The sequence below is a fragment of the Mytilus galloprovincialis genome, chromosome 10 (genome assembly GCF_965363235.1).
Source record: "Mytilus galloprovincialis chromosome 10, xbMytGall1.hap1.1, whole genome shotgun sequence".
NCBI classification, from domain to species: domain Eukaryota; kingdom Metazoa; phylum Mollusca; class Bivalvia; order Mytilida; family Mytilidae; genus Mytilus; species Mytilus galloprovincialis.
In genome coordinates this window covers 75,650,917-75,762,048 of record NC_134847.1, presented here as the reverse complement: position 1 = coordinate 75,762,048, position 111,132 = coordinate 75,650,917, and the positions used below count along the sequence as shown (strand labels likewise).

Sequence of the window (111,132 nt, the reverse complement as noted above, 5' to 3'; positions counted from 1 at the left end):
TAACCTCATACAGCCATACAAACTAACCTTTTGTAAATTTGTACATGACTGCTGAGGCAGGAAAAACATGAACAGTCAAGTCACAGTTATATTATCATTACTATTTTTGTTGTGGTCTAATAGAAATGTGGTAAAAATAAACTAAATTCTACATGGACCAAGGATATCAAAAAAGTGTGGAAGTATGTGTGTGTCAGCAAATCTGCCATTTGGAGAGCTTTTATAAAACAGGTGGCTAATATCCTGTGCTTAAATAAATCTTGTCTTCTCAACTATTCCAACTATTTTAAACATTCATGACAAAATAGTACTACGTCAACATTAAAATATATTTTATTTCTCATATCAGGCATCATACACTTTTTATCATGTTCTTTCATGTATACTTACACTTAAGGAATGACAAACACAAACATAACATATGAATTAAACATTTAATAATATACAGAAAGGTCTAGGAAGGCAGTTCATGTAAATATGTCATCAAAATCAATTTATGAAGGACAAATGCAGAGCATGCATCAATTTTACTCATTTTCAACAAGTTATGTAGTTTTCATAAAACTAAACAGGCATTCATATCTAAATAGTGTTTTTTATTATTATGTCTAAATACAAACTTGAAATAATTAATTTAAAAAGTTACATTGTTCCAAAAATAAGGAGGGAAGAGCTGTATGAAAAACATTTATACATTTTTAAATTTTAAGTTACTGTTTATCATATGAGCTGTGTTTGATAGAAATCTACCATATGGCAATGCAAGTACATGTATATATGTACATGTGTAAGACTTTGATTGGAACTTTCAAAGAAAATATCAAAGATGAATTTTAGTCTGTGTTGTAGAGTTCTTATATCAACTCAATTCCTTAACAGTTAAAGACTTTGCATAACAAAATTTTCAAACCAAAAATATTAACAGATGTATTGAAAATCACAGATATTCATTTGCATAAGGTCAATTTCTATTGGGCACAGCTCTTATCTAAAATTTATTTTCGGTATGATTTATGAAAACTGAGGGAACTATTTTCTAAATTCTATAGAGATATTAGACCATATGAATTTCAATTTGCCATAGAATAATGTAACACAATAACAATGATACTAAATTATTTAGACATAATCTCCAAACTGACATGTGAAAATACATCATTCAGTTTCGTAGAAGCAATTTATATTACCAAACAAAATCTATTTTGTTTAGATATAATTTCTACAATCTATTAATTTAAATTCCCCCATACGGATATAATTTATGCATTAACATAATTTTTACAAGTTTTACATGCTTTAAAGAGTCACAACATACAATCATATGCACCAAAAGGCAAATCATACAAAATATATATTAGGAAAAGGCACTTTTAACAATAAATAGCACTGAGTTATCAAAACTGTTGTCTTATAGTTCTTCTGTTGGGTAGTGGATTAATACCAACCAAGCAAGATTTAAATTGATCTCTGACCAGAGGATGGAATTGCATTTTCTGTGAAGCTTTAAAATGTCCCCTGTTTGCAACACTTCCAACCAAATTATATTAAGATATTTTCTCCATCATGTCCTGGTCTTTAACTTTCATTAGGATCAAACATAAAAATGGTACTCAACATAACTTTTACTGTTAATCATCACATGGGGTACCCAATTCTCACCCTCTTACAAAACAGCACCAATTAACATTATAGCCATGGCAAGGTAAGCACTGGAAGGATTTAAGACAATATTTTTAAACCATATTTTACCAAAAAAATACATTTCTTAATATCAAATACAATACAAAAATACATTCTTGTTACAAAATATCAATTTAAAAATCTTTTTTAATTGAATCTTAGTGTTTGCATCTTTTAAAGAGTGTGATGTGATTGATCATCAATGATGTAAAATGATCAACAAATTATAAAAGACCCTAGTAATTTATAGTTCAAAAAATTATATAGACATTTGTTGTTTGCTTTAGACCATATGCGGAGGTCTATTGTTTTTTTTTTATATTATTGGGTCATTTACATATTCCTTAAATCTGAATAAACTGTTAAAAATGTAATATTCAACAGCTAACATATACATACCTGAAACTTTACAAGATATGAACATGTAATGAGTTCAAATGAAAATGAAAAATAAGAAAAGGTCATTAACCAGTACCCTTTTATGCCTCAGTATTTTCTGATCACCAAATGACGTACTCTGTATACAATGTTTACATTAAACAACTGTGAATATCCTAAATAATCTTTAAAGCTTCATTATAAAATAGCACTCATGCGGTAATAATTTCATTACATAGACCTTTCATATGATTCCTTAATTTTGATAGGCCAAGGCTTTTCAAAAGTTATCAATGACAATGTTAAAAAAATGAGTAGAAAAAAAATGCAGGCCTTAATGTAACTCATATTTCATGGTAATGGCATTAAATGAAATTATTAAAATCTAATGCTTTTTGTTTTGATATTCTAAATGGTTGTGTAAATGTTGAATGTACACACATTTCTACTATGCAGTGCTTTTATGCTTCATATAAAATGAGGTTTTGATCTACAGTTTTACATCCCAATAATATATATAAAAAAAAAGCATTCCGTTCTAAAATTAGCTGTAGTGGTAGATCAAGGTACATTCCAACCTTTCTATATTTAAATAATACATTCCCACACTTATGATGCAATATTACATTAAAACCAAAATTACTTTGAATAACAGAATAACACATTCTGTCAAAAAAGATGAAAACAATTTCTTCATTTATTGTTCATAAACATTTCATGCAAAAATCAATTATCATTTATTTACAATTGCCATTTTTACACCGTTTTCCCCAACTGCTTGAAAACTTAGCAATGAATTTACATAGTAAATATGAATGAAGTAAAATTTGTAAAATATGCCAATGAGACAGCAACCCAATGACACTACAAACATCTTGAGGTCAAAACGTTGATCAGTTTGTTAGATTTACTACTAGCTTACTATATGAATCTAATGTCAAACATACATGATGTATAAGAATTCAAAAGACAATAAAAAAAATATATTTTGGCAACTCAGATAAGTTCATAGTAGAAATGTATTTTCTTTATCACTAATAAAAAAATATTTAAAATATTCAATATCTAAAAAAGAAAAGAGAAAATTTCACAACTCTCTATTTCAAAGTAAAATATTCAAAGGGTGCCACAGATGCTAATTGTTTTTCAGCTTTATTTGTTAATGCATCAAATCAAATAAACATAGCATTACCAAGAACTAGATTTCAAGTACAATATTTTAGGCGCAAATTGCATGGAAAGCAAGCAACAGCTTTTTTTTTTTAAAAAATATCTATATATGAAATTACCCTTCAGAGAAATGGGACCTCATCATCATAAAAATATTACAAAACACTTTCCCTCAATCTACATCAACTTGATAGCTACGTCCCCACCAACAATCAATCAAATAAAACGTTCATATTAGGTCACACATTCACTCATTATACATAAAATACTAACTTTTACAATATACAAAAAATTTACATAAAAATAATAAATAACTTCAATGACAGTAAACAAACAATTAAACAAGATACTTATTGAAATTTGATCCATGTTATGTGCTGCAAATGTGATGAATCTCCTGTGTCTTTGCTGAGTAACCTCCCTTTATAATGTTGAAGTACTAGCCTTTATAAGAATCAGGCAATATCCCCAACAAACTGTGTTGGGACTATTATTACTGATTTATCTCCCCTTATTTGATTTGTTTATAGTGTATTCTACAATTCATATCTCAATTTACTAACTGACAGGAAATGAAAACTTCATCTTGAAAGGATTTCTACAGAAATTGGATCAATCTATAAAAATGTATATGTTTTTTTTTCTATCAAATTACACTATATTCCTTGATTCTTAATAAGACAAGCACTTTGACAAGAATGTAGTATTTCCGTGCCCTTGATCCTACATCTGTGTATGGTTGATATCTAATCTAAACAGGCAGAAAAACATTTTTTCGCAGCATCCCTGAAATAAAAGTTAAACACAATATGAATCTGCATTGGTGTTATCCAGAAGATGTGTCAGCATAGGACAAATTTTGTTAGTCACCAATCAATACATTGGCTAGAGGTATAGGGGAGGGTTGAGATCTCAAAAAACATGTTTAACCCCGCCACAATTTTGCGCCTGTCCGAAGTCAGGAGCCTCTGGACTTTGTTAGTCTTGTATTGTTTTTAATTTTAGTTTCTTGTGTGTAATTTGGTGTTTACTATGACGTCCATTATCACTGAACTAGTATACATATTTGTTAAGGGGCCAGCTGAAGGACGCCTCCGGATGCAGGAGTTTCTCGCTACATTGAAAACCCATTGGTGGCCTTTGGCTGTTGTCTGCTCTATGGTTGGGTTGTTGTCGCTTTGAGACATTCCCCATTTCCATTCTCAATTTTACAAGAGTTATGGAAAAATTCATGTATTATTTTATAAAATAAAAAAAAAACATATTTTTAAGAAATTTCTACTAAAGATATCTTGCAATACTGGCAAAATATAATTATGATCATGATGATTTAGATTTTCATGAAAAACTCTTTTTTAAAGACATATATGAATTTCTGCAGGAAAAAAAAAACTATGGCTTTATAGAGCAAATGACACTTAATATCAATATTTGTAAACAAGTAAAGATTTCTCAGTAATGACATGTCAGAAAAATATTTCATTACAATCATAAATAAATTGGAACTGTGTCCCAGATGATGCAATAAAATTGACACTACCCAAATTTGTACTTGATCTGAGTTTTGTGGTAATACGCATAAGGTATAAGTTGGAACGGTTTCATAACATTTGGTTATGGCAAACTTAAGTTAAGAAAGGAAATAAAAATATAAGCGTTATTTTTTCCATTTGTAAAGGGCCAGGGCATAGGTCTAGAACAGTAAACAGTAAAAACAACACAACCAAAATTCAAACTCGATCTGTATTTTACAGAAAAAAGCAATGTGTATAAGTTTCAGTTGAGGCTATAAATTTAAGTTAACTTAATAATTCAGCAATCTTTCCATTTGTAAAGGGGCATAACTCTAGAACAGTTAAAGTGAAAAGGGGTGGGGGTGCCAAACCTTCACACACTATTTTCTCAATGTGTTGGATTTTTTATTAATTTTAACTAAAGTGCCATTTGCTCCAAATCACAACTGGTATTTCTATTGATCAGAATAAATATAAGAGATATAATTACCTGGCATAAGGTATGTAAGACAATGAGTACCATGTCAACGCCAAAAACTGTAAAACACAACACAATATCGCCAGTGCTGCCCCCTTTTTCAGCTGTAAACAATAGAAACAATATGTTATTTTCTCATATAATTATAAATAAACAAATATCCATTTGCTTCGCTTGTTACAAATAATTAAGTTTCATAGATGAAGAAACTAAGAAATAATTGTCAATAGATCTGAACAGTTTGTATGCTGCAGTATTTTAAAGTAAAAGATCAAAAGCATCACTGGTTATAACATTCTAGATATCAAATATAACACCAAACAATTTTCAGTTTGAAGGTCAATTCTAAGCCATTTAATCCATTGCTTATTTTCTTCAAAGTTATCTATGTATACAGTTACCTTTAAAATGTAAATCATCAGGCTCTTTCATTGAACATACATGGGATCTAGAGAAAGCACTTTGAATTCTCGTCTTAGGGTGGATGTCAAATATTGAAAATGTAAGGGGAATTCTGAAATTTGCCGTTACTGGCGGCTACTATTTTTTGAAAGGACCTTCACTGGGTCAAATGTATCATTAAATGGAACAGTTTAGGCGTATAAGAAAATTTGGAAGTTAAAAATTTCTCTTTAAATTTGTACTTACTGCAAAAGCACAAACTAATGTGAGAACAAACATCACCTGCAAGAAAAAGACAAGTTATAGTTACATGTAATTATTTATAGATGTTAAATATCAAACATGCATTTATGTTTTAACAATGTCTAGTGAAATTTTAATGAATGCTTTGCATATGTATTTTCTTTATAATATTCCTATATTACTGTCAGACTTTGTGATAATTTAATTGACATATAAATATGAAGGAAAAAAAATTTGATATCAAAAAGTTTATATCCTGCCAACAATGCAAATGACCTACCAGCACTAAAATTGTAGCTATAATTCTGGTCTTGGCAAACATCTTCTTCAACTGATTTAATGGTCCCATCAGAAAACATGTGCTGCAAAGGAAATAAATTATATTTAGAAAAATATAAATAAACTGAATCTAGTAAACAATAGATTCATACAAATATACTGTATCACTTGTTTTACTTTTGATTTACAGTATAAGATATGATATACCGGTAACAAGAATGCATGCATTGTCATGCTAAGCATACCCCCACTAGTGATACACAGTATCTGAAAACAGAAAGTAGGTGTCCCACAGATGCTCACATGTTTCAACTCATCAGTGTCAAGATGATGACCAAATATAACATCACTCTGTTTGGCCCATGTAGTACTGGAAAAATTTGTGACTAAAATTTTAACCATTGTGCATTTGAACATTATCATTATCAGTCAGGGGACTTACTTAAATCACTGATTCAAGTTACTAGTACACATATGCATTTATCACTAAAGAAGTGATCTTATTTTATTGTAGCTTTAAATATAGAAAACTAATGATCTAGGGACTAATTATGTTACTAAAATTATCAGTTTTTTTTTACTGTCAATGTCATATGGTTCGAACATTGATAGTAAAAAAAAATATCTAAAATGAAGAAATTAATTGATTGATTGTTGTTTGCTTTACGCCACATTAGTACAGAAAAGGCTATATTGTGGAGATTAAATTCATTCAGTATGATCCAAAGGCTCTGATTTGAAAGCCATACTTTGACCTGTAATGGTTAACCTTTTATAAATTGTGACTAGAATTGGAGAATTGTCTCATTGGCATGCAAACCACATCATCTTATATCTATTTTGTAAAAATGTACCTACCTGGCCAGTGCCAAGACATTTCCAAATGTATATAAAACTGCAAATATCACTAAACCATTTTTCATGAATAATAAAGCTGTAGCCTGCAAAGTTTACATGTTAAGAAATTAAAGTCACTTTCTATGCATTACATACATTTGTACATTGACATACATGTGATGAAGAAATTAGACTGTTTGTGCACTTTGATAAGAAAATTACATTTCTACAAGATACCGTGAATGATGAATTCTCATGATCCTGGTATTTTTGCATTGACCAAGCATATAAAAATACATGCACTGGGATTTAAATGTTGAATAATTAGTCTCCTTATTCAAATATCAAAGGAAAACATTCAAATTGATTTATCAATTTATCATTGCAAAGAATAAAAATCTAATAAACATTGTATATATATATAATTATTTTGTTAATCATTTTTGTTATACACATGTACATGTAGGATGTAACATATAGATTGCATGCAGCTATTTTTCTCCTAATTTCAAATAATCATACATAATTTATAATTATCTTATGAAACCATCAATAACTATTTTCTTCCTTGTTACAAATAATTTTTAAAATCAGAATTTCATTTCTCACATCTATTTTTAATTACATTATCATCTAAACCTTTAGGAAGGAACTATTGTGAATTTGAAGTATCTTTGTATAACCCTTTCTTTGCTGAAAGTGGTCATTGAAAATTAAGTATTACAGGGAAATTTTTCAAGATTGCCAGTTGTCGACTCAAAACTATCTCCTGAAGGTGAAATAGATTGGTTCAGGTTACATTACTTAATACATGTACATGTATTAACCAGAGTTCTTTGTGTACATGTAGCTAGTCAATGCAGCTTTGGCTCCAAAAACAATCAAGTTTTTAAAATACATTTACTTTCCACTTGCATGACTAGGTCATGTAGGTAGAACTTATAATAAAACCAGGTGCTCCGCAGGGCGCAGCTTTATACGACCGCAGAGGTCGAACCCTGAACAGTTGGGGCAAGTATGGACAAAACATTCAAGCGTGATACAGCTCTGAATTTGGATTGTGATCAAATTTTTGACATTATATGTTTTTTTTTTTACACAAAACAAATGTCAAGATTTTACAAATCAATTAAAGATTTCTTCAAACTTTTTAAATCTAAAATTAAATAGTTGACACAGCATAGGTTTCTGACACAGAATGAATGTGGTCTAATGAACTTAAAAGTTGTTTTTTTGCCTTTGAGCAATTCACTTTGCTGTTGAATATTAATCCTCTCAAAAAAATGTTTGAAGAAATTTTCTTTTTATTTATGAAATCTGAAATGAGAAAAATTTAAACCCCCCCCCCTTTTTTTCACATCCCCGTTTCCCTTTTTCCAAAACTGATATCAATTCAAATTTATAATGGAGTTTGCAACAATAACTACTCTTTTAAATACATCATAAGATATTAAAATGTAAAATAAAGTACTTGTTATCACTGAATGGTAAAGATTGGTTGGTAGTAAAAGTGAATATACATTGTTTATTGTATAAAACAATAAAAAAAACTTCATCAGCAACATTTTATATTGGCAAATTTCCAATGAAGTTATTTACATAAAGTTATTGGCAAATAAAAATAGAAAATGACATCATAGTCATGTCTGGCAAATGTCCAACATACATTATCTAAAAACATTTTAGATAAGATAAGGAAAAAAAGCTTCATCAGCAACATTTTATATTGGCAAATTTCCAATGAAGTTATTTACATAAAGTTATTGGCAAATAAAAATAGAAAATGACATCATAGTCATGTCTGGTAAATTTCCAACATATATTATCAACTACTATTTTATACAAAGAAAGATAACTCCAATTGAAAATTAATTGCTATTGCACAATATTGTGCAATTAGATATTTCTTGCTATTGTGCAATACTGTGCAATTGAAAATTTCTTGCTATTGCACAATACTTGATATGGAATCCTGATTTGGACCAACTTGAAAACTGGGCCCATAATCAAAAATCAAAGTACATATTTAGATAAAGCATATCAAATAAGCCCAAGAATTTAATTTTTGTTAAAATCAAACTTAAGTTTAATTTTGGACCCTTTGGACGTTAATGTAAACCAATTTGAAAACGGGACCAAAAATTAAGAATCTACATACACAATTAGATTTGGCATATCAAAGAACCCCAATTATTCAATTTTTGATGAAATCAAACAAAGTTTAATTTTGGACCCCGATTTGGACCAACTTGAAAACTGGGCCAATAATAAAAAATCTAAGTACATTTTTAGATTCAGCATATCAAAGAACCCCAAGGATTCAATTTTTGTTAAAATCAAACTAAGTTTAATTTTGGACCCTTTGGACCTTAATGTAGACCAATTTGAAAACGGGACCAAAAATTAAGAATCTACATACACAGTTAGATTCGGCATATCAAAGAACCCCAATTATTCAATTTTTGATAAAATCAAACAAAGTTTAAATCTGGACCCTTTGGGCCCTTTATTCCTAAACTGTTGGGACCAAAACTCCCAAAATCAATACCAACCTTCCTTTTATGGTCATAAACCTTGTGTTTAAATTTCATAGATTTCTATTTACTTATACTAAAGTTATGGTGCGAAAACCAAAAAAAATGCTTATTTGGGTCCCTTTTTGGCCCCTAATTCCTAAACTGTTGGGACCTAAACTCCCAAAATCAATACCAACCTTCCTTTTGTGGTCATAAACATTGTGTTTAAATTTCATTGATTTCTATTTACTTAAACTAAAGTTATTGTGCGAAAACCAAGAATAATGCTTATTTGGGCCCTTTTTTGGCCCCTAATTCCTAAACTGTTGGAACCAAAACTCCCAAAATCAATCCCAACCTTTCTTTTGTGGTCATAAACCTTATGTCAAAATTTCATAGATTTCTATTTACTTAAACTAAAGTTATAGTGCGAAAACCAAGAAAATGCTTATTTGGGCCCTTTTTGGCCCCTAATTCCTAAAATGTTGGGACTTAAACTCCCAAAATCAATCCCAACCTTCCTTTTGTGGTCATAAACCTTGTGTTAAAATTTCATAGATTTCTATTCACTTTTACTAAAGTTAGAGTGCGAAAACTAAAAGTATTCGGACGACGACGACGACGACGCCAACGTGATAGCAATATACGACGAAAAATTTTTCAAATTTTGCGGTCGTATAATGACTAGTGACAAACAAAAAAAATTTAGCTGATACTGTGAAAGTACTTTAATTCGTGGGTATCAATTTTCGTGGTTTGAGCAATATTTACATGTTCGTGGGTTTTTGAATTCGTGGATTTTAGTGTAAATCGTAGTGATAACACTAATTAACCCATGATAAAGTGATCAACAGATTAAAGACCATCAAAGGTGTTAATTAGGCCATTAACATGTCACCTAAAGAAAACAGTAACATAAACAAATGCTATGAATTGCCAAATAATTCTTATCAAAATCAAGACCAGCATATTTTTTTTTCAACATATTTCAATACCGGAAATCTGACTTTCATTGTTCAAAAACAAAAGTTGAACATTTTAGGTTATTAAAGATTAAATGGGTATAATCCTGCATGCGGTTGTAGTTCTGTGACTGCTATTAAAGTATTCTCAGAGTTGGTGCTATTCAATATCTTCTCTTAGACTAGATCATACATGTCATATTAGTAGTCAAACCTACCGATTGGGATCTTTCCAGGTCTTGATTTAGACAATGGTTATTTTATTTCGTTGGACACTTAAATTCGTGGATAAAGTCATCCACGAAAACCACGAAAATTGGTACCCCACGAATAAAAGTACTTTCACAGTAATCAGTATTTGTTGTTTGTTGGTGAGATTCATGAGTGTTTCTCTTTTTTCATTTTTATAAAGATAAGAGCATTGGTTTTCCAGTTTGAATGGCTTTAGACTTGTCATTTTTGTGGCCCTATAGGTTGCACTTTGTAAATCATGTGTGATTTGCAAGTCACGCCTCTTTTGAGGAGAAATTGAATGTGCATTAAATACTGCTACTGTTTACATAGTTGTTGCCATATATATATGCATGGATGCAAAGTATTTTTTTTTTAATTACAATGTAAGACTTGGTTGGAGAATTAAATGGATATGAATAAAAATGTCTATTTATTTAACTTATTTTTCAGGAGGAATGGAAGACATTTGGATGTTGAGTCATATTTAATGGAAAAATTCAGTGCGAACCTGCAATGTTTATAAATGGAGGGCAGTTAAACTTGAAAATATGCCGCACAGCTATATGTTTTTATTAGTGCAAAAAAAAGAAGTGCATGTCTCCTTTCCAGGGAAATATAACATTCTCCTCAAAACTTCCTGAATGAAGAGTGACTGCATATGCAATTTAGGCAGTTCCTATGGAAAATTGCGTTGCTGGTTTTACACAAGTGCAACCTTTATAGCTTGCTGTTAAGTGTGAGTCACAGCTCTTTGTTTAAGACTGTACTTTGACCTGCATGTATTATAGTTTACTTAAAACATATATTGTGACTTGGATAAGGAGTTGTTTCATTAGCACTCTGACATACCACGTATTCTTATATCTATATAATAAATGTTATCATGGTTATGCAGTAACTGTGTACAAATTAAATGTACTTACCAGTATAGATAAAACAACACCCAACACAAAACATATGACAAAACCTTTGATTCTGGTTTCCCAACTCAACTTTGTAGCATCAGAAAACTGTCAATTAAAATATATATGTATATTACTGTATATGTCATGTATGTAATAAACCAATTTGTTTTGACTGTTTCATTACCTTTACTACCTGAATTTTCTGACCATTTTTCTTAGAACTTTCAAGAACAATTAAGGGAAGTTGAAAAATGAAACAATTCAAAAGACTAAAAATTGTTAATTTCTCAAGACATTGCAAACATTTCTTTCGATTTTTGTTGATTTTGAGTTTAAAAAGTTGACCACACTCTCTGACGCTTTTAATATATTAAACTGATCGACATTGACAAAAAGTGTTAATGTCTATAGTTTTATTTTGTTTTTTTCATGAAATATCTGACCCCAGAATGAAATTGATTGTTGTATGATGTCAATAGTTTAAGCGGGACAGATTCTCAGTCAGCTTGGAGTAGCAATAAGGTGTATAAATATAAGAGGTTTTTATCCATTTGAGGGAGAATCAGTCTCATCCACCAAAACATGTTCTACAGTTTACAGTAGTCTAAATAGGCTATCATACATACATTTTTTACATAAATAAGGCCGTTAGTTTTCTCGTTTGAATGTTTTACATTGTAATTTCAGGGCCTTTTATATGTTTATCGCTGACTATGCGGTATTGGCTTTTCTCATTGTTGAAGGCCGTAAGGTGACCTATAGTGGTTAATATCTGTATTTTGGTCTCTTGTGGAGAGTTGTTTCATTAGAAATCATACCAAATCTTCTTTTAAATATCATAATTATTTTGCTTTAACCCTCTTGCTGCCGATCATTTTTCAAAGTTGCATTTCATATGCTGGAAAATATGACAGTTTAACGTCTGTGACGTACAATGTAACATGCGAAACAACGATGTCATTCGATATATGATGTCACGACATAATGACTGGTACATTTGGGACCCATCAGAGAAAAACATAACACTGTTTAATCTTCGGTCTTTTTGAAAGAGATACAGCATTGATGAGAAGCTTCAAGTTGCATAAATTTAGAAATATACATATGTGTCCATCCGGCAGCAAGAGGGTTAACACCTGCGACTGTTCAAGATGTCATAATTATTTTGCTTTAACGCCTTATAGGGACTATTCAAATGTCATAATTAATTGGACTATACATTGCTATAGAAGAGAATGGAACAGGGAGACTGAAGTGTGAAAAAATTATTATCATGATTATTGCGAAATGTCCAATTATCTATTTCAATTCTTTTGATAATTTCTGGTGACAACCTGTGTAACGATCCCCTGTTCCTCATCACCATCGTCTCCGCTCAATGCCTTCTTTAGTTTATCCATTTATTCACTTATTTTGCTGTTTTGGTTTATTTTAATAGTAATGTAGCCCACTTCCGGTGACGATGCGGAAGTTTTTGAAGGGAAGCAGGACAAATCGCCCCACTCCAAAAACGCCCCACACCTAATCGCCCCATTTTTTGACAAACTCGCTCCAGTTTTAAAAAAATCGCCCAAACTGGTTTACCAACTCACCCCATTTTTTTTTAAAAATCGCCCCAAACTGGTTTATTTGTGGGGTTACAGTGTACTGACGGAAATGAAAATGCTAAATACTTTTTTATTATTGGAAGGATTTAGTTGAAATTTGGAATCAAGCAAGATGAGAACTTATATCTAATAAATAAAATTGAAAAAAATATGAAAATGTTTAAAAGAGTTAGAAAACTTGACCTGACCAACTTGACTTTGAAACTACTAATGTCCTGACCGATATGAACGGATAAAAGATATTTTATTATTGACAGGATAGACTTCAAATTCGATACCAAGGAAGATTAACACATTTGATACAAAAATATAAGAAAAAAAAATATTTTCAAGAGTTAGAAAAAATCAAAAGGCAAAATCAAAAGTCCAAACACATCAAACGACACATCAAACGAATGGATAACAACTGTCATATTCCTGACTTGGTACAGGCATTTTCTAATGTAGAAAATGGTGGATTGAACCTGGTTTTATAGCTAGCTAAACCTCTCACTTGTATGACAGTCGCATCAAATTCCATTACATTGTCAACGATGCATGAACAAAACAAACATACTCAAAGAGTAAAAATGTCAAAAATAGGGGTACAACAGTCAATATTGTGTTATCATCTTAATATCACTACATAAACAACAAATGTAACAACGTAGCACAAAAAGGCATACATCAAATTTAACATTCTCATTTTGCTTTTCTTATACGGCTGAATTTATCTATGTAAAGTCTACCCATAAATGATTTATCTATGTAAAGTCTACCCAAAAAGATTTAAAAAAAAAATAATTTGAAGAGTTAGAAAAGTTGACCTGACCAACGTCCGATCTGCCCTGACTAATGTCCTGACCGATGCAGAAAATGTTGATAACTTTTTATTATTGAAAAAAAAAAAAAATGACTTAAGTTCCTTCCCAAGGAAGATGATAGCATTAAATGTTGTCGAGTGTTTACAACCTTTTCGTTATCATAATAAATAGAATCCAAAACCTGGGGAGTGTTTTATTTGTGATTAAAGCCAAGAAAACCACTCGACAACATATATATATATATGAATTTATGAAAACAAATGTTTGTTAATTTTTGAAATGAAACTTGACCTGCCCAAATTGATCTTTGTCATGATGAATGTCCTGACCGTTATAAAAATGCCAATAGCCTAGTTATTTGTATAACAATTGAAAAGAAATCTGTTAATTTTATCATAATCATACGATTGAAGGATTAACAGCAATTTGATTTTATAGCACTTCGGGTATTAAAGTGGGACACTCAGGGACATATACATATATTATACATATTTATATGTTCCGGACCATATGAGTATTTGGACCATACGGCTTCCGAATTGCACCACCAAGACTCGCAAATGCAAAAAAGCTATGATACCGTGTGTTAGTAAATGTCACCCAAACCTACATGCAAAAATGTAACTAGCGATGAAAACTAACTATGGCATCAATATTTATTTTTTACGTAATTTTTGAATTATGAAATGTATCAAAATCATATGGTCCGACCATACGCGTACGGTCGGACCATACGCATATGGTCGGACCATATGAGTATACGCATATGGTCATGACCATACGCGTATGGTCCAAGTCCTCATATGGTCCGGAACATATATACAACGGGATTGCATCTCTTTTCATAATAATAAACCCTTATTTCAGCCGGATTTTAACCCTTTTCTTTATAAACGGGACATATGTTATCTAATTTAACCTATTTGCAAGTGGGGCGAGTCGGCAGATCTTAATATTTCAGCGGAATTTTACCCTTTTTCATAAGTGTCAATGGCTAGTTTGTAACAGAGTGGGGCGGTTTTATAAAAAATGGGGCGATTTTTTAGAAAGTGGGGCGATTAGTTGTGGGGCGATTTGTCATCGATTCTTTTGAAGTTGGCTCCCTTTGAACGTCGGAGTCATACGGAAATTGCCGAATGAAAAATTATTCGTCGACGTAAACAAACAAGCAGCTGGAAAGAGAAGTAAACAAAAACACAGAACACTTGGTTAACCGAAATACATTGAGAGTTCTATCAATCTTGTATGATAATTATTCATCATTTATTTAAACAACTTGGTATTCTTCAGTTGGTTTATAATAATAGACAATATTTTCATTGTTCAAGATTTGTGTTGACATTTTTGTTCCGCTTGAGTGATTGCCAGCTGATTCACCATATATGCCAATACACACTGTATGACAACTGTATTTGTGCAATCCTATTTTTCGGAGTTTGATCTATTTTAGAAAATGCTACACCATACAGAATAACTATGTAACCATTTTTGATAAAAATTCTTGCAGGGCTCAATAAAAATATTGTCATTATTGACTCATTAAAAAATTTAATCTAATTTTAATACACTATTGATGAAAAAATACTTTTTGATCCTTTCATATATTTATGAGCCTATTCAAAGACATAATTGCCATATCTGTGGAGGTTATATATATATATATATTTTTTTTTTTATATATCAACATGGGTTTGAATATACATTTATAAAGGTCTTTAATTTCCCTCTCAATTACATTGTACATAATGTATATTTATTACATTTCATATCTACTTTCAGCTTAGATACACACACAATTAACATACTATGTCCAATAGTCAATTCAACAGGGGGTTTCATTGGCAGCAGGGACCACCACCTTATTTTCCTTACAACAGGATTATGAATCAGCAGATGATGAATCATCGCTATATGCAGTCCACTAGAGGATTATTTAGAGCACCACATCCCCAGTGGAACAATTATTACAATAGAAGAGGTCAAGGTTGCTCATATAGAGGGCACCACCACCACAGACATCGTCTACAGCTGAACGATTATGATGACTATGTCTGCTTCATTTGTAAAGATCACTTACAAAACTGTGAAGACCAAGGGGTACATTTGTGTGATGGTGGTGACTCCAGCCATGATGACAGCGATTTGAAGAAAGAAGTGTTAAACTTTACTGTAGAGAAAGAGAGCATAAATGCTAGACTAGGTAGAGCACTTATATGAAGAAAAAATAAGTTTGTATGTTTAACAAGATGATCCAGGCTCCTTCATATATCAAGAATTTGTGATGGCATCAATAATAAGCCAATATGTCTGACAATATAACATTCTGTAGAAATTCTTCTATACAAAGATCAAAACTGTCAATTGTATACTTAACAATTACTGAATTTTTTAATACATTGCATTCTTAACATGCTTAAAATATGTTTATTTTTGCTGTTAACCCTTAAGTTATTTATCTATATATATATATATATATATATATATATATATATATACAAGTCTAAATTGAAAACTAGGTTCAAACCTATGATTACGTTGGATAAAAACCGCAATTTTTATATGTGTGCATGTAAAACAAATTTCGTTGTAGAAGGGTCTAAAAACAACACAAACAACATATATATATATATATATATAGCTTTCAATATTTCAACACATTTTTTGACAATCCTTTACATAAGCTTCTTTCCTGCAGTTTATGTATCTCCTTATTTTTATATTAACATGATTAATATTTTCAGTTTTCTTGACATTTGAAGACAAATTGATATTATTGAAAATGCACAAATTTTTTCTTTACAGAAAAATTGGTATCTGAAATTAAAGACTGTTTACACACCAAATACGAAAGTGTTACAGAAAGTCTTGAAGCACATGTCTCTAACAGAATAAATGAAATCGACAGTATCAACAAAGAAGTTGTTGATGAAAGAGAGCACCTTCAAAATCTGAAGAAAGAACTTGAATTACGAGGCAGAGAATTGGAAAAGAAAGAAAAAGATCTGATAGCAAGGGAGAAATCATTTGACAAACACCAGGAGAAATGTAAACGAGAACTACTGAAGGAAAAAGAGGAAATTGTTAGACAATGGCAGCAGTTACGAGATGAGATCACACGAATGGAAGAATTGCATAAAGTTCAAAAGGTATGGAGTAAATTTAAGAAAAATATAACCAAGTACAGATTATTGCAAATTAAACTTGACAAAGATTTCTGCAGAATAAAATCATCATGGTTGCTTATACATGTACATGCTATACATTGAGTTACTTGTGAGACGTTAAAAGGTACATGTAGTCACATAGGTATTAACTAAGGCTTTAAAATTGCTGGTCAATCAAGAAAAATGTTAGAACTTAGTATTTTATAACCACTTGACAACCTATGAAAAAAAGACATACATTTACAAAAAACATTTTTTAGTACAAAATTTACAACTTCCTATCATTTTTTTTTCTAAACATACTAAAATTATTTACATTAAGTATTTTTTCAATTTATATATCATGCCTTAAATTTACAATAATAATGTTTAGTAATATTGTTCTAATTGATAAAAGTATTTATTTTCTTAAGCATTTAAACAAACAGGAAACTCATATACATAAAAAGACAAGCAGGTAAGTTAGTGCTATAAAAAGACAATTGTGTTCTCAAGGTATGAAATACTTTACTAGTGGGCATGAGAAGGTCTGCTTCACAAATTAAATACAAACAAAAAATATTGAGCAGAGGACACTTGAAACTAATAGAATATGCTTTAAATATAACTCCTTACTAAAATACATACATGTATATACATGTAGCTGATAATAAAGGTACAGTTTGTATTGAGAATTATTTTAGTATAAAGAATCTCTTATATATATAAAAAATAAATACATGTACAAAACGAGCTCTAGATATAGAACAGAAACAATACAATGCATTTACACAATGAAAAAGTAAGAAAAAGTCTGAGTTCCAATATACTATGTGCCAACAGAATTGTTGGCACAGAATTCAACAGCAACACATATTTTCCATTTATCAAAATTTTAAACCAGCAGATCTCCTTTAAAAATGGATGTTGGTGTGTGAAAATCTGCAGAAACCTTAGATTATGCCAAAAAAACATGTTAAGCAATTTTGAAAACTTATGACTAATCTTTGACTTACTACTCATAACCAAAAAAAGGGAATTTAAGACAAGATGTATCCAAAATTTTGAGGAATAATTTTAAAGAACTATTTTGTATTCAAAAAGGGACCAATTATGGCAATGATGGTGATGAATATGTGTTTATGTGTTGTGTTTCTATTGGCACTTAGTACATGGTTATAAAAAGAATTAATTTTAATATCTAGCCATTCTGTGGAAACAAATACATGTTCTGATATATCGTAAAGCAACAACAACAACTTTTATTGTTATCAAAAAAGTAAAAAAAAATACAATTAAAACAATGGGTCAAAACACACTAAAAAAAAAATCACATATTTTAATCTGTATATAATGTCATAGCCAAGCCTGCATTATACTGTATCTCAAGGAGGGAAAACTAACAGAGGTAGGACCAATTTAATTTGAGTCTTATTTAAACAAAATTCTGGTGATACAGATTTTTGGATATCTTGATGTGTACCACTTCAATTTGTTCCTTCCTTGTATCAGAAATGAGAGGCGGCTTTGAATTGTTTTGACATGTCCTATGTTTTGTCTTATAACCGTTTCTTGCAGGGTATTGATGGAGGATTCACCCTTTATATAATTGGGGCCCTAAATTTTAGGGTATTTTAAAGGTCCAGGTGCCGCTTTCCAGAAATTGTTAAAATACAGGTTTAGTAAAATATGGTAGTTGTACAATCTACAGGGCTCTAAGATTACAGTCCCTACCTTATGTATTGTTCTGAATTTCCTTGCCATATGTTTTCACTTAGATAAGTATTCAGTCCAGAAATTAATCTTTCAGTCATAGAGATAAGGTTCTATGATTGATCCAGATTATAAACTGCCTGAAAAGGAAAATTTTAGAGCTCTGAAATTTAATGTTTTTTTATAAAAAGATTTTTTTTTTAAGTTGAACAAAACATTGTTTGAAATTGAAACAAAATATTTGGGATAAAGTTAAAAAAAAAAGTTTTGGAAATTATTTTCCAAACTATAAATGCAAATGAATCATCTCTGACAGCAATATTTCAATAAAAGCATCCTGATAATTTGTATTTTCTGCTATATACAAATAGTATTTCCTGTCTTTACATTCATTTTTAAAAAAGTAGTAAATTAAGTTCACTAAACAGCAGCTGACTGAAATTTATTTTAATGACTCCTAAATTGTTTGTTTTTTTAATGTTATGTTTATGATATGAAATGTTTTCTTTTATAATATTACACCTAGGTTCTCGACATTTATGGTCCCTTTTTCAAGGAGATAAGCCTTGATTTATTAGGGTCCTTTGAAGCTATACAGTTTTCCGTGGGTTTTATCCATAACACGAAGTCATCAAACAAACTATGCGAGATTAACATCGAAGAATATGTCCATTAAATGTCACAATGTCCATGTTGTGTAAAGGTAATTCGTTGGCGGTAATGAGTAAGATAAGTTTATGTAGTGATTTCTGATGAACTGGTAACCAACCATTATTGCTTTTCAGCCTTGTAAAACAACAGGTAAAAGATGCCCATTAATACAATCATCAAATTAGTAAAAAGTTGAAATTAACAACTGTAAACAAACTTTTAATGTTTCACTAAATATTTCTTTCAAAAAGGAATAAGTAAAATATTATTTTTTGGTAATTGGAAACACAATGAATTAAAAAAACCACCACATTCTTTAAAAAAGAAAAAAATCATTTGCTTGCATCCACATTATATGGATATTTTTCTTATTGGCAATCATACTGTATCTCTTTATATAAACATTACTTTTACCAGTTGTTTAGAATGGATAGGGTACCAGTTTAGCTCTACAGGAAACATGGGAGGTTCCTTATCAATACCTGATCTGTGAATGTTTCCATGGTAACTGTTGTTATATAATTGTTTTCAGTTTCATACATTTGAAAAATATATTGCTTGATTTTCAATCTAGCAAAATGTATCTGTTCATCTTAATAAACTAAGTAGTGTGAGCTGGAAAAGTGATGTGTAAAGCTGTGTGTATACTAGGATTAGAAATGTCAGGCTTGTTATCTGTTTTCATGCATAATATTGCTGTTGTAAGCAAAAGGTGCTTTTTAGCAGAAGAACCATGATTAAATTGGACTGTAAACAGTATTTTTGCATTTAGTTCATGCAAAGAGTGAAATGTATACGAACACAATTCATACAAGAATACTTTTATGATAAAAAGGTTTGCCTTTAGTTTGTTAGGTCATCATATCATATGAATATGGTGAGATTACCTGTAGATAGTTTAGTCTTCAAGAAAACCTTAAGATTTCCGTGGTTTTTTACTGTTGAATGGGTGTAAATTGGGTATTGAGACTTTAACAAGAATAAAAAATATATAAAATTGCAATCTCTTCTTTTTCAAAAGCAGGGAATGAAAATTTACTGATATATAAGTAACTACCCTGGTATAGATGATAAAGGTATTTGGCTAAAATTAAAGTATACAAGAAAACATCCGCGACATTGTCGATCCATGACTTACTAAAGTACCTTGTAGTACACCTTATTTTAAGCCTGGTTTTTAGAATTTGAATAATTTGTCATATGATAAAGTCGTGGTGATTATAAAGGTGCATTGTTTTTGTCTGCTATCAAAATCTTTCTGTTTAAACCTGTACTGGTTTTCTTACTACAATCAGAAAATTTATGTGACAAAGAATGAATTTAGTAGTGTTAATCCCTGTATAATTATACATTTCACAGGTAGTATATATATATATAAAAAGTGTTGAATATCATCGCACTAAAAAGTGTTGAATATCATCGCACAAAGATGGAAAAAATGAACAGATGATATAAATTATACAATAATTGCAAATATTTCGGCTCAACAAATGGCCTTCATCAGTTTTAAAAGTTTTAACAATACTGATATATAATGTGTAAGGTGTAAACCATACTGTAGGTAATTGCCAGCCTTGTGGGGATAAGCGCTGCAAATGTTGTAACCAATTGCAGCATTCATCAACATTTCACAGTAAGACCACAGAGAAGACATACAAGATCTTCTGCAATGTCAACTGCAAAAGCTCAAACGTGATTTACGTTCTTGAGTGTCCTATATGTGGTCTCCAATATGTTGGTGAATCTATGCAGCCATTTCACAAACGCCTTAATGGCCACAGGAGTGTCCTCACAAAAAAACCGTACATTCCTGTCGGCCAACACTTCAGGTTACCAGATCACAATCTGAAAGATTTTGATCACATGAAGATCCTTGTGATCGAACAGGATTGTACATGGCAACATAGGCAAAGAGAGAATCGGGAGAAGTTTTGGATAAAAGAACTGGGTGTCCTCCATCCAGACGGAATCAATAGAAAGAAATAATTAAATTTACAGTCTAATGTTTATATTATGATATTCAGGATTTTGGATTAAAATCAATCGACCAAAACTTACCTGTATTATTACTGATCTATGTTTACACCTTACACATTATATATCAGTATTGTTAAAACTTTTAAAACTGATGAAGGCCATTTGTTGAGCCGAAATATTTGCAATTATTGTATAATTTATATCATCTGTTCATTTTTTCCATCTTTGTGCGATGATATTCAACACTTTGTAGACTCATATATATATGCTGACAGAGCATGCACCAACAAAACATATAAGACAAAGATTGATAACGGTTTCTGAATTTGGATATTTTCTCAAAAATGGTGTTTTCTGTGGAAATAACATTTCTTAAAAGATAAAATTAGAAAGTATGAGACACTATATTTATATGTCATGTCACAAATATTTCAGACTAAGTATGGTTTCAGTCTCTACCTTTAGTAGTATAGATGATACTTTAAGTTTAACAAAATACTGTCATCATCTATACTTGACAGAGTTGCCTCCCCTTAACAGTCTATCTAAGCTATTGCCATTACTTGGTGTCTGTTGTCCTTCTACTTATTCTAAAAAAAAATCAGATATAGTTTTCTCTGAAATGATAAGACTAGATGGAGTCTTAATTTGGTCTGAAAATTCAGTTTGTTTTCTTTAAATGTTTGCACCTATATAGAACAGGCTATTATTTGAACTTGAAATTATTTTTGATTATGGAATTTGCTTGATTTCTTCTCTTCAAAATTTACAATAAATTTCTTGTGTATTTGGTATTATAATCTTTTGAGCGGTTAATGACACTTTCCATACAATGTATTTTGGTTAGATAGTGTTGTGCGCGGTACAGTACATTCTATTCAAAATATACTATTTTCTTTGTAATAGAAAGTGTTGTGCGCAGCACAGAACATTTCAATACAGAATAAGCATGGAATTTATTAAAAAATTCAATAACAAGAAATCAAGCAAATTCCATAATTAAAAATAATTCCAAGTTCAAATAATAGCCTGTTATAGGTACTAATAATCCAAAATATTTATAAAGTCTTAGAATATTATTACTGGTATGAGAGTGAAATTAAAAAATATGTCAAAATAAAAAAAGATTGATGTTGGGTAGGTTAATATAAGACAACATCAAACAAGAAGTCCAAATATAAGAGAACTTGTGCGAAAACTGAGTGCTGAGAAAAATGACACTTTGTACAGGTATATGAATGTGTCATATGGAACTATTTTTAAATTGCTATTCCTGTTTCAGGAAAAGTATTTAAGGGAGATAATAATTACTTTAATTTATCTGTCCTCAGATCATTTCAGAGCAACATTTTGAAAAATTCATTATAATTTTAAGTTATTATTCTTTTTTATGTTTTCAAAATTTGGGAAGCAAAAAGGGAACATGGTTGTTATATATTAAGACCATGATAGAAAAAAATAAAAAAAGCTGTGGTTGTGTTTTTTTGGAGCACAGTAAGATAAAAGGAGATAGTTTATACAGTAATTACTATACAAATTATGCCCTAGTTTCATTTATATTTGAATCCAAAATTGTGGGATGGGCACAACTCTTATAACTTTGATTGACATGCTTTAGATTTTATATTTGTAGGGAAGAATCAAACTTGATGTTGGAGGAACAATATACACCACCTCAGAACTGACCTTGACCAGGGACAGTGAGTCCATGTTAGCTGCCATGTTTAGTGGACGTCACAACATAAAACCTGAGGAAGATGGCACCATCTTTATTGATAGAGATGGAACTCACTTCCGTTACATCCTGAACTACCTTAGGGATGGTGGAATTGCAACAGATGCTTTACCCAGAAGTCGTCAGGTGTTGAGGGAGCTCAGAAATGAGGCCATTTATTTTCAGGTTTGAAACTTTTCAAAATTTTCAGTTTACAACATGATAGGACTGTAAATTATCTAAAATTAATTTATTGAGAATAAATAATTGCAGGCTTGCTTAGGATAAACGAATATGAAAAAGATTTCTGGTCATTGTGAGGATAAAAGTAATGTTTGCTTAAAGTTAGTTTTATCTTAAAGGGAAATTCCGCGATTTTTTACTTATCATCTAATTATGTTCATCTTAACATAAAAAACACATTTGCAAAGTTTTAAATTTATATTCCTTCTAATAACGGAGAAAATCAAGTATTTGTATCTTTTTTGGTTGAATTCTCGAGTGGGTCGTGACGTTTTAGCCCGATTTGTTGAATTCTGGGAAAAAATAAAATCTGTTTAACTCTTATAGCTTATCGACAATATACGTAATTAAAAGCGCACAGCTGACGAATGGTCGTAGTTATTAACCACAATATAAGAATGAACGAAAATGAATATGCATATACCGTTTTGTATTGATTGAATTAAACTCCTATAAAATTATCTCTAGTAAATGTTTTCGAATAAATTTCATTAATTATTGTTGAGATTTTTTTCATAAAATATTTATTGAACATTTTTACTGATATTGAACTGAAAATATTTCAGTTCTATTTACCGTTATTGTTTTGATAATCATTTCAATGCAACTAATGTGTGAGCAGAGTGTGTATATTATTTTGTAAAGGTCAATGTATATTTCTCGGCTTGAGGTCAATTCGTTTACCTTGTAGCTATTTAGCCGCAGGTGTGAGTTCAAGCGTACACAGGTATGAATGTTGTTATTTGGAAAGGATAAACAGAAAGGATTAGAAAGAGTATGCTGTATTTAATACACTAAGATTTAATACACGATGAGAATAAAGATACAATAATTAAATTGTGTAAATTAATTGAAAATAAAATTCAGATTCATAATTCCGAAAGTGTATAAAAATAAAAGGAAACAATTTTGGATTACTTTCTTAGCGGCAATTGGCGTAAAGATTCAAATATGAAGTAAAAAATAGTAGTTTTAATCTTTAATAAAAACTAAATGCAATATTTCCCAATTTGATATACCATTGCACATCTGTTTGATATCATTGACTTTACCGGAATTTCTTAATTTGTGTTCAAATCTTGCTGTGTTTAATGCTCATAAAACTATCGCAATTTTAAAGTTTTTAATTGAAAAAAATACAACATACAACATGCATGATTTTTTTTAGTTTCTTTTTAACATTTCATTCTTACATAATTAAATTCATTTGACAATCATTTACACGAACTTTTTGTGAAAAGAATACCAATGATCTAAGCTAAGGCATTATTTTTTTTGAGGATTTTTGTACATTTTTTTTTTAATTCTATGATAATATTTGTGCAATGTTGAACATGATAGCCGTCATTAATCCAAATAAGTAATACAGTAGTTGTAATAAAACTTATATTTTAGTCATGCATAACTGATATTGACGAATTTAGAATAGTTCTTCCATACATCGTTGTTCTTGAAACAATTATTATTAGTATACATGTATATAGTAAGTTTCCTGCAAACAAAAATGTATAAGCGCCATTGAAGATGAGCTCTAGAGAAAGCAGACTAGTAGCGTTTTGTTAGTTTGTTTGTTGGGAAAGGAGAGGAAATGCAACCACTTGTACAGATAAACGACAGAATTACCATACAAGCATTTATAGTGAACACAACCAGAAAGAGTTCCCATCGTTGGACGGGGAATATGAAGGCTTCCAAGAATGAACAAGTGACATGTCTAACTCTGAACAGTTAGAAAACGGACTATCGACATCGACCGCTTGTTCTTGATATTTGAAACTGCATGCATATATACGTATACGTTTATGATAGTGATGAGTTCTTGCGTCTGACAAAAGCTAAATTCCTTCATGGTTATATCTTGCCATACTTTTATATTGGTTTGTAAGGTGATTACTCAAAATCGTTATTTGAAGATGTAGATTCATTTCAATACAGAAATTTCGTCTATTTATTAATTTTCACAAGTGTATACCACGGAGAAACTCTGATGGTACATTACTCCCATTTTGTTTGGGTGTGAACCATCGATGTTTACAGCAATATCAAAGAATAAGATGATGATGGTAGAAAGAACTATGGGCGTCATGTGGCAAATATTACATGCATATTGGACCATGAGTTGTCAATCTGTATGAAAAGATTTCCAATACAACCATATTATTGAGAAGGAATGTTTACATGCTACTCTCGTACTAGTATTACAGGGTTCTTGTGGCGTCCACCTTAGACACACATCTTTTTAACGATGTTTAAAAAAAGACAGAACCAATCTAATGTCATATTTCCCTAGAATACCAAGAAAGAAAATAAATCCCGAAATTGATTTAAAACTTTGATACTCAATAGTTTCCCAGCAAAATATTCACATCCCTTGGGGATAATTAGTGTTCGTCCAGTGGCATATATAACAATTGTGATGACGAATTCCTTCCTTTGTTCGAGAACAATGTTATTGAAATATAAATCTGTGATTTTACTATGTCCACAACTTCGATGAACCAAAGCAAATTATACATCGACCTGTATTTAAATCAAATTGGTTCTCTTCTTCTTCTGGTATACAATAGTCTATCGACATTCGATGAGTACATACTGTTGGCATACGTAGACTAGTCTATTTACAAAACTTTTACCCCAATTTATTCAAAATGTATGTTTTTTTTCTTATGTTCAATGTATACATGTATATATTTTAAATTGCGCTATAGTTCCGTAACTTACTACCCAGTCGTATAAACGAATCGTCGACAAGTGCGTACATTTTTTTAAATCAATATTTCTGGTATGTTCCAATCTGTCCTTCACTATTGACAATGAGTATATATTACATTTTCCCAAATTCACCATTGGAAAAAAAATCTTTAAATAGATTTTAATTTCATCAAATCTTATTTTTTGGGTATTATTTATATTTTTATGAATAATATTCTTTACACCAGAAATGTTATTTATCAACAAGCGTATGAGTTTAGTAATGACAAGTAAGACAGAGTTGTATATTATACATCTGATAGTTCAAAATGGAAAGTTATAAGTTATCCGCCGTGTACACTGATCAATACCTGCAGAGGTGAAACGATGCATGAACTTGCAAGCCCGACAGGAAATCGCTTGAATACCTGGACGTGTCACCTCACATCCCTCACAATACCTTTGGAAGTAATACCTTTAGCCATGCTGGTGATCAGATGAGGGAAGATCAGAATTTATTTGAAAAAAGTTTATTACTTTAAAGAATTATGAACAAATTAGATTTTCGAAAACAATTTTCACGGAACACTTATTTATGATTTCAACTTTGACTTTTTACCTAACTCCAATATCAACAGTTTAAAAACAACAGACCATGGTAATTTGAAAAAAATAAGAATATTTTCCGTATCAAGTTAGTTAGTCGGATAAAACAACCGTACGATTGACAAGATATCGACACGCAATTACGACTACATCGGTTACTGTAGTTTTGTTCCTTTGTGGTTTATAGACATATCGTTGTTATTATTCGGGAAAGAAGACAAAATGGCCGAACGCAGAGTATTGATACTCTAAATTTAAAATCGATGGTGATCGCTTATCTAGCAGAATAAAACTTTAATAACTATGAATTTGAGCATTTTTATACTGAATGAACATAATATCAATTTTTGATTTTTTTGCGAAGTTTCCCTTTAAATTAATGAGAAAAATATCTCTGTATAAAAGTTCACCTAACTATCCAGTGCAAATCCCTTAAGCTTGATATGCAAATTTAGATATATTTAAAGGAGGCATTTCAAATGTACTTCCAAAAAAAAGAAAAAGTCTTGTAGCTGCAGATAAAATGATGTGTCTATCTTGAAAGCAGTCATTTCTCTAATATTATCATAACATTTAAGAAAGAGAAAAAAAAGATCCAAACAGGCTGAAACTTTTTAAAAAGATTTAGCTTAATTAAATGAATCTTTTCTTTATTTCAGCTTCATAGTCTTGCTCAGCAAATTGAAAAGCTATTGAAGTGAACAATCATTCAAACAGGACTAAGAGATGGAATGGATTGAGTTGTTCCCAAAACTTCTTATTGTACAAAGATATTTATAGGACAGCTTTATTGCGACAAGTTAGTCTGTGTATTGATGAATGTGACTGTGAAATGTAATTCTAAATGATTATTTAGTGTTTTCAGCTTGCTTTTTGACCCTTGCACTCTGTCTTGGTGTCTGAAATGTCAAAATTGTGAAGGTAATATAATACCTAAGAGACATGTGGTACATTTACTAGATCTCAAATATTTTATCTAAGAATTGATTTTTTAAGAATTAAAAATGCCTGTAAGTTGTGCATTGTTGTATGCGAGAAGGAACATTGTCTAAACACTGTCAGTGCATACAACAATTGATTTAGTCCAAGTTATAGTTAACTGGTAGTCAGATAGTTGACAGTTGTAGCTCCTAAATCATGTGCTAGTGTAAGCACAGGATAAGAACTAAATGCACCAGATGATTGATATATGCTTGTAGTACATGCAGTTTATATAGGTGTTTAGTTATGAGTTTAGATATCTATTATGACCAAGAAGTTAAAAATTATTAAAAGATTGAAACTGTTTCTTTAATGCTTTAAAAATAATTGACCTTACATTGCTATAACCTTGGTTAATTATTTTGCAAATTTTACCAATTCAAGTCTGTTGAAAGGGAGACCCCTCATAAATTGAATTGGTGTTCTTTTGATGTCTGTAAATGATACTTGGATTCTAAATTATCTGATTTTACCATGTCTACTGGGCATGATTGTTCATTGATAATAAAACTCATTGATGACAATTGGCAGCCGTTATAGATCTTTTTCAATTAGTGGATGGACTTGTGCAAATTGGCCATACACAGTCGTGGTGGTTATGCTGTTTTATTTTAAGAGATTTATTGATAAGTTAATTCCATGAATAATAATAGATTTGATTAAGATTTGTAATTGGTTATTTTTGGTTGTTGAATATTTTCAATCTGTATTACACAATACTCATTCCCACATTAGTTACACAAAATGATACCAGTGAACATAGTTTAATCTCAATCTCCATTATAGTTCCATTCTTTTTTGTTGCATATCAGATTAATTAATTGCATTGTAATACCTTAGACTAAAGGTTCCATTTTCCTCATGAATCAAATACATTTAAAAGTGTATGGTCAATTTAAGGATGAGATTCATGTCAGATATTTCTTATCATAGAAGGCTTTAAATGACTTGTTTTATGTATTTTGTTAGTAAGTAACCTTACTACATTTCCCATGCTATCTCAGGTACTTTTTGTATTTAATATAAAATGTATTAAACTTTTATGGTAAATACATTTATTTTACAAACAAAAAGGTTTAATATACATATATGCATTTAATAACATTGTATTGTGGAGAATGTGTAACATTGGTGGTGTTGTTTTGGGATTTTATTTTTTAAGAATTTTAGAAATTTTATCAAAAAAGATTTTAAGTTACCGGTATTTAGTTTCCAAAGCAAATAACTGTGTGTATACATGCAGAATAGACATTTACATCATGAAATAAGTTTCCGTATAGTTACCTTGAATAAAAACAAAAACCTAAAATTAAGGTTTACTTCATTGCTGATACAATGTAAATCCTTTTCAAAATATAATAAGTATAACTATATACCAGAAACGCACTTCGTATTTTCCATTTTGTTTTTTTTAATGTATGTTCATTATGTCCTGTTACTGTTTCAATTTATTGTATATATGATTTTAAACTTGTTGAATATGTATAATTGTGTTTGTTTCAAAATCAAATTTTATTATTACATGCCTTTTATTAAAAGCAGCTTCAGATTGTAAAATAAGCAAATGATCTCAAATATTAAAAAGTATAATTTGTCATATATCTGTATGTAGGAAACTATGAAAAGAATTTACGTTTCTATTTACCAAAAAATACTTTTAATGAAGATAAATGCATTTGATAAATTTTTTTGCATGTTTCTTTTCCAATTTAAAGTGTGAAAAAGAACAATAGGAATTCTTCATAGTTTACATGTAAAAGTTTGTAATTAGATTATTTAAGCAAAAATCTTGTAAAAAAATCCTTTTAACAAAAAAATATTTGCATTTCAATATGCCCAAGCACCAGAGTTACAGCTCATTTGCAATTTGCCTATTTCTTACTTGATGTTTTTTGTTTCAATTTGTTGTTTTTTATGGTTTTAGAAGGATTTTTATTTTATTCATATTGGTTTTTATTATATGATAAATACCATAACTGTTTTGGAAAGGAGTCAAGATGCACCTGAATTAACATTTCTTTTCATTGACAATGAGTCCTGGTTAGTCAAAATTACAATATGTATATTTATAATCCCCACCTAAAGTTATAACAGGATGACAAAGCAGAATCCTTCCATTTGATGAAAACTAATTGAAAACAAATTTTTAAAACACATATGAATTTATTGGAAAATTATATAAATAAAATGATAAACATTGTCACTAAATTTGTCATGCACCATTGATTTGACAAGGAATGGTAATAATGACCATGATTCTGATCAACTTATCATGAGAAGTTAGGTAAACAACATTCTAATCTTATTATACATAAGTTGAATTTCACTAACCCCTGAAGAAATCTCTGCCTTATCATAATTATGATTTACAATATTGAAAACAATTTATATTATTATAGAAGATGTTTTCCTTTTTATGTTTTGACATATCTATCATTATTATTGTGCAATTAAGTGCTGTTTATATTGAGTTGTTTAATGACATTTATAAGATACTATAGATTGAGAAATTATTGCGATGTTTTTATTATTGCCAAAAATGCGACTGGGTTATAATTGCAATAATTTAAAATTGCATTTTGAAATTTTTAATAATAAATGTCCACTATAATTTCTGAATTTACAGTATTTGCAGAGTGCTGTGACATTAAAGACATTTTGTTATTTATTCATGAAAGATGTAATTGTGTAGTTATGAATGCTTGTGATATATTAATATTTTTTCATTATACATTATACATTTAGCAATATAGCATAAATATCAAGTGTTTAGTGTTTTGTGCATAATTTAGATAATTAGAAAATGTGGTAAGATATCCAAGGAGACATCGTTCTGCATAACTTCATATGAAGCAAGAGTTTGCACTAATTGGTCAAAAAGAGAAAAATCCATACCGTACAGTAAGCTGTAAGAGGCAACAATATGGCAAAAAAAAAACCAAAAAATTAAACTATTAAATGGCCTGATTTATGAAAGAAAGGAAAAAGATATCACCGCTTATTTGGACAATTTCAGTTAAACGTTTATGACATCAAGCATTACATGATAGATAAGAACATACTTTTGTTTTCAATAATGTTCCAAGGAACCAAATCAATATTAACTAGTAGAGCATTGAAAAAAATGTGCTAACTTTATGTATGGCAGTGATTGCCTGTTGCTAAAAAAAAATATTTCAAATGATCAAAAACTAAATTATGAACTTTAAATTTTGAATATCAATAATATACCATGTAAGCACAAACATGCTTACTATTGAGTTGGTGATATCATCAGAAAAGAAAAATCCACCAGCATTGGCATCTACCTAGCCATTGAAAAAACTCCCCAAAAATCCCAAGCCTTTAAAGTTTTATGTGGTAGGCCTGACATGCATTTCCTTAACACATGTTTCATGAGACATACATTGTTGTTTGCATAATAAAGTTGAAAAGCAAAATTAATTACATAATGAACCAAACATTCAAAAAAGTCTACCTTAAGAAAGATTATAGTATTTTATTTGTTTCATACGTGCAACATTGTCATAATTTCTCTTCCTTTTTAGCTCACCTGGCCCCAAGGGCCAAGTGAGCTTTTCTCATCACTTGGCGTCTGTCATTGTCCATCTTCGGCATTAACTTTTTACATTTTGAACTTCTTCTAGAGAACCACTCAATGAAATTAAACCAAACTTGAGAGCCTTTAGTTTAAATTCCATGTCACATGAAATGAATGAGCAGAAAAAGCTTAACAAGACTAAAACAATCAATGCAATAAGATTCCCAATACATATTTGTTCTTGGGCCAATTTCAGTAGTGGATAAGAACTTAGAGAGAATGTAGTATTACAAAATATTCTGTGATTTTGAAACTTCATTACAGAGTTGTTGTATACACCAAAAACCCCTGATTGCATGGCTGTGTCAAGAGGTTTCAGTTCAGTGAATAAGTATCATGTAAGATAATAAAGTGATCAACACTTGCCTTAAATGTTACCAATATTCAACAACCGTATTTGCTTTATAAAGAAAACTGAACATACTAGTTCAAATAAAGGCAACAGTAGTATATGGCCGTTCAAAAGTCATATATTTATTTAAAGAAAACTAAAACTGACGAAAACAACAAAACACTGAATTGCAACAAAAACAAACGACAATGCAACATACATACAAACGAACTATTAGATAACAACTGCCGTGTTCCTAACTTGGTACGTGACATTTAAAGAAAAAATGGAGAGTTAAACTTGTTTTTTGTGGCTAGCCAAACCTCCTCGCTTTATGGCAATTTCACATACACATCTAAAATGATATGATATGACGGGAATACAGTACCAATAAATGCAAAAACACCCAAGACAGATAAATATAAGTAAATGGACAACAAATATAAGATAAAAAAATCAATAATTCAAACAAACCCGACGACAAATCAAGCTTTATACAAAACACAACATTAGATTCGAAGGCTAAGCAATGCGAATCCAACACCAACTGCGAATGCGCGACTCCTGGGACATCCAGAACGGTAATCAGATCCTACCTCACATGTGCCATCCATCCCCAAACAAACAAAAATTGAGGAACAAATCATGGTAACAAATGATAAACAAATCGTATGATTTCTTTGTGATTTAAAAGTGATAAAATTTCACATGCAAATGAGCTAACAAATCACAATAACAAATCACGAACAAATTGCTTACAATTCATAAGCAAATCATAAACAAATTGTCAAGAAATTGTTTTGAAATCATTAACAAATCAGAGGTAATTGCTTTCCTACTTTAAGCAAATCACAAACAGATTGTTTTCAAATCGGAAAGAAATTGTAAAGAAATTGTTATCAAATCTTTAACAAATCAGAAGTAAATCATATTCCTACCTCAAGCAAATCATAAACAAATTGTTTTCAAATTATTAAGAAATTATAAACAAATTGTTATCAAATCTTTAACAAATCAGAAGTAAATCATTTATTCCTACCTTAAGCAAATCATGAGCAAATCGTAAATAAATTGGCATCAATCAACAATTCACAGATTAAATCATTCACATCCAGATCAAACATATGTTCTGCCCCTGAAACCACTAAACTTTGAGGCGCAATTGTCTTCATTTTACTTTAAATAGCTACTCCTCTAATTGTAAAAAGGAATACTATCTTTGGTTGCGGTGGGGGCGAATTGTTCACTCTGTGTAAGTTTCTCTTACTTCTCTCCCGAATTTGACTATAACGAAATTTGAAAAAACATGGGCAACCACGTGTACTTAGTAGAATGATGTCGAATAGGTGATGGCTCTTAGTCTTGGTCCAAATCTGCTATATTGTTATATAGCTTTGCCCATTTTGCCCGGGACCTGGTTAGTAAACATCATGCACAATTAAAACATTAAACTTGCCAGTGTATTATGTCTGACACTGCTGGCTCTAGAAGCCAGTCTTTAAATGAATGTTTCCATCTGTTTACACATCTTTTACACATTTTTATTTTGAAAATTAATCCTTACAGTACAAAATTATCATGTTTATAATGAGTTACTGAAATGCACAGTTTCTAAATCTTAATGGTTAACGTTTGAATAGTATTAGTTGAATATGTGAAATTATAAATATAGAGATTCCTTACCACTGTCATCTTTCATACACTGAATAAAACCCCTCATCTTGCAACCTTCTTTGTTCGGTTAATATAGAACAGTATTTGAAATTTGAATTTGACCTCAACCGGAAGTTAGAGAGAAAGATAAACAAAGAAAATTGGAATGCATTAACATTTTATTCATTGTAGCAAATCATCAATGAATCACACCATGATAGCTAACAAAGTTAACAAATCATTTTCAAATCATTTCATATGATATTCTAAGTTAACAAATCATTTTCAAATCATTTCATATGATATTCTAAGTTAACAAATCATTTTCAAATCATTTCATATGATATTCTAAGTTAACAAATCATAACGAAATCACACCAATCTAGCTCACAAAGTTTACAAATCTCTTTCAAATCATTTCATACGATATTCAAAGTAAACAAATCATAAAGAAATCACACTAAAACAGAAACAAATTGCTTACAAATCATACAGTAGAAAGAAATCGCAAAGAAATCAGTTTTAGGGAATTTGGAAAATTCTGATTTGTTTATGATTTGTTTAATGAATCGCAAGCAAATGGTACTAACAAATCGCAGAATCACGATTTGAAAGAGATTTGAATACGATTGAAAGCAATTTGTTCATTTATTTTTCTGTTTGGGTCGTGTTGCTCACGAAAAGAACAATTCGGGTGATATTATAATCGAGAAAATATTGATGGAATCTTTAATAGTAACGACAATTGAAATAGAATCGTGGTCATCTTCGGAAGATATTCCATTAAATTCAACCAGATCATGATGGCGTAAAATAATGAAGATTTTAATTGCATAAAAAAAACCTAAGAAAATACTTGTTTTTCATCAAAAACTAAATGATCCTAAATAGAAGAACAGAAACCATCATGCATAAAAACAAATACAAATTAAATTTATAACAATTTCCCCCCGAAGGATGTAACAAAATATTTAAAAAGTAAGGATGACTTTATTTGTAATAGAACAGCATCACCAGTAACACGTGATGATAATGACGTGTAAAATTTGACAGACGTGTAACATGAATTGTCAGTAGACTATGGTATATTAATGGCATGGTTTCAGTATTATTTATTGCTTCAATTTACTATGAAATTCCCTGAATACAGTCATCCTATGATTTGATCCAATTAAAATGGCTGTTTTCCAACATTTATAAGTATATGGGTGTAGAACTTGTGTCTAGTCAACTTCTCCACAGAGTAATTGGCATTGTTCAGTCCATCAAGAAGGAATCTTTTGTTAACACCACTCAACAGTTTAATCCTGTAAAAATAATTATATATGTCAAACTTTTATACTGTTAATAGAACATGTAGAAGTGTAGTATGTCATATTATCACTAAATGTTCCTGACTTCTTATAGGCATTTTCTTATGTAGATTGGCAGACAATCGGCTAACGTATGGAAACCAATTGTGCTCCTTCTATTGTCGACAAAAGTATGATATTAATTTTACTTATTTGAACATTTCATTTCTGTGTAGCAACATTTCAGCAACTACTTATAAATATCCGTGAATTCCTTCGATATGTATCACACCGAGACTTGCGTTTGAACTGATGATTTCCTGAAAACAAAGTTGTTGTGTATTAGGAATTTATTGATCCAAGGGTTTCAAATCACAAAGGCGAGTCATCCAGTTAAACATTTTACGAACGGTTTCATGATTTAGTTGACTGTTTAGGAATACTCGCGTCGTTATCAAAACATCATAAGTGAAGTGCGGTTGAGCTGTGTGTGTGTTTCCTCATGAAGTTTCTCTAAAGTCTAATATTTTTGCTGTTTCGTTTACCCAAAAGAATAGTGACATCGCCACTATGGTAACTATGTAGTTAAATAATAATTTGAATTAACCTGGAATTCCACTTTGCAGGAACTTGTTTCTTGTGGCGCAGCATTTTATATCTTGCAATATTTTTTGGTGGTCTTAGAATTCGCAATCCAGCCAGTTTAATTCTGTAAAACAAATACTTATAAACATTAAAAAAAAAGAATGTGCTCTGGTTTAAGATACATCCCTGCAACATAACATGTAAAATAGAAATATAATAAACAAATGAAACTAATATGCCGTGTAATTTAAGAGACTTTTATAGTTTGAATTGATATTTGTTTTTCAATTTTCCATGGATAACCGAACTCTTGATTATAACGGTTAGATATAAGACAAAATTTAATGGAATCGGTGACAAGAAGTGATTTCACGCATTATTTCAATTCGGTTCTTAGGAATTTATATGAATATCAAATTATCTTCATTACCTGTAGGCCATATCATCATCTTCACCTCCCCATCCCCAAAACTCGTTAGAAAAACCATTTACAGTCTCGAATTGTTCTTTTCTCATAGCCAGAACTCCGCCAACCAACATCTCATACTGCAATCTATGTAATAATATAGAAACGTTTACAAATGTTTACACGTTATAGTATAGAAATAATATTGTGCTGGTTAAATAAGGCGCCTAACAAATCAGAACAAGTGAAACACGATTATTTGCAACTGTAGGTCCTTTTGATGACTGTATAATATGTTTTGCCTGCTTGTCGTCATATTGCTTTCGATCGTGAAGTAGTCTGATTGTCCGTTGGTTGATTCTTTTTCCTTCTTATTTACAAATCGTGTTCACTCTTTTTGTTAAAATTTCTGACAAGTTGACTGTTTTGCCAGAACATTGTAAAATGTTCAAGATTTGAATAACACAAATTAAAGTCATAATTAAAAGTTTGAATTCCGAATTTCATCTTATCGGTTTTAAAAGAGTTTTCGATTGATAAAAAAGTAAAATAACATTCATTCAATTAAATAACAAAAAGCGAACAGATTTCATCTTTTTTAAAGTTGAAGACGAACCACGGTCCACTTAACATAAAAAAAAGAACAAGGAACCCAAACTCGTCCAGCCAGATACTAGTGAGGAGCATAGTTTTTCCTTCACTAGTGGAAACCATTGTGTTGCTAATTACGATAATAAGTCATCAAAACAGTCGAAACATATCGTTGGTGAGTTTTTTTTTTTTTTTTTTTTTTTTTTTTAATTTTCATCTTTTTTAACTGTCTACTAAATTATAATTTGGTTCCGGTGCTTTCGTGTATGTTCGTCTATCAGGAAATGCAAGCTCTAGAAAATGTATCGTCAATGATTGTTTGATACTCTAAATAGTAAAAAATGCACAAAAAACGAACTCCTAGGGAAATTGCAGACAGGGAGTCTATTATCAATAGTAATGCCAATTCCTGACTTGGAAAAGTCATTTTCTTACAAAGAAAATGGTTGATTCTACTGGTTTTATATGTAAATGCAGGTACAGCTTTTTCTGTATCAGTAGGATCCATTATTTCAAGTTCAATGATGTAGACGCGATGAGCATCACCACCAACCAAATTAGTCAATGAGAGGTCATTGCATGATTTGCAGATTGTGAGGTTATATAGTTCACAATGCTAACATCTCTAATCTTCCTTTTATAAATCGGGATACTAGTGTTTAGTGAAGAGAAATCAAATGTACTATACCTTTGTATATTTGTAAAGTATATTTTACACGAGAAGAAGAACACGTATTGCATATACATGATCTTTAAAATGAGTTAAAAAATCTGATTCATATCACACTTCAGGTAACCTCATCATGGTTTTTATTACTGATTTGATTGGGAAATAGGTTTCGGGCAACATTTGACAGGGCAAGCATTATCAGTCCTTCTAGGGACAATTGTTTAAATTTGACTTGAACAAATCTTAGTCTGAAGTTGAATTCCAAGGACAATTTAACATATGATGGCATATTTTTGCCACCTTAGAACCTTAGATAGTTTGTATAGTCATTTAATCTGTAATAAGACCGATTGTGTCCTAATCGCCGTTGTAACATTATTATGTCGATGCACCTAGTTTAGTACATTTTGGGGATTTCCTCAGTTTTTATCAGTACCTTGAATCTATTACGAGATTCCAACATAGGTAAATTACTAACGCCATGAATAATTTTCATACTTGATGGATTTTCATATATTTCTCCCCCCCCCCCCCCCCCCCCCCCCAAAAAAAAATAGTTACATACTTCTTAATGTATCACTGTTTAGTAGATGAATGAATAAAACAAGATCAGATAGACAGAATATACTTCTACTTTTTATATCACAAAACTACTGTACTCCGAGGAAAATTCAAAACGGAAAGTATCTGATCTAATGGCCAAATCAAAAGCTCAAACACACCAAAATAATGGACAACAATCGTCATATTCCTGACTTGGTACAGGCATTTTCTTAAGTAAAAAATGGTGAATCAAACCTGATTTTATCGTAAGCTTAACCTCCTACTTGTTTGACAGTCGCATAAATTCTATTATATCGACAACGATGTATGAACAAAACAATCAGGCATAAGAGGTAAAAATGTTAAGAATAGGGGTTCTGCAGTCAGCATTATGTGATTATATTAATCACTGTAAATTAAACAATTAAATATGTAAATAAACATTTACCATGGCACAATCACAAAATAACATTATGTATAAGTACAGAGCCACGTCAGATGTCATATAACAAAATTCCATTCTCAATTTCAAATTGCTAAAGTCTTTTACTTTGTGTATTTATAAAACTCAAATATTTCAATAAAACTGTAAGTGAAAAACTACTGATAACAAAATAATGTAGATTTTAGGACAAATGAAGTAAACGGATGTTGTGATCTATCATTGGGACGTAATTGTCAAAGGCTGGATGAGATTATTTCTATTTTACCATTTGTTTTCGGCTTTGGTATTGAACAAGACAAACTTTTTCTATCACGCGGATTTATCTATTGATTATCTATGCATCTTTCCCTTCGCTTTTCACAACAATTGGATTCTGTCGTGTTTTTTGTTTAGTAATCAATTTATGAATCTATTTCAATGACCATCCTACCATTTCTGCAATCATTTGAAATATTTGTTATTTCATATCACCCTCTAATAATTAGTCTGGCATTGATTGGGACAAGTTAAAGAAGGACATAAAGCAAAACTAAATCAGATGGTCTCTAGAGATCTGCTTGTCTGATGAAATTTGTCTATCAATCTTTCTAAATATTGATATGTCTTTATCATTTGAACTATTCTTTTGACAGCCACAAAAACATAGGTTAACACAATATTACCAATAGCTGAACTGTGATCGGTCAACACGTCTAAATGATTAAACAGTTATTTAGGCTATACATAACGATAATTGTATTTCTGAGTTTCGCATATACTAACATGTTTTTAAGTATATTCTGTCATCTCATATTTTTATAAACCTCTCCTGGACACTCAGTTATCGAGTAGACAATGTTATCAATATCAGGCATTCCATCGTCACCAACTACACACGTTGTACATGACTGTGTAAACCGTGCATAATTTGATAAGCTTTTTTATACTGGACTGACCTTTTTTTTTTTATCATCCCTGTTTATATTAGACTGAATTATTTTATAATGCCTATTAATGCTGGCATATATTTTGCTACTAATGTTTATGTCAGACAGATTGTTTGTTTTGTCTCTAATTCCTTGTTTAAACTCGTTACAGCTGTCAAGTTACAATTTCTTTCTTTACTTTTTAAATTGTGTCAGCTTTTCTTGCTGAACGTTTGCATTCATGTTAAATTTAGTAGTCGACATACTGCAGTATGATTTGTAGACACAGGCACTCGTCTCAGAAAAAAAAATCCTATATTCCTTTATATAACATATAAAGGTATATAGGGAAAACAATTCTGAGACGAGTGCCTGTGTTTGTAGATCATGTTTTACTATTAATGCTATCTTCTAATAACATTATATGGGATCAAGATCAAAATTTGCAATACAGTTAAAATTAAAGTTCTTTTAAATTGCTATCTTATAAAAGTCTTCATTACATAATATCAATTACGTTGCTCTAAGAATAACTTTCATGCTATAATTTCATAGAAAATTACATAGGATGAAAATGCAATTGAAGGATGTTAATTATATTTGAGAGAAAGGAAAGACCGTAAAATTTAATAAGTTTTCCTCAGAACATTGATGTGAAGCCATATTTGTTTTCTGTAACATGCATTTCAATCTATTTTTACTCCTCGTAAATGAGATTTTAAAGATAAACTTGCCTGCAGAAAAGGAATAATACTTTAATGTCTTTCTAGTAATTTTCCAAAATTTCAATTATTTTTGACAGTTTTGTTTCTTTTTAAGAACACACGCAATGGAACAGACGCAGATGCAAATTTGTCTATAGTCAATGTAAGAAAGAACCTTTTCTCTTGACAAATTAATGTATTAAATATAAAACCAAAAAAACCCAATTTTTTGGAAATATTTAGCACTCGAACCTATTTCACCTAACATAGTACAATAAATTAAATGAAAACTGTATGTGCAAGCCCACTGCCTGCTATAGTTCAGTGGTTGTTTTTGTTTGTGCTTGTCGTGATTGTGTTTCGTACATTGTTTTCAGCATTTAGAAGGCAGTTGCTTTGCCAGTTTAATGTTTTTTTGCTTCTAACTACATTTTCATCCTTATGATTTTAATAGCTGTTTGTACTCATTGTTAAAGACCAAAAGATGACCTGTACTCGTTCATATCTTTGCCATTTAGTCTTTGGATATAATTGTCTCATTTTGACAAACCACATCTTTTATATTTGATTAATATGTGTCAACTACTCCACGTTTTATTACATACCTGTAATTCATCTCATCAATTGCAACAGAGAGGTGTGTTGGTTGCCATGGACACGGATAAATGTTTCTATCGTCTTCAGGAATTAAATCTACATCATGAAAGACCACACAATGGCCGCTAAATAGTTTGGTTGATTCGATGAACGCGGCATTCATAAGTTTACCTTTGTTGAAAGTTTCGTTTCCAGCCTATAATAAAAAAAAATGCTACAATTAGAGGTATTTGATTATTTGAACACAATTTTAAATCTGGAATCATTTGTTGATTTCTTGGCGTCCAATGACAAAACGTTCATGCATAACGAGGAAAAGAACAATAATACTAATCGATATGATCTGATAAATGTGAGACCATAATTAAAGATGTGAAATTGAGAGTTTTTGGTGGGTTTCATGATGTTTAGTCTTTAGTTTTCTATGTTGTATCTTGTGTACTAATATTTGTCTATTTGTCTTTTTCCTGTATGGGCATGGCGTTCTCAAGTTATTTTCGATCTATGAGTTTTACTGTCCCTCTGGTATCTTTCTTCCATCTTTAAGACTGTCACTTTAAATGTTAGTTGGATCTACCGCTTAAAAGGTTTTGAAATTGACAGTAAATGTGAGAGTGCATGGCATTTATCCTGATATAAGGCGTCGGGTTGAACTCTTGCAATTCAGACATGGCTGCGTATTAGTACATCCCATACAGCAAAAACGGCGTCCAATCTTGAGCATGGTCCCATTCATTTGACGCGCAGTTCGGGGTGTCCTGTGTTGTCGTTGATTCATGGGAGAAGTCCGTTATTATTCTGTGATTTACTTGTTGTAATGTATCATTTTTTATGTTTTCTATTTGCTGAGGGTTTTTACGTATGTTTGTACTGTATTCCTGTCTTGTAGTGTTGGCATTGTAGCGTGTTTTGTTTTTATTAACATTGCCATAGTTTGGGACTTTAGACTAGCAATAAAACCAGGTTTGACCCATTTATTTCTTAAAATGTCCCTAGCAAGTCAGGAATATGGCAGTTATTACCAAATAGTTTGTTTCTATAGATGTTGATGATTGTTTTCGTTGCTCTTCAGTACTTCTGTTTTCCGTTGTTTTCCTTTGATTGTTGATATGTTTACCTAAGTGTTAGTTTGTAATCTGGATTTGTTTTCCCATAGTCGATTTATGACTATTGAACAGGGTATACTAATGTTGTTTTTTTACAACGATATAACAAGAAGCCAATCTTGCTGTTTTCGAATGTCTTTTCATCAACATAAAGCAAATCACTGTAGCAACTATCTAATATGGATTGAAGAGGTTTTATTTGGTTTGATTCAATGCAATAGCATGTATTGTTCCATTTGTGAAGTACCACTGCGAATTAAAATTCCTTAAGTGTTTATCTAAGTTGTTTGTACAAGGACTTTGTTTGGTCCTTTTATAGGAAAAAAAATTAATGGGAAAATATGATATTAGGCATGTTGGTTTTTTATGATTAATTTCATTTTGGAAAACTCGAAGAATTCTTAATTTCTTACTCATCAAACGAATGGACAATTGTCATATACCTGACTTAGTTGAGGCATTTAAGCGAATGTTCTTTAAAATTTCGTGCGGTGAACTGTAGTTGTTGATGTAAGTCTTGTTTGATTATGTGCACTTGTGCCATTGCTAACTATAGCCCTTTTCTCTATTTTGATGAGTTAAACACAAAATTTGCAGATGAATAAGAATCAATCATACAATAATACAAAATAAAAATGTGAAACAGCACAAGAGATTTTCAATGCTCATTTTAGATTATCTCAATTAAATCATTTATATATGTATGACATATGTATATTTACACTCTTACTTGTTCAGCTACAATAATCCTGAACTCTATATGCTGTCTTTTCAACATTGGTATTATGTAACGAAGTAATATACAGAGGTGCTGTTGTCTGTCCCTGTATGGTATGATAAAAATGAGAGCATGACGAGAACAGTTATTGGATCGCCAGTGACCACCATCTTCAACATCAGAATGGAATGTTTTTAAAAAGTGAATTGCTTCATCACAGAGTAATACATTGTTGATAGGTATCTGGCCGTCTGGAGAAAAAAAAATAGGAAATCAATGATCATTGAATATTTTTGTCATTAAGAAAAAGGCATCGCTATAAAATAAATAATTAAGTGTTATGTTGTAATGAGTAAACAGGTTGAAAGCAGCAAATTAAAAAAATAAGTGCATTTATTCCTAAAGAACTTATAAAAATTATATTAAAATAATTCTTAAAGAAGCTTATTATTTAAGGTAATTGCACATATTTCGAAAAAAATGTATTTTCCCCCCTAAAGGACCATGATATTTTGGAATTAAAGCTTAAAACGATAGTCGACTCGAACAAAAAATAGAGAAAAAAAAATTAACTTTGCACATCAAAGTTATTTTGTAAAATCTATTCCACTTTTTAAAAAAATGTGCCATTCAAGTATAAAGCGTTTATTCAAATAATTGTTGCCTGTGGCTATATATCCCTCATATGAGGTATAGATGCTCGTTTAAAGTGCTCTACTCCATATGGCGTCTTGTGTCCAATCTATTTGATAGCCTTCAATAAAACAGAAACGTCCTCTTCCAAAAAGTTTTTTTACTATACTATAAATCTTGAAAGAATTTTCAAATTTTCGATTAAATTCAAAGCTTTACTTCATTTTTATCTTTTTTGAAGCTATCTTTTGAACGAAACTATTTTTTTAGGAACTGAATTTTAGATATTTAAGAAGTCGTATTAAATCGGCTAAATTGATTGTACTACTTACCTAGTTTTTCCAATACTTTACACTCATTGTCGAAATTTTGTCTCGATGGTAAATGTTCTGTATCAGCAGAATTCGTAATCCTTGTTGAGTTATTACTTAATTCTTTCATAATCTTTTTGAATCTTTGTCTATTTATTTCATATTGAGCAACACGTTGGTACTGTCTTAATTTCATGGAAGCTCGTGCTTCTCTGTTATATTTTACATCAACATGTTTGGTATTAAAATGTATTCCGTGTTCATTAAAGGTCTCCTGTGTTTGATTTGAAGTAGTGCAGATCTCATAAAGAGTAAGAACTGCAGATAATAGGAATGTGAATAAACAGATTGATTTGATAAAGCCTTTCCGAAATAACATAATGCATGGTTGCTTATTTTCATCTCGACTCTGGAAATATATTTCACATTCAACCTTTCTTTTTACTTTGTAAGTATATTATTGCAAAAAGCATATGTTATTGAAGCAAACGTTTGACATGCTATTAGCAGCAATCAACTAGTCTTTCCGCTTTCCGAGATGAATAATTTTCTCCAACAAACACTCCCGATAACATCAATCAAGCATATAATGGGTTAACTATCAAATTTTCATATTACTTTCGGTATCAATATCTTGGGATCATCTTATATCGATTTGTCACAAGAAACTCGTAGTGTCACTAACTTCTCAATAATTCTGTGGCCATCACACGTCCAAATGAACCGCACATTCGTGATTAAATCTGAAGATTTATTGAAGTCAGAGAAGTATACAAAGATATTCACTACTGCAAGCTAATAAGTTTTATCATTTGTATTGTGAGCACGTAATTCTATTTCAAATTTCTATTATAGTCTGCGTTAAGGAGTTCAATTCTTACTTACGTAAATGGTCGGAGCATCGTATAAGAATGTAAATCGAAAGCATCCAAAATTCCAATTTAACAAAGTAGACAGTATTTTAAATTGCTTTGGTAAGAAATAGATACAGCTGTTGATAACCAAATACAAAATAAAAATAGACAGAAAATACTGAAGTATCTATCTCGTAGTCATGATCTTGTGCGCGATAAAAAAAAATCAAAAATCATCAGTTCTATAAAGACAGACAACACATCGGTCAAATAGAGGGGACAACAAATGACAACCAGAGCCCTACACAAAACATCATAATTGTCAAAAGAGTGAGAACAAAAAAAAGTGAGCCATCAAAAATCACATTACAGACAACACCATGACAAACAAAAATAATTAAGATGACAAACAAAAACAAAACATTGATATTTTTTTAAGTGAGCAGAGCGAACCCAAATAAAAAAGTAAAGTTCGTCACAAAACGCATGTGCTCCGGAAGGGTAAACAGTCATTTGATAATGTGCAGAAATATTGCAAAATACTAAAGGAGTAACTGTCGAGGGGTTGTTAGACTTTGATGTGTTTGATTACTAGTACTTTCTTAAAGTCACTTCTCTATCTATCTATCTGATATAGCGTAGTTAAAGGACTAAACTGTCTGAGGTTAATCGATAAAAATCGACTTCTGTCTGATGGCAGCTCTATAACATATGAAATCATAATATAAGTTTACACTGGATCTGACTTTTACAACAGCAATGAAACTCTATATATACAGTACCACAGAAATAGATGCATTGATTTTGAAAATGAACACAACATTTTAGTGCATATCGTCTTAGTAAAAAAATACAGTTTATTTGATTAGATTTGTTATGCTGCTAGAATTCTGCCTTCCTTATAAAAAGGAAATAAGTCAATATCAAATAAAGAGTATCTTTATAATTGAATAAAAGAGATACTATTAAGGTCAAAATTAACTAATCATTAAACGCTCACGGGAACAAATAACTGTTATTGGTAGCATATGTAAATAGATACAGGATAAGGCGAAACATAATCTAATTGTTTGTTCATGTTACTTTTGCAAACGGTTCAAAGGTGTCACTGCAATTTATCAATATCTAGGTGCATTTTATTCTGTTATGAAATGCAAAACTAAAAACAGATCTGACTTGTTTGAAGGGCATTTAAAACTGAAAATTCCACAAAATTCTACAAAATAAGCTAGGAAAAGTATGGCTAGGGAAGAGAACTATTTGGAGTGTTTTTAATGAGTAATTATTTTATAAACTATCATATGTTTAACATATTAGCACGACTGCTCGTCCATCAGCGTGAGGTAAACATTAATAGCTTTGTCGTTTACAGTTGTAATAAAGAGTGCACTGACCGATATGGAAAACCTCGAATTTACTTTAATTTATAATTGGATATTGATTCGATATTGAGTATTGCCTAATCTTTCAACACCTAAGTATACACGTGTAGTCTTCTACACGAAATGAAGTTTTTTTAGATGATAAATGTGTATAAACTACATATATTTGGTGGATTGGTTTTTAAAAAGACATTCGGTATTCCTATGTGAAACAACTGAGCATCTGTTCATACAGACTTGTTCCATTAATTGTATAAAGCATAATTCATACAGGAATTTTGAAGAATGGAAAGAAGACAACTTTACGTTCAATTCACATGCATGCACTTGTCTCAGATCCCCTCCATATAAAAAAAAAATCCGAGACAAGTGCCTGTGGTTCTATTAGTATATAGATGATGTCCTTTCACTAAATAATTCTAAGTTCGGTGACTATGTTGATCAATCATTATATGTTGGACCTTGAATTAAGACAACTAACTATATGCGTCATATCTGAACTTGATTCCCGGGATGAAGGTCGGTTGAAAACTAATTAAGGAGCTTTATGTAAAAAGACATGATTTCTAATTGTTAAAGAAAGGACTATGACGGTAAAGGACTGATTGTTTGTTTTTTAATCTTTGAAACAGATTTTCCCTAATAGACAAGAATTGACTTCCATTTTAATATAGAATATTCCATATTCTAAGGTTTAAAACAAATATTCTCTGAAACTGACATTATCAAGATGCTTAATTTCTTGAGTGACAACATATTTGTTACGTTTGGGGGACGTGTTTTTTCAACATTGTCGGCATTCCAATGGGCGGGCTGACTTCATACAGGAACTTCTGAGGAAGAAAGATAAACAAAATTAGCAATATCCTTTAACTTTATTTCCGCTATGTAGATGATGTTCTCTCACTAAATAATTCAAAATTTGGTGACTATGTTGAACGCATCTATCCCATCGAACTAGAGATAAAGGATACAACAGATACAGTTAAGTCGGCCTCATATCTTGACTTACATCTAGAAATTGACAATGAGGGTCAGTTGAAAACAAAACTTTACGACAAAAGAGATGATTTCAACTTGTGAACTTTCCACTTCTATGTAGCAACATTCAAGCACCGCTTGCATACAGAGTATATATCTCCTAATTGATACAATATTCCCGGGCTTGTATTTCCTATCATAATTTCCTTGATAGTGGGTTGCTGCTCACAAGGAAGCTTTTAAACCAAGAGTTCCAAATGCTGGAGTTGAAATCATCCCTTCGTAAATTTTACGGACCCCATCACGAGTTGGTTAACTGTTATGGAATAAACGATTCACAGGTGATATCGGATATGCTACTGATGTCGTAACTACAATCACCTTCCCTTTTCACGAATATGACCTACCAAATTAGACTATTTACCGGATTTGTAATAACATGAGCAACACGATGGGTGCCACATATGGAGCAGGATCTGTGTACCATTCCGGAGCACCTGAGATCACCCCAAGTTTTTGGTGGGATTCGTGTTGCTTAGTCTTTAGTTTTCTATGTTGTGTATTGTGTTCTATTTTTTGTCTTTTTATTTTCGATCTATGAGTCTGACTGTATATCTTTCTGGTATCTTTCGCACCTATTCAAAGCATCTACTTTTAGGCTGAAAGAATTTTCACCAAGCGATAAGTTCGAATTAATATAATAAATATTTCTTACATTCATCGGCAGTATTGTCAGATAAATATAAAATGTGTAAGGAAGATTTATTCTGAGAATTATTTTGATATATTTTTTTTTAATATCAATTCACATTATTCACTTTTAAAAAGGGAAAGTATGCTTGTTCTAAGTCAGTCCTTCATATTTTACTGTGTGTAATCTAATATGAAGGAGCTTAAGTAAAGTGTAAATGATTAGTTTATGAAGGTGTTGCAAAACTCATTAAAGATACCAGACTGTATAAACAATTAATGACCAAGGAGTGAAATATATGCTATCAGAATACCAATTTAGTAAACATTGATTTAAATGTTGTCTTCGTAACTTTCACTAATGAATAGTAATGTATATATGTGACAACTCTTTTCACTGAACTAGTACACATTTTGTTTAGTGACCAGCTGAAGCCTGCCTCCAGGTGCAAGATTTTCTCGCTGTATTGAAGACCTATTGGTAGCCATTGGCTGTTTTTTGTCTTTTATAGATCAGTTGTAGTTTCTTTGACACATTCACCATTTCCATTCTCAATTTTACAGAATGAAAAATTACAAATATTTAACAAGAATTTCACTTCATGGTATTTAATGAAAAAATTGTAATACTATCTTATAAACCAATATTTGAAATTGGTGACAAATAGCAGAATTCACAACCCTGTGTTAAATGCTATTAGTATTGAGACAATTTCCTTGGTCTGGTTTTGGCTTTATTGTTTGGTCCTGTTTGGTTTCATGTTTGTTTTAGGCTTTGAACTTTTAAATACGTTGGTCATAAGTATCACTGAAGAGACATTTATTGTCAAAATGTGCAACTGGTTTCAATAAAATTGAAATGGTAAATGTTTTTTTTTAAAGAATATTCATTTTTTGACTTCTTTTATTCCAAAATACAAATGAAATTTCATAGTTAAACAATGTTGATGAAAAGATTAAATTACATAAATAAATGCATACTTAAACCCTTTCCATAAACATATTGAAATACCCTTTTCCATTGTAATGATTTGTTATGAAAAACACCTGTGAAAAAAACTTTTTGAATGCATGTGATTTTATTTATTTCATTTTGGCTGCGTTCATTTTTCTGTTAGCCATGTTCATACTGAATTTTGGTAAATCTATTGTCAAGCCATAAGTACATGTAGGAAGCTCACAGTTTAAAAAGATGCTATAACTACAATCTTATAAAAATTGGACTTCTGCAGGAAAATAGGTAAAAATGGAATGATCCTAGCTGTAATGTTTAGTTTGAATATCCTGCATTGATTTTTTTACAACAAACTTTGTTGAAACTAAAAGAACTTGTTTTTTGGTATCATTCAATCGTTTTAACAATTTATTCTTTGATGTAGACACTCATAAAACTGTGTTCATCATGAATAACTATTTCTTTTTTTTTCCTTAAATATTATATATTATACTTATGTCATGGTCTTAATCAATCCATTCTACATTACATGCGGTTAATATTTAAGACAGATGAATTATAGAGCTTTCAATGGAAACAAAAATTAACACACATTTCCAACAATATTTCTAACTTAATTTTAAATTAGATTTTTCAAGTTAACAGTATTTTTCTAAAACTAATGAGGAATTGCATGCAATAAGTTTTCTATAAGATTTTTACAGCGCTAAGGTTTCAACCTTTTTCATTGTATTTAGAATACCGATAGAAAGTTAAAAGCATCAGCTTACATTACATTAATGCAATCATAATCTAATTCTCAGAACATTCAGAATAAAATCTGACAGAAAAAACAATTAAATTGAATCTAATTCAATACAATTATTTGATTAAAGGTTTTTATGCATCCCTTGTTATTCAAGCAAATATCCAATTTAGGATTTCATTATAGATCTACTCCTTAATGAAGCATTAGAGCTAAACGTTGTATCACAGGAAAACTTGGGTTTTTCTTTAATCACAAATTCTTTGGAAAATTAGCAGTTCCCATCATTTTAAAGTTTTTCTAGTAAATAATAAATTATTTAGATGTTTTATCAAATTTGTTCCAAAACATTACTGTTAAATTTGAATTGTTTTAGAGAAACACTTTTACTCAAATAATGTTCCATCAAAATTAGATTACTCTCAATTATATCAACAACAATCTGTCTATAAGAAGTAAAATCATGAAAATACTGAACTGTGGGGAATATTCAAAATGGAAAGTCCCTTATCAAATGGCAGAATGAATAGAATTGTTCACTGTTAAAAGAAACACTGCCATTATAACAAGAGGTGAAATACCATTGGCAAATATCTGTACACAATGCAAGTTAGTTATAAAAATCACTGCAGAGATTAAAAAAAATTATTATCAATATCAAAAAGATATAAGTTCACCATAAATTAAAACGATTAAATTAAAAAGACAGGAAAACAAAGGTTTTGATAGTATTAAGAAACAAATTTGCAAGAGTCTACTTTTTGATATTACATATTATACATGCAAACTGTATTCTATCAACTCTCATCACAACAAATCTCTTTTTGTGAAAACAGTCACATCTTTGGATATTACAAATACACAATCATCTGTGATTGTCCTGTCTCATAATTTGCAAATCACCTGCTGTTTATACAACAGAGCAAATAGAAACAACTCCTGAAAGTATGGACCAAGGAATTTGTGGGTTTTAGTGTATTACAATGGACATTTATATATATCCAAGAAAGATCAGAAATTCAGAAGTAAACATCATGTCATATTCAATATCAAATGAATATAATGCATGTTGAAAACTTAACGAATAAGTAAAAAAGCCTTTATCAAACTAATATTAAAAAAGAAAAGTGTCACATTTCACAAATAAAGTTGAGCAAAACCAACAATTAAATATTTATTAAAATAAATAGACAAATACAAGATCACAGTATCTTAACATGCAACATATATAATCATACAGAAAAAAAAACCATGTTGCATATAAATAGAAAAATAAACTTGCAGAGAAATAAAACATTTGATATCTCATCACAGTTGTCAATTTTTAAACAAATATGGAAGAAATACTCCACACTATTTGAGCCTCAGAATAAAACTGAGACAGTCCCTGGTATTTTATAGGGATATGGCATTTTGATATTCTTAACTTTGATATGATCAGATTCCAGCTTTACAGGAAATACTGACAACATATAATGACTGTTCATGTCTGAATACTTTTGAGCATGGGAGCTGTGACAGGCCATTCATCAGGTTTACATTTCTTAGCATCACTTTCCTCTTCAGTCAAAGCTTCAGGAACATGTATAGGCATTTGTGTCCCTGTCACGTTCAATAGTTTTAATTCCAAAGGTCCAAGCTTTAGGTAATCCTACAAAAAGGCAGTTTGGATAAAATGGATTATTTGTATGTTCACCTTACATAACATTATTTTTGTTAGATTTGTGCAAGTGTCAATAAACCTATATAATATATTCAATTAATTTATATCCTACACAGAAATTCATTTGTTCTCAATTAAGACAAAATCAGACAAAATCTGATTGTAAAATAATGATTTTTTTCTAGCTTCTTTACATCTTGTCTCTTTTAAGGATTCCCAGACACTTGATTGAAGATTTCGCAATACTAGATGCCATAAAAACTTAATTTTCTATAAATTGTCTTCTTGTGTGACATCTGAATATTACTAGAACTTACCATATGCGAGGTCATGTAATTGCTAACAATTTCAGAAAAGGTGGGTTAACTTAACAAATAAAATATAGCATAACTTGGATTACTATAAAACTGCAGATGGGTTTAAAGCAAAATCATCCACAATATTATTTTTTTCAAAGTTCTATAAAATTAGCATTGATTTTCAAAGAAAATTTGATTATTTTTATTCATTAAATGCAACTTACACCAAAATCTTCCTCTTCAAAATACATGTTATCTAAAAGATCTGTCTCTACACTTTCAACTGAAAATAAAACATGGATTCATAAGTTCACAAAACATAATAATAAAGATATTTTTCAACTGAAAATAAAAACAATGGATTTGTAATTTCAGAAAATATATTTATAGAGATAACTGAAAAGTATTAGTTTCTTTAGTTCAGAAATCATAAAACTTAGAAAATATAGCATGGATTTATTGATTCAATAACAATATTTAATGTATTGTTCCTAATGACTTAGAGAGACAATAAGAGGATAGATGCAGCAAGTTAACTTTCTGCTAACGACAACAAAAATAAGACTTATACAATAATTGCATATGTTAAGGTTGTATTTTCTACTATTTCTTTCAACCAAGTTTCGCTACAAAAGTAATATGTGCTATTTTTAAAACGTGCATTATTTTCTTATTTCCCTCCACCATTATATTTATGCACCTGTTTAGTGGTTAAAGAGTATGTGTATTTTTACAACAATAGCACCAACATGCACCCACAGTCATATCTGTATATTTGTGTCATTTTGAGTTTCAAAAGTTTATCCTTAAGGAATAATGGAGTAACATAATTTGCCAATGGCCTTTATCAGTGATTCACCTAAATATATATACTTTAATTTAACCCTTAAGCACTCTTATTTTTGTTGCCATTTTGTAAGAAGTACCACCTCAATTCCCATATGATTGATACATATATTGTTTCAGAAAACTAGCACAGCAACCCTTTTCACAGTGATTGATCACTTAACCCTGTACCCTATGTGATAACAAATATTATTCTACCTATTCTTTTGCTTATACCTAAATAAGAGAGTCTTTGTTCAAATGAAAAAAGTAAAAAAAACATTATTATCAAAATAAGGTTAAACCCCCTGCATTTGTTTGCACCTGTTCAAAGTCAGGAACCTCATGTTCAATGGGTGTCGTTTGTTGATGTGTTTTTTTTGTTTTTTTTTAATATATATTAGATTATTGGATTCCTGTTTGAATTGTTTAACACTAGTCATTTTTGAAAACCGAACTCTGACCTATTATGGTTTACTTTTACAGATTTAATTTAAAAAAAAAAGGAAAAGAGCTGTTTTAAAAGTATCAGGTTTTGAAAAGAAATTAGTTTGGGTGAGTGAAACCCTAGGTGCGTTTATTGAATAGTAATCAATAATATATTTTTACTGTATATATTTATCTAAAAGTCATTTGAATACACAATTTATCAAGAAAAGAAATTAGTACATATTTCATTCCATCCATTAAGGTGATATACCTCAATGCTAAATATAAAAGTTTAGGTCGAAATAAAAAAAAAAGTTATAAATAAGAAAAAATGATATTAAAAGAACCATACAATGAAAACAAAAAGAAAATTTAAAACAAAACATATTTCTTCATTCAAAGGGAACATAATAAGATTGATGAATATTTTGTGTACTTTTAAAAAACACAAATCTCTTCAACTTCTACTTACCATCGCTTTCATCACTGTCTATGTTCTGTTTTGTTACTATAGAGAATACTCTGTCCTCTATAGCTCTCTGTGTAGCACTCATTGGTCTGGCTGTAAAAACAAACAAATATTGAATAAATTGTCTCCCTTGATATAAATAGAGAATACTCTGTCCTCTATAGCTCTCTGTGTAGCACTCATTGGTCTGGCTGTAAAAACAAACAAATATTGAATAAATTGTCTCTCTTGATATATATAGAGAATACTCTGTCCTCTATAGCTCTCTGTGTAGCACTCATTGGTCTGGCTGTAAAAACAAACAAATATAGAATAAATTGTCTCCCTTGATATATATAGAGAATACTCTGTCCTCTATAGCTCTCTGTGTAGCACTCATTGGTCTGGCTGTAAAAACAAACAAATATAGAATAAATTGTCTCCCTTGATATATATAGAGAATACTCTGTCCTCTATAGCTCTCTGTGTAGCACTCATTGGTCTGGCTGTAAAAACAAACAAATATTGAATAAATTGTCTCCCTTGATATATATAGAGAATACTCTGTCCTCTATAGCTCTCTCTGTAGCACTCATTTGTCTGGCTGTAAAAACAAACAAATATTGAATAAATTGTCTCTCTTGATATATATAGAGAATACTCTGTCCTCTATAGCTCTCTGTGTAGCACTCATTGGTCTGGCTGTAAAACAAACAAATATTGAATAAATTGTCTCTCTTGATATATATAGAGAATACTCTGTCCTCTATAGCTCTCTGTGTAGCACTCATTGGTCTGGCTGTAAAAAACAAAACAAATATTGAATAAATTGTCTCCCATGATATATATAGAGAATACTCTGTCCTCTATAGCTCTCTGTGTAGCACTCATTGGTCTGGCTGTAAAAAACAAAACAAATATTGAATAAATTGTCTCCCTTGATATATATAGAGAAGACTTTGTCCTCTATAGCTCTCTGTGTAGCACTCATTGGTCTGGCTGTAAAATAAAACAAATATTGAATAAATTGTCTCCCATGATATATATAGAGAATACTCTGTCCTCTATAGGTCTCTGTGTAGCACTCATTAGTCTGGCTGTAATAAACAAAACAAATATTGAATAAATTGTCTCCCTTGATATATAGAAAATACTCTGTCCTCTATAGCTCTCTGTGTAGCACTCATTGGTCTGGCTGTAATAAACAAAACAAATATTGAATAAATTGTCTCCCTTGATATATATAGAGAATACTCTGTCCTCTATAGCTCTCTCTGTAGCACTCATTGGTCTTGCTGTAAAGTAAAACAAATATTGAATAAATTGTCTCCCATGATATATATAGAGAATACTCTGTCCTCTATAGCTCTCTCTGTAGCACTCATTGGTCTGGCTGTAAAGTAAAACAAATATTGAATAAATTGTCTCCCATGATATATATAGAGAATACTCTGTCCTCTATAGTTCTCTGTGTAGCACTCATTGGTCTGGCTGTAATAAACAAAACAAATATTGAATAAATTGTCTCCCTTGATATATATAGAGAATACTCTGTCCTCTATAGCTCTCTGTGTAGCACTCATTGGTCTGGCAGTAAAATAAAACAAATATTGAATAAATGTTCTCCCTTGATATATATAGAGAAGACTTTGTCCTCTATAGCTCTCTGTGTAGCACTCATTGGTCTGGCTGTAATAAACAAAACAAATATTGAATAAATTGTCTCCCTTGATATATATAGAGAATACTCTGTCCTCTATAGCTCTCTGTGTAGCACTCATTGGTCTGGCTGTAAAAAACAAAACAAATATTGAATAAATTGTCTTCCTTGATATATAGAGAATACTCTGTCCTCTATAGCTCTCTGTGTAGCACTTATTGGTCTGGCTGTAAAAAACAAAACAAATATTGAATAAATTGTCTCCCTTGATATAGATAGAGAATACTCTGTCCTCTATAGCTCTCTGTATAGCACTCATTGGTCTGGCTGTAAAAAAACAAAACAAATATTGAATAAATTGTCTCCCTTGATATATATAGAGAATACTCTGTCCTCTATAGCTCTCTGTGTAGCACTCATTGGTCTGGCTGTAAAAAACAAAACAAATATTGAATAAATTGTCTTTCTTGATATATAGAGAATACTCTGTCCTCTATAGCTCTCTGTGTAGCACTCATTGGTCTGGCTGTAAAAAACAAAACAAATATTGAATAAATTGTCTCCCTTGATATATATAGAGAATACTCTGTCCTCTATAGCTCTCTGTGTAGCACTCATTGGTCTGGCTGTAAAAAACAAAACAAATATTGAATAAATTGTCTCCCATGATATATATATAGAGAATACTCTGTCCTCTATAGCTCTCTGTGTAGCACTCATTGGTCTGGCTGTAATAAACAAAACAAATATTGAATAAATTGTCTCCCTTGATAAATATAGAGAATACTCTGTCCTCTATAGGTCTCTGTGTAGCACTCATTGGTCTGGCTGTAATAAACAAAACAAATATTGAATAAATTGTCTCCCTTGATATATAGAGAATACTCTGTCCTCAATAGCTCTCTGTGTAGAACTCATTGGTCTGGCTGTATAAAACAAAACAAATATTGAATAAATTGTTCCCCATGATATATATAGAGAGTACTCTGTCCTCTATAGCTCTCTATGTAGAACTCATTGATCTGGCTGTAAAAAACAAACAACAAGTCTTAAATAAATTGTCTCTCTTGATATTTATAGAGATAAATATGCACCATTAATGATTAAGCATATCTATAATAAAGTTTCTTAATTCTGATTAAATTAAAATTTCAAATTTGCAATATAATTCTGATCAATAAATATCCAATATTAAACTTATTCAACCTGTAAATTTGACATTAAAAAAAATAATTGTAGCTGATCTTGTGTTGTTGGGCTAAGAATTCAATACTAGTAATTCAAAGCATCTGAAAAACAGATGTCTGAAAGATCTTGAAAGCCCTCACAAATTATGAAGAATCATGGTATGGCTGCTGAACAAACTTATTGCCTTTATTTATTCACCCGTTGTTTTACTGATTTTGTATTTATATTGTGTCCTAGATCTAAATTTTTGGCTCTGTGTATGTTCACTTGTGTTAGTATGTCTTTTAATTGAGTTAAGCCATTTCAATTGATAGTTTATAGTGCGTCTTTCTATGTTGTAATGTTACACTTTTATTTCCAGTAAGGGTGAAGGTTGGTACCTATTAAAATGTTTAAACCTGTTGCATTTGTTTGAACCTGTCCTAAGTCAGGAACCTGATGTTCCTTTTTGTCATTTGTTGATGGGGTTCATAAGTGTTTCTTATTTTTCATATTTGATATAGACTAGAGCAATGGTTTTGCGGTTTGAATGGTTTTACACTAATCATTTTTGTGGCTCTTTAATATAGCTTGCTGATCAGTGTGAGCCAAGGCTCAATGCATATGTTGAAGACCGTACTCTAACCTATAATGGGTTACTTTTGACTTTGATGGAGAGTTGTCTCATTGGCACTCATACAACATCTTTTGTAACTATTAAAAGTTATTCCATCAAATTGTGTTGGAGAAACGTGTGATGCCACCACTGCATCAAATATCGTAATATACAAGATATGGTGGTTGAATCTGTTTCTCTAATGTTTTTTTGACAATATCTAAACAAAATTTATTCTTCCCTTTCAAAAGTTCACAGAATGATGTGTTCTTTATATGTCACATTTTTGCACGATGTCACTATAGGAATTCCAAAAAGAAATCAAGAAAATTAGATGTCAATATTTTTTTTAAAGTACATTAAGGAAGTTTGCTGCTCAGTTTCAAAATAAATAGCTTTCCATAACACAAGTATATATTGATATGGGATTAATTGAGGAATCAAAAAAGCAAAAAAAATATAGGGGTCAATGTGCTTGTTTTCGAGATATTAGCCATCGTAATTTTGGCGGGAAAATGTTCTCACTTGATTTTTCATAGCTTTATCATTGACCAGTTAAAGTTCTCAAAACCTATTAAAAAATAAACAAGATTTTATAAGACTTTTACTAATGGCTAATAATTATACATGTAAAAGATTTATTAAAAGAAAAAAAGGGGTCAAAATTATGTCCCTGATCAATGTAAAATAATATCTTCAAAAATGTGCATCGTGACTCACATTCACTGCAATTTCTTACTACTGAAATTCCAACAGATATATTCATACCTCTAGCTTTACCCACAGTGGTATCTATCCTTTCTCCAGCATTGTTTTCATGAATAAATTCATGTTCCCCAGTTTTAGCTTGGTTAATAGATAATTGTTTCATATCCATCTCTAGAACTCCATCTTCTTCTAAATTTTCATCATCATCAAACTGGGTCAAATAAAAGTTTCTAAAAAGCAAAAGAAAACAGAGCAAATGTTATCATACAGTATTAAAAGTGACAATTAATGATTTCATTTATCTAACGGTACATGGAAAATGTCACTCCTTGTACACAAATATATTGTTAAAGGCTGTGCATTGACCTACAGTACAGGTAGGGACTTATTTTTATGGATGCCTTAATCCGTCTAGATGTCAGACTGGTCGGACAGTTGTCCCAGTGTAATAAACACCTGCTGTGCAATATCCAAGTGGAAGGTCGTAAATCAATCTGTACCAGCTTGATTAGAATTAAATTTTACCTGTACAGATATATTAGTATTTATGGAGGATAGATAAATGTAAAATATTGTTTTGTATTCAAAGAGAAAGAATTAAAATTAAAATTAAATATAAGAAATAAAATTCAAATTAAATATAAGAATAAAAATTAAAATTGAATATAATTTTATTTTTTTTATAATTTGAAAATGAAATAAAGACGATTTTTAACAATATATTGTGTTGCCAATTATTTCAATAGTTTTGTGCCAATAAACTATTTTGTATTTGTATTTGTAAACCGTAAATATTTCATCTAATTCAAAATAATAAGCCTAATAACAACCAAGACTGTTTTCAATAGAAGTTTAAATCAAATTGTTGAGACTTCAATCCCGTAAATTATACGAGTTTTCGTTGATCGTTATATTATTTCCCGCTTTTAACGTCCTGTTCCTTTATATGTTATTATATGAAACTCAATTTTAAGTATAAGGCCAACATATCGTATTTATGAAATATGTATAGGCATTGTGAATTAAGTTATTTTCCTTTTGATACAACTTTCCCCGTCGGAGCCTCTACATCTATTCACACCTGTCAATCATTTCTCGCAAGTGAAACATTTTGGTCAGACAGATCACTCGTGCTTTCTATTTTGACATATTTCCCGTTAATCTCTTTGAAAGTCAAACAATTGGTTTCCTTTAATACAATATTTATAACGCCGAGATCATATTTCGATTCCTATATTTTTTATTTTATTTAAAATTGTTGACACTCGATATAAATATGCCTTTCTATTTTCATGTCTGAAATATTTTATGAAAATCGCCGGTGTTATAAATATATTTTACAAATTGTATCAAATCGATACACGAAAATCAAAGTTTAACCTTATATAGTTTATTGACTAAATGCACATTTATACCCCAATGGGGTTGAAGGCTAGTCGTACTAGTCATGATCAGCTGTCTTTACTTTTTCGTCGTACTTCTAGTCATTCTAAAGCTCGCGCAGTCAGTATGATTTTTTAAATCGATGTTGTATTATTTCCGAAGTTTAAAGGAGGCCTCCAAATAGATTATTTAAATGGGAATCCGGGAAATGACTGATAAAAATAAAACAAAAAATAGTTAAAGAAGACTAAATCGTGTTTTGATTATACATGTATGTAAATCGATTAAATTTCTATTCTGGTAAATCGATCAAGAGCCTCAAAACTAAAACACAATAAATGTCAATCATTCAACATCAAATTTAATCATGAATGAATTTTCCCACGGTCGGTCAGTAAGGTCACCTGTGTTTACTGTTACGACATTTCCCGCCATATAAAAATCTCGTGCAGTGGACAAAATCGATCTTTAATATCTTTTATTAGCATTCAATATTATTGCGAGTGGAGTCAAGTTAAATTTCAACCACGTGCACACGCTGTTGATCACTGATATGTGTATCATGGAATTGTCTTTTCACGGCAATTTTTTCATTTTAGATTGCTATAAAAAATATAACATACAAGTTTCCTTTTTTACATGGATTGTGCGTAAATTAATATTATGCAATTAAGTTCGGGATTTCGGGATTAACCCTTTCGGGATCTGCGAATTCTTTTTTCGCGATGTCGGGATTTAAATTTATTTGAATTCGGGACCTTGGGACTTCGTGTTTTTAAGCCCGGGATTTCGAGATCCGGACCCATTTTACCCCCTACCCCCAAATGCAGATCAATTATATTAATTTAGCATAATGAACAAACACGGAAATCTTAAAATAAACTTATTCCCGGGAAGAATCAATATTTTCTTCTAGTGTTATTATTTGCGTTCTATTTTAATCATACAACACCAACTTGTTTACAGTAAAAAGTAAAAACTACAAAGAATCATCAAGCTACAAGTGTTGCTCACTGTAATTATTTTTATCTCGGAACTGACACAACAGACTGAATATTAAATACAAATTATAGAAATATTTTGCATGTGACCGCGTCAAACTCAAACGTATGCAGCAGCACTTGAGACAGCATTCTGCTAATCAATGGATTTACGTGGAAAATAAATCAGTAAAATAAAAATAACCGTAAGCTTCAAGAAATAGAATACATGTAAAAATATATATGTTTAAAAAATTTATGCAAACAAATAAGAAAAAGATACAAAAAAAAAAAAAAAAAAACGTAAAGGAACATAAAATAAAAAGAATTTTTAGGAACAAAGAAAATAAATATTAGCAGTTGAAATATCAAAACCATAATTAACAAAAATAGGCTATTTTTATTAAACAAAGTTTTCTCCAGTACTTCACCTGTAAAAATATTTTATGTCAAATACGATGTAGAACTAATATAATCAATAAAGTGACTGAGAGGTTAAAATTACAGGTAATCTGATTCTGAAATCAGTGAACCGTAATTCTAGCAACACGGATTAAGATGAAAGGACCATTCACACCTGGATCTGTTGTTTAATGAACATACTACCTACCATAAAAATGTCGGATTATTCATATCCGACTAGACGGATAAAGGCATCCATAAAAATAAGTCCCTACCCGTACTGTATAGTTGTTAATTTATGTGTCACTTGGTCTATTGTGAAGAGTTGTTTCCTTGGGAGTCATACAACATCTTCTTTTTTATATGGAAGGCAAATTAAATTTGCCACAAAGATGGGTGTGAAATATTGTGTTGAAAGGACCAAAAATGTATGCAGGTCACTAAAATTGCTTCTATGGTAGGCCACTGTGTTTTCAGAGTACCTTCCCTTGGTACATGTATGTTTTAATGGAACAGCCCTGATGATTTTTGAACAATGGTATTCTTCTACTGCCTCTTACTGTATTTAAAATGTAAAAAAAATATGTATTATTTGTCCTGTTAATTCAGAAGATTTTGTGTGAATTAATTGTTGGTCGCATCGAACAATTACCAGATAAGTGTGATGAGAATTGGTGAATCTACAGGATAAAGATTAATCTAAGATTTGACAATGATTAAAACAGTTTAATGAAAGATTTGAGGAATACTACAAAAATTCAAATCCCACAGTTTAACTAACTTACCTTGAAACCTTCAAGTCTTCAATCTTACATTCAAACAGTTCACTCATGATTTCTAAATTATCTTTCTCAAGATTTTCAACAACTTGACGGAGCTCTTCTGCCTCTCTTTTGTGAATTTCAACCTGAATAAAATAGTTTTATTATATTTAAAGGGCTAATATGATGCTGTTTATATTATTCTTATATAAAAATAAATTCAAATAAAGATGAGTTCAATTAATTTAAGTATCTCTATCCCATTTCAGAACACAATTATTTCCCTTTCCTTCTGGTATACAAATATAATTCTTATTGTTAAAACAGATATTTTTTTTCTGTGCCTTTTTTGAACAATTGTAATGTCATCTAAAAATATAGCAGGTGTGACATTTTAAATAAATCTTTAAATTGAAAAAAAAATTATAAGAAATAGTTTGATACACATTTACGTAAAATTACAAGTATTTATTTTTATTGGACTCCATGAAAAAAAAGTTGGTTTACTAGGACTTCCCTTTGCTTGCAGTCTAAAAATAAAGCCTCAATAGTTTATGTTTTCACCTAGAATTTATTTCTGGGCCAATTATTTGTAAAAAGTGTATGCTTTCTTGGTTGATTTCGGTAGAAGAATGTTTGAATTAATAGTCATGATACCCAAAACTTGAATATTAAAAGAAAGTTTTCATTGTCCTCAGTTTAAAGGTCAAATTTGGTCGTAGGTGTGAACCCCATGGATACATATTGAGTGCTTTATGTTAAGTATGTTTTTTTCTTAGTCATTTTAATATTTTCCTGTGAAAAGGTTGAGAAAATGTCATTTTGTTTGAACAAGTGTGAAGTTTTTATATGTCATTGTTTTTACAAAGAATGCATAGTCAAATTAATTGATGTTCAAGTCCATAGTTTCAAATCATTTAAAATTCAAAATATCCTCCATACCTCCCTATGTAACCACTCTTTATCCAATATTTCCTGTCGGCTGTATTTGTCAAGTTGTCCAATAGCTTTCTAAAATTACAATATAATGAATAATAAACTAACTGTACAAAAATAGAATATCCTAAATATTAAAATTCAGATGGCAATGCATGAACAAGACATATCAACCAAGCCTTAATAAAGACATCAAATCATACCTTTGGGTGCATACAATAGACAAGCTCTGACACATTTATTTGTTTCTAAGGGATCTTATAAAAACTGTTCCATGTTGGTCTTATGAAAATCAGTTTGCTTTCTATATTTTTGTGAATGTGCAAGTCCAAAGATAACTATATTACTGAAAATTCATAAAATATTGTTATGTTTTCATTATTGCAAAAAATGCTACAAGGTTATAATCACAATAATTTAAACACACAAAAAATAAAATCACATTTTAGTCTCAAATGACAAAAATCACAATAATAAATGCACTCAATAATTTTTTGAATTTACAGTTATTGAGGGAAATCCTATAATAGGTGTTTTATAGTTATCCAAATTTATCAAGATCATTAAATTTTTCAATATTATAAATATTTTTTGTGTGTGATTACTTCACTCATTCACTAAGAAAGCTTCAAATATTAATGAATAAGTGTCATTGATATATTTTCTTTATTTAAAAAAAATATTGTAAGAACTACAGAATCATTTTACAAATCATATCTTAGAATTCCATAAATTTTATGAGAAGTTACATTAATCAGGTTGCTTTATGAAACAGTATATCTAAAGAGCATAAACTGTATTTTATGCTGTCAGCAATGGGTTATCTTATGTGCAGCAAGTTTGCTATTTTTATTTCAAGAGCTTTCATGCTTTAAGCTCATTATTGACCATGTTTTTGTGGAAATTAGTTACAAACAAAGTGTAACCTGTATGTTACAATTCGTTTCCCAGGAAATGGAAATTTTCTGTTTGTCAATATATATACATCCCTTTTCGATGCTTTATTTATGTGTCGACTCCTCGTACAGTTAAACAATTAGACACTTACATCTTTAGCTTCAGTTTTCTGTGATATTAGTTTCTCCTCTGTAAAATTCTTTATTTTGCTTTTATCTTTTGTATTCGATGTTTCAAGATGACCTGAAATTGTATAATATTATAAAATTAAAATTTGACACATTTGTGTTTTGCCTCTTAAAATTTCCACCAAAATGGCAGACAGCTACAGCACATGAATGAAATGAAATTCTTCAATAAAAAAAAATAATCAAAGAGTAGATTGCTCTGAGGGATACGATTGCCATTGTTTACATTGACACATGTATACATGCAGCTGGATAATATTATTTTCAAAACTAATTCAACTGCAAATGTAAAATGTACGTAATCTGAAGTTACAAAATAGCCAATCCCAGATACAAATGTATGAACAATGTACTCATTGTGTTTTATTTTTGTACTATCAATTCCAAGTTTACTTTCGACAGCAGTCACAGCAGAGACTCAAAGTGAGAGAAGGTATTTCACTTCGTATCTTATCACCCACCCTTTTTCCTACGATAATTCTAGGAAGAACCCCATTCGTAACTCTTTTAAAAATATTTAATTTCCTTAGGGTCAGTGGTAATGACTCCTTTCCGTACACATTCCCCGGTTATAATTGCGATCGTATTTAATATTACACGACGTTTATCGACAGAACGAGTTAATTTTTCTCGACATGTTTTGTTTTCAGAATTTACAGAGGTCACTTCCCGAAGGGAGACAACTGGAAATGATAAATTAATATGGAAGACTCCATTTCGCCGTAAGGGGTGTTGCGATGTGGACTACATTTATTTTAATTTCAATGATGCATATGATTTAAAATTATGAAACAACAATAACCCTCAGTAGCAGACAAACATAGAAACGATCCCATGAGTTTTAAATCAATCAACTGAGTAGGGAATCCAGAGCAACCATTCAATCTTATACCCCTTGAAGTCAAGAAAACTATATGCATGCGCATAATTACCTAAACAAACTATGGAGCAAGAACGTATATTAAATGTTAATTAAACGACCTAGATGGTTCTCTATTTCTGTATGGAAGTACAATATCAAATATCAGTTTCATAACGGTGACATATAAGAGAAACTCCACTTCAGTTCTTATATGACAGAAATAGATTTATCGAAATTCAGAGAACTCTCGCATTTTTATCAAAACTGGGGAATTCCCTCTGACGTGTTTCTAAATATATAAAAACACTAAATATAAATACTGCTTAATTAGGATTTTCCGTGTTGTTAAAAACACGCATATAAGTCAAGAGAAATATCAAACATGAAGATTATGAAAGAACATTATAGTAAAGTTGTTTAAGTTCAATCCCTTTGTTTGTTTTTACCTTTTAAAGCAAGAAAATCATAAGAATATGAGATGTTCCTTAGTGTTTAGAATAAATGATTGACGTGAGGGCAATGCCCTGAGCCACTGGTATCAGTCTACAGATTGCTTGAAAGCAATCGTATCCCAAAAACAGAGTTGTATGAATTCTTGGTACTTTAGTATTTATTACCAAGTTTAGATTTTCCTTAATCATGCTGGGCCAATATTAAAAGGGGCACTAGCTGTCAAATTCATGTTCACCGATTTTAATCAAATTTTCATATTTTATTTATAAAAATGTAAAACATTTATTCCAACTATTGAAAGTCTAAAATAAACAATGACCAGGGCACGAGCATGAAAATACGTAGCTTCGTTTCGTGTGAATTTTAGTCCAGACGCCATCTAATTAGTTATGGAGTTGACCTCTAAAATCATGCGATGACCATATAAACTATGTAAACATTAATATAGATATAAATAGATTAAGCAAACTCATGCTGTTGGGTTATTCTAGGTCTATTTAATTTCATATTATAGATGAAAAATAAATGTTTATCATCGTTTTTACCGGTATAAAAATGAATTTGTGTGGATCAAATCAGTCGATAAAATGATTTATCTTTGTTTCACTTTCAATGTTGACATTTTTTTCCTTTAAATAACTTTACACTTATAATTCACGTGTTATACATCTCAAGCTAATTAAGGGGTTAAATTGAAGTTCACATGAATATGGATTCAATAAGGTCGAATTGTGAATAATTCATAATCAATGTTTTTTTAGCTTATTTTGAAAAAAAATAACCATACTGGCTGCTAAAAGCGAATTATTATTTCACTATTTCCATTTCATAATTGATTGAGCAAAAACAAAAAGATATTAGATTTTTTTACAATTAGGAATACATAAAATTGTATAACCTACAGTTTGTGTCAAACCCAGGAGCAGGTTACCCACAAGAACTCAAAATACAACTTGATATGTACATTGTCATTTTGCAAATCTTAAATTAACAGATTTATGAATTAGCAAAAACTGGCATCCATGAATAAATCATGGTGCATAAATTAAAAAAAATAAGAAAATTCCAGCCTAGAGAAACTTTTCTAAAGTAGAGAAATGATGACAAAGATTAAGAAAAAGTGCCTTGATTATTCTAATGATTGAAATTGTGTTCTATGTTTAATTATAAGACACTGATCTTCTAATGGATTTGATAAAATAGAGAACGTCAGAAAATGGGAGATAATCCAATAATTTTAAATGAATCACTATAAAATTGAAAGATGAGATAGTAGTATAATATCGGACTTATATTAGTTAGATCTGTTTACAACAAACATGTTTTGAAGTTTTTCGTTGAAATGTAAGATTATAACTCTTCCTGTGCACAAGTTCTTCGAAATTATCAATTTGTTGTTTATTATACAACCTATATTTTGCTGTACAAAGTATTAAAACATTTATAGAAGGTAATCTTAATTATTGTCTTAAAATGAGTCAAAGTTAGTTAAAAGTTTTGTCAATGCAAGTTGTTGATACAAAATAATATATTTCATCTTTTTAGTTAGGCCAATTAAAATTAATTGATAGATTTTCATCCCCGCCCGCCCCTCTGAAATCGTCCTGCTCCGATTTTTTTTATTTTATAAAATTTACGATTTACGGATTTTGTTGGTTTCCGTTACCGATAACCGTGAAAAAATTTCGTTTCAATTATGACTTCTTTTTTGTACCTCGAGTAAATCTAACCAAAATGATTGTCGACATATTCTGCTGCTCTATGATGACAACATCATCTTCTGAGAGTAAAAACTGATAACGATAATGAAGTTAAATATTCGTGTTACGAGAAAAACGCCGTGTCCTAGACCACAAATCGCGGTATGTCACAAATTTCTGTGATTAGAAAACTGAATTTTTTTATGCAATGACTTTGTGTCAGGAAGTTTAAATGAGAAAGATATCCCAAGCGATAAACTCGTGGTACCCATTGATACAGAAAACATGACTGGATTAAGGATATTGAAACACAAACACGAACTTGTATATTGAGTTTAAAAAGTCGACTAACATACGCTTTTTATTTACACATGCCCTTAGATTTTACCCATGACTGTCTTTTCTTGTTGATTAACAGAAATTGTCCAAATACCCGAAAAGGGTAATTAAACAACAACTTCTTTTTTTATTATTAAGTTCACATGTGTTTTACATGGTAATTATATTTTCATTTTGCATAAATGCATAAGTACCAACCCTATTATTTTCAACACTGTTTGAGTTTTCTAGTTCTGTACTCATAATAATTGTGTTGCATACCAATGCATTTGCTTCATTTTATGGGCACTAAAACCCATCGTTTAGGAACCCAAATTCATTTTGGTGTAGAAAGTCCAACTGAAGAGATCATTTCTACACGTTTTTGTTGTTTAGCCGCAATTAGAGACATTTATTTTAGGATTTGAAAAATAACGTAAGATTCCTCAAACCTGTGTATACATGATATAAGCTTATTATTACACTTGCATATATAAAGAGCTCGTCACAAAATGGTTTCATATGAAATAAAATTTTAAAAATAAAATCCTCCCACCCGCCCCATTTTTTGAAAAAAATTGGATGAAAATCTACTAATTAATTTTAGTTGGCCTTATCAAAAACATTAAAATTGAAAAAAAAGATGGATAAGTACTAAAACTTATTATCTTTTGAATGGTACTGACAAAATAAAACAATTTCCTTCCTTACGTATCATTTCACTAAAACTATTTTCCATGTCTTCCATTTCTTTGGTTAGAAGCATTATCTGTTGTTTATGATCGTTCTGTCCTCTTTCTTTGTAATCTGTCCAGTACGTTAAATTCTTGTCTTCCGTGTCTATTTGCTTCTCTGCACCCTCAATTTTCTTTTTAATAGCTAAAATAAATATAAATCCTTCTCTGATGTTTATGTTGAATAGAAGAAATGATATATTTACCTACTTGTTTTTAAACATAATAATAAGACATTAGACATAATCATTTTATTAAAAACTCTACACCTGAGATCGCCCATGATTTTAAGCGAGGTTTTAGTTGCTGGGTCTATCGGGTTTTAAGATGTGTTTTAATACTTATTTCAGTCTTTTCTTGGATTTTGTCATGGCATTTGTCAGCTTGCTTTTGTATTTTGAGTTTTGAACTTTGGTATCTTTTTTCTTGCTCTTACTTTTGAATATATACTTCGTTTTAAGTCACCACAAACACCTATATATTTTCTAACTATGATCTGTTCTAGTACATGAATGATAATATAGATGAATGACAATATAGATTTTTATATATTAGTCATATAAGACTAAGTGTGATATGCAATGATGTTAAAACATCTATATATGGTGTACGCTCAAGCATTTAAGAATTGAATGCTTTTTTTTGTAAATTTTAAATTTATTTGAGTGTAAAAGCATTGACCCAAGTACATTTTGTATGAAGAACAGTAGCGCTTCATTCTAAAAATGTGTGCATGGTCAACGCTTTTGCAACCCTGTAAAATTACTAAAAGAAGCATTCATTTCTTATAATTACATTTTTTTCTAAGACCATGAAATCATGATTTCTATCTAGTAATTCTTTACTTTACCTGTGCACTTAATTGTGGAATCTAATGTCATCATGAAAGTTACATTAAATTTTGAAATTAAGGTTGAATTCAGAATGATAGAAGATTGTTGTTAGCCAATCATAATAACGTATTACATGTATAATGAAACATACATGTAATGTAATTACTAAAAGTTCAAATTGAAATACTGTAATAACCAGCACCTTCAATCTCTTCTTCTTGTTGTCTCTGCCATTCCCAGTAATCTTTCATAACAACTACCACATCTTCTCTCTTTCTCATTTCTTCTGTATCCCACTTTTCTTCAAGAACTTTGGCCGTTTTTAACATTTCATTAATAAGTAACTTCTGATCAGCTTTCAACTTTGCATTCTAAAGATAAAATACAAAAAAAAATAAAGACTGGGTACCACCTTCTAACAAGTGAATGCTTCCAAATTGGAATGATTTAATAAATAATTTTTCAGTTAATGCAATGGTATAATTGTGCTAAATCTAAGGTTGCAACTCCTTCAAACTGTTTTAACTGCACTCTACAGACCATTTGGCCGTTTTATTTAGACAATGTTGACTGTTCTATTAAGACCCTCTTGGCAGGTTTTATTAGACCCTTTAGGCTATTCTATCTAGACACTTTTGACTGTTCTATTAAGACCCTCTTGACAGGTTTTATTAGACCCTTTAGGCTATTCTATCTAGACACTTTTGACTGTTCTATTAAGACCCTCTTGGCAGGTTTTATTAGACCCTTTAGGCTATTCTATCTAGACACTTTTGACTGTTCTAATAAGACCCTCTTGGCAGGTTTTATTAGACCCTTTAGGCTATTCTATCAAGACACTTTTGACTGTTCTATTAAGACCCTCTTGGCAGGTTTTATTAGACCCTTTTGACTGTTCTATTTAGACCTTTTTGGTTGATCTATTTAGACTCTTTTCGTTTTTGTCGTCTCTAGTGTTTTATATGTGTGACCTCCCACATACGTACCTGATGGAGGTTATTCAAGAAACATGTGTTGTATGCAAACAAATCATACCATATCATTTTTTTCAGTGTATTTACGAGCGTTGCATGTGTGTGTTTTTAAATACTGCTTTCAGTTTGATACAAGTGAACCAGTACTGTCAAAATGAGATTAAGTTTTTCAAAAATACATTTCTTGTAATGCTGCCTCACATTTCACATTTGGTGACAATTCTTTTTTTGGCATAAACTGAAATATACAAACCCTCTCTTCATTTCTTTTTATTTTGTCTTCCCAGCCTCTGATTTCATACATCTGGTCTTCTAACTTTTTTTCAACAATACCAATCCTTAAAAGTAAAATAAAGTTTCATACATTGTATATGTTAAATTCTGACATAATCTACTTTTCTATACAAACTTAATATAAAGCCTGTATTTCTATTTACAGTTTAATTTCAAAAGTAAAAGTGTGTCACCGTTATTCTATAATAACTATATGTACTGTCATATAAACAAATTAAAGGCTTCTTTCCTCAGTTCTTAAATGGCTCCTTAAAATATATCTGATTAGTTCCACATGTTCTGTTGATATAGGGTTTTACAACTTGATATTTTTGGGGTATTTTGGAAGTGACACAAATTCTGTCTACATATGTATATGACAGAATTCAGCACACATTGGAATACTTTATCTCAGTTACTGTTGAGTCTTTCTGTAACGTAAAACAAAGTTGGATTAATTTAACATAACTGTCTAGTATATACACATATCATTATTTTATAACTCACTGATATGCTAATATAGCTTCTTTTGCTGTCATCTGTACTTCCTTCTTTTTTCCTCCCTTCTTCCCTTTCTTTCCTCCTTTTTTCTTTCCACCCTTTTTCTTCCCCATTGTTGTTTTTTTCAAAAGCTACGACTTAAGGTATGAAAGACAAATCTGAAAAAGTATTATTGAAATATTGCAACTTTAGCAGATTATTCCATTTCATGACAATCAGCTTTGTATACAGTTGTATAAGAAAGAATAATTATGAGACAACTCTTCACAATTGACACAGAAATTTAAAAACAACTATAGGTCAATCTATGACCTTCAGCAATGAACAAAGCCTAGCCACATAGTCAGCTATAAAAGCTATATGCCATGACATGACAAATGTAAAACAATTCAAACAAGAAAACTAATTTATGAACTATTGTTTTTCACTTCGTATTGTCAGGCACTTATCACACAAAGTAACCCTTTCCAGGAGGAGTCTCAAATTTCTATTTAAATGATTTTGAGTTTTCCTTTAGTTTTCTGTTTTGTTTGTTGAAATGTTTTTTTTTTAAGTCAGGTTTGTCTATGTTCTGAACTGAAAACTTCTAGCTTATTTCCAACTACAAATCATGCAAATGTCAATTAAATTATAAACATGACAGCAATAGCAATATAATTAGTTTTTATTACAGTGTTGTTTAACCTGGTAGTTTTATGAGTTCTGACAGATATACCTGTAGTATTGAATTTTGTGCATTTATTCTTGATTCGATTGTATTGTGAGCAATTTTGCTGTTTTACTGATCAACACTTAAGTATTAATTTAGTCCATTTAGCTAGTTAATGTGGAAGATTTTTACTGATGTAGTCTTAACCCTTTAAACGCTACACAAAAAATTAGAAAAATGGCTGCTGCTGCTGCATTTTTTTTGTGTTCATTCATTAGAACAGTATATTCCTTTTCAGACTGCTGTATCTTTTTTATTATAAGAGATACAGAGAAAGTTATTGCATGTAAATGCTCAGGAGAGTATGAACTGTAATGTTAGGCAGTTATTTCAGTAAATTTTTTATCAGGTTACCTGCATTTTCAGGTAATTAACAGGTAAAAGGTGTAATTTTTTACATTTGTGTTGAATTTTGAATAAAAACTACTTTTAGTCTTCATCTATTTTGTTGTTTTATCTGCCATATAATAAAGAAGACACCTATTGCTCGATTCCGTAGCGTATTGCACCATACACAACGTATTATGTAATTGGGGCACAAATCAGTGGTTCCGTCCTCAAAATTTTCAGTCAACCTCCGTTTTCCCCCCTTTTTCTACATCTCGTAATGATCGATCAAATCATATTTCCCACACGAATTGAATGTACAATGTAATAAACACATGGAGATAACAAGAAACCTTTTAACTAATCCTTGTCGTCAGTTTCGCCCTAGAAATGCTGAAATATTTCCATATTTACAGCTTCGTTTCCGATTTCCGCCATTTGCATTTGTCAAAATATTTGTTTTTATTTTCCTTCTATTTTCCTTCTACTGCATGATTTTACAATAAAAATTGCCGTGATTTAAAGCGCAAATGAGACCTTGTATATCCTCGATTCATACAAGGAAAAATTAGAGAGGACCCGAATGAAAACCGAATGGTTTTTAGAGTCCTTATGAAAAATCTGTTTTCATCGCGGAATATGCCGCGAATAGCAGTGGCGGACGGCGTATGTCATCGCGGCATATGCTGTGTATAGCGTTGAAAGGGTTAATAGATGCTCAAATTTAAGTGTAAATATGAAAAATCTATCAAATATGCCATAATATGTCACTTTTCAGATGGCTTTTGTCAAAAACGAAAGTGGCCACATCAGTGTTCATTCTCAACCTTTATATATGTTATGTATTATCATCAAATACAACTTACATTTTATTATTAAGAATGAACACAAAACGGAAACCGTTTAAAAATTAACTCAAATGCTAAAATCTTGACGATTTCAGTAATTTAGCAAGACTTTAATGATGATAGTACTCGATATATGTGCATTGTATTGTTAAAATCAGCCCATATTTATGTAACAGAAGTATTCTACTTTCCAATTAATAGTAAAAAAATTTACATTTTAACAACTTTGTAAAACTGCTATATAATTTAGGGCCAAAATGGGATCTAACTGTACCTACCACTTTTATTATTGTCTTGTCTTATAAAAATAAAATAATGTTTGTTGCAATGGGGAATTGAAATAATTATTTCAGTAGTTTGTGGGTGCTCTTATAGTTGGCTAGTATGTGAATTAGTGAAACGCACACAAAATGTCTATTTTTATCCGTTTTGGGGCTATAGTGCACGTTTTCAGTTTAGCACCCTGTCCTTTCAAACCACTGTTTGAACGCTGAGCTCCTGACTCATATTGCTGACAAATACAGTCAGATCTGGTAATTTTGTTCTTTACAATTTATAGCGGTATAATTACATTTTATACTCTCCTTGACGAAAATATCTACCTTACGACGCCATATTGTTTATGTAGCAACCAAAGTAAATTCACTGTTTAGTTTCGTATTTTATGAAAGCGAGTCTTTTCGCCCCTAATCGAATTCGCCCCTAGTACCTATTCTCCTAATGCCGCTATACGATAAAGGCTATGTTGCAAGCCATCTGATGATCAATCAATCTTTATTTTTTTTTCAAATAATGAATGAACAATTTTCCAATTAATGTTTATCCGGAAAGGAAACATCGTCATGTCTCAATGTCACATTAATGATGTGTTTTTTAAAAGCTTTATAATGATCGAGTTAAGGTAGCACAATACAAAGATTTTTCATCCCCAATCAGACATCTTTTAACTGATGTAGTTCCACTCATCTTTCTTTAAATTTTATAAATGAGGTACCAAAAGAAAGAAGAAGGATTAATCTTTCAAATTGTGATAATTTCATTATGACATAATTATTACATCATTAATTGTTATGTAATTAGTTGCCATATTGTGATGTCTATACTTGAATGAATTTAGCTTCTTTGTTATTCATAGCATCCCAAAATATTTTATAGATTCTTGCACAACACAGTTTGACCTCAAAAACTGTGTCTCAGATTTTTCTTATTGTATTTCATTCTCTCATAAATCTTCAATGAAGTTTGCAACATCAATTCATAAGAGACCACTAAATTCAATTGGGTATAAAATTTGTTCTATTGATGTTTTTGGAAATCTGAGACACAGTTTTGGAGGTCAAGCTGTGTTGTACAAGAATATATAAAATATTTTGGGATGCTATGAAGAACAAAGAAGCTAAATTCATTTTAGTGTGGACATCATGATATAGCAACTAATTACATAATAATTAATTATGTAATAATTATGTCATAATGAAATTATCACAATTTGAAAGATTAATCCTTCTTCTTTCTTTCGGTACCTCATTTATAAAATATAAAGAAGGATGAAATGAATTACATCAGTTTAAAGTTGTCTGATTGGGAGTGACAAAATCTTTGTATTGTGCTACCATGCTGAAAGAAAATTTCTGACGTTTCCAAACCGGAGAAACATTATTTTTTTTTATCCTGGTCAGATGAATTCTTAATTTTTATACGAAATACGAAATAGAAATACGAAATACGAAATACGAAATACGAAATACGAAATACGAAATACGAAATATTTTATTAAAGAAAGCTCATGCAATTATGAACATAATCATTAATAGCATATATACAACAAAGATTAACATTTAAACAATCTTAAAAATCTCAAAATTAATACTACACAAGTATCGAAGTATATGTGTTCCAAGGGGAGTTACTCTAGTGTAAAAACATAAGTAATTATTTTACTTTATAAGCAGCAAACAAAATGATTTCACACTTTTATTCTAAGTAAAAAACACATGTTTATGTACTTAGCTATATTTTTGCATACATCAGTGACTGTGTCTTCATTACTTAACAACCACATAAACTGAGAACTAATATTTGTGGAATTAATTATGTATATAAACAACTGAAGAAGGCCAATGGCCGAAAAGTATTGAACAATTGGTTTATTTATACAATTATAAAAGATATGTTCCCTATTGGAATTTTGAAAACAAGAATTAATTATGTTTTTATTTAAACAGTTGTAGATTAACTCCTTCCTTAAACAATGTTAAATGAGAAAACATTTGACAATTTAATAAAAAATGTAACTCATCTTCAACCAAATTTATAATACAGTTCTTACAAATCCTGTTATCCATAGGAGTTTTTGGTATAGTGTATCTACCAATTTCAATATGAAGTTTATGACTGCTGGTTCTGAACCTTGTCATACTTGCTCTATCATTATCATAACTTATAACGGATAAATATTTTTCAAATTAAAAAATATTATTAAATAATCTATATGTTCTCAATTTATCACTAGTTTGTAGTTGCTGAGACCACTGTTTTTCAATTTTACACTTAAGACACTTTCTTTATACTAACAAAACATTATTTTTAATATATCATTGTATATTTTGGATTCTTATAAAAGTGTGACAATCCACATTCATTCAAAATACATTTAATACAACTAAGCCAACATTGTTGGTTGTTATCTATCATAGTAATATTTTCAGCTAATGCTTCTGACAGTAAAGCATCTTTAGGTTTATCATTATATAATATAATCCAGTATCTAGATCAAACAAAGTTCCGGATGAGATAGGAAAAAAGAGAACGAATGGAAATTCGAATTATCCCTCTTTGTACTTCGTATACGTATCTATTCATTTTGATTATCAATATTCGGTATATGTTAGATTGCATGTTGATTTACATGCTCTAAATGTGCCCTTTAGATTTGGAATTCAGAATTTTGAATTGAAAATGTGAATAAATTAGAAAGGCTTACCAGTTGTATAGAGTGGCCAAAAACGAGGATAAGTTTCTATGCCCCATTTATGGGCATTATGTTTTCTGGTTTGTGCGTCCGTCCGTCTGTTCGTTCGTCTGTCCGTTCGTTCGTCTGTCCGTACGTTCGTCCCGTTTCAGGTTAAAGTTTTGGTTAAAGTGTTTGGTCGAGGTAGTTTTTGATGAAGTTGAGGTGCGATCAACTTGAAACCTAGTAAACATGTTCCCTATGATATGATCTATCTAATTTTAATACCAAATTAGAGATTTTATCCCATTTTCACGGTCCACTGAACATAGAAAATGATAATTTGGATGGGGTATCCATGTACTTTGGACACATTCTTGTTTTGAGTTGATACATGTCTTAATTTGTATGACACATGTATGAATTAATGTGAAATGGGTCATACAAAATGACAGAGGCAAACAAATGCACATTTTTTTTTCGAACTTTCCTGTCTCCGCACTTACTTATAGTTTTTGTTCATTTATAAATGTGCTGAACGGAGAACTTATCAAATTGCATCAGACATAATTTTGCGATATTATACGGATAAGATCAAGAACACATTATGAGTTAGATAAGTGAAAATAAATGAAATATTAAAGAATATTTACTATAAAAATATAAAATACATCCCAGTGTATTGTATAGCTTAATATTAAAAACAGTATATGTTTTGCTCATTGTTGAGGGTCGTACAACGACATGTAGTTGTTCACATCATTGTCATTTTGTGTTTTATGATATTTGTGGATATTTATATCATCATGAGATATGTCTCACAAATACATAAAGTCACTTTTAGACCCACTTCCACTGTAGATTATCGAACATTGCCACTCTTTTCTCTGTCAAATATTATTTATTTATCTATTCATTTATACCAGTCATACCTTCAGAAAACAATACCTAGCGATGTTTTATTCAACCAAAAAAGTATATTTTTATAAAGCTGCTACTCAATTCACCTGACACAACAGCATATCTTTCATTCACGGTATGTTACAATTAAACTCCAATAATTAGTTATTGACCAAACCTCCTCTCTCTCTGTCTCACTACAATTCCGAAATTAAGTGACACAAAGCTTAGTATTTGTAAAAACAGTAAGTACTTATACAGATTTAAAGTAAGTAAGCAGCATTTAGGATAAAACTAATATTGCCCAAGCCCTTTGGCAAATATAAAATTGAATGCAATAAATACAAATATGAAATTCAAATTGATATAAAAACTATGTGTGTTTGTGGCGTCGATCCAGTTGTGTGACAGACAGTGTGTGGTTCTGTTGAGCTGTTTTGATGTGCTGTCCTAGGTTGTTTCACGTGTTCGTTTTTATTCTGTGGTAAGTCAGCACTTAGGTGTTGACATGCATATCAATTACATGGCCATTTATATAAATTTACTGTTTGCAAAAGTATAAATTATTCTAAATACTAAGGATGTTTTTATCTCAGGCATAGACAACCTTAGCCGTATTTTGGATAACTTCTTGAAATTTTGATTAATCAATGCTTTTCAACTTTGTACTTGTTTTTTTTTTTTTAACTATTTTGAACTGAGCGTCACTGATGAGTCTTATGAAGACAAAATGCTCGTCTTGCGTATTAGATTATAAGCCTGTTACCTTTGATAACTACAGAATTAGCATGTCGAAATGTGTTATTGTATTGTTTATTTGTGAATTTCTCTGTCCTGAATGTTCTTACATTTATTGGTACTGTAGTCCTGTCATGTAATGTTGTCATTTTAGTATTATATTTATCATTGCCGTACAAGCGCGAGGTTTGGTTAGCCACAAAACCAGGTTCATACCACAATTATTTTTTTTAAATGTCCTGTACCTAGTCAGGAAAATGGCAGTTGTTATCTTATTGTTCGTTTCTGTGTGTGTTACATTGCCGTTTTGTGTTGTCGCACTTCAATGTTTTTGTTTGTTTCGTTGTTTTCCTCTTATAGTTGATGTGTTTCCCTCTGTTTTAGTTTGTAACCCGTTTTTTCTCTTTAAATCGATTTATCCCTTTATCTACATTATGGTTACGTACCAATCATGCTTATTTTTTTAACATATACGTTTGAAAAAAATATAAAGTATCTAATAAACTTTTTTTTTATTGGAAAGGGCCTAGCTGTCATTTTGATTCATAAACACATGTTTGTGCTATATATTTCTTCAACAAATCCACAACTGAAGCAGAACTTAAAGCTGGGATAAGACAGCCCCATGAAGTTATGCCTGAACAAAAATAATGTTTTCTTCATAAAGTTAGATTTTTGCTGTAGCGAATATTTGGATTAATATATTCATGAGCTCAGAGAATAATTAATCTTAATCACTATAAAAACAAACAAAATAAAGACTGATCAGTTAAAAAGAGACAAAAAAGACCAAAGGGACATTCAAACTCATAAGTCGAAAACAAACAGTGACGCTCGAATAAAAAAGTAATAAAACATTCACAAAAAGTGGAGTTGAAGAGCGTTGAGAACCTAAAATTTCAAAAGGTTTTGCCGAATATACCCAAGGTTATCTTATCTATTCTTGGGGTAGAAAACCCCTAGGATTGCGGAGGAACGAAAGTTTTGTTAACAATGATAAGTATGACCATATCAATGATAATGTATGTTTACATATAAGTGCTGAACACTGGACTGACAATACCTACAGAAAGGAAGCAATCACTGGCGCAGAGGTTATATCCGTTCCGTTAAATACTACGTAACACTATACTCATATTAAGTATATTATTGCGGAGTATGTATGGAATACAAATGAAGTCTGCGTCGGAGATTGGAAAGGAGAGCAATCCTTCTTCATCCCTGACGTCAACCCAGTGGCTGTAAATAAACTCATCATTGATACTGGGGCGCGAAAAAATAATACGCCAGACGCGCGTTTAGTCTACAAATGATTCACCAGTGACGCTCGAATAAGAAAAAAAATAAACAGGCCAAATAAAGTACCAGGTTGAAGAGCACTGAGAACTCAAACATAAGATAGAAAGGTTTTGCTAAATACAGACATAATTATGTATTCGTTGGGTATATCATTAATTATAGTACTCAAAGTGTATAAACAGTTAATTTATAAGTATATTTATTAGAAAATCAATTGTATTTCATGTCATTAGTGGAGGTTGATTTCCGGGCTGGTGATACTCCACGGAAAGGAAATCTCCATCAGCAGTGACATTGACATTGACCCAGTTGTTATAAATAAATTCATCATGAAGGAAATCTCCATCAGCAGTGACATTGACCCAGTTGTTGTAAATAAATTCATCATGAAGGAAATCTCCATCAGCAGTGACATTGACCCAGTTGTTGTAAATAAATTCATCATGGAGGAAATCTCCATCAGCAGTGACATTGACCCAGTTGTTGTAAATAAATTCATCATGGAGGAAATCTCCATCAGCAGTGACATTGACCCAGTTGTTGTAAATAAATTCATCATGAAGGAAATCTCCATCAGCAGTGACATTGACCCAGTTGTTGTAAATAAATTCATCATGAAGGAAATCTCCATCAGCAGTGACATTGACCCAGTTGTTGTAAATAAATTCATCATGAAGGAAATCTCCATCAGCAGTGACATTGACCCAGTTGTTGTAAATAAATTCATCATGGAGGAAATCTCCATCAGCAGTGACATTGACCCAGTTGTTGTAAATAAATTCATCATGAAGGAAATCTCCATCAGCAGTGACATTGACCCAGTTGTTGTAAATAAATTCATCATGGAGGAAATCTCCATCAGCAGTGACATTGACCCAGTTGTTGTAAATAAATTCATCATGAAGGAAATCTCCAACAGCAGTGACATTGACCAAGTTGTTGTAAATAAATTCATCATGAAGGAAATCTCCATCAGCAGTGACATTGACCCAGTTGTTGTAAATAAATTCATCATGAAGGAAATCTCCATCAGCAGTGACATTGACCCAGTTGTTGTAAATAAATTCATCATGGAGGAAATCTCCATCAGCAGTGACATTGACCCAGTTGTTGTAAATAAATTCATCATGAAGGAAATCTCCATCAGCAGTGACATTGACCCAGTTGTTGTAAATAAATTCATCATGAAGGAAATCTCCATCAGCAGTGACATTGACCCAGTTGTTGTAAATAAATTCATCATGAAGGAAATCTCCATCAGCAGTGACATTGACCCAGTTGTTGTAAATAAATTCATCATGAAGGAAATCTCCATCAGCAGTGACATTGACCCAGTTGTTGTAAATAAATTCATCATGGATAACATGATCCAAAATGTGTTTTGTATAAAAACGACCCAATAGTGACGCTCAAATAAAAAAAAGTTAAAAAAAAGCCAAAAGATGTACGAACTTATAGTTATGACAGCAAGAAGTGTTGACTACTAGGCTAGTGACAACCACGAAAGCAACTTTAACCAACAATTGCATTGATACAAAGAGTGAAAATAAACTCCTCACAGATATCAGAATTTAAAATTGGTACACTTGATCCGCGTTAGGTATACAGCAACGATCAAATATTTAAAAAAAGCCAAATAAATGACGAAGTACTGTTTCCAAAATATACTTAAAATAATTGATATGTATTTTACCTGATGAAAGATAATAGAATATTTTTAAATGATGAATTCTACTATGATCTTTTTTTCCCGAAGATGAGCTTCAAATTCAACTGGCAGAATGACTGGTTGAAAACTTCTGAGCCAAAACATGTGTATTACCTTTCTTTACTGGGGTATGATTAAAAGCAATGAGAGTCTGGGTGGTATTGACAGGATAGAGAATAATGGGCAAAATGGGCAGAATAAGTATTGGTGCATAATGAACAAAATAAATGAAGAATTGAGAAAAACCTATAAAAAATATGAATAAAAAAAACCCCAAAACAAACAAAAAAACGAAAGCATCCCCAATGCAGACCTATAGTGTAGTCGTTGAGCCAGTACCATAGGTACACAATATAAAGAAGTATTTGTCGGTCAACATACACTCGCCAAACAAAACAAGATTCGTTTTCCTGTCTGGAATAAGACATGTCGTACATTAGAGCAAAGAGCTGTAAATAAAATTATATATGTCATTTAGCTGACAAAAGTAATAATTGTCTGGCTTTGTTTTATATGTAAGTCAGACGACAAACGTAGTTTTTCTGTACCAGGAAACAGACAAAAATAATTTGATACTGTTACAGTGTTAAATCTTAGAAATTGATGTAATGCCCTAGATACAAGCTACAAATATTGCAATTCCCAGTTCAACTGGAAATCATGTTAGCGTTATAAAGTGTCTGTTATTTTTTATTATTTCAAGAAAATTTAACAAATAAGTTGTCAAATCTGATACGACATTTCATAAGAGTATAGGGTTAAAATTGGTCCAATAAATTATAATGTATTATCGAATTGAAGAACAAAAACAATCATTCTATTCTATAATTTTGTTTTAACAGCCAATGCAAAACGAAATAAAAATCTAGATTTCGTTTATGTTCTTATGTATTATTTCAACATGCACAGTCATAGACGTTGACTTTCTTTTTCAGCCTGCAACTAAACACTACACTAGATATTACAACTCAACATCCGTATACTTTTTCGTAGATTTCGTATTCAATAAATATCCTAATGTTATTGATAATAACTCTTATCTGTGTGCACATAAACAAAATATTGCTGGGCTGATGATGAAATTTACACGTGTGTTTGAATCCCATTTTGATTAGAAAAAAACAATCAACACATACAATTCATCATCTGAAAATGAAGTCATAGATAAAATAACGTGACACTAAACGAATGGTCGAATGCGTCATCAAACCAAATACCAAATCTTCATTTGTAAATTAGATAAACATTGTTACATATTGTTAAGCTGTTAAACTGAACCTCCAGTATAACATCTTTACAATTTTCTCCTCTTGTATTTGATGCGTTTCCCTCAGTTTTAGTTTGTAACCCGGTTTGGTTTTTTTCTCAATCGATTCATGAATTTCGAACAGCGGTATACTACTGTTGCCTTTATTTAGCGATGTTGGTTTAGTTATCATAATGTTTTTGAAATTTTCGACGATAAAGACAAATCTGACAATATCTTATCATATTCAATGGAAGGTTTAAAACGTTAAATTTTTTTCAATAAAAGAAATTCTACCATAACAAGTTTTGATGAATAAAAGAGTCAGTGGCTTTGCTAGAGAGATATAAAAACACAAAAGTGGCCAATACAAGAGATATAATTAATCTGTAATAGTTACTACTGCGAACTGAAATACCTTACTACACGGTAATATAAAAACTGAGAATTGGTACACCATATTTTGTTCTCCTTTATAAAAAGTTACGGATGTAAATAATATTGAACCAAGACAGGTATCCATTGCTATGTATAACATATATTGGCAAACCAGTGATTTCCTCCTATACATCAATATACCACCAATGCCAATTTGTTACAATAGATGGAAATTTTCAAATAAAATTCTCGTTGCTATTGACTTAAACCAAACATGGGAAATCAATAAATAAGCTCATCACAGATACCAGGATTTTAGTATTTGCGCCTGACGCGCGTTTCGCCTACAGTGACGCTAGAATAATTTTTTGTTGAAAAGGCCTAATGATTAACTCTACAGAGCAACACAATACATCGGTCTGATGACACATGTGCATCGGTAGAATGCAATGATTTTTCAACAAACAAGTCTAACCCTGCAACATTCTGTAAGTGCCTGGCACAAAGCAGGAGCAATACAGTGGTTGTCGGTTTTTAATTGTATATCAGATTTGTTTTGCGTTCTCTGTTATGTACATAAACAAGACTATTTTTTTTAATTCTGATGATTTTTTGACTGACTTTGATTTGTATGACAAAAGACGCGTACCCTATTGACACATCCGACGTTTCTCCTTTTATAATGTAAGCGATTAACTAAAATTTCGGTAATCTTCTGCAGCGATTTAACATATGTAAACTATTGCCGGTTATACAAACAGGGCATGCGAATTGGTAAATAATAAACCAGCTGAAGCACGCCTCCGGATGCAAGATTTTCTCGCTGTGCTGGAGACGCATCGGTGGACTTCGGCTGTTTTCTGCTCTTTGGTCGGGTTGATGTCTCTTTGACACATTCCCCATTTCCATTCTTCATTTTATATCAATCCAGATAATGCCACAGAAAACAATGTATCCTCACAGGGGATGAGATACAAAGTAAGGGACTAAACGTAAACGGTGTTTATTATGCAAATCGTGATATGCGATGAGTTTACAAATCCGTATTTACTATGCATGCATCGTAGTCTTTCTAAAATATGAAATAAAGAAGAACCAAATTAAGCCCAGTATTGCTCAAATAATGTCAACTTGTGTGTGTAATTTTAAAACAATTTTTCTCTCGATCAGACAAATAGGTCTACAGAGTGATTTGAAATCCTCTAGCTATGTTTTATCTGTCAGTAAAATGAAAAACTAATTGCTTTGTACTAGAATTCATCGAATACCGTTAAGTTGTTAGATCAGATAATAGATATCTGCAACATTACTCACAATTCTCAATTTTATTATGTGTCATGATTATAAATGCAGTTATAAGACTGCTGTCATTTTCTGTCAACAATACTAATACTTTTACAGGACGGTATCTTTATCTTAATCATTTCTAGTAGTAAATCAAGCGACAAAAAAAAACCCGATAATAACAATCGATGATTTCACACAGGAACTCCAATAACACCCCTTCATTTGATTGTCGTGCATGTACAATGCAGCCCATTATACGCACTCATGATCAACATGGAGCTATATATAAAAAGAAAACTAAAAAATGATATGAAAAGGTAACTAACCGTAGATTGTTTCTAGCAAGATTCGAATGTATTGATGGAAAATAATTCATAGGTTAAGAACAAGTTTTAGACTGCTTTAATTTGAACAAACTTCCCTTTGTTTTCAGTCATGACATGTAAATAACTGTTAAATTAGTATATTTAAAATAATGATAAAGCTTCATGAAAATAAATAAAAGATTCCATCCTCATCCAGATTTAATTTAAATAACATATGTTAAACTATTTTGATTTTATTTTTACTGTTAATGAATATTTGTAATTTGTGTTGTTCGCTCTGTACTCGAATAAAAACTTTTGACGTTGACTATTTTATTTTTACAAATTAATTGCACAAGATGTACATTAATTTAATACTTTACAAATATATCTAGTGGGCTCATACGGATATATCAACTTCTTTCAGTAATTGTTGTAATATTATCGTCGTTGACCCTTGGGGTGATAAGACACGTGAAAAATGCATGATATTGATATATGTATACAGCAGTGTTTGTTAACCCTATAGTAATTGCAAGTCAATGTTTCTACTCAATACAGTTTATAAAACATTATGATAACTAATACAAAAATTGTCAAGATGTTAATTTTGAGGTTCATTTCAACAGTTTAAGGTAGCTTGGATGTCTTCCTCCATCTTGTATTTTAAAGAAGCAGATAACTTTGGTCTAGATATTTAATAAAATGTGCAAATTTGAATGTAATTTATGTAAAAGACTTTTGATATATATATATAGAAAATTGTGTGTTTTATCATAATTACAGCTGTAATTTCTCAAAAACACCTTGTTTGTGTTTGGTTAGATTTTTTAAAACTTTGCCAAATAAGGGGAGATAACTCAGATAAAGTAATTTTTATAATAGAAAGTGTTATGAATATACCTATTTTGAAGTGTAGCAAGAAAACAAGTTCGGTGACCCCATTTTTTCTTTTTCTTATCTGAAAGCAAGTTATAAGAGCAATTTTCTCACATTTTATCTTAAAGTTCTGATAGTACGTTTTCTTTTTATCACACACAATTTGATTTTCCATGCATAATCTCAAAAAAATCTGACAATTTTGCACAACCTATAGCGTGAAAAAAAGTCTGGTGACCCATAAAAAAAGCATTATAAAACTTCATTTTGACAAGTTTTCAAAAAATTCTATCAATTTTAATCAAGACTCCCTAGCCACCTTAATAGTGTCTTTCTAGTTTAAAAATTTGGTATTTGGTTCTTTGACGCATTCGACCAATTGTTTACTGTTATGTTGTTTTATTTATGACTTCATTTCAATTTATAAATTATATGTTCATTGGTTGGGTTTTTTTATTCATCAAAATTGGATTCAAACACACGTGTTAACTTTATTATCAGCCCAGCAATATTTTGTTAATGTGCACCCAGCTCTTTCTTTCTGTAGGTATTATAGGTCCAGTGTACAGCACTTATATGTAAACATACATTTTCATTGCTAAAGTCATACTTATAAATTACCTATTAACAAAACTTTGATTTTTCCGAAATACTTAAGATTTTTTAAACCATAAATAGACAAACTTATATATTTGGTAAAATCTTTCTGATTTTTATGTCCTCGTGCTCTTCAGCACTTTATTTGGATTATGTTTTTACTTGTTTTATTTAGCGTCACTGTTTGTTTTCGACTTATGAGTTTGAATGTCCCTTAGGTATATTCGTCTCTTTTACTGATGATACTTTCGTGTCTCGCGTATATAATTTTGATTTTGAAATCTTTTATGATTTTATTTACAACCACTGGGTCAATGTTACTCCTGGTGGAGTGAAAGATCTATTTAAACATTTGAATGTTCAAATGCAAAAAAAAGCTACGGAATTATTTTTTGTTTTTGTATTTCTATTAGTATCCATTTGTTGAGTTAAGTCTTTTGAACTCACTTGACCCTTTGGGCAAGGTGAGCTTTTCACATCACTTGGCGTCCGTCATTCGTCCTCCGTCGTCGTCGTTCGTTAACTTTTAAAAACATCTTCTACGCTGAAACTAGTGGGCCAAATTTCACTTCAATTGGCCACAACCAATATAACTCAACATCAATTAGTCAACACGAAAATTTGTTTTCTCTCAGATCAATTGATTTATGACTTTGGAAAATCGGTATAATACTGTTGCCTTCATTTACAATTAAATATTCAAAAATTTCAAAATCTAAAAAGTTTCAAGGTTTTCTTGATTTGATTCTTAATTCTTTAAACGTTAAATCTGAAATCTTTTGATATTACTGCAAAATTAATCATTTGCGTTACGTCCACCCTCTAAACACATTACGGAAGATAACACAAGATTACAAAAAACACAACCATTCAAGTCAAACTATATACACCACTGGGTCGATGCCACTGCTGGTGGACGTTTCGTCCCCGAGGGTATCACCAGCCCAGTAGTCAACACTTCGGTGTTGACATGAATATCAATAATGTGGTCATTTTATAAATTTCCTGTTTACAAAAGTTTGAATTTTTCGAAAAACTAAGGATTTTCTTATTTCCAGGCATAGATTACCTTAGCCGTATTTGGCACAACTTTTTGGAATTTTGGATCCTCAATGCTCTTCAACTTTGTACTTGTTTGGCTTTATAAATATTTTGATATGAGCGTCACTGATGAGTCTTATGTAGACGAAACGCGCGTCTGGCGTACTAAATTATAATCCTGGTACCTTTGATAACTATTTATCACGTTGTATTTTATTTCCAATGACGAAATTCTACCATAAAAGGGTTTTGACGAATAAAAGCGTCAGTGGCTATGCTAGAGAGATACAAAAACACAAAGGTGGTCATTACAAGTGATTCAATTAACCTGTTATTACAGTCCGGAATGCGGTTCGATAAAATTGTCCCTCTTGTTTTTTTCGCTCTCCGGTCAAATCATGTAATTTCGCTACCTCCAATGGTAGACGCGACAACGATGGGTGTCGTCAAGAAAGGTATGATCAAAGGAATCAGATAGGAATTAGACGAACACCATTGTTATAGGTGAGTTGTTTAATAGTTGTAGCTTTGGGATAAAAGCATTTTTGAATTAATTCATAATCAGGAATAGTTGGAAGGGATAGAAACGTGTTGCTACGGGAACCCGAAAACCGATGGAAGATTTTTTTTTTAAATCTGGAGACGATCGTGTGCCACCTACACATTCATACATGTACACAACCACAGTATCCCCTATTTATGTAATGTGTTTTCATAATTATGTGATGTAGGGCAAAAAAAGGAAGCAGTGTTTTGTGTCTTGTTGTTAAGCATTTCCAGGTGAGATAATGTTATTTTTTACGGTGTGTTTGATAGGTTTGTTACGCAGTTACATTATATAATACACACTCATAAAGTGGCTAAAAAACGCTTCACACACAATTAATTCCATTTAAATTATTCTATTTGCCGTAGTCCTATTATATAAGACTTCAGAGATTCAAATCATTTATATTCAACGTTTTTTATCGGATATTTTCTACACTCAATGTTGAACGGTTGATAGTAAAAAAAAATCCGATAAAACTTTAAAATGTAAATGATATGAAACTCAGTAGTCTTATGTATTGTCCTATAATATAAGACTTCGGAGGTTCATATCATTTACATGCAACATTTTGCATCGGATTTTTTTTACTATCAATGTTGAACGGTTTAACATTGATAGTAAAAAAAAATCCGATAAAATTGTTGAATCTGAATGATATGAACCTCTAAAGTCTTACATTATCATGATTATAGGACTACCGTTTATTAGTTCTTTATCCTAACTAAATGTTTTTGTGGTGAATATTGCAAAAAGAGGGGTGCTTTAAAAACACCGAAATACCTTAACAATCCTACAATGTCTGTTTACATAATGAGATATTTATTTCGTATTCTAAAACTTATATTTCTCACATATTTGTTAGATATGTTGAAAATATATACAAATGTTTAGCACGTATATCCATCCCCTCTATTTCAATTTATTAGAAAAAGATACAGCTTTGAAGAATATGCAATAACCGATCATTGATAATTAAACTAACAATGAATTCAGCACAATTGTCTTACAAGTAAAGACAAATAAAAACATTTGATATGATTTGAAAACATGGTCAATTAAGTAGGATCTTGTGGTTTCGTAGACATAAATGATAATTCAACATTTTCGATTAATATATTTCGTTATTTCATATTCTAGTATTTTCATAACATGTATATTGCATATATTTTGTGATGCATCTGATGTATAAATCCGGGGAGAGTGCTGTGTTAAGATCCGTTTGTACGGGGAACATGTGGTTGGAAACCCCGTTTTAATTGCCTGTTCGATTTTTTTTGCAGTGTCGAAAAGGATGATAGACAGTAGTTTTATCAAGCAGTGATAGAGATTGTTTCCGAATAGAGTCCTAAACATCACAGTGTATAAGAGACTAATGAGCCTCGTCTAGTGCAAGCAATTGAAATGTCATACATGTTACGCTCATAGAAAAGCCCCATTTTGAAAGCACATCTAAAATATTGTAGGGAAGTTCTGCTATACATCTGACAATCAGATGTCTTGGAGTTATTCTTAAGTACATATGCCGACCAGAGAACAAGGTTTAGACTGCTCTAGTTTGAACAGACTTTCCTTTGTTTCGCAATCATGACATGTTGAATAACAATTAAACTGGTTTATTTAAAATAATAATAAAGCTTAATGAAAATTCAAAAAAAATGATTCCATCCTCATCCAGATTTAATCTAAATTACTTATGTTAAACTATTTTGATTTTAATGTTTTTACTGTTAATGATTATTTTTAATTTGTGTTGTTCGCTCTGTACTCGAATGAAAACTTTTGACGGTTGACTATTTGATTTTACAAGTAAATTGCATAAAATGTACTTCAACTTAATATTTTACAAACATTTTTAGTGGGCTAATACGGATATATCAACTTCTTCCTGTAATTGTTGCAATGATATCGTCGTTGATCCTTGGACTAATAATACACGTGCAAAATGCATAATATTAATATATGTATACAGCAGGGTCAATGTTTCTACTCAATACAGTTTATAAAATATCCGTGTGTATAATAACGAAACAAATATCAAATAATAAAACACGCGAGACATACACGTTTGTTTAGTTGTACGTACACGGAATTGAATCTTCAATACTTGCTATGGACTATATTTTGATGTTATATTTGTTCTTCTCATATGATTCTGTCTAATGCTTAGTCCGTTTCTGTGTGTGTTACATTTTAATGTTTCGTCGTTGTTCTCCTCTTATATTTAATGCGGTTCTCTCAGTTTTAGTTTGTTACCCCGATTTTGTTTTGTGTCCATGGATTTTTGAGTTTTGAACAGCGGTATACTACTGTTGCCTTTATTTTTCGATGTCGCAGTAAAAGCAATATCGCTTAAAAAATGCTTTAATTGGCAGAGTAATTTATTACACCGTCAAAGAATAAATAGAATTTCGGTTTTTATATTTCTCAAGGGATAATGACAGAAATGAAAAGCAGACAAATACCTTAGGAAAAAAAATCAGTTTTGTCAAGTTATATAACAAAGTTAATTGTAGTTTGAGTAGTCAAGAGACAAGTTGGAATTAATTAGATAACTGTCTCAAAAGTGATACAGCTGCCAGATAACGACTTGAATGGTTGTAATTTTTGTAATCTTGTGTTATCTTCCGCAATGTGTTTACATATTTGGAAATGGAGGAAGAAAAGAAAAAAGATTAATCCGAATTTGATAATTTTATTTGATGTGTGGAAATGTTACTCAAACTGCTTTTGATTGATTAATGAACGAAAATCTCAAAAATTAACGTTTTGAAAGTTGAAAATATTGAATACTGAGGGTTCTTGTATTTCTTCTCAATCATATTCAATCCGAATATTGCATAATTATTGTTTCATTCTACTTGGTGATACCGTACCATATACGATGGAAAACACAATGATACCATTGCAGCGATTCGACTGAACAATCAAATCATATAGATTCAAATGAAACTTAACCATGAACAAATTGTTAAGTTTGAAAACATTAAAATTAATAATAAAAAAAACCCATCATTTTTTAACACGAGAAAAATATTTGAATGTGATGCGGCTGTCATACAAGTGAAAGTTTTAGACAGTTGATGTGATGATGATGTTTTTGCGAGCAACCAGTAAGACAAAAACATACATCATAACTCATTATTGTTATGGGAGTCTAAATTAAAAATGCCTTAATTTTGCAGCAATATCAAAACCTTTGAGATTTGCGGTTTAAAGAAATTTAGAATCACATCAAGAAAACCTTGAAACTTTTTAGATTTTGAAAGTTTTTAATATTTAATTGTAAATTAAGGCGACAGTAGTATTCTGGTTTTCAAAAGTCATAAATCAATTGAGAGAAAACAAATCCGGATTACAAACTAAAACACATTGACTATAAGAGGATACACATCAACTTTATATTTCATTTACCGTGTTGACTAATTGATGTTAAGTTATATTGGTTGTGGCCAATTATAGTTAAATTTGGCGCAGTACTTTCAGAGGAGAAGATGTTTTTAAAAACGGACGACGACGACGGATGACGGATGACGGACGCCAAGTGATGTGAAAAGCTCACCTGGCTCAAAGGACAAGTGAACTCAAAAGGCTTAACTCAACAAATGGATACTAATAGAAATACAAAAACAAAGAATAGTTCTTGGAGCTCTTTTTGCATTTAAATATTCAAATTTTGAAATAGATCTTTCACTTCACCAGGAGTGACATTAACGCAGTGGTTGTAAATAAAATCATAAAAGATTTCAAAATCAAAATGTTATACGCCAGACGCGAAAGTATCATCCGTGAAAGAGAGACGAAAGATACCAAAGGGACATTCAAACTCATAAGTCGAAAACCAACAGTGGCACTCACACCACATCTTCCTATATCTAGTGACGCTCGAATAAAACAAGTAAAAAACAAAATCCAAATAAAGTGTGGAGTTGAAGAGCGCTGAGGACATAACATTCAGAAAGATTTTACCAAATATATAAGTGATCTTACCACGCTTCTACTACCATTATAGCACGCTCTTACCGCGTTCATATCGCGATCTAACTATACTCTCAGAAATAAAATCAACATCATGTTCCATATAAATACTTTTCCATTCCTTCTAGTTATCGTTCATACATAGATTTCTTGAAAACAACACAGGCATGCCACCAAAATCTACCAAAACTTGTGAGCGTGTATTGCTGATCCATCGAGATCAAATGACAATATTGTATTGAACAATAGTGGGAATGATACAGATGTGTCAAGCATGGTCGAGATGTTGAAAATTATGGACATGAGGTCCAAATTACATACAGACAAATAAAACCTGGGGAGCTTTTATATATTTTATGCGACAATGACAATGATCGTAGCTAGAACTCGAAATGGTCGTAGTATGAACGTAGTCAGGTCGTAAAAAGAGTGTGACGAGGACGGCATGAGCGTTCTAGAATCGTACTATAGTCTAAACAGCGTAGTATAAACTTGGTATTGTCGTAGTAGAAACGTTGAAGGGTCGCGGTGTGAACGTGATGGTCGTAGTTACGTCGCTGCGAGATCACAGCGCAATATATCCGACTAGAATCGCGCTTACACTACGTTATCGGTACGATGGTAAAGCGACCTTTGCGATCTTACCATGACCTAACTGCACTCTCGCTACGCTTCTACTACAAACTGATTTCGCCACGACCGCAACACGATTTTTTTTAACACGTCCAAAGTTGTTCACGCTTATCACGATTATGAAGACCTCAGTACGACCATACGATGGTCAAAATTTGCATTTATTTCAGAGATCGTAGTGCGATCGTGGCTTAGTGTGACTGCGGTATATATATAGAAAGAAAAATAATGAGAATTGGTACACCCTATTTTGTTTTCCTTTATAAATAGTTACGGATGTAAATAATATTCAATCAAGAAAGGTATCCATTTTTAGATATAACATATATTTACAGGACAGTAGTTTCATCTTATATATCAATATACCACCAATGCCAATTTGTTACAGAGCAATACAATAGATCGATCTGATGACACATTTTCATCGGTAGAATAAAACTTTTAATGCAGCAAACAAGTTTAACCCTGCAACATTCTGTAAATACCTTCACTAGTGCTGGAGCTTGTAATTCAGTAGTTGTTAGTTTTCCTGTAAATTAGATTTGATTTTCGTTCATTTGTTGTATATAAATCAGACTATTTTTAAGTCTTGTGACTTTTTGACTAATTTTAAATTCATATTACAGAAAACGCGTACCCTATTTGCGCATCCGACGTTGCTCATTTTTGAGATGTAAGCAATTAACTAGAATTTCGGTTATTTTCTGCAGATACTTAACATCGGTAAACTATTGCCAGTTATACGAAACTGGGCACTCGAACTAGTAAATCATGTTTACAATCATTATAATGCGACACAGTACAATGCACTCAGGGGATTTGATACGTAGTAAGTGACCAACCATAAATGGTGTTAAATATGCTATTCGTGATATGAGATGCATAGACAATTCCACTCTACTATGCATGCATCGTAGTCTTATCAAAATATGAAATTAAGAAGGACCAAATTAAGCCCAATATAACATAAACAATGTCATCGAGTGTGTGTAATCGGAAAACAAGTATTCTTTCGATCAGACAAATAGGTCTACAGATTGATTCTAAATCCTCTGCTTTGTTTTATCTGTCAGTAAAATGAAAAACTAATTGCTCTGTACTAGAATTCATCCAATACTGTTAAGTTGTTAGATCAGAAAATAGATATCGTCTACATTACTTACAGTTATCCATTTTATGAAGTGTTATGATTGTATATGCCGTTATTGGACTGCTGTCCTTTTTAGTTTCTGTCAAAAATACTGATACTGTTATAGGACTGTATCTATATCTTAATTATTTCTAGTAGTAAATCAAGCAACAAAAAACACCCGATAAGAGCAATCGATGATTTCACACAGGAACTTCAATAACAACCCTTCATCTGATCGTCGTGCTTGTACAATGCAGCACCTCCTAATTTGTGTTGTTCGCCCTGAACTCGAATGAAAATTTTTGACGTTGACTAGTTTGATATTTAAGAAATAATCCATGGGGCTTGACTAAACCGTGATTTTACCACGGGTTGTGCTTTTATGCAAAATATCGGCATAAAGGGAAAACCCGTGGTAAAATCACGATATAGTCAAGCCCCCATGAGTTATTTCGATTCTAATAGGACAAATGTGGCAATTCTTTTGAATTGAAGCGCTCTAGGTGGAGTCAAATATTTTCCGTTCCTATAAATAAACGCACTATCAAATGAGCATAAAAGAACGGTGCAGACATTCTTCAATTATTTACAATAACGTATTTAGATAGTTTTGGATGATGAATTAAGTGATAATTTACTTAAATGTCTTAACTATAAAAAAATATGGGTTATACCACATTCTAGCATCGTTTGTTTACGTTTCCTGGTTTTGATGATTTCCTGTGTCACAAGCGTAAATTTTCCCGTAAAATGCTTATATTCTTACGTCATCATTCTATGACGTCGGAAGCTCATTTATAAAAAAAGCATATACCGTGGAAGTTCGATCGGAACAGCCCATGCAATATATGAATGCATTCTTATAAAGTTCATATTTTACGAATAAAGTGCCATGTATGCTTAAAAGGATAAATTAACCTCTTCCGGTAATTATAATCACGTTATCGTCGTTGGTCCTTATATATTAGGTTAATATCGGACCATAGGGCTGATAAAACACGTGCAAAATGTCATGATATTAATATAAGTATGCACCGGAGTTTGTTAACCACGTAGGGTCTTTGGTGGTGCCAGAGTGGTCTAAGTATTTACTACTGTAATCATTAGCCAGTCAACACTGAGGTTGTGAGTTCGAACCCCACTCGTGCGGGTGCACTCGACTCCAATCTAATTGACTAGGATTGTCAGTTTTCCAATCGAATGTCAGTGTTTTCCTCCGTGCACTCCGGCTTCCTCCACCAATATCAACTGGCCGCCGCGAAATAGCCTAAATGCGGTGCTTAAAAGGGGCTTTTAAACACAATAAATCAATCAATCAATCAATCTATTGTTAACCACGTAGCTATTGTCAATACACGTTTCAACTGTTTCTAAATACCCTTTATATCTGATTTCTACTTGAACAGAATCAACATCTTAAATAACGAAACCAATATCAAATCAAAACTACACGAGGCATACACGTTTGTACGTAAACGGAATTCAATCTTCAATATTTTTGTAGTGGACTATTTTTTCGATGTCGCAGTAAGAGCAATATCGTTTCGAAATGCATTAATTGGCAGAGTAAACTATTACGCTGACAAAGAATAAATAGAATTTCGTTTTTATATTTCTCAAGGGATACTGACAGAAATAAAAAGCAGACAAATACCTTAGGAAAAAAAATAAGTTTTGTCAAGAAATATAACAAAGTTAATTGTAGTTTCAAGAGCCAAGACACAAGTTGAAAATAAGTAAATAACTGTCTTAAAAGTGACATAGCTGCCAGACAACGACTTGAATGGTTGTGATTTTTTGTTATCTTTCGTAATGTGGATACGTATTTGGAAATGGAGGATGGATGTAACGCAAGTATATTAAAAATTAATCTGAAATTTGATAACTTCATTTGATGTATGGTAATGTTATTCAAACTGCTTTTGATTGATTAATAAACGAAAATCTCCAAACTTTCTGTTTTTAAAAAGATGAAAATATTGAATACTGAGGGTTCTTGTATTTCTTCTCCACCATATTCAATCAGAGTATTGAATATTTAATGTTTTATTATATTCGATGATATCACATCGTAAACGATGGAAAACACAATGATGACATTGTAGCATTTTGACATAAACAATATGTAAACACTACCTGATCATATAGATTCAATTGAAACTTAGTCATGACCGAATTGAATATTTGAAAACATAAAAAACCTCTAAAAACATCATTTTTGAACATGAGAAACATATTGGAATTTGATGCGACAGTCATACTAGTGAGAGGTTAAGCTAGCTTGAAAATCAGGTTTGATTCAGCATTTTCTACAGCTCAAATAAAAAGCAAAAGCTCAAACGGATGGACAACAACTGTCATATCCCTGACTTGGTATATGCATTTTCTTTAGGGAAAACGGTACTATTTATTCTGCCATAAATTTACCAGTTTTTATAATAAAAACCTGGATAAAACAGTTATGTGTGATGTTAGTACTTTATTAATCTGTTTTAAAAATTGAAGCCTAATAGTATTATGACCAATTTCCAACGGAGCTTGTTTTTGTTATCCATGCCCACCGTCATTTTGCACCAAATTTATGAAATTTTGGAAGCCTTTTCGAATAATTCTCTAGAAAATATTTCAATAGGTTTTAAAATTTATATTGTAAATTTACACACTGCAGTTATTCATAGATAAATAAAAAAATGTATTGTACCCTTACATCCCATCACAGCCCTCCTAAATTGATTCCTTCACCTGTCTTGGGTACACAAAAGGCCAACCTAATGCTGGAAAAATGTAATAGTACCGTTTTCCCTTTAATTTATCATGAGTACTCAGTGCAGATGTGATGAAATTGGTTTTCGGGCAACCAGTTAATAGACGAAAAAAATACATCAAAATTCGTTACTGTTATGAGAGTCTAAAAATTAATTAATGTTTCAATTTTGCAGGTATATCAAAACTTTTAAGATTTGCCATTCAAAGAAATTAAGAGTAAAATCAAACATTTCGTTTGTTTGATATTCAAATTCAGATTAATTTTTAAAATATTTGCGTTTCACTCAGTTTTAGTTTGTAACTCGTATTTGTTTTTAAACTATAGATTTATGAATTTCGAACAGCGGTATAGTACTGTTGCCTTTATTTATAAGCGTTACTTTAAGTTATCACTGATACATTGTAGCAGCATAGTTCTTCAGTCATATAAGTCATATAAGTTGCATTGTATTTAAGAACGTAGTTAACTATTCACAATGACCAAGAATAAATAGCATTTTGCCTTATATTTCTCATGGGCTACCGACAGCAATAAAAATTAGACACCTTCTGTGAGAAAAATCAGTTTTGTCAAGAAATATTACCAAGTTAATTATTCTTTGATTTACAGACAACAGACAAGTTCCAAATAACTAAACAGCCGTCTCAAAAGTTACACAGCTCCCAGGTAACAAGTTAAAAAGGTATGATTGTCATTAATTTTGTGAGCTTCCATTATGTGCTTACAAAATTGATAAATCATATCAAAGTATAACCAATGAATGTTATGCAAATAATAAGTTAATCTTAATTTTATGTTTTTATCCTATGCATGAAAATGTTATTCAACACAATATATTGTTAACTTCTATGCTATTTGGTGGAGAGTTGTCTGAGTGACAATCATACCACATCTTTGTATTTTGATAAACGTTGTTCAATAAATGAAACTAACACCTCGAAGTAAACTTTTTAAATTTGAATAATTAGCGGTGTTTTACCTCCACTTATTTTCAATTATCGTATTGCCTAACTGATGTTTAGCTATATATTGGTGATTCCACATCATATACGAGGATGTCGATGGGCGTTTGAAAAATAAAGAATTAAGGGGGAAAATGCAAAGAATAGAGAAAATTGGATACAAAAATGTAGAATACAGAATAACTTGGGGCTAAAATTTAAAAAAAAAAAATAAATAATGAGCATCAATTACAAATAAAAGATAAAAATGACATAACATTAAAGAATACAGAAATGAAAGAATCTAGACCATCATATACAATGAAAATATACCTGATGCTCGTCTATCATTTTAAAATCAACATACTGTATAAACTCAAATATGATAAAATCGTAAAGTATAGAATGAATGAAAACCCGGCAATAGCTGTTAATGTAACATTCGTCATTTTTCTTTGCATGAAACGCATATATCTGATAATAGTTCGTGGCTAGTTAAACAATGCAATTAAAGCGGACGAAAGATACCTGAGGGACATTTAAACCCAAGAGTCAAAAATAAAGTGACAACGCCATGGCAAAAAAGGAAAAGACCAACAGACATATAACAGTAAACAATACACAACATAAAAAACTAAAGACTAAGGAGGACGAACCCAAAAAAATTGGGATCGTGTCAGGTGTTCAGAACGGGTGAGCAGATCTTGTTCCAGATATGGAAACCGTCGTGTTGGTCATGTTAGAATAAACCAGATATAAGCATTCTAATTCGGTTGCGCACATTAGTGAAAAGGGGACGGGATTGTAGTTACGACATTAAGATCATATCAGCTATCATCCGTGAAATGCATATTCCATATTAGTCACCCATCGTCTTGTGGCGTTGGTAAAATTTACGAAAGGGAGGATTTCAACTTCACCATTTTCTTGATGTAGATTCCTTGTGAGCAGTAAATGTACCTAGTACCCTTAAAGGATTTGAAAAATAGATGTTCAAATATAGTGATGCATACAACGGACGTAATAACGCTTAAAACGTCATGTGTATACATCGATTTTCTAGATTTATCTTAATCAACACACTCAAACAAAAATATTTTAAATCTAATTGACATGTATTGCAATACGTAGGAGGTAAGAAACTATATGACCAAAAGGGACATTTAAATTTCCCAATTCATGTAAGGTCATTTCTACCTGTGAGAGTTAGAAATTAGCCGGCTAGTATTTTCCCAACTTATCAAAGGCGAACTACTCTGTTGCCCTTACGTATACAACAGGAAACCTGAATTTTTATAATTGACGTAATATATTTTTAAATTCTAATCATCTTTAGTCTATGAAATGAATGCAATTTTTTTTGAACGCTGTAATATTCGCATGGGTTAACACACTTTTTCTAAAAAATATGAACACGATATGCTAGAGTAGAATTAAAATGAACCAGGATAAAGGAAAATTTTGCAATTTTATAAATAAAGATAATGTCTTAGTGTAAAGGATGCCTTAAACTATAAGTAGATATCAGAAGATGTGGAATGAGTGCCAATGAGACAACTTTCCTTCTCCATTTAAGTCACAATTTGTAAAAACAGACCATTAAAAGTACGGCATTGTGTTCATTTTTTTTCAATATTTACAACGACATTCATTAATTCACTCAGTCTTTAATTAAAAAAGTTATTGTGTTTCATTTAGGGGTAGTTGTCTCGGTGTTTATCCCATATCTCGTTTTATTCACAAACAATTGCAATTGCTAATGATATTTAAAAACTATTTGTAGAAGACATTAGAACTTTTAAAAGATCACTTTTCAATTGCATATCCTGGTATATCTAAATAATAAATAAGTTGCCATCGAAATGCCATTATATTGATTGATTTTCATGTCTTTTAATTCCTTTTCTCTCATTGTCAGTCTATAACATTTAAAACTAACAATCTCATCCCATTCATATAATATCTAATTTCGTTATCTGGCTGAAGAAATATGTTTGTTTGTAACACAAGAGGTGTTTGAGATGCATATCCTGATCTATATCAACTATGTTTTTTTTATTCATTTTAGATGCTTCTGTGTAATATCGGTCTAAACGCAACTTCTTTATTTGTTTTCAAACATTTAGTTATGACGATCATATTATAAAATATGTGTAACTTAGTTTCGTGACAGTCGGTGTTGCATCTTCACAGTAGACGACCAATATACTTGAAGCACCCTTCGTTGTCCATATTTAATGATTTCCGTTCCCCCAATTTAAAACGATACTGATATCAAATTTATTGAAGTACTGCTTTTTCATTTTCAATATTTATAATTTCTCAAAAATGATAATACAATATTTACTATAGTAGTATCCCCTTTTATAGAGTGTCAATGTACGAAACGTAGAAATGAAACCTAACTGAGCTTTTATAACGCCAATTCTATCGATATTTTGTTTGTATAGAGTTTTAACTACTTTGTAAAAACTATAATTGAAATTCAATTACTTAAAAATATATGTTATGATGTCTAACTAAATTAAATTAAACAGCATTTAAGTTGTATGTTAAAAGAACAACGAACGGCCATAATTATAGTTTCTGATATCGGTGTCTCTAAATAATTATCAATATAAATTTACTCGGGACACTTTGGCCCTGTGACCTTCAAAATAAAAATATATGTACTAGTGACATAGCATTTTGATTCCTTGACTGAAGATAATCATTTATACCCGACGTCTGAAATCTAAAAGTTTAAAAAAAACCGTACGATTATTCAATACTGGTTTTACCTGTTATTAGTTTTGCATATTAAAACATCACTACCTTTTGCATTTAGTAACCAGCACTCATGCCTGTATGTGATGATATCTAGTATGAAATGCACTGCTCATGAAGCAAACATTTCCATGTCTCCACTTTTCCAAGTTAAAATTTAGATTTTTTCTCAATTCACTCTGTTCAACCGAAAATAAGTCATTTATGTACTCTAGGCTCCTTATTTCTGACGACACCTTAATACTTACCACGAAAAAAATACGTTTATCTCAAATATTTGCAATAAAATTATTTCTGTATTAATAAAGACAAACACCATTATAGAGACTGTCAGGTGCGGTGACCATCAGTTTATTCAAATAACATACAATTCAAAAAATAGAAGCGCATAATTAAAATATGAACACTACATATGTAATGTAGGAACTGTTATACTGAAGGTTTATCTTCCTATACATAAAAACGTAACGGAACTTCTTACTCTATTGTTATTACAATTGGCCCGCTACCAGTATTCAAAAATTCATACGCCTGTCGTACAAAAGTATATATGAAATAATATAACGCATTCCCACCAAAGATGTTTACCTTTTGATTTTGTGTTACCCTGTTATTGGTTCTCACACCGAATAAAAGTTAAAACACTCGTGATTTTACAAATAATTTACTTTGAAGACAACAACGATTAAGAGTGTCGTTTTAAGATCCAGATCAATTCGTCTAGTCATATATGTAATACAATGTATGACTTCCGATCTTATATGTATTCGTTTTGCAAAGCCGTATTTTTATATATGTTATTAGCTGTTTCCCGGAGCAAAAGTAACGAAACGTAATGAAATTTGTGTTAATTGTAATCCCGTGTAATCATGTTATTGCAAGGTCGCCCCACGGAGCACCTATCTGGTTATATCCATGCATGCAATCACATAGGAAGTTTAATTACATATGTAACATTTTTTTAACTTACAACCACTTAATAAAAAGACTGTTTAGAATTATCAATTGAGTAATCAAATATTTATTTACATTAAACAAATAAATAGCAAAAATGTTTTTAAAGAGACAGATTTGTCCTTGAACATATGAAATAATCACTGTTAACTGATCATGTTGCTTAGTCTTTCATTTTCTATGTTGTGTTTTGTGTACTAATATTTGTCTTTTTATTTTTTAGCCAGTGTGCCATCAGTTTATTTCCGATCTATGAGTTTGACTGTCTCTCTGGTATCTTTCGCCCCTCTTTGACAGTTACACATAGTTTCTGATGAAGGTATATCCAGTAAAAGGCTTTGAACGCTTGTACTTTATAAAGAGTTGTTTCCAGTATAAACTTCTCATAAATATTTTATTTCGTAAGACGTTTATTTCAAGTTTTGTCTTTTTCGCTGACAATTGTGGAGGCAATTCCAATTAGTATGTTACTTGGCATGATTCTTATGTTAATGATTTGGTAACACGTATAGAACATAATTATGGTACTAGTTTTTGTCAACATTATATTGATTTGATTGTTCATTCTTTATTATTCAATTAGTTTGTGACAAGGGCACTTCAACTAAAATGAAATTGAATTATAAATCCCAAAGTAGCACAGAAAAAATAAAATTGTATCTTCCAGATCTCATTTGGTGAAAAAACACGTACACACATTAACCTTTTAAGGTTGAATCAAATGCAGTAATATAGAAGACTCATTTTTATTAATTATCTGACACTTTAACGGATCAATGAAAAGTAATTGATAAAGGATATCTAGCCGTAAACAGTCTTCATTAATAGACAGATGACGCAAGTTCTTAATAGTCTCAATTCTCAGAAAAGTTGTGAATAATTTAGAAAGCTATAATCCAGCACCGAATTATCCCTGGCCATTTACAAAAACAAGACATTAAATAGGACACAAACATTTAAGACGTAGACATGACTATGTAGGAATCAACATTGTCCTGTAAAAGTACATTGTTTTGCTTCGTAATCGCGATAAGTGAACCAACATTATCCACACAACAGAACATACGATACATGAATATCAGCATATGAAACCACTCTCAAGTAACAGTGCTACTGGCAAAACGTTGCAAAGACTTAACAAAAACAATGAAAAGTTAAATCATACCATATCATAGTATGGATGGAGTCATAAAAAGCAATAAGCTTGCTCACACTCAGCCATGTCTTCCAATATCGATGGCTTTGTTCCATATAACATATGAAACAGTAAAAAAACACACAGCACATGTGTTAGTCAAGACACGCAGAAAAAAATATACGTGAAGACAGGTTTCTCCATTGGCAAAAGAATTTAGAACACCTGTGACCAATGAATGATATATACTTCTCAGGTTAAAATGATTGGATGGACAGACAAACAAAGCAACCGAATCTGAGACACCATTGGAATACACTAACATCTAAACAGCAGAGAAATCCGAACTTTACACGAAGAAGTCATCAAATTATCACAATTAAGGTGACTACAATAAAAACTTGCAGATTTATCAAAAACCTATGCGACAAGATATAGATATTGAATTGTTAAAGGCAATCGGTAAGAGTAGACTCAGCAATCGTGCACTTAGGTGGACAACCCTTTTTCGACAGTAAGATGGATAGTTACCAATGAATATACGAACTAAATATTTGCATTTATTTTATACAAAGTATCCACGAAGTGGAATTTTATCTTTGCTCTCATCGCATTCAAACTGTTGACTTGTCGGCATAAGAAAAAGAGATACGACAAACTAAATAATAGGGAAGTAAATTGAAGATGAATACTTAATTTATGTCAAATAGTAGAACTGAAATTTTTTATCGTAATATTTTTGAATGAAGGTACTTGATGAACGTACTAAATACGATTTATGTTCAGTGTTATATAAAGACATGTTGCATACGAAAATAATTAGTTATTCTGAGTCTGACTTCTATAGTCGGTGCTGTAAAATAAATAAAAAGTAAAATCTGTACTTTAACAGTTTCATGATAAGGTAATTCGTCATTTTGACTATTAATCATTGTTGAAAGTACGTAGATAAGTTGACTTAACATTGGCTATATTCAGACTTCATGATACATTTGTTCTTAAGTTCGAAATGCTTTGGGATAATAATTTCCTTTTGTCAATCATTAACAGATGGTTAAGACAGTGTCTTTTGTGAAGAACTTTTTCTTTAAGTACACCAGTTGTAGCTGATCAACTCCAAAGATATCAACTTATAGATTTAATGCAATACTAACATCGTCGTTGCTGTCTCACTGGCTAACGAATAAGTCTCCCTTATTGTTGCATATTTTGTAATTAAGAAAAATAATGTATCAACATCTTATGTAAACTAATTGATATTCAAGTCCAGAAACATGTAATATGAATATGTGATGTTTTTATCAGTCAAACTAAATCATTTCTTATCTGCAAGAATTGGCAGATTGATTCCTTGTTAGTTTTCTTTAAGGTTGTATTTACTTTAATCATACAAGAGAGGCGGCAGAAATCAAACTCACAAGTCGGGTTAGGGGGGAGGGGGATAAACAAAAGACGAAAAAACGACCAAAAGACAAACAACTGTTTCTAGAAAACATATAAAAAACACTTTCTAAACAGGAAAAAAATGGGGGGATTTCAGGTGATTCTGGAAAACACCCTCTAAACAGGAAAAGAATGGGGTGATAGCAGGTGATTCTGGAAGTAAATCCTGATCATGATGGACAACTATCGTATTGCTCATGTAAGTATCACCCTGGTTATCAATCTAATTCGGTTGCTCCCATTTGCGAAAAATAGAAAATGTGGTATTTTTGAATATGTTTTACTTCATTTGAATATGCATGACAATTATGCTTGAACTTTTAAAACAATTAATAAAAGAAGCATACTATTTGCCTTTTAACGTTTTCATTTTCTGTTAAAATGACAGTTTTTGTTTTTGTGGCCTACAACTTACGGTATGACTTGAATATAATTTACTTGAAAAGAAGTTACGATTTTTTAACATTGGTAAACTACTGTTATAAACAATAAAGACATTTCGAAATCTGTTCAATTAAATATCTGTTATGAAATGTTATAGGATTTGCACAATTTGGTTGTATATTTCCTAAAAAATACTTCTCGGTGTTATTTTTAAAAAACCTTTAAATATCCAGAAAATAAAAAGTACAGGGAGCGTTCGAAAATAATTACAATTGTACCGAAAGAGATAATCTGAATATGAAATATCGGAGTATTTCTCATGTTTATAGATTTTAAGATAACTTGTATATAAGATGACTTTTGCAGTCCTGTCTACCTGACTATGAATAATAAATTCGAGATAAAAGTCCTTTACCGTTGTTTAAATCTCATAAATTCTTAAAAGATGATTGAAATCGAGGTAAAAAACAAAACCTGAGGGAATTTCATCAACTCCCCCCCAAAACATGAGACCATTTCTATCGACAAATAATCATATACTTAGCCAATGAAATATAAGAAGTGAAACACGCTTAAAGACATTTAACCAAATGGGCCCTTTACGCATAGTAAATAAAAGAAACAACAACTAAGGAAGGTAAAGTTTGCTTAATTGAGCTAGAACCTTAGTTTCTTAGTTATTAAAATCAAATTTAAAAAAAGTTATGACCCATGTCCGTACCGAAGCACTGTTTACTGAGCTATTTACATATCATACGCTATACTTGTACGTTCAGAACATGACAATAGTAAGTCTGTGATCCAAAACACAGATGCATTGTAGTGGTCAACCAGGCCAGTTCGTCATGGTGACTAAAAAACCTACGTTGCGTCAATTTCAGTCCCCTTTTCCTCATAACAAAGACAACACTGAACAGATGTTCTGAAGAACATACTCTTGTTAAGTCTTTAAAGTATGAACATGCACGCTTGTGACGTAATGATCGTGATATATTAACGTTATATGACGGGACAGAGTGTAGGGTTACGCTGAGAAGTTGGAAGTTAACAATAGAAATTTGAAAACAAAACGTTTGTAATAAAAGGTAGTATGACGTTGTCTACCTGTTTAAAAACCGAGAAAAGATGACTATATGAATAAAACCTTCTCAATCTTTTAAACTATTCACAAAGCTTTTATCCAGTCTACCATTTGGTTGTTAGCAATTTAGTTCTATGTTATCGCACCAATCAGTAAAGCACATACCACAAAATATAATTGAATCGGAATATTTTTTTCATAATTCCTAAAGTTATCTGTTATTAAAATCAGTTTATTATTAAAACTGATTGACATGTTAAAAGGCAAATAATTACTCAAATGGTAAAATGTTAACGTGATTAACACTTGACAAAATTGAGATTATAAAACAATTGCATACCAGTTGTTTCTATTCTAATGCATATATAACAAAAAAAAAAAAGAAAAAGAAAAAAAAAAGAAATAAAATAAATGCACTAAAGCATCGAAAATGTATAAAAATAAAATTTTAAGAAAATTCCGCGAAATTTCATTAAGGATTTGGCGAATTTACGTCATGGCAAAACACGACGTCACACGAATGAAAGTTTTCAAGGGAAAGATTATTTCGTAACGTGTACGCTTCAAATTCGGATAATATCTGATTAAAATGAAGTTTTTGATGTAGGTACTATTTCATTTTAGATTCTTTAGCATTTATCGGACATTTATGGTTTTTAGAAAGTCAAGATGGCGGCGTACTCCTTAGTTACGACATGCAATTGTGCTTTTGATGGTAAATATAGTAGCCGTTAACCAAATAATGTAAATTAATAATGGTATGTTTGGCTGAAGAATTATAAGGATTAAACACATTTTTTTCTAGAGGTTATTGGTGTGTAAACCGGGTCTCTTACTCACAAACTTTACATAAAAGTCCTTCGGACTTTTATTCAGTTTGTGAGCTAATCGCCGCGGTTTACACATCAATAACCTCTAGAAAAAATGTGTTTAATCCTATAATATTTGTTTTAACACAAAATTTGCTCAAATTTGGTTAAACATCGATGAGACAAAATAAAACACTTAGCATCAATAATTATAATGCTAACAATAAATAAAGAAATCACGATTACTTAGAATAGCAATAATAATCACTGCGTAGAAGCAACATCGGATATAGATAGCTTCAAAGCGGTGGTAATTACGAATGTGAAGTCAGGTAAGGTCAAATTCTTCAGATAAAGTTTTGTGATATTGATTCCTAATAATGAAGTTATTATTTAGGGCTGATTAGGATACTTAATTGGCCGTCTCTTTCTTCAAATCGTCATAATTGGATATTATGGTACCTGTCACGAAACATGTGATGATTTCAAATTCGATTTGAGTTTTTGATGTTTTTGATGTTTTAACGCCACGTTTTAGCACCGCTTTTGTGCTTTCTGTGGCGGCCAGTTTGTATTGGTGGGGGAAGCCTCACACGAATGAAAGTTTTCAAGGGAAAGATTATTTCGTAACGTGTACGCTTCAAATTCGGATAAAATCTAATTAAAATGAAGTTTTTGATGTAGGTACTATTTCATTTTAGATTCTTTTGCATTTATCGGACATTTATGGTTTTTAGAAAGTCAAGATGGCGGCGTACTTCTTAGTTACGACATGCAATTGTGTTTTTGATGGTAAATATAGTAGCCGTCAACCAAATAATGTAAATTAATAATGGTATGTTTGGCTGAAGAATTATAAGGATTAAACACATTTTTTTCTAGAGGTTATTGGTGTGTAAACCGGGTCTCTTACTCACAAACTTTACATAAAAGTCCTTCGGACTTTTATTCAGTTTGTGAGCTAATCGCCCCGGTTTACACATCAATAACCTCTAGAAAAAATGTGTTTAATCCTATAATATTTGTTTTAACACAAAATTTGCTCAAATTTGGTTAAACATCGATGAGACAAAAATAAAACACTTAGCATCAATAATCATAATGCTAACAATAAATAAAGAAATCACGATTACTTAGAATAGCAATAATAATCACTGCGTAGAAACAACATCGGATATAGCTAGCTTCAAAGCGGTGGTAATTACGAATGTGAAGTCAGGTAAGGTCAAATTCTTCAGATAAAGTTTTGTGATATTGATTCCTAATAATGAAGTTATTATTTAGGTCTGATAAGGATACTTAATTGGCCGTCTCTTTCTTCAAATCGTCATAATTGGATATTATGGTACCTGTCACGAAACATGTGATGATTTCAAACTCGATTTGAGTTTTTGATGTTTTTGATGTTTTAACGCCACTTTTTAGCACCGCTTTTGTGCTTTCTGTGGCGGCCAGTTTGTATTGGTGGGGGAAGCCTCCGCCCGGAGAAAACTACCGACCGTCGACAGGAAAACTGACAATCATAGTCAATTAAGATTGGAGTCGAGCGCACCCGCGGGGTTCGAACCAACAACCGCAGGTTTGATTGGCTATTGATAACATTAGTTACTTGATGAAACATGAAATAAATATGTATCAACTAATTTTACACAGAGAAATTCAGGTGAATGATAATCTGTTTGCGGATTATTGGTGCATTGCTGTTTACTTTACAGGGACTTTTTGCGATCATTGTTTGTTTGCTTCGGTGTACTGATATAGGATGGTTATGCAACTCAGTGATAATGATAACAAACAGACTTTTCTGTACACATTGTAGCCAATGTTTTTACAAGATATTGACAATGCTATTGCCTCCAAGGAGACTTCGCACACGAAGCAGTTTCATCATTATTTCTGCGCTATTGTAACAAATCGTCTACTGTCAACTTGTCAATGCTGATGTTAGAGTAAAACAGGCACAATTTTTCATTCCCTATAATTTGTCTTTTAGCAGAAGCAAAGGCATTTCAGATGAAATAAGAATTGATTATTCAACTCGCAGTAGAGGAATTAACAGTATTTATTGTGATCAAGAAAAAACATTTGTCTCGTATTGGTTTCAGTTGTCCAAGCCTGTCTTTTTCATCAATGTTTTGACATGCAAAAATGACATTGGCAGATAAAATAACTATGAAAAAGGCTAATATATCGTATTTTAAAATGCATCTACTTCATTAAGAAATCAGTGCTATTAATTAGGAAACTATGACAAAATACAAACGTCTCCAAAACTATTTCATCTATTCTATATCTGATATCTCTTTAATGCGTCTGCTGGTGGACTATTAGTCCCCGAGGGTATCACCAGCCCAGTAGCCAGTACTTCGGTACTGGCATGAAAATACGGATTTATTGTGTTATAAAAATTTGCTGTTACAAAATGATAGAAATTATTATAAATTAAGGAATGTATCTCCCTCATGCAAAGCTCTAATTCCTTTCACGGATTTGGCTATACTTTTTGGACCTTTTGGATTATAGCTCTTCATCTTTTATATAAGCTTTGGATTTCAAATATTTTGGCCACGAGCATCACTGAAGAGACATGTATTGTCGAAATGTGCATCTGGTGTAAGAAAATTGGTACCGTTAATTTTATTACTACTACTGGGTCGATGTCTCTGCTGGTGGACTATTAGTCCCCGAGGGTATCACCAGCCCTGTAGCCAGTACTTCGGTACTGGCATGAAAATACGGATTTATTGTGTTATAAAAATTTGCTGTTACAAAATGATAGAAATTATTATAAATTAAGGAATGTATCTCCCTCATGCAAAGCTCTGATTCCTTTCACGGATTTGGCTATACTTTTTGGACCTTTTGGATTATAGCTCTTCATCTTTTATATAAGCTTTGGATTTCAAATATTTTGGCAACGAGCAGCACTGAAGAGACATGTATTGTCGAAATGCGCATCTGGTGCAAGAACATTGGTACCCTTAATTTTATTACTACCACTGGGTCGATGCTTCTGCTGGTTGACTATTAGTCCCCGAGGGTATCACCAGCCCAGTAGCCAGTACTTCGGTACTGGCATGAAAATACGGATTTATTGTGTTATAAAAATTTGCTGTTACAAAATGATAGAAATTATTATAAATTAAGGAATGTATCTCCCTCATGCAAAGCTCTGATTCCTTTCACGGATTTGGCTATACTTTTTGGACCTTTTGGATTATAGCTCTTCATCTTTTATATAAGCTTTGGATTTCAAATATTTTGGCAACGAGCATCACTGAAGAGACATGTATTGTCGAAATGTGCATCTGGTGCAAGAAAATTGGTACCGTTAATTTTATTACTACCACTGGGTCGATGCCTCTGCTGGTGGACTATTAGTCCCCGAGGGTATCACCATCCCAGTAGCCAGTACTTCGGTACTGGCATGAAAATACGGATTTATTGTGTTATAAAAATTTGCTGTTACAAAATGATAGAAATTATTATAAATTAAGAAATGTATCTCCCTCATGCAAAGCTCTGATTCCTTTCACGGATTTGGCTATACTTTTTGGACCTTTTGGATTATAGCTCTTCATCTTTTATATAAGCTTTGGATTTCAAATATTTTGGCCACGAGCATCACTGAAGAGACATGTATTGTCGAAATGCGCATCTGGTGCAAGAAAATTTGTACCGTTAATTTTATTTAAGTAGACCATTGTCTGTTTTCTTTAGTTGGATTTGTACCACAAGAAAATCAATCACTTGTTGTTTTATCATTAAACGGTACCAATTGAATACACCAAATGATCTTTTCAAGATTTGATATTTCTTCAGTGATGGTCGATGCCAAATGATTTCAAAACCGAAATTTAGTTTCTGAATAACTAATGTAATAGTCAAAAAGAAAAATACAAACTTTGCTTAAAGATAACTAAATTTTTTTCATTCTAAGGTCTAAAAATAACCATTGTTTGATGTGAGTATTGAACCTTGTATAAGCTTCATATATGATATCTATACTTTTAAAAGAGAAGACCTCATTTTGTGTGTCGCTTCTCTTCTTTCCACAATAAATCAATCATCATGCCTCTGTGTCCTATAGGTAACATGCATAGTCGCATTTGTCATCCATTCTTATGATTATTCATATTGAGTTATTTTGGGAGAAAAACGACAAAAAAGGAGTCCGGATATGATTCCGTAATCAGACTGAATTTTAGTCAAAGATAAGACTTCCAGTTTGAAACATGCACAAATACAACCAATCGTATGATAGATAACAAAAATGAAAAATAAATAAGCCAATCAGGGCGTTCCCAATATCATGGTGTTTAGATCGCAAGAACCACAACTATTATACCTCCTTATAGAGTACAATTACTTTTCGCGTTTATCTACATGTAAACTACAATTATACTACTTCAATATATAGAAACTCTCTATATCCTGTCTACTGTTTTCTTTGAAAGGTTTTAAACGTTTACTATCTAAGGGGTCATACGGTTACCAGTTGCATATATATTAAAATAAGTAAAACATGTGACACAAGTACAACCCATCGTATGATAGATAACAAAAATGAAAAATAAATAAGCCATTCAGAGCGTTCTCCATATCATGGTGTTTAGATCGCAAGAATCACAACTATTATACCTCCTCAGAGAGGACAATTATTTTTCACGTTTCATATCATGGTGTTTAGATCGCAATAACCACAATTATTATACCTCCTTAGAGAGGAGAATTATTTTCGGCGTTTATCTACATGTAAACTACGATTATACTACTTTAATATATAGAGGCTCTCTGTATTCTGTCAGGGACTTTCTATGTTAGTATAGAAAGTCCCTGATTCTGTCTACTGTTTTCTTTGAAATGTTTACTTTTTAAGGGGTTATACAACTTGCACATATATTAATAAGTAACATGCTCAACTTCATCTAAAACTACCTCGACCAAAAACTTTAACCTGAAGCGGGACAGACTGACAGACGGACGGACGGACGGACGACCGACCGAACGAACGAACGAACGCACGGATGCACAGACTGGGAAAAATAATGTCCATAAATGGGGCATAAAAATTTATGGTTGAAAGGGAAAAAAGTGATTTGGCAAAAATGAAAGTAAGGTAGAGATTAGAGGGAGGCAGGACCTTTTCGGGGCGTCGGGATCGAGTGTTTTTAAGCTCGGGATTCGGGGATTGATCCTTACGGAATCCGGGAATATATTTTTCGATTTCGGGATTTCGGGATATGAATTTCTTTAAATTCTGCATCTCGGGATTTCATGATTTTAAGCCGGGATTTCGGGATCAAGACACCTCCGACCACCCCTCAAATTTGCCTAATTAAGTCGGTCTTAGTTATTTATACATGATTCATATCCTACCATTGGTATTCTAATAAGGCTCTCAAAAGAAAAGGCACTGATGGATTGTCCTAGAAGCATATTTTATTAGACTAATAATGGTCTATATATATAAACAGTTATATTTATTTCATGTTTGAAACGGTGCAAATTTTTAATTTGCTTTGACTTTCATCAAAAGAAGCATTGTAGCAAAGGAGAAGAATAATTGTGGTCTGTGGTTTTATCAAGAAAAAAATACAGACTGATTTCAAGCTTGCACACCACGTTCACTAAGTACAAAAAGAAGAAGATGTGGCATGATTACTAATGAGACAACTCTCCAAAAGAGACCAAATGACACAGAAATTAACAACTTTAGGTCACCGTTTGATAAGTATCTGTTTTTAAACTTTAATCTGTCCATCTTGTACTGTAAGTAAATATTTACAGTACTTCTATGAATACAATGTTCATAAAAACACCACATTTATGCGATATGGGACACTTTTAAAATAAAAACTGATATTAATCTGCCGAAATGCACATATGGGACCAATAAGTATGAAATATTACAACCGACCTAAAATCATTAATGTGTTTTATTACTCTTTTTAATTTCACTAGTTGATTGAATTGTCTTCCGATACAAGTAATGTTCAACACTTGTAGCGAAATATAATCAAGACAGCTTGAATATTCAAAAGATAAGGGAACTGATAAAACGTCTGACACCATGGTGAGTAAAGAGTACAAAAAGGTCTACTCTTTTCGTATACTTTTTTGGCCGTCTCTTTCTTCAAAGAAAATATGCCCAGATAGTAGTTCACGGTAAATTAAACACAACTATTTTTGTCAATTTGTATAGCTCTTCTCTTTAAATAAAGGCAACTGTAGTATACCGCTGTTCAAAACTCATAAATCCATGGACAAAAAACAAAATCGGGGTAACAAACTAAAACTGAGGGAAACGCATTAAATATAAGAGGACAACGACACAAAACACACACACACACCCACACCGAAAAAGACACATAGATAAATAACAGTACATAAGACACTACAAAGAAAATAAAAGACTAAGCAACACGAACCCCTCCAAAGAGTTGAGTGCTCGCATGTGTTCCAGGACGGTAAGTAGATCCTGCTCCACAAGTGGAACCCGTAATGTTGCTCATGTTATTAAAAACTTGGTAAAAATTTAAGTCTAATTCGGTATTTAGATATATTGTTAGTCACGTGTCATGTCTTTAACCTGATAAATACATCGTATAAATAGTTTGTCATTAAGAAATCAAACATAACAACTTTACAGATGCTAAAGAAAAGACTCACCAAAGCAGTAGAAACAATTAAATTACAAGAAGAAACATTTGGACGAATATCTACATCAAAAGGTCAACATCCAATTAACGTAAAAAAATAGAAATATAAAAAAATGTGAACCCTTGTTTACTTATCCATTGTTCGTCAGGTAAAACGTCCTCAGATATATTCATAATTTTTCGTTACATCCAAATGATTGCTCTTTTAGATAAAGACAAGCACAATTGATGTCATAAATGTGGTTTTTTTTTCAATGAAGGACCCAGAAAAAACAGACTAAAAGCTGATCACAGTACATTATATAGTAAATATACAGTAAATATACAAACCGGACGAGGAAAGTGCAAATCGACTGAGTATTCATCTCTCTTCTGTGCTGTTGCGTCATTTTCTTAGTATTGCTGATGTATTTATAAAAATGATGCAAAAGATACCAGAAGGACATTTAAACTCAAAGGTCGGAAATATACTGACAATGCAATGGCTAAAAAAAAAAAAAAAAACAAACAAACAAACAAATAATAGGACAAACGAAACAACATAGAAAACTAAAGACTAAGCACCACGAACTCTACCAAAAACTTGGGGTGATCTCAGGTGCTTTGGAAGAATAGCAGAGCATGCTCCCCATGTGTCACCCGTCTAGTTGCTCGTGTTATTACAAACCCGATAAATAGTGTAATTAATGTAATTCCATTACAGTCAACGAACTCTTGATGGCGTCCGTTAAATTTACGAAGGAATGATTTCAACTTCCGCATTTTGAACTTTTGATTAGTTTTCGCAGTAACATTTGAATTTAGGAAATAATTGTTTGGCGTTCTGTGTTGGTTTTAGAATATAACAACATAGAATAGTGTACATGCATCTTGAAATTAAACTTACGCCTCAGCAGCTATAATGCTCTACTTAATGAACAATCCGACGAATTCGCTTACTGTATTAATTACCTTAAGGATGTACACCTCTGAAGAGCCAAAAATTTCTAGAATTAAACTTTTTTTCTAAACATGTTTTTTGGGTTTATATGACTGTGAAACAATAATTGGTGAAGAAAAAATCATGTGGTGGTGCACTTCTTTATCTGCTGCCCTTTGAAAGTATCCAATTTTGATGTTTATGTTTTTTACATAAATTTTTACCTATTTTTGGGCTATAATCATGAAAAAAAATCACATTTCCACAATTAAACTTTTTGTCATACTTTCAATAAAGATGAAGGGGACTAATCTAAATAAATATGACTTAAAAAAAACTATAGGTAGGTGTTAATATAAGAAAGTTTTATCATATTTTGATGCTTTTTTGTGTAAGATTTACCATGTTGTCAATTTTATAAATTTGTGATTTTTCTCTGTTTTAGATACAAATTGCATATTTTGACAACTTCTTTGTTATAAAGGATTGAAAAATAAGAAATCTGAAAAAAGGGATGTGGGATGTACATGTTTTTGGTAAAATCATTTTTTATATCCCTCACCCATTTTCTCACAATTATGGCTAAAAAGACTGACTTGATTGGTAATAAAATTTGAAAAATTGATTACTAAAAAAACTACTCATTGGAAATACCCAATTCTTTCGCAGAATTATGTTTGATTATAACATTTTTTAATTCATTGATATTTTCCACTTGTATCACATATTTTAGAAATAATTCCAGAACGAGATTTTAACGAGACTGAAACGTCAGAAGAATACATCCTTAAGCAATAGTTTTAATCCAAAACCGATAAAAATAAAATACAGCATTCCATACATGTTTAACCTTGAGCTAATTCACACGAGTAATGAACCAACTCGTTTCCTTTTAGTCCCATCTGATTTATTTTCTAATCAACCTCTTAGAGCCATTGAACTGGTGGAATTATTCGGTAACTCGGTCAATACAGTTTCAGATGTTTAATCACAATGCATAGATAATGATAAATAAGTAATGAAATCCATTCCGGAAACATTTTTTAAAGAGAAATTAAAGTTATGTTATGGTTGTTGAATCCAAGATTGTGGGTATACATTGGCGGATCCAAGGGGGGGGGGGGGGGTCCGGGGGTTGGAACCCCCCTTTTGTCCTAGGTTGGGAACCTCCTTTTTTAAAATGGCTGGATCCGCCCCTGGTATACGTGTACCGCAAAAATATGATAAGAGCAACCGGTCGTGATTATCATTAAATAGACACATACATCACAAAATATTTCAATATTTCAAACTTCGACTGTATGCATATGTTACTTATTAATAAAAACTTCGTG

The 111,132-nt window shown here is 31.3% G+C and overlaps 4 protein-coding genes across 5 annotated transcripts; 1 reads left to right on the top strand and 3 right to left on the bottom strand.

Annotated features, from left to right (window-relative positions):
- Nucleotides 1-3,325: 3,325 nt before the first annotated feature.
- Nucleotides 3,326-13,068, bottom strand: LOC143048401 (vesicle transport protein SFT2B-like). The gene is made up of 7 exons (XM_076222080.1): nt 12,933-13,068; nt 11,617-11,703; nt 7,003-7,085; nt 6,146-6,227; nt 5,869-5,904; nt 5,233-5,324; nt 3,326-4,014 (listed from the first exon to the last, which is right to left on the bottom strand). The coding sequence occupies exons 1-7, from the start codon at nt 12,996-12,998 to the stop codon at nt 3,975-3,977; spliced, it is 486 nt and encodes a 161-aa protein (XP_076078195.1). The 5' UTR covers nt 12,999-13,068; the 3' UTR covers nt 3,326-3,974.
- Nucleotides 13,069-15,104: 2,036 nt separating this feature from the next.
- Nucleotides 15,105-28,032, top strand: LOC143048400 (uncharacterized). Of its 2 annotated transcripts, XM_076222078.1 has the most exons (5): nt 15,105-15,251; nt 15,788-16,208; nt 16,811-17,154; nt 23,126-23,392; nt 27,406-28,032. In XM_076222078.1, the coding sequence occupies exons 2-5, from the start codon at nt 15,815-15,817 to the stop codon at nt 27,445-27,447; spliced, it is 1,047 nt and encodes a 348-aa protein (XP_076078193.1). In that variant the 5' UTR covers nt 15,105-15,251; nt 15,788-15,814; the 3' UTR covers nt 27,448-28,032. The 2 variants fall into 2 exon arrangements, with proteins under 2 accessions (XP_076078193.1, XP_076078194.1); XM_076222079.1 differs by lacking the exons at nt 23,126-23,392; nt 27,406-28,032 and adding an exon at nt 19,391-19,543.
- A 6,260-nt stretch (nt 28,033-34,292) lies between these two features.
- LOC143049345 (beta-1,4-N-acetylgalactosaminyltransferase bre-4-like) lies at nt 34,293-43,224 on the bottom strand. Its single transcript, XM_076223018.1, has 6 exons — nt 42,840-43,224; nt 41,887-42,125; nt 40,059-40,246; nt 35,620-35,742; nt 35,212-35,313; nt 34,293-34,619 (listed from the first exon to the last, which is right to left on the bottom strand). Exons 1-6 carry the CDS (start codon nt 43,195-43,197, stop codon nt 34,484-34,486), a joined length of 1,146 nt encoding a protein of 381 aa, XP_076079133.1. The 5' UTR covers nt 43,198-43,224; the 3' UTR covers nt 34,293-34,483.
- Nucleotides 43,225-49,586: 6,362 nt separating this feature from the next.
- LOC143048399 (coiled-coil domain-containing protein 83-like) lies at nt 49,587-70,977 on the bottom strand. The gene is made up of 12 exons (XM_076222077.1): nt 70,922-70,977; nt 68,442-68,593; nt 67,915-67,999; nt 66,890-67,058; nt 65,832-65,999; nt 61,751-61,842; nt 60,709-60,777; nt 59,791-59,912; nt 56,301-56,470; nt 52,114-52,203; nt 50,612-50,670; nt 49,587-50,076 (listed from the first exon to the last, which is right to left on the bottom strand). Exons 2-12 carry the CDS (start codon nt 68,546-68,548, stop codon nt 49,909-49,911), a joined length of 1,299 nt encoding a protein of 432 aa, XP_076078192.1. The 5' UTR covers nt 68,549-68,593; nt 70,922-70,977; the 3' UTR covers nt 49,587-49,908.
- Between the last annotated feature and the right edge of the window lie 40,155 nt (nt 70,978-111,132).

What these genes read in the sequence shown, in the direction of transcription:
- LOC143048401 (XM_076222080.1), bottom strand. Translation starts at nt 12,998, where the DNA reads ATGGATAAACTAAAGAAGGCATTGAGCGGAGACGATGGTGATGAGGAA. An exon ending in GTGTTGTTTTATCTATACTG is followed by an intron (nt 7,086 to 11,616) that starts GTAAGTACATTT and finishes TAAACTTTGCAG; the next exon opens with GCTACAGCTTTATTATTCAT. An exon ending in TAGCTACAATTTTAGTGCTG is followed by an intron (nt 5,905 to 6,145) that starts GTAGGTCATTTG and finishes TTTTTCTTGCAG; the next exon opens with GTGATGTTTGTTCTCACATT.
- LOC143048400 (XM_076222078.1), top strand. Translation starts at nt 15,815, where the DNA reads ATGTCCAATAGTCAATTCAACAGGGGGTTTCATTGGCAGCAGGGACCA. An exon ending in GAGCATAAATGCTAGACTAG is followed by an intron (nt 16,209 to 16,810) that starts GTAGAGCACTTA and finishes TTTTCTTTACAG; the next exon opens with AAAAATTGGTATCTGAAATT. An exon ending in AATTGCATAAAGTTCAAAAG is followed by an intron (nt 17,155 to 23,125) that starts GTATGGAGTAAA and finishes TTATATTTGTAG; the next exon opens with GGAAGAATCAAACTTGATGT.
- LOC143049345 (XM_076223018.1), bottom strand. Translation starts at nt 43,197, where the DNA reads ATGTTATTTCGGAAAGGCTTTATCAAATCAATCTGTTTATTCACATTC. An exon ending in TAAAGTATTGGAAAAACTAG is followed by an intron (nt 42,126 to 42,839) that starts GTAAGTAGTACA and finishes TTTTTTCTCCAG; the next exon opens with ACGGCCAGATACCTATCAAC. An exon ending in GATGATGATATGGCCTACAG is followed by an intron (nt 35,314 to 35,619) that starts GTAATGAAGATA and finishes TTTGTTTTACAG; the next exon opens with AATTAAACTGGCTGGATTGC.
- LOC143048399 (XM_076222077.1), bottom strand. Translation starts at nt 68,548, where the DNA reads ATGGGGAAGAAAAAGGGTGGAAAGAAAAAAGGAGGAAAGAAAGGGAAG. An exon ending in AGAAAACTGAAGCTAAAGAT is followed by an intron (nt 60,778 to 61,750) that starts GTAAGTGTCTAA and finishes TTGTAATTTTAG; the next exon opens with AAAGCTATTGGACAACTTGA. An exon ending in GAAGACTTGAAGGTTTCAAG is followed by an intron (nt 56,471 to 59,790) that starts GTAAGTTAGTTA and finishes TTTGCTTTTTAG; the next exon opens with AAACTTTTATTTGACCCAGT.